At 50.2% G+C, this 141,079-nt stretch overlaps 4 protein-coding genes across 8 annotated transcripts; 1 reads left to right on the top strand and 3 right to left on the bottom strand.

The window, feature by feature from the left end:
• Positions 1 to 8,167: 8,167 nt before the first annotated feature.
• AMH (anti-Mullerian hormone) lies at positions 8,168 to 12,750 on the bottom strand. Its single transcript, XM_054290962.1, has 5 exons — positions 11,357 to 12,750; positions 10,229 to 10,401; positions 9,564 to 9,684; positions 9,216 to 9,420; positions 8,168 to 9,071 (listed from the first exon to the last, which is right to left on the bottom strand). The coding sequence occupies exons 1-5, from the start codon at positions 11,895 to 11,897 to the stop codon at positions 8,168 to 8,170; spliced, it is 1,944 nt and encodes a 647-aa protein (XP_054146937.1). The 5' UTR covers positions 11,898 to 12,750.
• A 1,421-nt stretch (positions 12,751 to 14,171) lies between these two features.
• SF3A2 (splicing factor 3a subunit 2) lies at positions 14,172 to 25,652 on the bottom strand. 2 transcript variants are annotated; one of them, XM_054290955.1, is made up of 9 exons: positions 25,586 to 25,652; positions 23,807 to 23,974; positions 21,964 to 22,035; positions 20,641 to 20,687; positions 19,802 to 19,911; positions 18,568 to 18,617; positions 16,723 to 16,863; positions 15,676 to 15,744; positions 14,172 to 14,646 (listed from the first exon to the last, which is right to left on the bottom strand). In XM_054290955.1, the coding sequence occupies exons 2-9, from the start codon at positions 23,930 to 23,932 to the stop codon at positions 14,314 to 14,316; spliced, it is 948 nt and encodes a 315-aa protein (XP_054146930.1). In that variant the 5' UTR covers positions 23,933 to 23,974; positions 25,586 to 25,652; the 3' UTR covers positions 14,172 to 14,313. The 2 variants fall into 2 exon arrangements, with proteins under 2 accessions (XP_054146930.1, XP_054146931.1); XM_054290956.1 differs by lacking the exon at positions 25,586 to 25,652 and adding an exon at positions 25,504 to 25,552.
• Positions 25,653 to 25,710: 58 nt separating this feature from the next.
• PLEKHJ1 (pleckstrin homology domain containing J1) lies at positions 25,711 to 32,491 on the top strand. Its single transcript, XM_054290960.1, has 6 exons — positions 25,711 to 25,834; positions 27,443 to 27,510; positions 28,859 to 28,925; positions 30,483 to 30,573; positions 30,738 to 30,801; positions 31,435 to 32,491. Exons 1-6 carry the CDS (start codon positions 25,720 to 25,722, stop codon positions 31,501 to 31,503), a joined length of 474 nt encoding a protein of 157 aa, XP_054146935.1. The 5' UTR covers positions 25,711 to 25,719; the 3' UTR covers positions 31,504 to 32,491.
• An 8,898-nt stretch (positions 32,492 to 41,389) lies between these two features.
• DOT1L (DOT1 like histone lysine methyltransferase) lies at positions 41,390 to 127,241 on the bottom strand. 4 transcript variants are annotated; one of them, XM_054290949.1, is made up of 28 exons: positions 127,143 to 127,241; positions 110,030 to 110,073; positions 107,583 to 107,657; positions 105,004 to 105,067; positions 101,820 to 102,048; positions 99,231 to 99,325; positions 96,537 to 96,599; positions 86,284 to 86,339; positions 82,984 to 83,063; positions 81,379 to 81,447; positions 76,366 to 76,472; positions 75,301 to 75,342; positions 73,318 to 73,401; positions 71,189 to 71,423; positions 70,318 to 70,431; positions 66,221 to 66,312; positions 62,927 to 63,028; positions 61,830 to 61,967; positions 60,856 to 60,981; positions 59,288 to 59,769; positions 57,817 to 57,940; positions 56,441 to 56,587; positions 55,135 to 55,261; positions 53,219 to 53,808; positions 50,102 to 50,307; positions 48,782 to 48,846; positions 46,955 to 47,908; positions 41,390 to 42,212 (listed from the first exon to the last, which is right to left on the bottom strand). In XM_054290949.1, the coding sequence occupies exons 1-28, from the start codon at positions 127,221 to 127,223 to the stop codon at positions 42,205 to 42,207; spliced, it is 4,599 nt and encodes a 1,532-aa protein (XP_054146924.1). In that variant the 5' UTR covers positions 127,224 to 127,241; the 3' UTR covers positions 41,390 to 42,204. The 4 variants fall into 4 exon arrangements, with proteins under 4 accessions (XP_054146924.1, XP_054146921.1, XP_054146922.1 ...); XM_054290946.1 differs by lacking the exon at positions 41,390 to 42,212 and adding an exon at positions 44,727 to 45,815; XM_054290947.1 differs by lacking the exon at positions 41,390 to 42,212 and adding an exon at positions 44,727 to 45,815 and having other exon boundaries at positions 50,102 to 50,223.
• Between the last annotated feature and the right edge of the window lie 13,838 nt (positions 127,242 to 141,079).

Below are 141,079 nucleotides of genomic sequence, written 5' to 3'. Positions count from 1 at the left end.
TGGATGGATGGATGGATGGATGGATGGATGGATGGGAGCACTCCTGGGCAGGGAGCAAGGAGCTGGGGGCTGCGGGTGACCAGCCCTGATATGGGCAAAGTGTCCCTGGCATTGGTGGCCACCCCTGGCATTGACAGCCACCCCTGGCACTGTGGCCACCCTTGGAGTTAATGGCCTCACATGGCACTGACAGCCACCCCTGGCATTCATGGCCACCCCTGGCATTGGTAGCCATCCCTGGCATTGGTGGCCTCATGTGGCACTGTGGTCACCCCTGGCACTGTGGCCATCCCTGCCCTGCTTGCCTGGCAGTGGCTGTCCCTGGATCACCAGCCCAGGGTGGCTGTTCCTGCATGTGACACGGCCCATCCTGCCTGGGGACAAGGATCCTGTGTGGGCTGTGGAGCCCCAGAGTGCATCCAGCCCCTGCCAGGGCACAGAGCCCCATCTCCTGCCAGGGGGGACAGAGCTGGACATGGATCTGTTCAGCTCTGGGGCTGAGTTAATGCCCTTGGGGCGCATAGCAGGGAAGGACACCTGCCTGCCCTGGGTCTGGAGGCTGTTTGGGCTCCTCCATCAGGGTGAAACCCAACGGGTGGAGGCATGGAAAGAGCCTGGCACTCTGTGACAGGGCCCTGGGCTCTCTGAGGAGTGGGGTGTGCTGTGGGCGCAGTGTTTGACCCCTCTCAATTTAGTGATGGTCCCTGTGTGGCGTTGGAGAAAGACTTGGGATGCCCTGAGGCCACCTAAGGGCTGTCCAGGTGGGCAGGGAGAGCTCAGAGGTGCCAGGGAAGGACAGGAGAGGTTCCTTGGCCACTGGTGAGGTGTGTGAGACTCTGCAGGACACAGCTCAGCCTGGCAGAGATGGTTCTGCAGGGTGGTGTCACTTCACAGGGTGACCTCGGGCACTGAGGGACACCTGTGTGATACCTGTGTGACACCAGCCCCATGGGAGCATGGATCATGGCCAGGGAGAAAGGAACAGAGGCTCAGGCCCTCCTCCACCTTCCTGGTGCTCATCTGTGCCCCAAACCAGGGTGAATGATTGAGAAGCTCAAAAACAGGGCAAGCACATGGTGGGAAAACACTTTGGGGAAAAGTTCTCCACCTTTGTGCTTTCCCTGGGTCTGGAACCCCTCAGGTACCACCAGAGTCCTGGGGTAGCTCTGTCCCTTCCCAGCAGAGAAAGGACCAGACCTACACCACTTAAACAAACCAAAGATTCATTTTATTTCCTCCTGAAAGCAAAGATCCTTCAGATCCTGGCCAAAAGGTTTCCTCATATTTATCTGTTCTGCCTCCAGCACTGAGTGTAGGTTTCATCCTGGGTACTGGTCTCTTTTTCTCAGTGTTCCACAGGGGGGAAATCGACTAAATCTGCCTCAAAGGGGGCAAAAATCCTTCTTCCTTTTGGGGAGGATGTGGCACCTGAGGCACTGGTCTGGGAGATGCCAAGAGAGCTGGGGCCAGTGATGCTGGGACCTTGTAGTGCCTTCCCACCCCTGCAGCCCTCCCAGGGCAGAGAAACCCCAGGACCCCCTCCCCAGCCCTTCCTGGTGTTCCTGGGGACCCTCAGTCTGCTCTGCCACTTCCCAGCTGGGAAAACCCTTGAGAGCCCTCCCTGAGCTCCTTAAGCTCCTTTTGGAGCTCTGGTTGCTCCATGGTTGCTGGGCCTTCTCCTGCTGCCAGGCTGTGCCCTGCAGTGTCCAGCTTTGTGGTTTTGGGGTGTCTGAGCACACCCTTGGCTGCTGGTCCCCCCTGTTGGCAGGGAGGTCACGGTCCCTTTGGCTGCCACTCCCCTGGGATTTCCAGGCTGGTGACCTTTTGGGGCTCAGAGTCCCAGAGCTCCCCTTGCACCCCTCAGTTCCTGGGAGGGTTTTTTTGCCTGGCTTGGAACCCCTCTGTCCATCCATGGGTGACACCAATGGGGGAATCACGGCCAGATGTCCCCTCTGTGCAGGCTGGGGGTGTCCCCGAGGGGCCCACACCCCCTCCCAGCCCCTGGTGATTCCCATGTCCCCAGGTTTGTCCCTGAGGAGCTGAGCTGTGTCTGTGACAGATGGCAGCGCCCCGGTGAGCAGCGACAGCCACGGGACAGCGCAGAGCCCATGTGAGTGCCCGGGGCAGGGACGGGCTGGGGGATCCCTGTGCCAGGGGAGGGTGGGGGTGTCTGGGATGGATGGGATGGATCCCTGTGCCAGGGAGGGCAGGGGGGCCTGGGGTATCCCTGTGACTGGGGAGAGGGTGCCTGAAGAGATCCCTGTGCCAGGGCAGGGCAGGGCAGGGGGTGCCAGGAATGGATCCCTCTGCCAGGGGAGGGGTTGCCTGGGGGGATCCCTGTGCTAGGGCTCGGGGGTGCCAGGGATGGATCCCTGTGCCAGGGCAGCAGGGGCCTGGGGGCATCCCTGAGCCTGGGAAGGGCAGAGAGTGCCTGGGGGGATCCCTGTGCCAGGGATGGATCCCTGTGCCAGGGCAGCAGGGGCCTGGGGGCATCCCTGAGCCTGGGAAGGGCAGAGGGTGCCAGGGATGGATCCTTGTGCCAGGGCAGGGTGGGGGGACCTGGAGGGATCCCTGTGCCTGGGGAGGGAGGGTCTGGGCAGATCCCTATTCAGAGCAGGGGGTGCTTGTGATGGATTCCCTGTGCCAGGGATGGATCCCTGTGTCAGAGCAGGGGGTGTCTGGGCAGATCCCTGTCCCAGGGGAGGGGGTGCCTGAGGGGATGGATCCCTGTGCCAGGGCAGGGCAGGGGGTACTGGGAATGGATCCCTGTGCCAGAGCAGGGGGTGCCAGGGATGGATCCCTGTGCCTGGGATGGATTCGTGTGCCGGGTCAGGGGCCAGGCTGGGGCTGTCCCGCGGTGCCATTCCACCCGGCAGGGTTGCAGCACGTCCCTGCAGGTCCCCCAGCTGTCGCTGTCACTGATCCGTGCCGGTGGGCAGCTCTCCCTGGTGGCACCGACCAACGCCCAGCCCAGAGCGTGCTCAGCACCGAGCCCGGGCACAGCGCGGCTGCCCCGGCTCCCGCACACCGAGCCTGCCCCGGGGGCTGCTGCAGCCCAACCCAGCCCTGGGGGATCCCAAACACAGCCTGGGGGCCCCGCCAGCCCACCCATGTGTTAGCCAGGGCTGTCTCGTGGCTAAATCCAGCTGAAATAGCATAAAATCCACCCCAGCTTTAAGGCTGTGGAGGTGAACACGCCCCAGGTGCTGCAGGAGCCGGGTTGGTGCCTCTTGCTGGGGCAGCACCGGGACCCCCAGAGCAGCGTGTCCCTGTCCCCTGCCCCTATCCCCCTGTCCCCATCCCTGCCCTTGTCCCTGTCCCACCCCTGTCCATGTCCCTGTCCTATTCCTGCCCCTATCCCTGTTCCGTGCCCCTGCCCCTATCCCTGTCCCTGTCCCCCTGTCCCTGTCCCATCCCTGTCCCTGTCCCTGTGTCCCTGTCCCTGTCCCCCTTTCCCCCTGTCCCTATCCCTGTCCCTGCCCCTGTCCCCGTCCCTATCCCTGTCCCATCCCTGTCCCTGTCCCTGTCCCCTGTCCCTTTTCCTGTCCCATCTGTATCCCTATCCCTGTCCTGTCCATGTCCCTGTCCCTGTGCTGTCCCTGTCTCTATCCTTGTCCCTGTCCCTGCCCCTATCCATGTCCCTGTCCTTTCCCCTATCCATTTCCCTGTCCCTGTCCCTGTCCATGTCCCTGTGCTGTCCCTGTCCTCCAGCCACGCTCCATGCCCTCCCCGCAGGGAATAGAGCAGCAGAGCGACTCCGAGCAGCACCGGGGCCATCCCTTGGCAGAGGCAGAGCCGGACATGCCCGAGCCAGTCCCGCTCGGCGGGGACAGGAGAGCGGCAGAGAAGAAGCAGCGGGTGGAGAAGGTGGGAGCCAAGGGCAGCGCTGCCGGGCCGCCAGGTGGGTGTGTGGGAGTGTCTCGGTTTGGAAAGACAGGAGTCTGCTAAGGAAGGCAGGAGCCTCCCCTGAAATGGAGAATGTAAACCCTCCCCACCCCTCCGAATTGCTATAAATTTTAAATTAAGGGGCTCTCAGGCAAAAATATGGGAGCAGGAAATAACAGTTCTTTAATAGGGAAGAAAATAAAAGGATAAAATAATGCAGTAAACTGAAACAACACTGACAGAGTCAGAACACAACCTGACACCCTGTGGGTCAGGGTGTTGGCAGCAGTCCCATTGGAAATGAGGCTCAGCCCTCCTGCAGTGTCAGGGGTGGTTCTGTTGGAGCAAGGGGGATCTGTAGAGAAGGATTTATTCTTCCTCTGAAGATCCAGTGGAAGGAGAGGCAGCTACTGTTCCTCTGGGGAATCCAGTGGAGGAGCCGTGCTGGTGTCTCAAAACCTCTGGATTATATCTGAGTAGGAATGCTTGGCTCCTCCCTCTGGGCTCACATCTCCCAATGGGATGCTGTAGTTCTTATCAGCCATGCAGGGACATTCAATAGCTGTTATCAGCAGATGTCCCCTCCCGGGGGAGGTGTGATTGTGGTCACTCAGAGAGAGATAAAGCAAACTGTCCACTTGACAAAGATAATCTGCCATACAGATGGCGATTGAAAACATCTTGCATTGCAATCTTCAACAGTGGGAAAGGCCTCCCCTGCCCCAGAATGGCCACCCTGCCCCAGGTGGCCACAGAGGCACAGTCCTGTGTCCCTGGCCAGCCCTGGAGGCGCCGTCTGGCCATGGAAAGGGGAAATCAGTGACTCGGGGATGGAGATGGGGCTCCTCAGCCGCCTGACAAATCCTCCTCCATCTCCTCCTCCTCTCCATCTTGCCCAGATTTGGTGCTGGAGGAGGAGCAAGGGCAGAGCTTTTCCCAGGATACCCTAATGCCAATATGGCCCAAACCCCTCAGTCTCAGCCCCCAGGACACCCTTGTCACCACTCCTGCAGTGCAAACACAGGAGAAGCAGTTCCTGTCCCTGTCCCTGCCCCTGTCCTTGCCCCTGTCCCTGCCCCTGTCCCTACCCCTGCCCGTGCCCCTGTTCCTATCTCTATCCCTGTCCCTGTCCCTCTCCCTGTCCCCATCCCCGTCCCCATCCCCATCCCTGTCCCTGCCCCTGTCCTTGTCCCTGCCCCTATCCCTGTCCCTATTCCTGTCCCTGCTCCTGTCCCTGCTCCTGTCCCTGTCCCCGTCCCTGTCCCCTATCCCTGTCCCTGTCCCTGTCCCTGCCCTGAGCGGGCTGTGCATGAGGACATTAAGAGCTCTTCCCACCTCCCATCTCAGAGCCCTTTGCCTCCTCCCAGTTCCCCCAGTAACATTTTCCGTGTCCCAGTCCCCAGGAGCCTCCCCGTGCCCAGCAAGGCGGAGCCGCCCAGCCTGGACCCCGCGGAGGAGCCGCTGCTCTGGGAAGGGCTCACCCTCAACAAGTGCATCCTGGTGGCCTCGGTGGTGGCCCTGCTGAGCGTCACCTTCCAGGTGCTGCAAGGTGAGCGGGGAGCCGGGAGGAGCGGGAAGGGGTGGCCAGGCCGTGCTGTCACCTCCTGTCCCCTGCTGTCCCCTCCTGTCTTGCAGCTCCATGCTCCAAGGAAGGACTCGCCCGTGGCCACCAGGAGCCTCCGCCCCCTCCCGTTCCCGGTGGGTCCGACCTTCCATCCCTCCCCGATGCCCCGGGTCCTGCCTGGGACAGGGACAGGGCCCTGCCAGCCCCGGGCTGGGATGTCCCCCCCGAGCAGCGCCAGCTGACCGTGGCCTGTCCCTGTCCCCTCCCAGAGATTGTGAGCCCCAAGGTGGAGATCCCAGAGGCGGTGACTGCCCAGCCTGCGCCGCCACCCGAGAGCAGCGCGGTGGAGGAGGATGATGATGATGAAGACGGTGACGAAGACGATGACAGCGAAGCTGACAGCAACCTGGTATGGGTCAGGGTGGCACCTCCCTGCTTGTCCCCAGGGGGAGGGATGGAGAGGGGTCCCTGTCCCTGGGCTGCATCAGCAGTTCTGGTCCCCTCTGTCCCCACAGGGAGAACCCTGGATCTTCAAGAAATGGTTTGGCCGTGCAACACCAGAGGATGAGGACAAGGACGGGGACAAGGATGAAGACAAGGATGAAGACAAGGATGAGGATGAGGACAAGGATGAAGAACCTGCAGATGTCCCCGAGGTGCCAACGGCTCTGACGGAGGGGAAGAAGAGCCAGGAGAAGAAGGAGAAGAAGGTGGAGGTGGAGGAGGAAGACGAAGAAAAGGAGGAGAAGGAGGAAGAAAAAGAGGAGAATGAGGAGGAGGAGGAGAATGAGGAGGAAGAGGAGAAGGAGGAGAAGAGGAAGGAGGAGAAGAAGGAGAAATCCCGGGAAGGCCGTGCTGTCCATGCAGAGCGGAGCAGCCGGAGGGAGCCACGAGCCAAGGACAGGGACAGACCCGGCCGAGCCCCCCGGGCCCCCAGGGAGCCCGAGCAGCAGCCGCAGAGGAAACGGGACCGGGAGAGGAGGGAGAGGAAGGAGAAGCGGCGGGAGCGGGATGAGCCCAGGAGGGAGGGGTGGAGGGGCCGGCCCGGCAGGGCTGAGGGCGGCCGGGAGAGCCCCAGGCGGGACTGGAAGCAGCAGAAGGGCAGGAGGCCCTGGGAGCCGGGCAGGGACGGCAGGGCCAGGGAGGGCAAAAGGCGCGACTGAGGCCGGGCTGGGCGCGGGGCTGGATGGAGCTGGGTCCAGGGGGATCCAATCCCACCCTGCCTGCCCTGCAGAGACACCCCGGGCACGGGCAGCACCAGGACCCCGAGCAACAGCAGAGCAGCCCAGGAGCCTGGCATGAGCCTCCCCGGGGGCTTTGGGACCCCCTGGATCAAAGGTGACCTGAAAGGACTCATGGAAGGAGCTTCTTTGGGCCTCCTGCCTTCTCCATCCCCACCCAAACCCCTCTGCAGTTCCCCTCCACTCGTGGTTCTGGGGATCCCCGTGAACAGAGTCGTGTCCAGACTGTGCAGCTCTTGGGTTAATGGTTTTATTGAAAGCAAATCAAGAGAGAAGAATAATCTGGGTTATGGAACCAGGCTGCAGCTGTCCTCAGAGGGACATCAGGGACAGACCCCGACCTCAGCCAGCCCAGTGCCATCACTGGGGTGGCCCAGGAGGTGCTGGTGACAGAGCAGGGCTGGAGCCCTTCACCCAGGGGATCCCTGCAGGCCTCGCCTTCTCCGAGTCGCTTTAGGAAGGAAACACAAGAGCAATATCACACAGCCAGAGATGTTCACAGCCCCCAGCCATGACAGGTTTCAGTATTTGCTAAATCAACAGTGGTTAAAATAAACGATTTTCATTTTTAATAAGGTATTCAAGTGGAAGTTTTTAAAATATAGGGTAAAAAAACAAAGGAAAATGAGAAAAGCCCTTGTCCCTGGTTATGTGTTTTGTCCCTGGTTTTGTGTTTTGTCCCTGGTTATGTGTGTGTGTGTTTTCAGGGTTCATCCTGCAGGGCTGTGAGGTGGGACTGGTGGGTACCAACCTCCAGCCCTGCAAACCCCGAGGAGGTGCAACCAGGACAAGCCCAGGAGCTGCTCCCAAGGGTTTGGCTCGGCTGGAAGATGATCTGGGGCGGGCGGCCCGTGCTGACGCCGGCGGGGACACGGAGCAGGTGCTCTGGCACCATGAACGGTGTGAGCAGCCCGGGAGCCGTAACGGGATCGCTCCCTCCCTCCTCCCCTCGGCCCGGCGGCGGGGTCAGCGCGGGGTGAGCAGATGTGACCTGGCCGGGAGCCCCAGGACACGGCCAGGCTCGCACAGAGCCGTGTCCCCAGGGCAGGGCTGGGCTCCGCCAGGGGATTTGGGCTCTTGCTCTGCTGTCACAGGCAGAGCCGTGTGGCCAGGGGGGTCCTGTGGGCTGGAGAATGGCCAGAGGATGCTGCAAGGCTTGGAGACACCAGCAGCTGCCCTTCCCTGCACTACAGAGCAGAGAGTGAGGGATAAACAGGAATGGTCCTGCCTGGATCTGCCAAGCCTTGTCCTCCCCCATGCACCCAGCAGAGTCACCACGGACACCCCCAGCAGCAGGAGGGGACATCCCCAGTGGGACACGGAGCAGGGACAGGCGTGGATGAACCCAGAACCAGAGCGACGCTAACGAGCCAAACCATGGGGCAAGGACACACGGGAGAAGCACCAGACCCGAGCCGGGAGGGCGAACCGGGAGAGGGGCCGGGGTGGGGCGGGCGGGGAGAGGCCGGCGGGAGCCTCACCGGCAGCCGCACTCCTCTGCCACCATGTTGGGGAACTTGCGGATCTCCAGCCCGTCCGAGGACAGGCTGATGATGAGCTGGTCCGAGTAGCGCACGGGCACGCAGCACGGAGCCCTGCGCAGCGGCGAGCCCTGGTCCTGCATGCCCAGCAGCAGCACCGTGTGCGAGAAGTAGCTGGGGATGCGTGTGGACAGCGGCAGCCGGCAGGGCCCCTCGCAGTTGTTGGCCGCGTACATGGTGGGCATGATGACGAAGTGGCTGTCGCGCAGGTCGATGGTGAGCTCCTGCAGGCGGCAGTGCCCCTGCTGCCGGGCGCTGCGGTTCTGCCGCTGCACCTTCCTGCGCTCCTGCCAGCGCGCCCGCACCGACTGCAGCGCCTTCAGCAGCAGCAGCGTGCGCAGCTTGCGAGAGCCCGGGCCCCGCTCGGCGGCCTCGGCCTGCCCGGGCTCCGCGGGGTAATAGCAGAAGGAAAGGAGGTGCTGGAAAAGCGCCGCGTTGGCTTGGAAAGCCGGGATGTCCCCGAGCTCCTGGATGACCAGCTGCAGTTTGCCCATGAGCAGCTGCAGCACGGTGCCCTCCGGCTGCCAGTCCCCCAGGTGCTGCTCCAGCACGGCCCCGCTGTCCTGGGGCAGCAGCAGCACCGAGGGCTCCTCCGACTGCACCAGCCGCTCCAGCGCCGCCTCCTCCGACAGGTTGAGCAGCTGGTGAGGGAGGGTCTCCATCATCTCGAAGTCCAGCCAGTGGTGGGCGCTGGGCTGGGGGGGCGGCTCGCTGGAGGAGCTCAGGAGCTGCCGGATGAAGCGGCTCAGGGTTGCCAGGAACTGGGCGCTGCCCCCGGGTGCTGGGTTGGAGGTGTTGGCCTGGCCCGGGGCCGTGGGGGTCGGCAGCTCCTGGGGTGGGCTGCAAGGAGAGCACAGGGAGAGTCAAGGGGGTCCCACCAGGCTGTGCCCTACAGCCATCCCTGTCCCACAGCTGGGGCTGCCTCTGCCCCACTTCATCCCCCAGCCCCTGCGTTCTCCCGCGCCTGCAGCAACAGCCACAGACCTGAGCTCTGGGTACGGAGCCGTGTCCAGCACCCCCTCAGCAGAGAGGTAGGAGGATGGGGCCAAAGCCTCCTCTTCCTCTTCTTCCTCCTCCTGCTGCCGTGACTTGGCCAGCAGCAGCAGCACCGGGGTCATGCGGGTGAAGCATTTGTCATCGGAGCCGAACAGGAGCTGCTGCACCTCCGTGCGGGGCAGGGGGGCACCTGCTGCGGCCGCGAGAGGGGAGAACGTCGGTCTGGGGCCTCCTGCGTGTCCCCACCACCTCTCGCGGGCCTGAGAGGACCCCAAACGCCCAAGCGAGGACACGAGGGCGGGGATGCTGCTGTCCCCAGGGTCCCCCCGTCCGTACCTCCGGCGCCGCCGTGGATGCTCAGGGAAGCCGAGAAGCGGAGCCGCTCCGCGCTGCGGGTCACCGAGGCTGCGGCGGCCGCCAGGGCCAGGTACTGCGTGTCCCTGGAGAGGCAGAGCCTCTGCTCCGAGGCAGAAAGCACAGAAACCCCGACGGAGCGAGTGAGTGCGACATCACGGGGGACACGCTCACCTGAGCCCCCGCGCGGTCCCTGAGGGGCCCGGGTCACCCGGCCCAGGGAGCGGCCACAGGGAGGGTGGGGAGCGCTGAGAGCTTCACCCCCAGCCCCAGAGCTGCTCCGGGGTGCAGGCAACCCAGGGAACCCCCAGGGGCAGCGTTCAGCACCCCAGACCGGGCTGGGGACCGGGGCAGCCCCGCTGGGCAGGGCGAGAGCTCCATCTTCAGGCACGGCGGGAGCGGGAGATGGGGCGGAGCTGCTGGGAGGGGACCGCAAAGGGACCGGGAGGGTTGGCCAAGGGCTGGAGGGGCGACAAAGGGGCTGGGAGGGGATTGTGAATGGATTGGGAGGGGATGGTGAATGGACTGGGAGGAAGGATGAATGAATGGGGAGGGAGCTGGAGGGGCTGCGGAAGGGACTGGGAGGGATGACAGCGGCACTGGGACACCCCCGTCCCTCGCCTACTCCCAGCAGGGCCCGGACCCACCTGGTCCCTCGGCAGCCCCGGGCCCGTGGCCAGCAGCTCCCGCGGGTGCCCGGAGCCCTCCCGGCGGCCCAGGTAGAAAAGCATCACGGCCGCCTGCAGCTCTCCCACCGCCCGTCCCACCTCCGCCTGGAAAACCAGCTGGAACCGCAGCTTCACCTGCGCCTCCCACTGCACTGCAAGGGGGGAGACACGGCCGTGAATCCCCTCCCGAGCGTGGGGAAGGGGCTTCGGGCCCAGCGCTGTCCCCGTGAAGAGACTGGAGCCGAGGGGGAGAAGGGACGCAGCAAATCCCGTCCCCGGCTCCAGGGAGATGGAGAGCGGGACACACACCCCGCACCCGGCGGGCAGGGAGCTGCCTCCCCCAGAGCCCATGGAAATCGGCTTTCAGTGCCTCGGGAACGCTGTGGGCACTGCCCGGGGCAGAGGCACCTCCCCGCTGCCCGGCACTGCTGAGTGCAGCTGAAAATCCAAAGCCAGAGGCAGAAAATTTCAGGACCTCTTGTTATAGATTAAATTGGAGGCTGTAACTCCCTGTCCAGGACGGGGATCACCCCCGGGATGGGACAGGGGAATGTATGTTGAGGATTTCCCATAAGGCTGAAGCTGCAGGAGCTCCACAGCCCCAAGAGTGGAGATCAGCAGGTGCTGGGTTCCCAGCACAGCAGGAGCAGCTGGGTCTGAGCCCCTCCTTTCTCCCCAGAGCTGGGAGGGGACCCAAACACAGAAAGTGAGAAACACTCATGAGAGCAGAGCAGAAGCCACCAAGAATCATAGAATGTCCTGAGCTGGAAGGGAATCACCAAGAATCACCAGTCCCACCCCTGTCCCTGCACAGACACCCCAACAATCCCACCCTGTGCACCCCTGAGAGTGTGTCCCAAACGCTGCTGGAATGTGGCACTGGGTGTTGGACAGATGGCAGAGCCACGCTGCCATCCTCACCTCCTTCAAAACATGCCCAGAAACGTTTCACTCCATCACTTCGCTTTTTAAAGGGAACCCAACCCCCAGATTTAATTCTGTGTTTAAATCCCTGACTCTGGGCCAGCAAACAGCACCACCACCACCCCGAGCCTGCATCCCTACCCTCCCTGCTCCACCCCAGAGCCTGCAGGGCTCTCCACCAACCTTCCTCCAGGTGCAGGACCAGGAATCTCTCCAGGCCGGGCTCCAGGACGTGCTGGTGGATCCTCTGCAGGGGATGGGGAGCAGCCCCGGCCTCCCCGGGCCGGCACAGCCCGAAGGTGCCCGGGAAGTTCCCGTCCCAGCTCCGGCGCCGCCGCAGCAGTTTGATGAAGCTGCTCTCGTAGTGGCTGAGCACTCCCACCACCTCCAGCTGCCTCGGGTGGGCCCCGTCCTGCTCCATCCTCACCCTGCACACGGGCCCCTCCAGCCCCCCGAGGGGCCAGGGCTGCGGGCGAGAGCGGGGCCAGCCCGGGCCCTCCTCTTCCTCAGCCACTCCCTGCGGGCATTTGGCTCCCTTTGGCTCAGCCTTGGAGAATGGGCGAGTGGCAGCAGCTCTCCTGGACCTCGGTGACTCCTGAGAGCTTCCATTGCTCACCTTTCTCCCTTCTGCTTCCAGCAGGGAATCCCTTCCCTGGTTCCTGGGCAGAGCTGCAGAGGGGAGCAGCAGCAGCAGGCACAGCAGGAGCCCCCCGAGAGCGCTCATGGTGCCACCTCAGCTCTTCCCTGGAGCAGCTCAGGATCCCAAACAACCTCGGCAGAAGAGGGAGGACAGCTCTGCCTTTTAACCACGGGTGGCCTTGAGTGGCCGAGGCACAGCCACCTCCCCTGAGCCGCCCCGGGGCTGTCGCGCTGCGGAGCAGCGAGGGAGGTGGCAAAGAAACTTTGTTTTGTTCTATTTTTGGGTCTACAGCTCGTTTTGGAAACGTGCAAAGATCGAAGCCGTTGCACTGGCTCGTAGGGATGCACGGCCTTGACTTTGGATGTTTTCTAAAGGAGGATGAGTGTCTGGAATGGGATCCTCATGGGGACTGGCACGTACGACCCCATCAGCGCGGAGAGCCAGAGCAGGAGGAGGGGGACAGGGGTAGATAATGGGCTGAAATCAAAAGTAAATGTATGGAAAGTATTCCTTCTTCTGGCTGGAAAACCTTCACCCTCAGCTCAACAGGCTGCCCTGGAATAGGGATTCATCCTGGGAATGGGAATCATGAGGGGCAGCAGCAGCTTGAGGACTTTGAGCACTCAGTGCCTCCCATAGAAAGTCTCACACACACCATTCAGATTTCTTAATATAATTGTAAAGACCTTTCCCTCCATGAGATGCCCAGACCCACTGGAACAGCTGGAATTGCCAATGCCAGGTGGTCTAAACCATCCCAAAAGAGTTCCTGATTTTGGGGAAATGTCCCAACAAAAAAGTTCCAGATCCTTCCCTGAGTTTCCAAGTATTTGCAGTCTGGAGCTCTGGATCATCAGAGAAGGATGGAGCACCCAAACTGGAGCAGGACATGGACACAGAGAGGCCTGGAGGAGCCTGAGGTCACTTCTACAGGGGGTGACAAAGGCTGGGAGCTGCTCCATGGCTGGAGCCAGGCTGGGAGAGCTGGGGTGCTCACCTGGACAGGAGAAGGCTCCAGGGACACCTCAGAGCCCCTTTTGGGGCCTGAAGGGGCTCCAGGAGAGCTGCAGAGGGACTGGGGACAAGGCCTGCAGGGACAGGACACAGGGAATGGCTCCCACTGCCACAGGGCAGGGCTGGGTGGGAGATTGGGAATCAGGAATTGTGGAATCCATCCCTGGAATGGATTTCCCAGAGCAGCTGGGGCTGCCCCTGGATCCCTGGCAGTGCCCAAGGCCAGGCTGGGCAGGGCTGGGAGCAGCCTGGGACAGTGGGAGGTGTCCCTGCCATGGCAGGGGTGGCACTGGATGGGATTTAATGTCCCTCCTGTCAAACCAGTCTGGGATTTTTAACTGACTGGGACCATCTCAGCCCAGCAGAGGAAGGCTTTGATTTCCCCATCAAGGGGGTGCAGCTGCAGAGCTCCCATGGCCCCTCAAACAACCAGAACTGGTCAGGAACCCCAACCCTCACCATGCCCTCACCCAGGATCCCCCACTGACCCCCCAGTTCAGAAAGTGGGAAAGGGCAGAGAAATGGCAGAACTGCTGCTGCTGCTGCTTTTTTATGGGAACCATAAAAATGGCTGGAAGGAAACATTCAGGATAAATAAACCCACAGAGAAGTAAAAACTTGCCTGAAAAGAGCTGGCAGTGGGAGAAGGGCACACAATAAAATCATGTGACAGCAGGTGCTACACCATGGTACTGCCACTTAATGAATTATAGCAATAAACTAAGATTTAATATCAGTGACAGGAAACTTTCTGTGTGAATGAACAGAGAATGAAGTGAATGAACAGAGATGAACAGCTTTGGTTGAATCAAAACTGATCAATGGGGGGTAATTAATGGGGCAGCCTGAGGGGGATTCCTCAGGCCAAGAGAGCTGATGGAAGGATGTCTTGAAATTCCCAATTCTTTGCCTCCTCTTTGGAGAATTTCCAAAATAGCCTGGTTATATTTTATCTCCATATATATATTTTTATATATATATTTGTATTTGTATTAATATATTTTATATTTATATATTTTGTATCTTTTTATTTATATATTTATATACTTGTACTTATATATTTTATATATTTATATATAATTTATATATTTGTATTTATATTTTTATATTTTTATATTTTTATATATTTATATATTTTCATATATTTATATATTGTATACATTTGTATTTATATATTTTATATATTTGTATTTATATGTTTATATATTTGTATTTATATATTTTGCCTATTTGTATTTATATGTTTTTATATTTTATATATATATATATATATATATATATATTATCTCCTGTATCTAAGGAGTGAGGAAGCTGACCCCCAAAAGCAGCACAGGAAAGCAGAGGGAAAGGAGAATCAAAAACCTTTTAATGAACCTACAGAGTTCAGCCATCTTTGCAGAGGTACAAAAAGGATCTGTTCCCTGGATGGGGGGTGAGCTGCAGTTAAAAAGACACAAATCCCCCGGGCTGGAGCCCAGGAGGGGCCTCAGTTGGAGGGAGGAGGAGGAGGGATGGTGCCCGGCCCCTCGGTGGGCAGCGGCGGCCGCAGCATGGGGGGCAGCGGGGCAGGGGGGGGCACCCCGGGCGCTGGGGGCAGCTGGGGGGGCACTGGGGGGGGTGGCACCGGCCCCGAGGGGGGCATGGGGGGCAGGGCCATGCCCCCGGGGGGAGGGGGGGGCATGGAGTCGGGCAGGGGCGGCCGCGGGGGCAGCCCGTTCATCAGGGGAGGGGGCGGCGGCCGCTTGACGGTCGGGGGCCCCGGGGGGAGGTTTGGGGGCGCCGGGGGCTTCTCCATCTTGAAGTGGAACTGAAGGAAGAACTGGGAATGGGAGAGAAAAGGGAACAATTAATGAATCAGGGATTGACAGAATGCTGGAGTGCCCTGAGCTGGGAGGGACCCTCAGGGAGCACTGATCCCAGCCCCTGTCCCTGCACAGACACCCCAAACCCACCCTGAGCACCCCTGGGAGCTCCTGCAGCTCTGGCAGCCTTGGCACCATTGCCTGGAGAGCCTGGGCAGTGCCCAGCACCCTGGGGACAGCTCTGTCAGCACCCAGGAGCTGCTCTCTGCCCCAGAGCACAGCTCAGACCCCTCCTGTCACCCCCCTCAGATGTCTCAACCCTGGCAGCATCTGTGACTGGCACCAGTCTTGTCCCAGATTTTAACTCCTCTGGACTCTGAGGTTCCTGTGAGGGGTGGGAGCCCCCCCAGGCACTGTTCCCCAGGCTCCCTCAGGCAGGTGTGTGCAGGGAACACAGGGCACAAAGTCAGGGAGAGGACACAGTGCTGCACATTTATCATGGCTGGGAAAAGCCAAACCTAACCCTAACCCTAAGATCAACCAGTCCAGCCATCAGCCCAGTTCACCACTAAACCATTTGTGGCCACAAATGTCACATCCACGTGTTCTTGAACACTTTCAGAGGAGGTGACTTCACCCCTGCCCTGGGCAGTCTGTCCCAATGCCTGACAATGCTTTCAGTGAAGGAATTTTCCCAATTTCCAACTTAAACCTCCCCTGGCACAGCTTGAGGCCGTTCCCTCTGGTCTCGTTTGTTCCTTGGGAGAAGAGCCTGACCCCCTCTGGCTGCACCCTCCTGTCAGGGAGCTGTAAGAGCAAAGTTCCCCCTGAGCCTCCTTTCCTCTTTTTCTCTGGGTATTTATGCCCCATCCTGCTGCTGCCAGAAACTGAATCCTCTCTGAGATCCCCCACAGGAGGATTTCTGTCAGCTTTTAGTGCTCAGGTGCATTTAGAGAATGGAGATTTCAACAGCAGGACAGAACTGATGTCACTCTCTCAAGTTGCTCTGCTCCCCTTAAGGATAAACATCACAAAACCTCAGTTACCTGTTTGGTTTCTCTGTTCCAGTGAGTCCAAAACTTTCCCTCTGCTTTATCAATTTCTCTGCTTGGCACCTGCACCAAAAGAGAACACAGAGCTATTCTTAGCAGCACCAGATTAGCTCAAAGGCCCTTTTTAGCCCCAGAGCCTGAGAGATAAGCAGAGTTATTCCAGGCCTTGCAGGGTTGTTATTAGACAGAGGTGGGGGCAGGAAAGAATTAAGTTACTTCCCTATCGGTCAAGGACAAGCAGCAAAAATCCCTCCCTGAACATCTGCACAGAGGCTGAGGAGTGAAGCCCAGGAGGCTCCTGCCTGTGCCAGACTCTGGGAATTCACAGCTCCCCAGGGCTCAGCACAGTCTGGTTTTCATGCCAGAGTCCTCCACCAAACCTCAGTGGGGTTTAAAGACTTCCAGCCACGTCTTCCTGACCCCCCCTTCCACTCCATGAGGGTTAGCACAGATATCAGAGAGTTCATTAGGAATTAATTACAGAATGTCCTGAGCTGGAAGGGACCCTCAGGGATGATCAGTGCAGCCCCATCCCTGCACAGCCACCCTGAGCAGCCCTGGGAGCTCCTGCAGCTCTGGCAGCCTTGGCACCATTGCCTGGGCAGCCTGGGCAGTGCCCAGCAGCCTCGGGGGGCAGAACCTTGCCCTGAGCTCCATGCCAAGGCCTGGCACAGCTGCAGCCCTTGCTGGGCTCCTGTCCCTGTGCCAGAGCAGAGCTCAGCCCCTGCCCCTGTGCCTGCCCTGGGGAGGAGCTGCAGCCCCCGAGGAGCCTCCCCTCAGTCTCCTGGGCTGCAGCTGAACCAGCCAAGTGCCCTCAGCTGCTCCTCAGCCCTTGCCCAGCTCCGTGTCCCTCCTCTGGGCACTCTCCAACAGCTTTGGGTCCTTCTGATCTCGTGGTGCCCAAAGTGCCCCCAGCACTGGAGCTGAGGCTGCCCCAGGGCAGAGCAGAGTGGGACAATCCCTCCCTGGGCCTGGTGCCCCCAGCACAGGGTGGCCCTGGTCACACCCAGGCAGTGTCCCAGGTTTCCCTGGCAGCCTCACCTTGAAGGCAATGGTCTCATAGGGCTCAGCTGCCATCAGCAGGTACTGCCAGCGCCGGTCCGGGGGCTCGATGCGCTGCTCGTAGGCCGACATGAAGCGGTGCCGGGGCATGATGCTCTCTGCTATCTCTGGGTAATCGATCTGGGGGGGCAGGAAAGCATCAACAACCCCCCCTCTGTACCCCCAGCCCTGCTCAGAGTCACAGAATTGCAGAATGATGAAGTTGGGAGAGACTTCTGTCACAGATGCATTTTATGAAAAATCTTTTTGCTAGGATTTTTTCTCCTGAGAAGCTGAGAGGCCTCCGAAATTAAATGTAAACAATAACTTAAAAAAAACCCAAAACAATGCAACAGATGCATCTTTGATTGGTCCATGTTGGTTGTTTCTAATTAATGGCCAATCACAGTTAGTTGGCTCAGACTCTCTGAGAATCACGAGCTTTTGTTATTCTATTCCTTTCCTTTCCTTTCCCTTTTTCCTTCCCTTCCCTGCCTTCTGATGAAATCCTTTCTTCTATTCTTTTAGTATAGTTTTAATATATACTTTTCTTTTAATGTAATGTATATCATCAAATAATAAATCAGCCTTCTGAAATACGGAGTCAAGATTCTCATCTCTTCCCTCATCCTGGGAGTCCTGTGAACACCACCACAACCTCTCCTCTGCACCCCCAGCTCTGCTCAGAATCCCAGAATCACAGAGAATCAGAATCCCAGAATAATGAGGTTGGAAGAGACCTCTAAGATCATCAAGCCCAACCTATGCCCTAACATCTCAACTAGAATATAGCACCAAGTGCCATGTCCAATCTTTATTTTTAAACAAATCCAGAGACGGTGATTCCACCACCTCCTTGGGAAGAGCATTCCAGTACTTTATTATTCTTTTGGTGAAAAATTTCCTCCTAATATCCAACCTGCACCTTCCCTGATGTAGCTGGAGGCTGTGTCCTCTGGTTCTGTCAGTGCTGCCTGGTGGAAGAGACCAACCCCACCTGTCTGCAGCCTCCCTTCAGGGAGGTGTAGAGAGCAATAAGGGCACCTCTAAACCTCCTCCAGGCTAAACAGCCCCAGCTCCTTCCCACATTCCTCACAGGGTTTGTGATCCCAGCCCTTCTCCAGCCTCGCTGCCTCCTCTGGATGTGCTCAAGCATCTCAAGGTCCTTCCCAAACTGAGGGCCCAGAACTGGACACAATAATCAAGGTGTGCCCTCACCATTGCCAAGCACAGGGGCAGAATGACCTCCCTGATCCTCCTGGCCACACCATTCCTGATCCAGGCCAGGAGCCATTGGTCACCAAACACATCCCCAGTGTGGAGCACACCCAGAGCAATCCCCAGTGCAAAGGAAATAAACAGCAAAGGAAAGGCTGAGAATCTCACAATGGTTTGGGAGTAAAGACCCCAAACTGAATTAGGGGAAATTTAGGAGAGATCTTGGGAAGGAATTGTTCCCTGTGAAGGGTGGGAGGGCCTGGCACAGGGTGCCCAGAGAAGCTCCATGCCTGGAAGTATCCAAGGCCAGGTTAGAGCAGCCTGGTCTCATGGAAGGTGTCCCTGCCCATCACAGGAGGATGGAAACAGATAATTTTTAATTTATTTTTTTTCTTCTGCCCAAACTCTGCTGTGATTCTCATCTCATTCCATCTCAAAAATATCCTCCTCCCACTACACAGCCTGACAGCTGAGCTCAGAGATTTGCTCAACACAATCAGCTGCAGCAGCAAGGAAGATAAGGCCTCCTTATAATTATTGATTTATTAGATCCTGCAAAGAACTGCTCATTTAGCAGCAGTGTGACCTGGAAAACCCTGACAAGGAGAGTTTGAACCCCGCCCTTACCTGGAAGAGAAGGCTCTGCTGGCCTGTTTCTGGGTCTCTCTGTTTGGTCACTGTAAAAAAAATAAGAAAGCTGAGAACATGCTCCAGCAGAGTGAGAGCAGCATTAATCTGCATTAAATTTTCCAACAATTAAGTATTACAAGATTTTTCTCCTGTTTATCAAACAAAATGTCACAAAGCTACTTCTGTAAGGTGGGCAGGCCCTGGCACAGGGTGCCCAGAGCAGCTGGGGCTGCCCCTGGATCCCTGGCAGTGCCCAAGGCCAGGCTGGACAGGGCTGGGAGCAGCCTGGGACAGTGGGAGGTGTCCCTGCCATGGCAGGGGTGGCACTGGATGGGATTTAATGTCCCTCCCAACCCAAACCAGTCTGGGATTGTGTCACTGCCATGGGCAGGTTTGGGTCCCTCACCCCAAGGACACTGTGGGGTTGGGGGTGTCCAGGGGAGGGAACAGAGTTGGGGAAGGGTCTGGAGCACCAGGAGAGGCTGAGGGAGCTGGGAAGGGGCTCAGCCTGGAGAAAAGGAGGCTCAGGGGGGCCCTTGTGGCTCTGCACAGCTCCTGACAGGAGGGGACAGCTGGGGGGGTCAGGCTCTGCTCCAGGGAACAGAGACAGGATGAGAGGGACAAGCCACAAGCTGTGTCAGATTTAAGTTGGAAATTGGGAAAATTCCTTCCCTGAAAGGGCTGTAAAGCACTGGAAGGAGCTGCCCAGGAATCCCCATCCCTGGGAGTGTAAAAACACCTGGGGACATGGTTCAGTTGTGGCCTGGGCAGTGCTAAGTTTACTGTTGGACTCAATGACCTTAAAGGTATTTCCCAACCTAATTTAATGATTCTCCTCTACTGAAGTTCAGCTGCTATGGGACAAAGCACTGGTGAGATTAAAAAGCCAAATTTTGTACTGAAGGCCAAAAAACCATGAAAAACATAAAAAAACCCATGAGTTCTGCAAGGAGTGAATGATTTACAGCATTAATGAAAGGTGCTGCAGCACAAGAGAAGGAGAAGATGAGATGCCATCATCTCCTTGGCAGCCTGAGACACACCCATGTATTACTGAAGTGCTTCTCCCTGCCTGTCAGCCATAAAAAGAAGTTCCATGAGCAATTTAAACAATAAAAAGGTTCCAGGAAAGAGCCCAGATCTTATTCATGGGCAGAGCTGCTCAAAAGATCAATGAATAATTCACATCCCACCAGGCAGGGACTGCCCATCAGGGAGCTCCTGGGCTCACCTTTGTAGCCTGGGCGCCCAATTTTCACAAATTTCTTCACTTCCACTTTCACCTTCTCTGGGGCAGGCTGGGCTGGGGCTTCCTTGGCTTCCTTGGCAGCTCGTCGTGCCCTGGGGATGAATTCAGAATTAGGAATTATTATTTCTAAAGGAAACCCAGGAGCAGTTTGAATCCCTCAGCACAGCATTCCACAGGAATCATGCCAGAAAATCCTGTTTTATCCCCAGCTGTATCCATCCTCCCCCTCAGCTAAAGGTTGTCACTCAACCATCTGATCCACCCTCACCATGACCTTGGGGCCAGGCTCCACAGATGGATTGGAGAAAACTTGAAGTCTTGAAATCAACATGAAACCAAACCCACAGATCAAGCAAAGCAAACTGGATTCCTTAAAACAAAACCTAAAAACTTCTCTAAATCCATATTGACAAATTCAGGTCACAGAATTTTGGAATCTCCTGAGTTGGAAGGACCCACAGGGATCAAATCCCACCCTTGGCCCTGCACAGACACCCAACAATCTCGCCCTGAGCATCCCTGAGAGTGTTGTCCATACACTGAGAGGTCCTCCTAACTAGACTCAGACAATTTGCTTTTAAAACTCCATCTCCCTCTTCCTTTAGAAATTTCACAACTGGATATGAATTTTAGCTTAAAATGGAGATTTTCAGCACCATTTTTCAAGCAGATCCAGGCTGTGCCTCCTGGCTGCATGAGGAACCACAGAAAAATAACAATCAAGCAGAGTGCAGTGGAGATAAAGGACTACAGTCACCCAAAATCATATTATTAAAGTGCTTCAGTAACGGAGAATAAAGTTATTTTAGAGGATAACTTACAAATTGGTCTGATGCTTCTTCCCCTGGGTGTGTGCTAAGTAACTCCCCTGAAATAAAAACCAAGGTAGAAGTTAAATGAAGCCATGACTGAAACATTCCTGTCACAGGGTGGTTGCAGCACTCCCTGACAAGGGTGTTTTAATCCTCAGCACAGAGGAATCTCACTCCAAAAGTGCAGATTGCTCTCAGCTTCTGAGCTTGGGTTATAAGATATGTGTGTATTTTATTTCTTATATATTAGAAGTGGGGCAGTCATTTTTTTGTTAATTGGGCATTTACTTTATCTCTTCTACAGCTAATCTTCCCTCTGGGGAGATATCTTTTGTTAATGGGCTATTGAATCTCACTTCATAACTGATAAAATGACATCATCTCCTTGTGAGATGTCCTGCAAAGGGGGAGGAGCTGAGCATTCTTACTTGGATATAATCTGAGATTTAGAACACTAGAAGAAGTCTTTCTCTACTAGGTTCTATGAAGAACAGCTTTATTTTTTACTGAATTCTCAGAAGACCAAGCTCATCTACACTACTGAGCTTTCAGAAGAAAACTACACTCCTCAACAAGATCACAGCTCCCACTGTCAGGTTTAACCACCTGTCCTAGATGGCAATGTGTGTTCTGTCCCCACCTGTCAGAGCTGGGGCAGTTCTCTGCTGTTCTTGGGGCAGTTTTTTCTTTATCTCTCCCACAGCCAACCCTCCCTCCAGGAGATCTCCGCTGTCCATGGCCAGAGTGTCCCTGCAGGGCTGATCCCATCCCAGCATCCCATGGGGAGATGCTCTGCCCAGGGGAGGAGCCAAGCATTCCTACCTGGATCCAATCTGAGGTTTGGGACACCAGAAACAGTCTTTCCACTGCATTCCCAGAGGAGCAGCTGCCTTTCCCACTGGATCTTCAGAGGAAAACTCCCCCCTTGTGCAGGATCCCTGCTGCAGCAGAGCCACAGCTGGCACTGCAGGAGGGCTGAGCCCCCATGGGATGGGGCTGGGTCACCACCCTGGCACACAGGGGCCAGCTCCTATCCTGACTCTGTGTTGTTTTGTATTGCTGCATTGTTAATTTTATTTTAATTTTCTTCCCTAATAAACAACTGTTATTCCTGCTCCCATATCTTTGCCTGAGAGTCCCTTAATTTCAAATTTATAACAATTCACAGGGAGGGGGTTTAAATTTTCCATTTCAGGGGAGGCTCCTGCCTTCTTTAGCAGACACCTGTCTGTTCAAACCCAGACACCATCCCTCACATCTCAGCAGTCACTGAAGCTCCTGTTATTCCCAAGTTGCTGCTGCTGGGATCAGGACAGGCAGGTGTTCCCTCACCTCATTGTTGTGCAGGGTCAGGCAAAGCTTGCACTCGTAGGAACCCAGATGATTTTTCATAAAATAGGGGTCCTGGGGAAAGAATGATGGACAAGTTATAAACAAAATCCATTGGTAAAGCAGGAGAATAACCAAAATACTGCAGAGTTCTGCACTGGAGGAAGTGGTTCCTCCTCCTGAGGGTGCTGGCACTGCCCAGGCTCCCCAGGGAATGGTCCTAGTCCAAGGACAGAGCTCCAGGAATGTTTGGATTCCACTCTCAGGGGTGCTCAGGGTGGGATTTTTGGGGTGGCTCTGCAGGGCCAGGTGCTGCACTGATGTTCCCTGAGGGTCCCTCCCAGCTCAGGAAATCCCAGGATCCTGTAGCTGAGTTCAGATTTTAAATTAACAGCACAAGAGAGCTTCAGGAGAAGAAAACAGAGAGAGAACCAACAGCAGCTGTGTGCATTGGTGACAGAATCCCCAACGGCAGCAGGAAACACCAGAACCCAAACCAGCCCTGGGGAGACTGGAAATAGATGGGCACACAAGAGCTGGCACCTCCTTGTCACTCTGTCCCAAATATTCCTTATTCAACCCCCACATGCCCAGAAACAAAAGTATTTAAACCCAACCCACAGCTCAGCCTGGACACAACAAGGCTCTGGGGTGACCACGGAGCCTAAAGGGGCTCCAAGAGAGCTGGAGGGGAACTTTGGAACAGGACAAGGAAGAATGGCTTCAAATAGACCAAGAATAGATTTAGTTGGGATATTGGGAAGAAATTATTGGCTGTGAGGGTGGGCAGGCCCTGGCATGGATTTTCCAGGGCAGCTGTGGCTGCCCCTGCATCCCTGGAAGTGTCCAAATCCAGGCTGGTTGGGACTTGGAACACCTGAGACAGCTGCAATGTCCCTGGATGAGCTTTAATGCTCAAACCCTGCCATGATCCCATGGATGTGACCCTGCACGGTGTCCCCAGGGCTGTGGGGTCCCTGTACCATGGATGTGACCCTGCACGGTGTCCCCATGGCCATGGAGGTCCCTGTACCATGGACATGTGACCCTGCACAGTGTCCCCAGGCCAGGGGGTCCCTGCACCATGGATGTGACCCTGTCCCCACGGCCTGGGGATCCCTGTACCATGGATGTGACGCTGTCCCCATGGCCCTGGGGGTCCCTGTACCATGGATGTGACCCTGTCCCCAGGCCAGGGGGTCCCTGTACCATGGATGTGACCCTGCACAGTGTCCCCATGGCCCTGGGGATCCCTGCACCATGGATGTGACCCTGTCCCCAGGCCAGGGGGTCCCTGTCCCATGGATGTGACCCTGTCCCCATGGCCATGAGGGTCCCTGTACCACGGATGTGACCCTGTCCCCATGGCCATGAGGGTCCCTGTACCATGGATGTGACCCTGTCCCCATGGCCACGAGGGTCCCTGTACCATGGATGTGACCCTGTCCCCATGGCCATGGGGACCCCTGTACCATGGATGTGACCCTGCACAGTGTCCCCATGGCCATGAGGGTCCCTGTCCATGGATGTGACCCTGTCCCCATGGCCATGAGGGTCCCTGCACCATGGATGTGACCCTGCACAGTGTCCCCATGGCCCTGGGGGTCCCTGTACCATGGATGTGACCCTGCACGGTGTCCCCATGGCCATGAGGGTCCCTGTCCATGGATGTGACCCTGTCCCCATGGCCATGAGGGTCCCTGCACCATGGATGTGACCCTGCACAGTGTCCCCATGGCCCTGGGGGTCCCTGTACCATGGATGTGACCCTGCACGGTGTCCCCATGGCCATGAGGGTCCCTGTCCATGGATGTGACCCTGTCCCCAGGCCAGGGGGTCCCTGTACCTTGTTGATGTCGATGGTCTCCAGGGCCAGCTGGCGGAGCCGCTCCCGCCGGTCGCGGTTGCTCTCGGAGGCCGAGGCCACGCCCCCGCTGCCCGTTTTGCCCCCGGGCCGGTGCTGGAAATCCATGGCGGGGATTCCTGGCCTTCAGCACCCCAAGAAATGGACAGTCTGGGAAAGAAAGGGATAATTGAACCACAGGATTGTTCAGCCCAGCAGCGAGGATGGGGAGGACACGCGAGACGTGCCCTGGGCATGCAGCACAGGATGCAATCCAACATGGAGCACACCAGGAAAGTGGAGTAAAAGTATACAGAAAATCCCCCCGGAGCCCTTCCCATCTCCTCAGCCACTCCCAAGCCAAACAGCCCCACCAGAGGCCCCCAAGGACCCCAAACAGGAGCTTTCCCCCCTCACCTGAGGCACCAACAGCCTCGAAGCTCTCCCCCCTGTCCAAACCAGATCTGCTGCTCCCCCACCACCCCAACACCCCCCAAAGCCCCAGGGCCACCCTCCCACCATGGGAGGCTCAGAGTCCCCCGACAACAAGGCTCTGAGTGTCCCCAAGCCCCAGGTGAGGTCCTGGAGTCCCCCCCAAACCGCCCCACACAGTGCCCAAACACTGGAAAGACCTTTGAGGAACCTCAAATCCTTCCCCACAGAGCACCCAGTGTCTCTCCCCCAGTCCCTCTCCAGGCACATCCCCCAGCAGCTCCAGTCCTGATTCTCCACTCAAGGCCCCCTGACTCCCACTGATGCTCCCCATATTTCCAATCCTCCCCTGGCCCTATCCCAGTTTCCCACTTGTGATTCTCCAGTTCTCCCAATCCCTCCTCACTCAGTACTCCCAGTTCTATCCTGCTCCTACCCCTGGTTTCCCAGAGCACCCAGCTCTCCCAGTGCCTCTCCCCCAGTCCCTCTCCTCTAACTCCAGTCCTGCTTCTCCTGATCCCCCCAGTTCTCACAGTTCTATCCCCATTTTCCCTGTCCTGATTCTCTCCAGTACCCCCAGTCCTCCCGCCCAGTTCTCCCAGTCCCCCTCCAGCAACTCCAGTCACTCCAGTCCTGATTCTGCACCCAGGTACCCCCAGTCCTGCCCTCCCAATGCTCCCAGTACCCCCAGTGCTGCTCTGCTTCTACCCCAGTTTCTCACTCGTCATTCTCCAGTTCCCCCAGCCCCACAACTCCAGTTCTCCCAGTTCCCTCCTTTTCCAGCATCCTCAGTTTCTCCAGCACCCCCAGTGCTCCCACCCAGGGCACCCAGTTCCCCCAATACTTTTCCAGTAACTCCATCCCAGTTCTGCACTCAGGGTCTCCCAGGTGCTCCCAGTCCTGCCCCACTGACCCTCCCAGCAGCCCAAACCCTGCCTGGGCCCTTCCCCCAGTTTCCCACTTGTGATTCTCCAGCTCCCCCAGCCCCATCACCCAGGCCGCCCAGTTCTCCCAGTCCCTCCATACCCAGCTCTCTCAGTCTGCCCTTTCCCAACACTCCCAGTCTCTCCTCACCCAGTTCTCCCAGTTCCTCCACACCCACCATTCCCTGTCCCTCCTCACCCAGCACTCCCGGTCTCTCTTTACTCAGCTCTCCCAGTCCCTCCATACCCAGCTCTCCCAATCCCTCCTTCCCAGTTCTCCCAGTTCCTCCATACTCAACTCTCCCGGTCCCTCATTCCCAGCTCCCCCGGTCTCTCCTCACGCACCTCGCCCGGTTATCCCAGCTCCAGTTCTCCCGGTCCTGCCCGGTTCCCCTCTCCCCTCACGGCCCCCTCCCCCTCTCGGTACCTGCGCGCGGCCGCGCTCTCTCCCCGGCGCACGCGCGCTCCCGTCCCTGCGCATGCGCGCTCCCGCCTCCCCGCGAACCCTTCCGGCGGCTCTGAGGGCGCTTCCGGCGGCGGCGGCGCCGCCCGGGCGGGGCCATGGGCCGGGGCGGGCCCGCCATGCGCTACAACGAGCGGGAGCTGCTGTCCCTGGCCCGCCAGCCCGCCGAGAAAGCGGCCGAGATCCGCATGAGCGTCCCCAAGAAGGGCAACGGTGAGGGGGAGTCCGGGCTGGGCTTATTGGGGTGGGAGCAAGGCAGGACCGGGGGTACTGGGAGGATCGGGCGGGACCGGACTGGGAGTAGCTGAGGGCTCTGAGTGGGGAATCAGGGCTGGGGATACTGGGGAGGGAGCAGGACAGGACTGGGGGCACCTGAGGGGCCCAAGTTGGGAATCAGGGCTGGGTTTATTGGGGTAGGAGCAGGGCAGGACAGTGGGAGGATCAGGGGGGCGCAGGACTGGGGGTACCTGAGGGCTCCGAGTGGGGAATCCAGGCTGAGGTTATTGGGGTGGGAGCTGGGCAGGACTGGGGGTACTGGGAGGATCGGGGGAGACAAGACCGGGGGTACCTGAGGGCCCCAAATGGGGAATCAGAGTTGGAGTTATTGGGGTGGGACCAAGACAGGACCGGGGGTACCTGAGGGCTCCGAGTGGGGAATCAGGGCTGGGGTTACAGGAGAGGGACTGGGAGAGCTGAGGGTGCTGGAGGATCCGGGCTGGGAAAGTGGGAGCAGTGGGCGAGGAGGGACTGGGAGAACTGGGATGGTGGGACTGAGGGAACTGGAGAATCACCAGTGGGAAACTGGGTTAGCACCGAGTCAGGACTGGGAGAGCTGGGAGTACAGGGGAGGCAGGGGGTGTGGGGAGGAAGGTGAAGGTGGCTCAGGAGTGGGGATTCCTGGCGGGCCCCGACTGCAGAATCAGGACTGGGGATACTGGGGAGGGACTGCGAGAGTGCCATGGATGGTGGGGATGTGGGGACTGGAGAATCACAGGTGAGAAACTGGGAATAGGACTGGAGGTACTTGAGGGGCTTCGACTGCAGAATCACAACTGGAGTTACTGGGGAGCAAGGCTGGAGAGGGACTGGGGAGCTGGGAGGGAGGATTGAGGGTGTTGGAGGATCCAGGCTGGGAAACCAGGGCAGCACTGGGAGCACTGGGCAGGGCACTGGGGGCACTGGACACAGGGGATGGGTGGGACTGGCTGTACTGGGTGGGCAGCACTGGGAGCACTGGGCAGAGGTGGATGGGTGGGCATGACTGAGGGCACTGGGCACGGCACTGGGCACAGGGGCAGGGTTGGACTGGCTGGGAGTGCTGGGAGGCAGGACTGGGACAGGCAGACTGGGAGGGCTGGACTGTGGGAATGGGGAGCCCCAGTGGTGGGATCCAGTCTGGGCGTGGAGGGAGGTTCTGAGGCTGGGCTGGGCTCAGGGAGATCTCCCGTTTCCAGGGGATCTGGGGAAGAAACTCTTCCCTGAAATCTCCCAGCAAATTCCCTTGCAAACCAACCCTGGTTTCCTGCTCACTCCCTTGTGCTGAGCCTTTCCTGCTGGACTTTGTCCCTGGGGGTGACGCCCAGCTGGCAGCTCCAGGTGGGGCTGCTGGGATCTGGAGCTTTTCCTGGAGTGCCTGAGGCCCCGTGGTGCTCCTGGGAGCCCTCCTGAGCTGCTGCAGGAGCTGCTCTGGGGCTCTGTCACCCCGAGGCCACTTTGTCACCCCCAGGCAGTGTTTGGGGGGTGCTTTGGTGGGCTCAGGGCTGGCAGAGGTGCCCCCTGTGCCCCCTGACTCAGCCCTGCCCGCTCCCCCTGTCCCTGCAGTGCTCAAGAAGCGCCTGGTGAAGCTCGTGGTGAATTTTCTCTTCTATTTCCGCACTGATGAGGCCGAGGTAGGGACTGAGCTCCTGGCTGGGGTTTGTTCCCCTCCTCCTGTGTTCTTTTTGTGTGCCTGGGTTGTGTGGGCTGGGAAAATGGTGCAGGAAAATGGAGCAGGGTCCACCTTTCCTCTTCCACCAGCTCAGCAGGGCTGCAGGAGAGCTGGAGAGGGACAAGGGATGGAGGGACAGGACACAGGGAATGGCTTCTCTCTGAAAAAGTGACATTTAGATGGGAAAAAATCCCATTTAGATGGGTAAAAATTTCATTTGGATGGGGTATTGGGCAGGAATTGTTTTCTGGCACAGCTGGGCCTGCTCACCTGGACAGGAGAAGGCTCCAGGGACACCTCAGAGCCCCTTTTGGGGCCTGAAGGGGCTCCAAGAGAGCTGCAGAGGGACTGGGGACAAGGCCTGCAGGGAGACAGGACACAGGGAATGGCTCCCACTGCCACAGGGCAGGGCTGGGTGGGAGATTGGGAATCAGGAATTGTGGAATCCATCCCTGGAATGGATTTCCCAGAGCAGCTGGGGCTGCCCCTGGATCCCTGGCAGTGCCCAAGGCCAGGCTGGACAGGGCTGGGAGCAGCCTGAAGGTGTCCCTGCCATGGCAGGGGTGGCACTGGATGGGCTTTGAGGTCCTTTCCAACCCAAAAAGATCTATAAAAGACAAGATAAATCAGGTTTTCAATCCCTTCCCTGCTGTCTGATTTGCTTCTGACACTTTGGTTCACTTGGACAAGGATTTCCTGTGGTTGCTCTCGTTCATGGCCATTGTCACCTGTTGTCCCCAGGTCCCTGAGTTTTACCAGGTGGATTTTTGTCCATCCTGAGCTGCCCCAGCTCCTCTCCCACTGTTTAACCCCTTACAAGGCTCCAGCACAGCCCTTGCACAGCTCAGTGTTGGTTCTTCTGGGTGTCACAATCAATGTTTCATCTTTGATTTTAAAAGCAAAAGTTCTCTGGTATCACAAAGACCAGGCTGAAGGTAATTAACACCTAATTAACAAATGCAAAGTGCTACAGGTGACACTGGCATGAAAAGGTTGATTAAAGAAACATGAAATATGGTGCAATCAGAATGAATTATTTAAAAGCAGCACCAGCTTGTGAAAGATGCCTAAAAGGCTCCAGGGAAGCCCTGTGGGTTCAGCCCTCGTGGTGTTTGGGCTCTGTGGGTTCAGCCCTCGTGGTGTGGGGGCTCTGTGGGTTCAGTCCTCGTGGTGTTGGGGGCTCTGTGGGTTCAGCCCTCGTGGTGTGGGGGCTCTGTGGGTTCAGCCCTCGTGGTGTTGGGGCTCTGTGGGTTCAGCCCTTGTGGTGTGGGGGCTCTGTGGGTTAAACCCTCTCTCTCTCTGTTTTCCAGCCCATTGGAGCTCTGCTGCTGGAGCACTGCAAGATCACCAAAGAGGAGGAGAACGTTTTCTCCATCAGTGAGTGCTGCCTGTGCTCCCTTTGCCTTCCCCTGGTGGCACAGGGGGAAGGAAATGTTGGCACTGCTCAGTTCCTGCTCTCCCTGTTTCCCTGGGGGCAGCTCAGCCCTTCCCCTCCTTTTGGGGTCACTGCCCCCAGACCTTCTCCTCTCCCTCTGTGGGGTCAGGGTCCTTCAGGTGGGGTTCAGACTCTGCTCCCAGGGAACAGGACAGGAGGAAATGAGCTCCAGTTGTGCCCAGGGCAGGTTTAGGTTGGATATTGGGGAAAAATTACTCCCCCAAAAGGTTTGGAAGCACTGGCACAGGCTGCCAGGGCAGTGTGGAGCCACCGTCCTGGGAGGGTTCAGAAGATCTGTGGCTGTGACACCTGGGGACAGGGGTGAACCTGGTGGTGCTGGGCTGATGGTTGGAGTTTTCCAACTTCACCAGTTCCTCAGCTGTTCCTCCCTGTGCCCATGGCCCATCCCAGGGGATCTCAGGGATGTTCCATGGCACAGCCTGTGGGGTTTGCACAGCAGCACTAAGAGCAGCCAGGCCCCTGTGGAATCCCTGGCAGGGGGAGCTTGCTTATTGACAGATCTGCTCTGTGCCGCTGCATTTGATCCAAAAAAACACCCTGGAGAGGCTCAGATAAAGCTGCTCCAGCCCCATCCTCCCCTCTGTGTGTCCTTGTGCAGCTGCACTCCCCTGGGAGCAGCCTTTCATCCCCTGTGCCAGAGGTATGTGGCCACAATAACAGGATGTCTCTCCAAGGCCATCCCTGTATCTTTTGGCCTGGCTGCCAGGCACAGCTGTGGCTCTGCTCTGTGCTTCCCTCACACAGCCTGAGCACACTGAGCACCAGGGGCTGCATTCTGGGGTTTGGGGAGCTCTGGGGGGGCAGGATTCCTGAGCAGGGTTAAACCCAGCAGTACCCACAGCACCACGGGCTGGATTTTGGGGTTTGGGAGTGTTGGGAGCTCTGGGGGGGGCAGGATTCCTGAGCAGGGCTAAAATCAGCAGCTGGGTTTATCCTGACCCAGGGGTTTGGCAGCAGCAGCCCTGAGGGTGAGCTCAGCAGAGCTCTGGGACAGGAACTGGGGGCATGTCCTGGAGTGGCACCAGGACCTGCTCCCCAAGGTGGCAATGCCATGTGAGTGTCACATCCCCAAACTCCTCCAGCAAAAGCAGCTCAGGGCCTGCTCCCAGTGCAGTTTAACTCCTTGGTTAGCCCTGCAGGTATCCCAGTTCCTCCCTCAGGGCTGTTTCTCACTTGGATTTAAATCCTGCTGTCTTTGCAAGGGGCCTCAGGGAGTCAATCCTGGAATTTGCCAGTTCAGGTCACCCTCAGTTTGGGAAGTTGCTCTTCCCAAGGTCTCAGGCTGCTGTGAGCTGGGAAATGCTCTGGGCAGCTGCCCCAGGCACCCAGGGAATGGGAGAGGGGGTGAAAGTGGGGGTTACAGACTCACTCCCAGCTCATCTTCGTTAACAGAGCTGCTAATTGTGGCCTGGCAGAGCCAGGGGAGCAGCAGCAGCTCTGCCAGGACCTGCCTGGAGCCTTTTCCCTGTCCCTGGCAGGTTTCATCGAGGAGCCAGAGAGGAAATACTGCTTTGAGTGTGCCACGGAGGAGCAGTGCCAGGAGTGGGTGGAGGCACTCAGGAGAGCCAGGTGGGCTGAGCCCTCAGGGCCAGGGCAGGGCTGGGGGCTCTGGGCTGCTCTGGGAGCAGGAACTGGGAGGGCAGTGCTGTCTCCTCCCAGACACGCTTCCCTCAGCTCTAAATAGCATCTGGAACTTGCCCACATCCTTCCCCTGCTCTGTTCCTGTCTTGCAGCTACGAGTTCCTGAGGAGGAGCCTGATTTTCTACAGGAATGAGATCCAGAAGATGACAGGGAAGGTGAGTGAGTCCCTGCAGGGGGACTCAGGTGTGACAATGGCTCTGGGTGCCAGCAGGGGCTGTCTGGAATGGAACAGAATGGGATCCAGTCTGGTTGTGGAGGGAGGTTGTGGGGCTGGGCTGGGCTCAGGGAGATCTCCCATTTCCAGGGGATCTGGGGAAGAAACTTCCCTGAAATCTCCCAGCAAATTCCCTGGCAGCAGCAGGGGCTGTTGCTGCCAGTCCTGCCCAGGCTGTGTGTGGGAAGGAGATCCCAGATCCCATAGGGAGCTGTGATCTGCACAGCCAGACCTGAGCACCTTGTCCTGGGTGCACAAATTCTGGTGCTCGAGCCCTGGGTGCTCACTCCTACCCTGATGAACACATTCCAGTGCTGGAATGGCCCAGGGTTTGGAGCTGGACAGGCCCAGAGCTGGCCTGGTGTCCCAGGGGCTCTCTGGAGCAGCTCACACCACCCTGGCACATCCATGGGTGGAGATGCTGCTCAGCCACGCCCTGCCAGGTGCCAGGAGCATCCCAGCTCTGGGGAGGGAGGTGGCTGTGACCCCCCTGGACCTTGGCTGTGTCCTGTGTGTCCCAAGGGCTGCTGGGCTTTGTCTGCATCTCACTGGTGCCTCCCTGTGCTCCCCACAGGACCCCCTGGAGCAATATGGGATCTCAGAGGAAGCTCGATTCCAGCTGGGAGCACACAGGGAGCTGTAACCCTCCCCTGCTGCAGCTCCCCACACCGACCACCTGACTTTTTTATTTATTACCCAATCATTTTGTATTTTTTTAAAGGAATTCCTTGCACATTCCCAGTGCCCCAGCTGGGGGGGCTGAGCTGTTCTGGGGGTGCTGCAGTGGGAGTAGAGCCCCCAGGCCTGGGGCTGGCAGAGCCCCCAGCTCCTCCAGGCCATGCTGGGCCCAGCTCCCCCCTCCTGCTCAGCTCCCCTGGCTCAGGATCCTCCTGCAGTCCCCCAGGCCCATCCCTGGGGTAAGAGGATGTGACTGATGCATTTCTGGGCTCCACATTAACCCCCTCCTGCCCTCCAGGGACGAGTGGGAATTCCACAGCTCCAGCTGATGGAGAGAAGCATTGCAGCCCTGTGCAGCCTTTTGGGGTCTTCCTTTCCCTCCCCTGCAGTTCCTGGGGGCTGGATGAGCCCATCCAAAAGGACAAAGCTGCAGAGCAGGAGGGAACAAAGGCAGGGAGGGATCCCTGTGTGATCCTGCCTGCCTGCAGAGCTCTGCAGTGATCCAGATGGAGGAGCTGGCAAAGGCAGGAGCTGCTCCCTTGGCTGGAGGATGGAGCTGCTGGACATGCACCAGCACAGCCAGGCATTAACCCTTCATTCCCTGAGCCACTGCTGCAGCTTTTCACCCCTCTGTGTGTCCCATTTGTCCAAAGGGACAGACCAAAAACTGTGCCAAGGTGCCATGAGCTGCCAGGGAAGCAGGGCTGCAGGGAGGAGATCAGGGTAGGAACATCCCCATAGGATCAGCCCTGGCTCTGCACCAAGGAAAACTGCCCAGACATGAGGGATGAGGACACTCCCCACACCCAGGGCTGCTGCAGACCCGGATTCCCGACTGCCTGAGCAGCTTCCCTGGACCCAGCCTGGGAAAACTCCCAGGAAAACTCCCAGGAGAGGCCTCTGGGAAGGTGCCAGGGGTCCCTGTCTGAGGCTGCTGGCAGCAGGAGGGGCTGGGGCAGGGTGGGGCCTTTGGGAGCTGCAGCTCTGGGCGTTGTTCCCCTCCAGCTGCCCAGCCCAGGGAGGGGGTGGAGCAGCCTCTGAGCTGGGCTTGAAAGGAATTTTGGGATCTTTTTTGGGAATTAATGCCCAAAGCAGAGCCCACACTGCAGCCTTTGCTGCTGTGTGGCTCACCACACAGCAGGCGATGAGAGTTAGGCAGTCAGTGGTGCTGCTCTCTGCTGCTTGCCTGAAAAGCACTGGGCTCGAGTGGCTGAGCAGCCTGAAGGAAAACGCGCCCGAATTCTTGGCAAGTCTGTTCTTCATATGGTGGAGGAGGCTGCCAGAAGTGGGAGAAGACAGAGAGCTGACTCTGAGGAGCTCAGCATATGGGTTTGCAGCATTGGAGGCACCAGGATCCATTTCTCCATCAAGCTGAAAGCAGCAGTCACTGGTTCTTGCTGTTGGACCAGTGCTGCTCCTGTGCTTTTTGCAGCCAGCTGACAGAGACCTATTTTCCAAAGGTTCTACTTTCCAAGCAGGAGCCAGTGTGAGGTAAAGAGGGCGTTCCCTCTTTACCTCATGCAGCTGAGCACCAGGGGTGACTCCTGTCACTGAGGCTTTAGTTTTGATCTCAAAGCTGAGATTTTTCCCTTTTCCCTCCCCAGATCTCCCTTTCCCTTGAATCATTCCAGGTGCTTGCTCCAGAAATTACCAAAATCAGGCAAGGGCAGCTGCCCTGAGGATCAGCTGAGGGCAGCAGGGAGGGAGCAGAGTCCAGGGGGGGCTGCAGACAGATGGCAGCTCCAGGGGGCATCCAGTGAGGGATTAAGAGCAGGACACACAGGAGCTGTGCTTTAGGGAATCAGTATCCTTGCATGACTCCAAAGGGCATTTCAGTCCTGCATTTTTCCAAAGGAGAGCTGAGTTCTCAGCTGGGCCTGCCACCACTGTAGCAGATGTGTCACCTGTGCCTTGCAGGCCACCTCTCCCCAGGTGCAGCTGCCACCCTCCAGTGTCACTGTGCAGAAAATGGGTTTTATTTGCTGTTCCAGGGAACAGTTGGGTGAGCAAGAGCAAAGCCCAACATTTGAATGTTCATCACCAATGACATTTCTTACCTGAATGTACAACAAAAGCTGTGAAGAGTTCCAGGGCCAGGGACTCAATCCATTGTGGGGCAGGGCTGGGACACGGGGTGGGATTTAAGGATTTAGGGAGGGAGGTTGGTACTTTGTAGACACTTTGAAATCTGCATCAACTGCTGGTGATTTACAGACAATTGTTCATTTTTTCACATTTTGATGACTCTGCTTGTTGTGTTTCAGCTGAGAGCCATTTCTGTGTTGTACAGTGAACATTCCCAATAAATCCTGTTTTAATCTTTGTGCTGGTCAGAGCTGTTCTACAACACCAAACCCTCCCTGGGAGGGGTGGCTGGAGCCAGTGGGGCACCAGGGGTGGTTCCTGCTCAGGACCCAGCTGGGGATGGCTCCACCAGGGGCTTTGGGGAGGCTTTTTTAAACAATTAGAATATTCTGGGTTGGAAGGGACATTTAAAGCTCTTCTAATCCAGCTGGTTCTGGAGCCAGGCCAGGGGCAGGTGCCAAAGCTGTGTAGGAAGAGGAGCTGGGTCAGGAGGGTTGGAGGCTCAGGGTGAAGCTGGGGCTGCATCTCATTTGAAATCCTACAAGGAATTGGCTCAGGAAATGTTTGTGGCCTCTAGCTCAAACACATCCCTGGCTGCCTGTGGGGTTGGTGCACTGGTGCCACTGCTGGATAAAAGGGAACAGAGCTTGGATGGGTTTGGAATCATGGAAGTTTAGGTTGGAAAAGACCTCTAAAAATCTGAGTCCAAGCACTGCCATGGCCACCACTGCCCTGTGTCCCCAAGTGCCACATCCACACTTTGTTCCAACGCTCCTGGGGCTGGTGAATCCACTCCTACCCTGGTTTTGCTTCCCAAACCTTTCAGTGAGGAAATTTTCCCAGTTTCCAACCTAAACCTCCCCTGGCCCAGCCTGAGGCCGTTCCCTCTCCTCCTGTCCCTGTTCCCTGGGCTGTCCCCTCCTGTCAGGAGCCACAAGGTCCCCCCTGAGCCTCCTTTTCTCCAGGCTGAGCCCCTTCCCAGCTCCCTCAGCCCCTCCTGGGGCTCCAGACCCTTCCCCAGCCCCATTCCTGTCTCTGAACATGCTCCAGCCCCTCAATGTCCCTTGATGGCCCCAGAGCTGTCCCCAGGCCCTGCTGTCCCTCCCCAGTGCCAGCACAGGATCCCCAAACCCTCAATGGGATCCCCAAACCCCAGAGCTGAAGGTGCTGCCTGGTTCAGGGATCCCTCTGTGCCCCCACAAACCCCAAATCCCTCTGTGCCCCCCAAATCCCTCTGTGCCCCTCAAAAACCCCAAATCCCTCTGTGCCCCCCAAATCCCTCTGTGCCCCCACAAACCCCAAATCCCTCTGTGCCCCCCAAATCCCTCTGTGCCCCTCAAAAACCCCAAATCCCTCTGTGCCCCCCAAATCCCTCTGTGCCCCTCAAAAACCCCAAATCCCTCTGTGCCCCCCAAATCCCTCTGTGCCCCCACAAACCCCAAATCCCTCTGTGCCCCCCAAATCCCTCTGTGCCCCTCAAAAACCCCAAATCCCTCTGTGCCCCCCAAATCCCTCTGTGCCCCTCAAAAACCCCAAATCCCTCTGTGCCCCCCAAATCCCTCTGTGCCCCCTCTAAAACCCCAAATCCCTCTGTGCCCCCCAAATCCCTCTGTGCTCCCCAAATCCCTCTATGCCCCCACAAACCCCAAATCCCTCTGTGCTCCCCAAAAACCCAAATCCCTCTGTGCCCCCCAAATCCCTCTGTGCCCCCACAAACCCCAAATCCCATTTCCCTCCTGACTCTCTGAGGCAGTGAAAGTCCACACGAGCTCGGTGTATTAAAATACAGACACTTTAATATAAAGACAAAACTTCAAAGCATCATTTCAATTACAAATCAAGGGAGACACAAGAAATTAAGTGGAGGGAGGGGAGCAAAAACTAACTCTTACATTGTGGAGAATTAGAAAGGCTGGGTGGAAATATATATATATTATACATACATATATACACACCAGAATTCACACTACTGCTAGGCAGGAATGAAAGGAATGACAGAACAACTTACCAGTATAAAAAAAAAAAATAAATTCAAAAACAAACCAACCAAAAAAAAAACCAAAAAAAAGAAGATAAATTAGGGGAAGTTTGAATTTTAAATAATTCAGTTTAATAGGCTAAACTATATAAACTAATTCCTATTCACTAGGAAACATCCCATATCACTGTCCTAAGAAAATGGGTTTTTCTAAAAATCCATTGAAAAATGGATTTTTATTAGTAGTTAAAAGTTTACTAATCAATTCCTGAGCAACAGCAACCTCATCATCTACTGCTTTCCCCATCCAAGTCCCACTCAGCGAGGGCAGGCTCTCACTCCTAAGTAGAACAGAGACCTAAAAAGTTGGGTTTTAATTGGAAATCGATCAATTCAAAGATTAATAGGTTAAAAAGCCAAGCAGGATGGATCAACCCATTCCACCTTTTCCTCAATAACTCCAGAGACAAAACCTTTTAAAAAATATTATTTGACTGCACCAGAAAAGCAACCAGATGTACCTCGAGAAAACCAAAGGATCACAAACCTGAGAACTTCAGGGTTAGCATCGTCCAACTTGGAATTTTCAGATGAGATTTTGTTTTTACACCACAAAGAACTCAAGAAGCCTCTTCAGGAAGAGGATCCCAAACAGTAAACCCAAACAGTAAAAACACTGGAGAATTATTTCTTAATTTTTTTTGTCTTGGGTTTAAACCCTGAAGTTCCCAATAACAGCATCTTTCAATGCAATATTCAGTCTAAATATATATTTATATATTTATAATGTAGAAGGATAAATAAAATATGGCACAACAACATTTTTGAAACAGCTTTTAGTGAAAACCTGACCCGCAAATGGAGCGGAAAATGGAAATGGAGCAAAAAAAAAAAAAAAAAAGAAAAGAAACCTTTAAAACCAGTAAGACTTCAAATATTCACACATTGACTGCACATCTGTACTCCCAAAACTCCAATTCCTGTGATTTTTCCTCAGTGCTGCAAAGATAGTTCACAAAAACACTGTCAAGTTTCTGCTCCCCAAAAGCTTTTTGGGTTCACAGCCCTGTCCAAGGCCCTCCCCTGCTCCCAGCCCTGAATCCCCTCTGTGCTTTGGGCTCAGGCAAAACAAGAAAATCAGAATTTTCCACGGGAGTTGGGATCGTTCCATGGTGGAGTTACCCAGGACAAAACCCACAGAGACCCCTCAGGTTTCCATGCCCTGGGGCAGAGGGAGAATTCCAGCACCAAAATCAAAGGGGTCACACAGGATGTGACCGAGCAGCCACCTCAGCACCAGTGACAGAACCCCAGACCTGGGGATGGCAGCTCCAGGGGACAGCGACCCTGGGCAGGCCCTGCAGGGGACCCCAGGGCTCAGGGGGGCAGGAAGGGCCCAGGGAGGGCTGAGCAGGGAAGGGATCCCCATCAACAACAGCCTGAGAGCAGCTCCCAGCACTGGAGTCCCAATCAGCAGGAGCTGGAGCAGGGCAGGGGAGCCAGAGCACCCCTGGGCACAGGGGGCACAGGGGGCACAGGGGGCACAGATCCCCAGTGCCAAGGTGGGCCCTGAAGGGACCCAGAGGAGCTGGAAGCACTGACTGTCCCCTCCTGTCCCCTCCCTGAGCCAGGGCTGGGTGTCCCCAGCAGCTCTGCACTGCTGGCACTGTCCCTGTCACCACCCCCCTGTCACCACCCTGGCACCTGGACTCTCTACCAAGTGGAAAAAATCCACTGGTGGCAGATGCTGAACACACAACCCCAGTGAGAACCAAAGCCCAGCAAGAACCAAACCAGGGCTTGGAAAGGCCCTGGAAGGGGCAGCCCAGCAGAGCAGGAGGATCCCGGTCCTGGGCTGAGATGGAAGCAGTGAGCACAGGCAGTGAATTCACTGTGCTGGGGAGCCCCTGAGCTGTGGCACCCACAGAGATGGGTGAGGGTGCAGGAGCTGCAGGTGAGGCTCTCACCCATCTCCTCCCAGATGTGTCTGAACAGAATCAGTTTGGGAAGATTGGAAAGCACCAATAAAGTCATTTAAGAAGCCAAAGAAGGCTGGAGTGACCCCAGCAGATGTCTCAGAAGGAAATCTGTGCCCAGGGTGAGGGCAGGGACACAGCCCCACACAGCCCTGCAGCAATGCTTGGAAGGTTCCCTGGTGGGATGGAAGAGCTGAGCAGACTGGAAACCTCTCCCCTCCCAGGCTGCAAGTGCTCAAATGAACTCCTCAAGGATTAAATTTGACTAAAGAAAGTGACCCAGCTGAACTGAGTGTGACCCAGAGCTGGGCGAGTTTCACTCCAAGGAGTGTCAAATCCTGGGGATTTGGAATCTCTGGATTCAAGAAGAGATGAGTAAATCCATTCATGAGCAAGGGATGTCACCCTCCTGCCTGGACCTCAGGGACTGATCCCAGACAGACCCTCCAAGCTCAGTTTGATCCCAGCAATGAGGGGAATTCCATTTCTTGTGCCAGGCTGAGCCCAGAGCCCAGCCAGGAGCAGAGGGAGCACTGGAAGATAAAGTGCTGCCAACAGGAAGGAAGGTAAAGAGATGGAAGCACAAGAATTTCTGATCTGAGTGGTCGAGGAGACACAGATTCCTGGTGATCAGAAGGAGCTGGAGATGCCAGGGCAGTGAGGATGAGCTGCTTTCCCTCCTCTCTCCCACTGCATCCACAGCTGCAGGGAGGTGGAGATGCTCCAGACTGATCCTGCAGGGAACAGCCCCGTTTGTGCCAAGCCTGGAGGGGCTGGAGGGACCCCTCCAATCCCCTTTGTCCCCTGCACCAGCTCAGATCCAGCTCCCTATCCTCAGCAATGCTTCCCCTCAGCAATTCCAGCTGCTGAGTGTCCCCACAGCCCTGGCTGATGGAAGAAGGATTGCTGCTGAATTCCTCATCTGCAGCAAATGCCAAATTTAGGTGCAGTGCCTCTGGAGCCCTCCCAGCACTGGGGCTCCCAGGGGACAGGGGTGGCAAAAGCCCAAGGAAGGAAGAGCCCATGGAATTCTTGTTCCTCAAGGCTGACATTCAGCAGCAGGGACAGGTTTTCCTCAGCACAGCACTCAGGAAGTTCCATTTTTTGGCAGCAGATTTGCTCCAAGATGTGTTTTTGCTTCCTGGCGAGTCCTTTGCTGGCAGCAGGGGCCTGGAGGAGGGGGAATTGTGACAGCCCCACAAGGACTGGGCCCAGCCCCAGCAGGAGAAATTCTCTTTGTTGGAACTGTTTGGCTTTGATTGCTCCAAAAATCTTCAATTTTTGCAAGCAGGTTTCAGCTCCTGGCTCAGGATTGCAGCAGTGGGGTCACAGCTGTGGCCACATGGATCCAAGGCAGGTGAGAGCTCTTCCCAAAGTGCAGACAGAGCAGTGAGAGACTGGCCAGGAGCTGGACTTGATCAGCCTCCAGGTCTCTTCCAACTCAGGATGTTCTGTGAGTCCAAGATTTTAAGCTGAGCTTGCCCCAGATCATGGCAAAGCAATGAAAGGTCACGGAGAGGGAAGACAAAACCAGGAATCAGGGAAAGGGAAGACAAAACCAGGAATCTCTTGGCAAGAACATCTCCCAGCTCAGCCAGAGCTGAGGCACCAACCCCAAAATGCCCCCTGGGCTCCCTCAGTGCTGAGCAGGGCCCAGCTGGAAGCACAGCCTGGGAATCACAGCCAGGAACAGGCACAGGGCAGGGCCTGGGGACACCAGCAAGGCTGGGCAGCTCCAGAACCCCCAGAGCGGGCACAGAGGGCACTGGGGTGGCAGCAGGCACTGGAGGAGGATGCCAGCACAGGCAGGGCAGGATGAGGCTCAGGCAGACTGGATCCTTTGCAGGAACCCCAAAGATTCACTCCTGGCTCTGCTGCCCTTCCTGGGTGACATCTGGAGAGTCACAGAGCCAAAGCTCCGGGGGTGGCAGAGGCTCAGTGCCAGCTGTGCTGAGCTCCAGGGGCTGTGCTGCCATTCCTGAGGCTGCTCCTGAGCCTGCCCTGCCCTGGGTGACAGAGGTAACACTGAGGCACAGCCAGGCTTTGCTTTCCCACAGCACCCAGGGACAAACTCCTCACCCAGGGCTCCAAAGGCTCCTGGAATCACAGACTGGTTCAGGTTGGAAAAGATCTGTCAGATCAGTGAGTCCAGCTGGGAGGTGACAGTGGCCAGGCCACCCTGAGCCCTGACAGCTCTGATGATGCAGAGCACATCATTCCGAAAGGATCTGTCCCTCCTCAGCAAGCAGGGAGGGTGACACAGATGACACAGGTGACACAGGTGACACCGGCCTGTTTTCCATGGGATCTCTGGGCTGGTTCCTCCTCCAGCACAATCCTGGCAGTGCCCTGGGCACCACCCAGACCAAGACAGGGATGGCAGCTGAGTTTTCTCTGTGGTTGGAGGTGAAGGGAGGCACAAGATCTCCAACGGGCACCAAATCCTGGTCCCTCTGCAGGAAAGGATCTGAAAAGCTTCTACTTGAATTTCCTCCTCTCTCTCTTTCACCAGAGATATAAACCATGGGGGAGAGGTAATTAGGAAATTAATTAAGGCTGCTGCCCCTCCAGCAATCACTCATTTGCAGTCTCCAGGGGCCCCAGCACTCTGCTGGGTGCTGGGGCAGAAGCTGGAGCTGCCCAAGTCCCAGCTGCACAACACCTGGGTTACTGAGCTCCTGGATTCCAGGACATTCACTGTGTTTGGCTCCTACGAGAAGCTACTGATGTTCCTCTCACCCCCTGAGCATTCCTGCCCTTCCCCAGGCTCCCCTTGAGCTGCCAGACCCTCAGCAGGACACAAAGCAGAAACCCCAAAACGTCCCCAACTCCCAGGGCAGAGGATAAGGAGGCAAAGCCAGACCCAGAGGCTGCCATGGAAGACACAGCCAGAAATCCACAGGACAGCTGCACCTGGTCCTAAAGCTCCCCAAGAGTGCCCAGGGTGAGGCCCAGAGCTGAACCTGCAGAGGGAGGAGCTGCTGCAGCCCCTGAGCCCCTCCAGCACCCCCAACCTGCTGGGCCCCGGCACCAGGAGAGCCCAGGAGGGCACAGGGACCCCACTGCCCCCAAATCCAGAGCCCAGGAGGGCACAGGGACCCCACTGACCCCAAATCCAGAGCCCAGGAGGGCACAGGGACCCCACTGACCCCAAAGCCAGAGCAGCTCTGTGACCCTGGGGGGCTCCAAGGGGCTCCTGCAGTGCCTGATGCTGCAGTGGGAGATCACCAGGGAGCACTAGAAGGGATTTAAAGTCAGTGCTGCCCCTCTGAGCACCAGGGAAGTGTTTTCCAAAGTCTGAATGTGATTTTTTTTCCAGTAATTTTGCTGTTGCAATCCCCTTTCTACTGTGATATCTTTAATTGGTGCTTGGCCTGGCCTGAACTCAGACCAGGCTGATTTCTACTTCAATGGATCCTCCTTCTCCTCCTCACTTTGTGCACTTGAATAAATAAGTTTTTTACAGGTTCATTGTGCATTGTACAAACTAAAACCAAAGGAAACAAAGCATAAAAACGCAGAAGTTTTCAGCACAGCTCTATAAAATCAGCCCTTCCTGCACACACAGCACCGAGTCACGACGCAGGGGGACAGGGACAGCACAGGCTCAGCTCGGGGTGTTTTTGTGAACTACCATTCCAAAACCTACTGAAAAGCAAAGGAACACAAAAGCAAAATGCACCTTGTCAAGTATCACATCCCTACCAAGGAAACCTGTTGTGCTTGGAAGGAAAGAACAACGAGCTGAGCAAACTCTGCAGCCTGCAGCAGGACACAAACACAATGTTCAACCTTCCCAGAGCTGGCAAAGCACCAGCACCTGCTCAAACACCAAGGCCAGCCCCAAAAAGCGTTACCAGACCAGCTACCAAAATTCACAGTGACCCCAGCACCACCAGGGAAGGAGTTGGGATGGGGCAGGACTTGGATTTCTCCTGTTCCAGCTGTGCCTGCCCAGGCTGCTCCACAGAGCCCTCGTTAGTCACAAACTCAATTAAAACCCATCCAGGTAAAAAGGGCCTGGCTCAAATTCCTTCCTCTGTCAGCCCTGGCTGCCAACCAAGAGGAGTTTGGGATATGAACACAGGCAGGGGAATAAATAATCTGCAGACCTTTAAAAACTGGGTTTGGCATTGGTCAACCCCCCGAAATCAGCACCAAGGATTCAAACCAGAGGCACAGTTCTGACGGACAAAATAGCACCGAGGAGGCTCTTGTACATCTCTGCTGGTGTGCCAGTCCTTTAGTATTCAGAGAATTTAATAATAATAACTTGTATTTATGAATCTAGGTGGAATAAAATAAGTCAAAATTGTTTTCACTTTAAAAAAAAGATAAATACTTTATCTAAACTATCAACAATACAAACTGGAGCTTTAAGCATTTCTTTTGCCTTTTTTTTTTGCCTTTTTTTCCTTTTTTTTTTTTTTGTTTTTTTTTTTTTTAGTCAGATTCACAGTAAATGTTTGCTCTGTTGTTTAGGTCTTTTTTTTTTTATGGTTTTTATTTTGTCCAGTAGTAAGAGTAGAAACCCCTGCACAGGCCAGGTGAGCACCTTTCAGTGGAAGCCGAGTGAAGTTGGTCCACGTTGTCCTTGCATAGGTCACATTGGGTTGAGGTAGAAATCCTAGTTACCTGCACAACAGGAGGAGAGGAAGAGACTCATCTAAATAAAAGGCAAAAATCTGCTGTGTTGTTCGATGTGTCAATCATTCCTACATTGCTCCAAGACCTCCTCAGATGAAGCAAATCTTGGCCCAATCCCCATTAGAGGAAGGGATGGATGTTCCAAGGGATGTGAGGCCCCACCAAATGCTGAAGTTTTTCAAGCTGTGTTGAACTCTGTCCTATGGGACTGAAATCAAGTGAGGGGAAAAGAGTAAAAAAGGTATTTTCCCCCTCAGTATGTCACCATTTTAGAGTAAAAGTTAATCTGCTTTGAGTTTTGTTATTATTGTGAGGGAGGGACATTATGAATCATAGAATGCTTTGGGTTGGGAGGGACTTAAAATCCCATCCAGTGCCACCCCTGCCATGGCAGGGACACCTCCCACTGTCCCAGGCTGCTCCCAGCCCTGTCCAGCCTGGCCTTGGGCACTGCCAGGGATCCAGGGGCAGCCCCAGCTGCTCTGGGAAATCCATTCCAGGGATGGATTCCACAATTCCTGATTCCCAATCTCCCACCCAGCCCTGCCCTGTGGCAGTGGGAGCCATTCCCTGTGTCCTGTCCCTGCAGGCCTTGTCCCCAGTCCCTCTGCAGCTCTCCTGGAGCCCCTTCAGGCCCCAAAAGGGGCTCTGAGGTGTCCCTGGAGCCTTCTCTTGTCCAGGTGAGCACGCCCAGCTCTCCCAGCACAGAAGCAAAGCAGATTATTTCAGTCCCCAATTCCTGGTTCCACATCTGAACCCATTTCTGTTCCCACAGAAATCAAGGGCACTGCTCAAATCCCTTGGCTTCAAGTCACAGGGCTTGGGATCACAACCACCTCAGGCACCATCAGTTCTGCTCCTGTGCTCCATAACCCACCTTTGACACCCAGATATTTTTCTACCAGTCCTTTTTGTGCTTTGCCTCTTATTTTCAGTATTTTTCAGTGACAGGGACCGTCACACCTGATGGATCCTAGTCCAGCAGGTCTAGGTCCAATTACCTGGTCTCAGTTCCAGATAATTCCAACAGAGACCCTCCTCATCATCCCCATCTTCCTTCATCCCCATCCTCTCTCCTTTTGGGGGTTTTCCATGCCCACCTCTCTGCTTGCACACAAATCCTTTCCTCAGCCTCCCTTTCCTCAGGGAAGGACCTGGCAATACTTACGTGCCTCCCAAAAGCCTAACCAGGGGTTTTGTGGTGTCTGAGGAGGAATTTGATGAGGAAAACACTACACACAATGCACAGAGGCTCTCTCAGGTGTGTTGTAATCGAGTTTTATAAAGCAGCAAAGTGTGTTCAACCACGTTTGTAGCTTTGGTACCAGTGGACAGCAACAACATCACAGAGACCTACAAGGAAAGCAGGGAGCCAGCTCTGGGGCTGGGCACACTTGGATGCACTTGGCAAGCACGAGTTTGGTACAGCAGGATTGCCACAGAGAGTTTGCATTGACCACAGGACCCAGCTCTGTGGCAGTACAGTTTATTCTGGAGACAGTTCAACCAATACCTGCTGCAGGAGAAATGCACACAGCCTCCAGAAGCTCCTCCAGCCTTTGTGGAGAGTGGAGCCCACTGCCCCCTGCACATTCCCTGTGCTCCCAGGGCTTGTGAGCAAATATAAAACATCTGCTGGGGCTGCTCCTGCTGGCCCTGGCAGCAAGAGCAGCACAGGGAAGTGACAGGGGAGTCACAGCCCCTCTCTGCTACCTGTGCTTGTGTTTCCAGTGATGCAGGGACACTGACTGCTCTGCAGGCCCAGGGAATTTGCTCTCCAAGCAAAGCTGAAGCTTATAACCCAGAGATTGTTGACTTTATGACCATTTAGAGCAGCTGTTGTTGACTGGCAGTTTTTACTGACCACCACATTGTCACACAGAGTCACAAAGAGGCAACTTTGGGCACCTCAGTGCTACAGACAAGGACTGGTTTGGGATAAACAGGCTGTGCAAGAGGGGGGATCAGATGGGCAACACTCACTTCCAAAAACTGTATAAAATCACATGAAAAATAGACATTTTCTCCTGTGGCTACCTCCAGAAAGAACATTTTCTCTTCCTATGAAGAGACCTCAGCCTGAACATAACCCTGAGCCAGAGCAGAGTTACCCATGTGAGCACTTTTTGTCGAGAAATCCTGACTCCCAGAACAGAGCACCAACACTTCCCAGCCTCTGTCAACATCCTCTGATCTGCTCCCCACATTTTAGAGATTTCAATCCCCATTTTAGAGATTTCAATCCTCACATTTTAGAGATTTCAATCCCCTCATGTTAGAGATTTCAGTCCCCTACATTTTAGAGATTTCGGTCCCCATTTTAGAGATATCAATCCCCACAATTTAGGGATTTCAATCCCCACATTTTAGAGATTTCAATCCTCACATTTTCGAGATTTCAATCTCCACATTTTCGAGATTTCAATCCACACATTTTAGAGATTTCAATCCCCATTTTTGAGATTTCAAACCTCCACATTTTCGAGTTTTCAATGCAGGCATTTTAGAGATTTCAATCTGGACATTTAAGAGATCTCAAATTCCCATTTCAGACGTTTCAATCCCCATTTTAGAGATTTCAATCCTCACATTTTAGAGATTCCAATCCCCACATTTTAGAGATTTCAATCCCCATTTCAGAGGTTTCTCTCCCCCATTTTAGGGCTCATTTTCCCCATCCTCTGCCACCAGCTGATTCGCTCCCCACATTTCAGAGATTTCAATCCACCCATTTTGGAGATTTCAATCCCCACATTTTAGAGATTTCAATCCGGACATGTTAGAGATTTCAATCCCCACATGTTAGAGATTCCTCTCCCCATTTCAGAGGTTTCTCTCCCCCATTTTAGGGCTCATTTTCCCCGTTTCAGAGGTTCCTGTTTCACGGAGCCCCGACCTCTCTCTCTCTCTCTGCAAAGGAAGAAGCGTCAAGTGAGCATCTCGCCCGCAAACTCCTCTGGTTTTGTGTCTGGCCTTACCTTACAAAACAAGAACTGTTAGCTAAGCAAGCTCTTTATCGTGGCTTAACCCCCGAAAGGTGCGAAGCATAAGGAGGCTGCATGCCAAGGGTCACCCACATAGCGGCCGTGCCAGCGGCGTTGGGCTGCGGGAGCACGCGGGGCAGGGGCGGGTGGTGCACGGTAAAGGAGGGGCGGGAGGGTTTGTGCTGGAGAGAAGCCAGTTTGAGAGACAAAGAAGAGTTAGACTGGACAGAGGAAGAGGAGGAGGAGGAGGAGGAGGAGGCGGGCAGGAACGTCTCGCCAGGAGGGATGGAGGGCAGGTTCTGCAGGAGAGCAGGCTCGGAGTTAGAAGCGAGTAAAGGAGGAGGGGGAGGCAAGGACACGTTAGGAGGAGGTGGAGGGGGGTGGAAGACAGATTGCACTGGAGCTCTGTTGAGGTGCTGAGCAGGTCTAGTGTCACTAGATGTTACTAAATTAGAGGAAGAGGGTGGGAAGGATGAGGATGAGGTGCTGGCAACAGCCTGCAGAGGGTTTAAGCTTAGCACGGTGCTGCTAGAGACAGCACTGCTGCTGAAACTGGCTCCAAACTGATGAGGAGAGGAGGCAGAAGGCACCGCATGGTTAAAAATACCTGCAAACAGGAGAGAAAAACTCAGCTTCAACAGATGGCCTTTGTACAGTCTCAAGTGACAAGAGAAACAAAACAAAACAAAAAAAAAAGGAAAATAAACAAACAAACAAAAGCAAAATTATAATAAGTCACAGCCCCATACAAAAATGTGCAGCGTGAGAAGGCAGCAAGCAATGAGGAGATAATGGTGCAGGCCAGGAGGTACAAAAGGTTCCACTTACCTTTCCTACTGCCAACCTCTAAAGGCCACGAGGAAAAATGGTCAGACCCAAGAACTGTCACTTCTATACCACACAGGCAGAGTTTTGATGAGATTAGAAGTGATCTTTAGAGTTGCTTATCTGAAGACTCAAAGTGCTGCTCTTCCCTCCCCACCCTCCTGCTCCCCCACTTACAGGGCAGCAGAGGGGAGGTGTAATTCCAGCAAATCTACGTGCTGAGAGATGTGAGAGTTAGGATTTCCCGACATGGTGCCTGAATGATTATGGACAGGTCAGAAAAACTGCCCTAGACACTTAAGAGATGGCAGGTCCAGCCTATCTTCTGGTCCTGCCAGCTTGTCCCCGGTGTGGGCCACAGAAGCCAAGCCTGTGCAGAATCCCAGAAGTGCAAGGTGCATATGGCATTGCCCTTCCTGGCCAAGAAATGCTCTTCATGTCCATTCAAGGGCCAGAATGCTACAGAACTCCCAACACCAGCTCCTCTGATGTTCTGCTCCTCCTGGATCATGCTAAATCCATTCAAGGCCTAAACTCAACCTTTACTCAAGTTGACAAGTTAGAGATCCTTAACATGGTACCAGGACAAGTCAAATCTGTTACCTGCAGGCAGACCTAAGTTGGTTCCAACACAGCAACATCTGAACAAGCAAACATTATCAATCACAAAGTCTGGGTGTATTGTTTCATTAAGGTGGTACAACAAGCTCATCTAGCAGACAAAGCTCATGAGATTTCACTGTAGGGAACTGAAATCATCCTAGCAATTCCAAGAGAGAGAAAGAGAGAGAGAGAGGAGACTGGTTATGTGGGACAGATCTGCTTGGCATCCTGTAGAAATGAAAGGGTTTCACCCCTGGAGAGGCAGTGTCAGATTTTCCTTTAGGCCCTGTCTTATACCAGAGAAAGAGTTCTGCCTACCTCCAACTGTTCCACCTGTAACCCCAGGAGAGAAGTTCCCCATAGTGTGAGAATTAGTCAGTCTGGTTGCAGCTGATGACACGTGGACCAGACTGGCAGCAGCTGGCATTGAATTAAATAAGGACTGCAATACTGAGGAATTTGTCACCGAGTTGAGGTTTGCTTGCAAGGCCATGGGGCCGAGGGGGAACTGTGATCCAGTGGTCAGAGTGTTGAGGAAGGGATGGTGCGTCGGGACAGACGGCGCTGGGTTCCCTGCTGAGGAAACAGCAGTAGAAAGGCTTTTACCATTCAGAAGGCCACCAGACGAAACAGCAGCAGAAATGAAAAGGTTGTGGCCGTTTTTAAACTCCACGTCTCGGTCCCTTCCCTTGCCGACCTTCCCGTTGTGCTGCACTGAGTTTTTCTCCACAGCCCCCCCGGCTCGGGCGCTCAGCTCGCCCAGCTCCTTGCCCTTCACCCCCGGCCGGCTCAGCTCTTCTCCCTTGGTGCCCAGAGCTTCCAGCTGCCTCTTGTTCAGGAACAGGTTGGTGTCTGACACCCCCAGGTCCTTGCCTCGCTGCGAGGGGAAGCCCAGGGAGCAGTTGGAACCATCCCCAGCTTTGTGAGGGAGAGCGGCGCCGTCCATGAAGCCGTGCAGGCCCAGCTCGGAGGACAGGCCCCCGTTGTAGCTGAAGCCATTGGGGGGGTTTGTGCCAGGGCTCAGCCCATCCGAGGGCACTGCCAGGCTCTTCCTGGGGTGTCCTGGCACCTTGGTGTCCATGGGCAGCCCGTCCTCGGAGGAAGGCCTGAAGGCAAACAGGGAGTTCTGGCTCAGAGCTGACACGGCCTGCAAGGGGCTGTCGGTGGTTTTGGTCAGGTTGATGTCAGATATCGGTGAAAAAGTCGATTTCCATTTGCTGCTGTTCATGTTCTCGTTGCTTTGTGCTTGTTTCCTCCCCGATATGCTGCCACCTAAATGGGGAGGGAAGGTTTAGAAATGTCAATAAACAGCATTCACTCAATCTGCCCCTTGAGAATGGGGTTTATAGAATCACGGAGTCCTTTAAGATCATCAAGTCCAATCATCAACCAGCACCACCACCATGATTATCACTAAACCATGTCCCCAAGTGCCCCATCCATTGGTATTCTGAACACTTCCAGGGATGGTGACTCTACCAGTCCAGGTGGCCCCTTCCAATGCCTGACCACCCTTTTAGTGAAGAAATTCTCACAATATCCAATCTAAACCTCTCCTGGCACATCTTGAGACCAGTTTTCCCTGTACTGTCCCTTGTTTCCTGGGAGCAGAGCCTCATTCCCCCTGGCTGTCCCCTCCTCTCAGGAAGTTGTAGAAAGTGAGGACCTCCCAAGCTTCTTTTTCTCCAGGCTGAGTTCCCCCAGCTCCCTCAGATGCTCCTGGTGATTCAGACACTTCTCTGAACAATATCCACATTTTTTTATCCTTCAAAACCCACCTTTTATCAGTCTGCAATTCTATTTCTGAACCAAAGGCAGAAATATTTGTGAAGTCATCTGAAAGTCCTTAAAATTCATTTCAACACTCTGAAAGAGTCTGAGGACACTGATCTGCTTTCCCCCCCCCATATTTGTACTACAGATCCCTCCTCAAACCCTGAGTCAGTGAAAAAACTGGTCACATCTTTGCTGACCTGTGACTACAGAAAGAAGTGACCCAAAATCTGTAATTAGCAGCCACCTGGCTTAATGATGATTAAGAATGACACTTGGTCCAGCAGCAGAGAGAAACATCCCACAGACTGTCAGCTTCACCCATCCCAGGCCCAGCCATTGCCACAAACAATTCCCATTCCTCACACGTACCATTTTCAACAGTCTTCTGTGGAGATTTGCTTTCCAATGATATTGTTGCAATTTTCCTCTCAATTCTAGTGGGAAAATAGAAAGGTTATTGCACCTATAGCAAACCTTCTCTTGCACATTTCCCCTCTCAATCTATACTCCTCATGATCAGGTCTTATCAGATGAGAGAGTAGAAAAAAACAACTCAGTCCCACAGTTTTGTGTCACTAAAGGAATTTATAAGCATCCAAAAACCCACCACAAACTTTAGGCAGGAGTCATTACAGAATTACTGCTTTTTGACAGGATTAGTTCACATTCAGAGAACTTTGTTGGTTTTTTTGAAAACAAGAAGTAGAACCACATTCCTGTAGTGGTTGTTTGCCACAGAACCATAGGATGGTTTAGGTTGGGGGGGACTTTAAAGCTCATCTCATCCCTCTGCTGCCATGGCAGGGACACCTTCCACCTACCCAGGCTGCTCCAAGCCCTGTCCAGCCTGGCCTTGGGCACTGCCAGGGATCCAGGGGCAGCCCCAGCTGCTCTGGGCACCCTGTGCCAGGGCCCTCCTGGGCTCTGCCATCCCTGGGCTGAGCCCCCTCCTGATGAATTGAGGGGAGGAGAGGGGCAAACCAGGCAGGTTTGGGGGTTGCCAGCAGCACCTTCCTGGATTAGCAGAGCAAACAGAAATCCCACAGCTGCCAGAATGGGAAAATGAGCTGGGAAATCCTGGTCCCACTGGTTGAGGGAATAAATCCCAGAATATCTTGAGTTCGAAGGGACCCTCAGGGATCATCAGCCCAGCCCTGTCCCTGCACAGCCACCCCAACACCCCCACCCTGAGCAGCCCTGGGAGCTCCTGCAGCTCTGGCAGCCTTGGCACCATTGCCTGGGCAGCCTGGGCAGTGCCCAGCAGCCTCGGGGGGCAGAACCTTGCCCTGAGCTCCATGCCAAGGCCTGGCACAGCTGCAGCCCTTGCTGGGCTCCTGTCCCTGTGCCAGAGCAGAGCTCAGCCCCTGCCCCTGTGCCTGCCCTGGGGAGGAGCTGCAGCCCCCGAGGAGCCTCCCCTCAGCCTCCTCCATCTCTCAGTCATTTCTCCAGCAGTTATCTCCAAGGCCAGACTCTGCCAGCTTTGCAAACACGGCAGCAGCCACAGTAGCTTCCCACATTCTGCCTGAATATCTCCCCTGTTCACAGCTTCAGCCACATAACAGGCTTGGCATAATGGGATGGGCCTTTAAGCAAGGAGAACAAAGAGGCTTTAAACACACCCCTGCTGCTGAGAGCAGACTTATCAGCCCTGAGAGAAACCCTATCCTGAAACTGTGCCTGTGCATTCACCTGCTGCTATTGTGCTCATCCTCAGAGCCCTGCTCGTCATCCGATGTCAGGGGGGAGTAATGGACACCGTTGCTCTGAACGAGGGGCTTCTCTTTTTTCAGCACTGGGGGCTGGTCATTGTCCTGGTAAGGAACAGGAGAGTTCTTCAGGGAGTTTTCAGGAGAGGAAATGGCTGTTATTTCTAAGGGCTGGTTAATGTTATTGACCTGGGTGAAAAGGAAAGAAAGCAGTTATACATGAGAGCATCCTTGGAAAGACATCTTAAAAAAGATCTTAAAGATTATAATGCAGGTTTAACTTGCTCTGGGACATCCAACAGATGCTGGTTTAGCACTGCTGCTGCTGTCTTCCACCTCCTCCTTTTTTTAAGGTGAAGGCTTAAATGTAATTTGGAAAAATAGCAAATTTTCATTCTTTGATTTCATGTTTGACATCAGAAATGACGACCTGGGATAAACCTTTCCTTCTCAAACTCCACTGCAGGATCACATGCACACAACTCTCTAGCTGGCTTCATTAGCAAGAATGCCATATGCTTCTGGCACTCCTCTGCTGTTTAGTCAATCTTAGCTTAAACTATTTTCAAAATATTGAATCTACAGCCTCAAAAATCAACTTCACTGCAAAAACAAGCTCTTTGTCATGAGGGAAGAGATTATTTTTAATTTTTAATGCTCTGACAGCAAAGAGCTCTTTGAAGACGTTCTGCTTATACACAAACTGTTCACCAACTTAGTGAAAACAAGAGGCAGGAATTGCTGCAAAGAGCCTTCATGGCAATTCCAGCTCCAGCCTGGAGCTTATCCCTTGTGGAATCCTCTGATTCCTTCCCCCTCAAGGAAAACCCCAGAGCCTTGCCTTGGAGAGATTTACCATAGTCTTACCATACTCTTACCATAGAGTTTACCCCACCTGGGTGGACAGAAAACGCTTCCTATGGAATCTTGCCCAACACTGATCCATCCCAGCTCCTTCCCCCACATGTCCCAAGTTCCCCTGGTTTCTCCTTTCCCTGTTTCCTCCCTGGTTGTGGTACCCCTTCTGGCCAGCCCCATCTTCTCTGAAAGCCAAAGCCCTTTGCTCTGCCCTTTGTGCCACCCCTGTGCCTTCCCTACTAAACGTTGTGCACAGAACATAGTTTGTCTTTTGTCTCTGGTTCCCCTTCAACGCTCTGAAATAAACCTTGCTGGAACTGACCATATGTTATAGATACATATTATAATATTGGCTTTTCACAAATATTAAAATGGCTTTTATATGTGTGGTGTTAAAGTAAAATGAATTTTATATGTGTGATGTTATCTTTGTTATAAAGATATAGTTTTTGTTTCTGTTATTAATTAAGCTTAGACATAATAGTGGAATAGCTGATATCAGTGTGCTTGTGTTAAAATGCCTGCTTGGATGGGATAACATCCAATGAACACAGCATGAGGACACCTGTACAGATCTGCCAGCCATCAGCATCTGCTGTCTGAAAAAGTGTGGACCAAGGCCCAAAATTGAAAGTGATATAAGAAAAGGAACCAAAACCACAGCCAAGAAACATGCATGCTCTAAAAAGGCAGAGCCAAGGAGGGGCCATGTAAAATAGTTCCTGGGATATCTTGGATATCTTGGGTAAACTAGTTATGGATATGTTAAAGGATCTATGAATATGCAACAGGCTGTGTAAGAAAAAAGGTATTTAAGGGCATCCCCAAAGGCTGAGTGCCAAGATGGACCTGGCTGTAATAACCTTTGCTCCATGGTCCTTGTCTCCCATTGTCCTTTATTAAACTTAAACTTTCACAGCAGAGTGAAGGTGTTTTTCACAGCTGAAAACCCTGCCTTTATTAAACTTCTTAAATTTTCACAGGAGAATGAGGATGTTTTCACACCACACAAAAGGCCCTTCTGCCTCCCTTTGCTGAGCTTGGGTGTGTGTGGACTTGCCTGCCTTGCCTAAATGTTCACCCACACAGCTTTTCCACAGGAGATGCTCACTGGGGAACCATAGGAATGTGTCCTCTGTTGACAGAGAGACCAAACTCTCATTTGTCCCCTTAAAAAGGAAAAAAGCCCAGAAATTTCTCTCCTCTATTAGGTAAAAACACATCTCATAGGACTTGGGAGATTTCACCTCAAACTTAAAGATAGTTAAATGGACAGAAGCCAAAAAGGCCCACCTGAGCAATTTACTAGAAAAAGAAGAGAACAAAGAAACTAATGGCTTTTGTGAGGTGTTTTATCAGAGCAAGAACCTCTTGCACCTGGCTGGTTTTTTTTCTGTAAAGAGTTTTGTTATTTTGCCTTTTATTAAACCTTTTTGTTTCCAACACTACCACAAATCCTGTTGATTTTATGCCTTCTAAGGTAGCTGAGCTATGTTGAATTTTAAACAGATCTCCAAGAGCTGATGAGACTCGAGGAGATCCCTGTTTTAGGGAACAGCCACCACCCTCTAAACACTTTTTGTTTCCAACACTACCATAGAAGCCTGTTCATTTTATGCCTTCTAAGGTAGCTGAGCTATCTTGGATGTGAAATAGATCTCCAAGAGCTTATGAGACCTGGCTCAAGGAGATATTTCAGGGACATCCCATATTAGAGGGAACAGGTAACAGCAACAACCCTCTAAACCAGCGCTACCACAGAAGCCATCCTGTTGATATTAGGCCTTCTAAGGTAACTGAGCCATCTTGGGCGTGAAATAAATCTCCAAGAGTGAGATGAGACCTGGCTTGAGGAGACCAATATTTCAGGGAACAGGTAACAACCACCACCCTCTAAACCAACAGTTTTTGTTTCCAACCCTACCACAAAAGCCATCCTGTTGATTTTATGCCTTCTAAGGTAGCTGAGATACCTTGATCTCCAACAGCTAATGAGACTTGAGGAGGTCCATTATTTAAGGGAACAGGTAACAACCACCACCCTCTAAACACTTTTTGTTTCCAACCCTACCACAAAAGCCATCCTGTTGATTTTATGTCTTCTAAGGTAGCTGAGCTACCTTGATCTCCAAGAGCTGATGAGACTCAAGGAGACTCCTATTTCAGAGAACAGGTAACAGCCACCCCCCACGCTGAACTCCCCACTCCCAGAGCTGTCCCAGAGCCCATCTGGTGCCCTTACCATGGAGTTGATGTTGAGGGGTGACCCCGAGGGCTGTGTGAAGAGCCCGGCCAGCGAGGGCAGCGCTTTGCGTTTCGGGGAGACGGCGCCGTTGCCGCTGGCACTGCCCGGGTTCGATCTCTTCCGCCGGCCCCGCTTCTTCCCGTCCTGCCCGTGGGCCTGGCAGCTGCCTGCCACGGGGCTGTGCTTGCTGCAAGGGGATTGTTTTACATGTCCTGTATTAGGAGAGATTGTAAAGATGATTCTCCTCTTGGCCTCGTTCTCGGCATCTGAAAAGGCTGCATCACACTGCGGGTCCCCCTTTGTTGCTTCGGCAAAGATCTTCTGAGCCTCTGCACTCTGCAGTCCCCCTGCCAGGCTCTGGGCCGGGCCACCTAAGCGGGGGCTCAAGTGCTGCTGAGCAGGGGAGTTCTGCCCAGAGTTCCTCATCATTAGCAAAGGATGTTGTGGAGTGGAACTCCGAGACCCTACAGAGTTAAAGAGACTCCCAGAGTCGTCCAGAGCTGCCTGATCAACACTATGGTTAAGATGGGCTGGGCTGTTTGTAAGATTTCCATTGACTGCCACGGAGCCAGAAGAGTAAGAAAAACCTGTTGAGAGGGAAAGTATAGATCATTGCTGGGGCTGAGCAAGAGAGGTCACTGAGAACAGGGCTGGGAGGGCCAGGAGGGATTCCAGCTCTGCCTGGAGGACAGCCAGTGGCCCTGGATTCCATGGGAAACACAGGGCTGCTTTTCCCTGTGGCTCTCTGGGTGCTGAGGTGCCAGTTGGGGGTTAGGAACTTCCACCGCTCTCTTGCCAGTTCAGGAAAATTCACCTGCTATATGGAGGTACCCACAGAACATGTGCTCCTCCCAGTTTTGCATGGAATACAAGTTACAGCTTTGTTTGAAGTATTACCCCTCTTTAATCAGGGCTCCTCTACTCTCAACTCCTTCCTTTCATCAAGGAAATGGATGGCCAGACTCAGTCCTTCCCTCCCCCAAAAAGAGAAGGACTTTGCCATGCACACAGCCCACCTCCTCCAAATTCAGCAAAAGCCTGGGACTTAGGGAGTGACAGGGGACCTTCAAGGACATAGTGGCAGAAAAATCCCACAAGGGAGGAATCTTGTGACGGGAATTCAGAATTTATCACAGGGTATCATAAATGGGTTTAGGGTTCTAGGATGGCCTGGGCTCTCTAAATGAAAAGGGCAGAAGGGAACAACATGATAATGGTTTACAACAAGGTTTTTTAAATACTTCATTTGCTTTATAGATAAAAGCAGCCAAGCCCGTTGCAAAACAAATATTGAAACAACCCAAGCCCTCAGGGTGGTAAACACTGAGAACAAAAGCACTCTCTGGTGAGGGATCAGCTGTAGAACTTTTCCTGGCCCACAACATTCCCAGAGTAGCTAAAGACCATGATTTCCATGGAACAGAGTCAGAAGCAATGTCTGCACCTAAAGGGATCCCCATCCTCTCCCATTTGAGCTTCTCCCACCCAGATTGTTGTGCCTTTACAGCTGCTCACAAGGCACCTCCATAACCTGCTCCCAAAAATTTATTCTGCTATTTAAAGACCCTGTAAAATAAAACTTTTAGAGCCAGATCAGCTCAGGACACAGCTGTGCCACCAGCTGCAGACACTCTGCAGGTTTGCCATACTATAAATCATGGGATCCAGTGGGAATCTCTGGATCCCCACAGAACCCACAGAAAGAATTGTTTATTTACAGGTAAAGGCACATCAATCCAACCCTTTATGCCAGATGCACATCAGAGCATCATCCATGAGTTTCTGCTCCCACCCAGAGCTATCCAGCACTCCAGGGCCTGCAGCACCTGGCAAGAAGTGCTTGGAAAACTCAGCTGGGTGTGTTTGGGTGCTGCCCCAAGGCAGGAGCAGCTGAGCACGGGTGAGGCTGTTACCTGAGGTAGCCAAAGCCAGAGGCTTGTTTCCAGCAGCATTGCTTATGCCATTATGAGAACTAGCACCAATCTGCTTTTCAAGTGTTGATGAGTCTCTGCTCTGGTGAACTGGGCTGGGTGTGCTTCTCTGGGGAGAGAAAAGGGCATTTCAGGGAACAGCAGCAGAAATCTCCAAATTCAACCAAATTCATGCATTAGCACATCTGCCTGGGAAGGGGCCCTGCTTCCTGTGTGCCCCAGATTCAGCTTGTTTTGAGAAAAGCATGGATCAGCAGGTTATAGCCCCAAATGAGTGATTAATTAAGCTGCAGTAGTATCTTACACATAGCAGGCACCATGCAGAGAGGGAGGCTCCTCATCACAGGATATTCACACCCAGGAGAGCTCTGCAGGAGCAGGAATGGCTCAGCAGCAGCACAGAGGGCACTGTGGTTGTATCATGTCCCCAGGCCTGTGCTCACAAAGCTCCCAAAACAACCCCAAAGGGAACATGAAGTGCATCAGGCCATGTTCTCTGGGACATTCTCTGAGGAAACACCTGTGAAAAGGCAGCCTGAACAACCAGGGAGGTGCCACCCAGGGCTGGCACTGCCCTAAGGACACCCAGAGCTGAGCAGGCTCTGGTTCTGCTAAAGCCAGAAGTCTTCAGCTGGAAAAATGCAAAGGGTTCAATACTGTGAACCAGCTCCAGCTTTCCCAAAATGGGAGAGAAAGACAAGTCATGGATGGATTCTAACTCAGAGCTCTCAGCAAAAGCAGCAAATGCTTCTCAGCTCTCTGCTGCAGCACTTCTGTCACAAATGGTGTGAGAAACTGGACCAGGCCTTTTTGAACTCCTCCTCCACTCAGAGAGGGCAGGGACTTATCACATCTCCAAAAGAGATGACCCCAGAGGCTTTCTGCTACAGAGCAGTGAGGTATCCCAGCCTCAAGGGGCTGTTCAAGCTCACCCTGCACATGTGTGAGGAGAATAGGCAGCTTTGAGGTGACTGAGACAGAATTCTCCCTCAGATTCCTGCAGAAAGCAGGGCTAAGAACTAATTGACACATGCAATTCTCTGCCACAAACTCTCAGGCTTTTCACCCAGACACACATTCCAGACCAGGCTGTCCTGAGGTATTTAATTTACTCTCCTTTCTGGCTGAACCTCCCTCCACCCCACAGAGAAAAGAGAGGAAAAATCCACAGGATCCAAGAGGATCATCCCCCAGCAGCCACCCCAAGGAGGATCCTGGGGCACAGCACCCCATTCCTACCCCTGGGATTTTATTTAGGGATGGAAAGTGTTGACAATCCCTTACTCACCACCTTCTCAACACGGCTAGGTAGGACTACGCTGGCCAGAGGGATACTAACAGGGAGTTTATTGGGCTGCACTGTGCTCAGAGGAATACTGATAGGGAGGCTGGTGATAGTTTCTCCATTACTCACAGAGCTTCTCTCTCTCAAAACCTGTAAAAATCAAAAGAGAAAGCAAAGTTCTTACACAGAATATTGAAAATGTTTTTTAAGGTAATGATAATCTGCTTGTTTCTTTGTGTGTGCCATTCCTCCATTTCTTTTTTTTTAAGGAATTACTACATCAGACAGGGAGCAGCACCAGGCTCCTGGGACAGCACCATCCCACAGCACAGAAATTTACCCATTTTAATGGGTAAATTAAGGCCACTGCTGGCCCCCAGCATCAGGAAAAGGAAGCCTCAGGCAAGCTCATTTTCCTTGTGTTTTGGTTGGAGCTCTGTGAAAAGCACTCAGATGTCAGATTTTGTATCTTGAGGCCCTCTGTAGCAGCCAGATGCATTTCCATGGCAACCTGCTACTGCAGGGCACCTGCTGCTCTGTGAGCCCCAATGTGCTCCATGGCTGCACCAATTACATGGACCATATTTCTTACTCTTTATTTTTATAACTGTGCAAGAGCCTCCTTTCCCAGTTCAAGCAGACACGTGCCAGATCAAACAGCATTCCCACCACCAGCAATACTGGTGCTCAGGAAAGAGCACATTTTTCTCTCCCTCTGACCAGCTCTGATTTATTGCATTATACCCACTGGATTTTATCATTTCCCATTCCAAGCTGGCCACAGAAGGCAGCATTTCTTCATTTTCCAGTCTGGCCATTCCTGCATTTCCCAGGCCATTCCTGCATTTTCCAGCTTGGCCAACCCTGCATTTTCCAGGCCCTTCCTGCATTTTCCAGTCTGGCAACTCTGCATTTCCCAGGCCATTCCTGCACTTTCCAGCCTGGCCAACCTTGCATTTTTCAGCCTGGCCAACCCTGCATTTTCCAGCCTGGCCAACCTTGCATTTTTCAGCCTGGCCAACCCTGCATTTTCCAGCCTGGCCATTCCTGCATTTTCCAGTGTGGCCAACCCTGCATTTTCCATGCCATTCCTGCATTTTTCAGTGTGGCCAACCCTGCATTTTCCAGGCCATTCCTGCATTTTCCAGCCTGGCCAGCCCTCCATTTTCCAGCCTGGCCATTCCTGCATTTTCCGATCTGGCAACTCTGCATTTCCAGGCCATTTCTGCATTCCCCAGCCTGGCCATTCCTGCATTTTCCAGCCTGGCCAACCCTGCATTTTCCAGGCCATTCCTGCATCTTCCAGTGTGGCCAACCCTGCATTTTCCAGGCCATTCCTGCATTTCCCAGCCTGCCCTGAGCAGCTGCACACCCTTTACCTTCTCTCCTGCACTGGGTAAGGCCGCGGGGGAGGAGGGCCGAGTTTCCTGAGGACTCAGCTTGATGCCATTTGCAATTCCAGGGCTTGGGTATGTAAGGCCATTCTCTTTGACATGCTCAGCTCTGGAAGAGAAATGTACAATTGTCAGGATGCAAAAGCCAGTGACAAGAAATACCACACTCAATTCCTGTCCCACTTTATTTACCCCATTAGCTCTCATCGCTTGTTTTCATGAAATAAAACTTTTTAAAACAGATTAACTTCCAATTTGAAAAACATCTTTTCCCAATATTAGTATCAGTGCTACTAACACTACCTGTTGCAGTAAGGTTGGAAAATTATAAAGAAAGGCCTGCTTTCCTGGAATCAGTGGCAAAGCTGGCACTTTGCAAGTTCCCATGTGAAAGCAATCTTGGTGTGAGCAGTTTGTTAGCAAAACAATCTATTCCTGAGTGAGAAACAACCGGCACCAGTATAAACTGTTTTTAGATAGAAAAATGAAAACCATCTCTCACAAACAACTTTCCCTGCACGTACACACCACGGTTTGAATGAGCAATTAATACAGGGTAACAACTTGTTACTAATAATAATTGGCAAAAAAACTACTGACCAATTGGAGTCACACATGAGGTCTGTATAAAAATGTATAAAACTGTATAAAAATTAATTATGTGAATAAATAAGTGTAAGAGCCTAAATGAGGGATGTGGGACTCCAGGTGGCTCTCTAAAATGCAGTTTATTGTATCTAAGATGTTACAGCAGTCCAGGGTGGTGGGTGACAAAGCTGTGCCTACAGCTGCCAGCTCCAGCTGCAGGAAGGCCTGGAGACCCTTTGGTTTTGGTTACATTGCATTATATACTTTTCTTTTGGTTACATTGCATTATATATTTTTCTTCTGGTTACAATGCATTACATGCTTTTCTTTACTGAGCATCTTCATACAGTAGAACCAATCTATACCTTAACTATTACCTAAGGCCTATTTTAACTACTATAATTACCATATTCGTGTTACTGTTCTCCAATCACTAAAAGTCAGTACATTACAGTTTAAGCTAGAAGTTGTTATTCAGTTTTCTTGCCATGGAAAATTCTGAGACCTTTTTTCTACTTGCAACTTTGCTGACTTGTTTGCCTGTGCTATCTTTCTGCTTGGTAAAAACTTCTTGTCTGAGGTGGGTTTATCCTTTGCTCTAAGCCATAAAAACCCCTTCTAACTAACACACCCTTTGCCTCCTTGGTTATCCAGTAAAAAACTGGCTCAGCAATTCTTTTCTTCAACATCGAACCTTGCTTCCAACTCTATTCCTTCATCAGACTCTACATTTAAAAATCTTTCCGCTAAGCACACATATCTGTGAGACCTTCTTGTCAAACTTTCATCCTTCCCAACAAATAAGGGGCTTTTTCCAGCATGAAGAAAATGGAATCCAGGTGATTTATTCTGCTCTCACCCCTCTCACCTCTGGATCTCATTAGCTGTGGCTTTTCCATTGACTCCGTGGTCCTGATTCAAGTGTCTGCGCAGGGCGATTTTAGCAGGGGAGAACCTGGTGTAATCAGGGAGGGCCAGGCTGGTCACCTTGTCTGCCTTCTGCCTGCTGCTGTGGTTGGGGGTGCAGGGCACAATGTCGTGGTCCAGGTGGGAGTTGGGGTACTGGGGGGTGTTCTGCTTGGACGAGGGCCGGCTGAAGGCGTGCTGCAGCTCGTAGGGGGTGGCGTGGCCGTTCATGGACAGCTCGGGGCTCATGCCATTCATGTGGGGCATGGGGAACTTGGAGTACTCCAGTTCCAGCTGGAACCTGCCCTGCTCAGCCTCAGGGTCACGGCTCAGGTGGCTTTTGCTGTGCAGCTGTACTGGCAGGGGCTCCTCTGAGGGGGTGTAGGACTTGAGCTGCAGCAGCTCCTGCTGCCGCTGACTCTTCTCGAGTTCCACGATGCTGATCTTTAAATGAAGAGGAAAACAAAAATTAAAGACTCCACTTAATAATTCTATTGTTAAGTGTATTAATTATATTATTCTATTATTAAGTGTATAAATTAATCGTTATATTATTAATAATAACTAATAATAATACTTCTGTTATATACTTTTCTTTGCTTAGCATCTTAATACAATAGAACCAATCTATACCAATCTGTATTAAGTGTATGAATTCCATCATTCTATCAAAACTCCACATTATGGAGTTTTGCTTCTAAATTCTTTTAAGTAAAAGTGTCTCTGCTTCTGGGAATAATGCAGAACAAGGGACCTCAATATTTGAGAGAAAATTTCTGCTCTGAGCTTAAGACCAAAAGGCCCAGGTGAGGGGAGTGGTTCAGAAACCCTGAGAAAGAATATTTGAGATCTTAAAAACAAAAGGAAAATATCTCCAACTTACAGTGAGACTGTGGAGTACATCAGTACTGCACAGTCACTCCATGCCAAGGCATCCAGCAAAAGGCTGGAAAAGCTCTGGAGCCAATCTCACAGGGAAAGAAAAGCTCTTCACACAAAGGAGTTCAATTCCTTGTCACTATGAGAAATGTCACCCAGGGGGAAATGATTCCCACCCTATCCCTGGAAGTATTAAGGCCAGGTTGGATGGGGCTTGGAGGAACCTGGAATGGTGGAAGCTGTCCCTGCCCATGGCAGGGGTGGAATGAGATAAGCTTTAAGGTCTCTTCCAACCCAAACCAGTCTGGGATTCTATGATTCCTGAATTGAGACATCAGAGCACACATGAAAATCATCAGCTTGTGATTTTTAATTCTATGTAATGATAAACCATGATTCCTCCTTCCACAGCATCACCAAGGAATCAGGTCATGGTATTTATTTATCATGGCATTACTGCTTTTACAAGTTATCCACATCCTTATTTACTAAAATAGAAAGTTCAATCTCTGGGGGAATAAAAAAAGAATAAACAAAAAAGCAACACCTGGCTCATCCTTTCCCATCATATTTAGTGTAATATCCATAACTGCCACATTGCCCAAGAGCTACCCCAAACTGGTCACTCTGCATTTGTTTCTTGCTCTCTACCTGCAGTTCCAAACAGTGCTTTTGCTTCTCAGAAATCTGATTCTTCAAGGCCTGCTTCTCTTTCAGCAAGTTCTCCAGTGACAGCGTTGACCAATCCAGCTTCAGTTCCTCACAGCGAGCCTTCAGCTGCAGGGACACACAGGGACAGGGACAAAGAGGTCACAACAGGGACAGGGACAAAGAGCTCAGAACAGAGCTCTCACCCTGCACACCTGGCTCCCAGCTGAAAGCAGGAACTTTGCACTGAATGTACAAAAACCCCTTGACCACTGAGTCCTCCCAGTTTCATGCTAGGGAGTGTGGCACTTTCTAAAAGTGTTATCACCCACCCTCACTGCTTCCAAATCCAGATATTCCCCTCATCTACCTCCTGAGGAGGCTCAGCCTGGAGCAAAGGAGGCTCAGGGGGGACCTTGTGGCTCTGCACAGCTCCTGACAGGAGGGGAGAGCCCAGGGGTCGGGCTCTGCTCCAGGGAACAGGGACAGGAGCAGAGGGAATGGCCTCAGGCTGGGCCAGGGGAGCTTTAGATGGGTGAAATTTCCTCACTGAAGGGTGGTCAAACATTGGCACAGATGAGTCCCCACCCCTGGCAGCGTTCAAACAAGTGGCAGTGACACTTGAGGATGCTTGAGTGGTGTCTTGGTGATCATGGTGGTGCTGCTGCTTGATGGTTGGACTCCAAGACCTTACAGGTCTTTTCCCACATTACCAGCTCCATGATTCTCTCAGTTTGAGTTACCAAGATGAGCACCACAGAGCAAGCCCTCCACAGCCAGACCCAGACCCAGTGACATCCAGAGCTGTTTGGGGACACAGCTGAGCCAACTGCCAGTTCAGGATCTGCTATGGGGTCAATCAAAGGTAAAAAAGGACTCCTGCAGGTTTCCCCCCATCATCCCTGAGCAGCAGGGTGATGTTTCACCCCCAGCTGGTGCCCTGTCCTCAAACCAAGCGCAGCATCCCCTGGACCTACCAGCTGCAAGCTCTGGTTCCTGAGTTCACTGTTGTCCTTCTCCAGCTGTTTTGTCTGTTCTTTCAGCTGCTGGTTGTGAGCAGAGATTTCCTTCTGAGCCTGGATCAGGTCGTTGTACGTCAGAGCTTTAACTCCCAGCTAAAAGGTGAAGGGTGAGATCAGTCAAAGGGGTCCTGACACTCTCAGACACCCTCATTCCTGGGGATCTGGCACCCTCATTCCTGGGGTCCTGGCACCCTCATTCCTGGAGTCCTGACACCCTCATTCCTGGGGTCCTGACACCCTCATTCCTGGGGTCCTGACACCCTCATTCCTGGGGTCCTGGCACCCTCATTCCAGGTGTTTGTCCCATTCCCAAGTGACACTGAGGAGATCTGCAGAACTCTAAGCTCTCAGGACCTCCCCCAGCATTCCCAAGGCACTTTGTGGCTGCTGGGGGATAACAAGGAGGAACACAAGGACCTTGGAGCTGCTGTTCCACCCCTTCAACTGCAAAACTGGCATTTAGGTTTTGCCAGCCAACAGAACTGTCTGTGGACAGTTCCCACATTTCCCTTCTGTGCTCCTGAGCTAGGTTGGCAGCACAGAGTTTGTTTGAGCAGCAGAGGGTAAATCCTTCACCAAACACCACCTGGCTGTGAGTTGTTCCCTTCCTTGGGCACCAAGCACACAATTCCAACAACAAATACAAAACATCACCAGAGAGTGACACACATTGCACCTTTCTGAGCCTGATCTGCTGCAAAACAGGGGCTGAAGAGCTGACAGTGCTCTGGCCTCACTTAGCTGGACCAGAAATGTTTGCAAGCAGCTGATTCAGAAACATCCCCCCAGCACAGAGTTTGTTTGAGCAGCAGAGGGTGAATCCTCCACCTAACACCACCTGGCTGTGGGTTGTCCCCTTCCTTGGGCACCAAGCACACAACAATTCCAACAACAAACACAAAACATCACCAACACATCACACATTGCACCTTTCTGAGCCTGATCTGCTGCAAAGCGGATCTGAAGAGTTGAGACTGCTCTGCTCTCACTTAGCTTGACCAGAAATGTTTGCATGCAGCTAATTTAGAAACATCCCCCCAGCACAGAGGTACCTCATCGAGCTTCTGCTGGAACAGGCGTTTGATTTCCTCCTTCTGGGCCTGGCAGTGGGTGAACAACTGCTGGGCTGTCCCCAGCAGCTGAGCATTCTTCTCCTGGAACAGGGCAAAAACACACTTTTATGTGGCTGCAGCATGGGCCATCTCAAGGAGATTTGTGGAGCACTTCAGGAGAGAACCTGGATTCAGGAGAGCTCACCCAGCCCTGCCCCAGGCTCCTGAGAACTTGGATTTGTTGGGTGTGATACTGGTGGAGTTAAATCAGCTGTAAAGCGCTTTTAAGTAGTAAATTTCTGAATAAATTGAAGTAGGTTTTAAGTAGTAAAGAGTTTTTAAGCAGTGAATTTCTGACTAAATTTAAGCAGGTTTTTCCTCCTCTATGGTAAAATACAATCAAGACAGTCTTAGAAACTCATTTTTATCCTCCTAGTGCATCGTGAAGCAGCAGCAATAATCACATCCCACAGAGCAGAAATAGAACTGGAAAAGATTATCTGCATGAAATCTGCTCCCAAACAGGGAACTGGTTCTAAATCCCCAGAGCCCCAGCTCAGAGTTTCCCTGTGCAATACTCATGGAAGAGATGCAGTAAATAAAAATACACTGGGGGGAGGCAGGAGCAAAGTCCTAAATAAGCCAAACCAGTTTTCCTACTTGTGCCACCATTATTATATATTATATACTTACATATTATATATTATATATACATTTATATATAAAATATTTTATTTATATATATACATACACACACACATTTATTTATTATATATTATATATTATATATCATATATTATATAGTATATAATATATAGTATATAGTATATATTAAATAGCATATAGTATATATATATTACATTACATTGTATTACATTAATTATATTATATTGTATTACATTGTATTACATTATATTATATTATATTATATTATATTATATTATATTATTTACATTTGATATATAATATTATATATTATGTTATATAGTATATATTGTATATTATATAATATATATAATATATTATATATTATTATAGACTTTTATATTATATAGTCATGCCACCATTATTTCAGCAGGTCACCTGAACCACTCAAAGCAATTCCCAGCCCTGAACATTCCCTAACCAGGTCCCTGCTCCAATCCATGGCCATGCACAGCAAAGGGCAGGACAGGACTGGCTGAAAAGCCTCATTTACCCAGCCCCAAATGCAGGATTAGTGCAGAAAGCCCAGGGAGCTTTGGGATTATCCTGTTCTCCACCTTGTGCTGCAGAGGCCAAGCAGGGATTGCACAGACTCAGCCACTGCTCCAGGAAAAGTGGGGAACAAGGGCAAAAAGCACCTTTGATCCTTTCCAACCTTAATAATTCCATGGCTGATCTTCCAAGCGGTGCTGGAAATTTGCAACATGCAGGAACACACAGATCTGGCTGGGGAAGTGTCCCTGCAATGCTAAAGGGGCTGCTCTGGGGGATGCTGGAAAATCAGTTTTGTTTTCAACACCAGGCATTTCATTCAGCCTTCCCAGGCACTGCAGGGGCACAGCTCCATCTAAGGGCACTCTGGGAAGCAGCAGCTGATTTCAAAATCATCATTACAGAGATTTTTATTGTACTTGAAAACCTTCCTGTAAGAAGGAGTTACTGAACAGACCATACCCAGTCCCTCACCCAGCCAAGTTCTCCCTCTGGCAGGTTTAATTTGCCATGTAACACTCCATAAAAAAATATTTTCATACTGAATTCCTCGTTTGAACATTTAGAAGTGTGGAGCAGCTGTTGGACACCAGCACAGAGTGATGATTTTGCCACACCCCTGATTCATTCTCTGTGCAGGGCACAACCCTTGCTCACCATCATTTCATTTGTGCAGGAGACAAGTTCACTTCATGCTGACTTTCCTGACAAGTGCAGAACAAGCAGAAAAATCTGCTGCATAAGGAAAAAGATGAAAGTTCTGAGTGCTGATTGACTGTGAAAGCAAATGGAAATAACCACAGAAAAAGAGGTTTCCATGAACACCAGAGCAGCACCAACCACTTCTCAGTAAGGAATGGGGTGGCAAAAGTTAATTTCTTTCCTCTGGAGAGTTCCCAGTGTGGAAAACACGATATAAAAGCCCTGTGGCTTTTTTCTGACACTCTCACAAAGACTACAGAGTAAGGAAAGCTTCCACAGAGAATGCCAAAAGCTGGACCTGGACAGAATTCCAGACTGGTTTGGGTTGGGAGGGACCTCAGAGCCCATCCAGTGCCACCCCTGCCATGGCAGGGACACCTCCCACTGTCCCAGGCTGCTCCCAGCCCTGTCCAGCCTGGCCTTGGGCACTGCCAGGGATCCAGGGGCAGCCCCAGCTGCTCTGGGAAATCCATTCCAGGGATGGATTCCACAATTCCCGATTCCCAATCTCCCACCCAGCCCTGCCCTGTGGCAGTGGGAGCCATTCCCTGTGTCCTGTCCCTGCAGGCCTTGTCCCCAGTCCCTCTGCAGCTCTCCTGGAGCCCCTTCGGGCCCTGCAAGGTTTTTCAAGTTTAATTCTGAGCATTATGGGGAAAGTTCCTCCACAGAAGCAGCAGAACAGACCCATCAGGGCTAATTGATAAGCAATGAAATCATTCATCACTGAGACAAAACAACACAAGGAGGAGCTCAGGCAGGAGATCTCCTCCCTCTGCTGGTGGCTCCACGGCAGACAAACACCCCTGTGCACAGCTCCAGGACCCTCCTGGCCTTTCCACATTTACCAGTCCATGATTTGGGACATTTACCCTTTGCCCATCAGTGCAATCCAACCCGTTGTGGTATCAATGCCAAGGATGCAGTGCTAAATCCCCACAACCAGTGATGAAACTTTGGGTTTCTTAATCCAAGTTCAATGGTTTCCTAATCCATAATTCTATGAACTGTGGTTCATAAAATCCTGGAATTGGTTTGGGTTGGGAGAGACCATCCCTGGCAGTGCCCAAGGCCAGGCTGGGCAGGGCTTGGAGCAGCCTGGGACAGTGGAAGGTGCCATGGCAGGGGTGGCACTGGATGGGCTCTGAGGTTTCTCCCAACCCAAACCATTCCAGGATTCTCTGATTCTAAGTCAGCATTGACAGGGAAAAGGGGAGGTGCAGCTCTCTCATTAAACAGACAAAAAATGAGTTTAGCAACAAAATCCCCTGGGAGTTGTTCATCCTAAGCCAGACTGGTGTAAATACACACAATTCCCATCCCCAGCACTCTAACCCACATCCAAGGAACTTCAGAGTCTGGTAATTTGGTTTAGAAATGTGAAAAAGTCAGACCCACCTTTTCCTGCTCCAGTAACTGTTGCAGACTTGCTTTGTACTGAGGAGTTTTCATGTATGCCATGAACTGCATGTACTGGATCTTAAATGAGTCTGCAAAATAAATCAGATGAGGCATTTCAGACGGATATTTTGATTTTGATTTGAACTCAAAGTCAGAGTAAGCCACTGAGGGTGGAAATAAAAAAATTAATAAAAATAAATAGATAAAATAAAAATAAATCAGATGAGGAATTTCAGCAGGTAAATACCATGTCCCTGTTTACCCCCACTTCCTCCCTGGTCACCTCTCCTCACTTCTCTGTCCCTTGCTTTTGATTTGGACTCAAACCAAGCCATTAAAAATGGAAATAAAATAATAAATAAAAAAGACTTAGATATAATAATTATATAATTATATATATATATATAAATAGATAAAATAAAAATAAATCAGATGAGGAATTTCAGCAGGGTAAATGCCATGCCCCTGATTGTTCCTATTTCCCCTCTGGCCACCTCTCCTCAGTTGTCCCTCACTTGCTTTTGCTTTGGACTCTAAGTAAGACTAACCCATTAAAAATAGAAATAGAATAATAAATAAAAATACGTATATAAAATAAAAATAAATCAGATGAGGAATTTCAGCAGGGGTAAATGCCATGCACCTGTGTTCCCCCATTTCCCCCCTGGCCACCTCTCCTTGCTTTTCTGTCTCTTGATTCCAATTTGGACTCAAAGTCAGATTAAGCCATTAAAAATGGAAATAAATAATAACAAAAATAAGTAGATAAAATAAAAATAAATCAGATGAGGAATTCCAGCAAGGTAAATACCCTGTCTCTGTTTGCCCCCATTTCCCCTCTGGCCACCTCTCCTTATGTGTCTCTCCCTTGTATTTGAAATGGACTCAAAGTCACACTAAGCCATTAAAAATGGAAATAAATCAATAAATAAATAAATAAAAATAGATTAAAAAAAATAAATCAGATGAGGAATTTCAGCAGGGGTAAATGTCATGTCCCTGTTTGTCCCTATTCCCCCCCTGGCCATCTCTCCTCACTTTTCTGTCCCTTGCTTTCAATTTGGACTCAAAGTAAGACTAAGCCATTAAAAATGGAAATAAATCAATAAATAAATGAAAATAGATAAAATAAAAATAAATCAGATAAGAAATTTAAGCAGGGTTAATGCCATGCCCCTGTCTGACCAATTTCCTCCCTGGTCATCTCTCCTCACTCGTCTTTCCTTTGCTTCAGATTTGGACTCAAGATCAGACCAAACCATTAAAAATGGAAATAAAGTATAAATAAAAATAAATAGAAAAAAAATTAAATAAAACAGATGAAGAATTTCAGCAGGGTAAATGCCATGCCCCTGTTCACCCCTATTTCCCCCCCCTGGCCACCTCTCCTCACTTGTCTGTCTCTTGCTTTTGATTTGGGCTCTAAGTCAGACTAAGCCACTGAAGATGGATTTAGGAACAGGCTGGAAATTCCTCTCCTGGCACAAAAGGAGCTCTTGGATCCATCAGGTCCCATGGAAACCATGACCCCATCCACCCTGCCTCAAAACATTCCACAAAATCACTCTTTTGCCACAAAACATCCCTCAAAATAATTTTTGACACAAAATATCCCTGAAAAATCTCTTTGGCCACAAAATATCCCTCAAAATCACTTTTGTCACAAAATACTCCTTCAAAAAAAAAAAAAAAAAAAAAAACAACAAACCAGTCCTTTGCCACAAATTATCCCACAAAACATCCCTCAAAAATTACTATTTGCCACAAAATAACCCTTCAAAAATCACTCTTTGGCCAAAAAACATCCCTCAAAACAAACCACTCTTTTGCTACAAAATATCCCAAAAAATATCCCTCAAAAAAAGAAATCACTCTTTTTGCCACAAAATATCCCTCAAAAATCACTCTTTGGCCATGAAATATCCCTCAAAATCACTCTTTTGCCTCAAAAAAATCACACTTTCGTCACAAAATATCCATAAAATATCCCTCCAAAAATGACTTTTGCCACAAAATAACTTTAAAAAATCACTTTTCCCACAAAATATCCCTCAAAATCACTCTTTTGCCACAAAACATCCCTTTAAATCATTCTTTTTCTCTCTCTTGCACCAGGAATCAGCCATGACTGGCACAAACTCAGGAGAGCCCAAGGTAAGGACACCTCTGGTACCCTCGGTCCCCCTGTGCCACATCCCAGAGCATCCTGGGCTGGCTCCTGGTAATGCCAAAATCCAGAAACAGCTGGGAGGGGTCAGGCAGAGAAGATAAAACCAAAAAAACCTCCAGGTTTTTCTTTAATCACCTCCTGCATTTTCCAACCACACCTTTGTGAGCTCAGCCTCTCAGGCAGGGCCTCATTTATGGGCCCTGAGCTCAGCAGAGGAATGGGAGTGGTGTCACCAGGATATTTTATGAAAAATCCCTTTGCAAGGATTTTTCAGCTGAGAAGCTTCAGCTTCTCCAGGTTTTGTTCCTCTAGAATATAAATGGAAACTGTTTATCCAAAAATATGAATTGTTTTTAATTAATGGCTAATCACAGCTAGCTGTGTCAGACTCTCTGTCACAGGTTTTTATTATTCTTCTTGTCTAGTTTTCTGATATTTCCTTTCTCTTTCTTTAGTATAGTTTTAATATAAGATTTTCATAATATATTATGTCATATCATATGCGATATTATATGATATAGTATAATATAGTATACTATAATATAGTATAATATATTATTATATTGTATTATATTAATATACTAATATATTAACTATTATACTATACATTATAATATACTATACTATAACATACTATACTGTAATATACTATACTGCAATATACTAAAATATAATATAATATAACATAATATAATATAATATAATATAATATTATATTATATTATATTATATTATATTATATTATACTATAATTACTATATATAATATATATTATACTTTATATTATATTATATTATATTACATTACATTATATAGTATAATATTGTATAGTATAATAAAATGTAATGTGTTGTGATGTGATATAATGTGATATAATATAATTCATATTATATATAATTGATAAAATATATATACCATATCATATAATATCATATAAGATCAAAAAATAACAAAATCGACTTTCTGAAAGCTTAAAATTAATTCTCATTTTTCACCTCATCTTGAAAACCCTCACAAATCCACAACAGAGTGCTGTTCCCCAGGATTAAGAGAATGGTTTCATTTCAAATAAAGCTGTTTCTGACTAAATCCAGGCTCACTGCCTGTCGTGCCAAAGGAGAGCTGAAGCAACATCAGAGAATAAATGTAGAGTGAAACACCAACTTCAGCAGGAGTGGGGGACTTGTGGTGCTGCCCAAGGATGTTGAACTCAGAACTCAGGTTCTGAATTGTTGCTGCAAAGGCTCTTGAGGTATCAAAAGTCTTTTTTCTTAGCTTCAAACTCAAAGAAGAAGTTTGGATTCTTCAGCTCTGTTTTTCAAGGCTGTTTATTTTTTTTTTAACTAATAACTTCTTTCTCTCACCTGCTGAGATCTGTCCAGCAGGTCGGGTTGTGGCACACTGACCACCCTTGGGGTGGTGTTGGCTTTTTATACCACAAACTAAGTGTACTTTATTAACAATAATTTTCCAATACCTATCACCTATGTTAGACAGTCTCTCTCCACTCTAAACCAACCCAGAAGTGCCACCATCACAGCAGAGGATGGAGGACAAGAAGAAGAAGGAGAAAGAAGGACATGTCCAGATTCTTCTATCTTGCTTCTTGAACCCCTATTCTAAAACCCCAAAATTCTACCTTTCCACCCTGTGGTAAATTCACTATCATTCTATTTAAACCCTTGTGGCTTGTAACTCTTCACACAAAGTTGGGAATTGTTTCCATGGGCTAAAATCAAAGGCACAGGTGTCTCTGACTCCGTGCCAAGGTCTCTGAGCCCCCTGCCAAAGTCTGTAGTGTTCCAGGGCAGCCAGAGGAATGTCCTGGGTTCTGACAGATGTGGGGCAGGCAGGGGAAGGTGGGGAAGAGAGAATCCCCCTCCTACCCCATAAAAAACCCCAAAGAGGGGTGGGCAGGCCTTACCTAGCAGCTTCTGTAGTGCAGGGGGGGTGGGTGTCACCAGGAGCTGGTTGGACGAATGCCGTTGCACTTTAGGAGGTAGTTGGAAAAATGGGCTATGAGGTGACTTGTAGGCATCTGGAGAGACACAAACACAACCTCAGGTCAGCACCCAGTGTTTAGGACAAGGACAGGAGCTTTGCCACTGAAAACATGGCACAGAATCCTGAAAACATGGCACAGAATCCTGGCATTGGTTTGGGCTGGGAAGGACCATCCCTGGCAGTGTCCAAGGCTGGCTTGGACAGGGCTGGAGCAGCCTGGGGTGGTGGAAGGTGTCCCTGCCTGGCAGGGGTGGCACTGGATGGGCTTTGAGGTCTCTTTAAAGCCAAACCAACCCAGGATTCTGTGATTCTAAGTCAGCATTGCCAGGTGTGGCACAAAGGGGGATTTGTAATGAGATCCAGGAGCTTAGTTCACCAACACAAGAGCTCCAAACACATCAACACACTGCTCTAAAGTGCTGGGAAGGGTCTCTGTGATCCATCACCAGCTCAGGGAAGGCAACAGCCCCAGCTCCTGGCTGAGTACACACAGACACATCCCACCCCCAGCCCCATCGATGCATTAATCACCATCCATCACCATTAATCCCACCCCCAAACCATCAGTACACGAATTTCATCACCATTAACACATTAATCACCATCAATTCATTAATCCCACCCACATGCATCACCATCAATCCCACCACCACCTCCTAAAGGACAGCTCTGATCTGGTGACAACATGGAATTCATGCCACAAAATCCAACTCAAACTGGCCACAAAGGAAAAACCAGAACATCCAGAGCTTCAGAGACTCATCCAGGCTCTTGCACACCCCTGCACTCACCCTGAGGAGAGGATGAAGATGTCTGGGAGACAGTCTGAGCATGCAGAATTTCTAGTGCAGTTTGGTTCTTCTTGGTCTTGCGCTCAGTGCTCGCCGTGTTCATTTTCTTGGGGCGCCCTCGTTTCCTCCCTGCCATTTTCCTGCCCTTCTTGCTCAGCTTCTTCTTCCTGGCCTTGGAGGGAGATGGCTTTTTAACAGAATTTGCTGCAGCTTTTTCTTCTTCAGCACCAGAATCCTGAGGGGTTTTGAAAAATTTTGGTCATTTCTACCTCAAAATGCAACATTCCTTATCAGCAAACATTCATAATGGTGTTTTATTTTTATCAATGAAACACATTTCTGATATAATATAGATATGATATATCATATCAGAAAAATGGTGTTTCATTATTATTAATGAAATCTATTTCTGATATGATATATAAATATATATATATGATATATCATATCAGAAATAATGGCGTTCCATTATTATTGAAATATATTTCTGATATTATATATATAAACATTATATTTATATATAAATGTTTATATATAATGGTGTTTCTTGATTATATATATATATATAATGAAGAAACACCATTATTTCTGTGTTTTATATATATAAGAGAAATAATGGTGTTTCTTCATTATTATTGAGATCTATTTCTGATACGATATATAAATGATATATCTTACCAGAAATAATGGTGTTTCATTATTATTATTGAAATATATTTCTGATATTATATATATATATATGATATATCAGAAATAATGTTTCTGAAAGGAAACTGATGCACTCTAGTTCATTAATTTGCCAGGGAAGTGGACTTGCTTAGGATAAGAGTTGTTCCCAAGGGATTGTGCTCATTCTCTTCTGGACTCATTCATTGAGGGAAATGGATTTGTAGAAAATTTTTAAATTTTCACAGTTTGTTACAGTTTGTGACAGTTAAATTATGACAATTCTTAAAGTTTGACAGAAGGCTTACACAGTGTGTATCTCTATGTAAATTTTGACATAAGAAATACTGACTTAGAAATGCCATGGAACAGGACAGACATTTTTGAGAGAGAAATGGAACTAGAAACAAGTTTTAAAAGGTAACTTTACAAAAAAAGACTAAATACTAAAGAGAAATTAAACTATGAAAGATGCATTGTAGTGGGACCCACAAGGGGTTATTTTAGATGATTGGCTTTAAGGCATTTACAGCATAAGCAGCCAAAACTGATAAGCTAAGAGATGCTTAAAATGCATTGTAATTAGGAAATAGTTGGCTTCTGATTGTGATGGTGTGAATTATAACATCTGTATTGTCTCACCTTTCTCATGAGACTAAAAATAGAATAAAAGTTTTTAAAGCACCTCTCAGTTACCCCATCTCTAAGTCAGAAAAAAGTCTAACCCAACAATTCATTAAAGAAAAGGAAATGCTGAGGGAGGAGAACTTCAGGCAGGGCTGGATGGGATCTTGGGAATCAGGAATTGTTCCCTGGCAGGGTGGGCAGGCCCTGGCACAGGGTGCCCAGAGCAGCTGGGGCAGCCCTGGATCCCTGGCAGTGCCCAAGGCCAGGCTGGGCAGGGCTGGAGCAGCCTGGGACAGTGGGAGGTGTCCCTGCCATGGCAGGGGTGGCACTGGATGGGCTTTGAGGTCCCTTCCAGCCAAACCCTTCTGTGATTCTGTTAAATCTGTACCTGCTGTCTAACAAAATCTGATTATTCATCCTTCCCTGACTACATTCCTCAACTGAATTTCACTCAAAACTCAGAGCACAATCAATACTTTATATTTTTGGCCATGAACAGGCAGTGCCTTTCTCACAGTATTACCCAAGAAAGGAAATGAGTGTTTGCAGAAGACTCAGCACTCTTTGAGCTCCATTCAGTGGGCTGTGACTCAGGGACAGCTCTGCAAACTCCTGCTGGATGCAAGCGAGGGTGGACAACCAACTATTCATCTTGCAACACCTTTTTTTTTTTATCCTTCCAGAATTAGTGGTACAACTCCCAAGAGCAGCTTTTATTAACTCACTCCATCATATTTTTGGGCACAGCAACAGCTCCAGAGTAAAACCTTCCCCCAGAGGCTCCTCCTGACTCAGCCACAGGAACCCCTCAGCACCCACAAATGCAGGATGCTCACCTTGTTTTCTTGGACCTTCGTTGGAGTCGTTGTGTTGCTTTTGTTTTCTCTTTGTTGACGACGTCTAGCTGCCTCTTGTTCCTCCTGGGGACAAGGGAGGGGACATTTCACCATTTGTTTATGTGTTTATCACTTTTTAATGCAAATCTTCTTCTTTCCCAGCTTCATTTTCCACAAGAAAAGGGAACAAACTTCCCCTTTGCCTCAGGCCACACTCAGGTGTGAACAAATCCTTTTCCACCTACAGTGGGGATTAAATCTCAACTCTTCCAATATTCTCCCCTCCCAGCCCCATAGTGCTGTATCAGGTTTCATATTTATTATTATTATTACTATTATTATTATCATTGTTGTTAACAAATAACATATTAACATTATATTATTGCTATATTATTATTCTATTAAAAGTGTTAATATTATTATTATGAGTGTTGTTATTGTTATTTTTGTTGTTATTATTTCATATATATAATATAAATAATATGGTAAAAAATATATTACAATATAGTATATACACATGATTTTCATTAAACAACAATATCAATTATAATAGCAATAATAGTAATAATAGTAATAATTGTAATAACACATATAATAACAATAAAAATAGGATTAAAATACTATTATATCAATAATATATTAATATTAATAGTGTTAGTATTATTAATGTTAGTGTTGATGTTGTTATTACTATTATTTAATATATATCATCTGTAAATAATATGGTAAAATATATATAGAAATATAGTATATATACATGATTATTATTAAATAACAATAATAATAATAATATTAATGATACTAATACTAATAACACTAACAATAATAACAAAAACTATAATAATAAGTAATACATAGATATAATTAATAATGATAATGATAATAGTAATAATAATAAATAATATTGTGCACTTTAATAGCTTCCCACATCCCCAACATTTCATGGTGACACATTAAAAATCTTGCACAACTGGAAATGGCAAAGCCATTAATCATCATCTCATTCAACTTCAGCCAAGTTTATTGAGGTGACTAATATGAAACAAAACCAGCAACTTTTCAGGCTGATTTTCTCCCAGGCTGACAGGAAATTTCCTTGTTCAGAGAAAAATCTCTTTTTCTCTCAGAAAAAAAAAAAAAACTTCTTTTAGACAGGAAATTTCCAAGGGCTCAGTCAAAGCCTTTCCTGCACCTTCCAGAGGTTTAATCTGCTTAAGATTTCCGGTATTTCCAACACTCCTTTGATTTAGGCACATTATCAACCAAAACAGTGGCAGATTTAAGTGTGAAAAGGAGGGAAGGTGAGAAGTACCCTGATTTTTATTTTATTTTCTCTAAGAAGTCTTTTTTGCCCCAAATTTGAGTGGAGCAATCTGAAACAATTCCCTTTCAGAGCCCCCATGAGTCTGTTCTTAACAGAGCCAGTCAGCCTGAGGATGAACATTCACCTGAAATTTTAAATTAAGTGGCCTCACTTAATTCTCTTCTTGGGAATCCATTGATTATTTCAGGTTAACCCAGCCCTGCACAGCCCCAAAAACTCTCTGGCATTTTAATTCCACGTGAAACAGCCCAGACTGCAGCAAATGACAACTCACTCTGTGCCTCCAATGGCACATCCCAAAAGGAACATTTCAGAGCATTGCTCAGCTTCATTTCAGGAGCTGAGCTCTGGGACAGATTCAAACCATCATTCCCTCCTTTAATTCCAGTTCTTTAATGAAGAAATAGCTCATTACAGACCTCCAGTGCAAGGTAAAAGCACCTTGGGGCTGCCCCATTAATTCTCTATTAGAAATCCCTTGGACATGATTGAATTAGAGCTTGATGGCATCTGAGACTTCCCTTCAATTAGCTCCATGTTCTTTGCCTAGCAAGAAAATCTGATTTCCAATCAATTCTGTCCACCTGTGATTAAATTCCTCACAGTGGCTGCTCCTTTAACTCTGAGTTTTCTACAGAAAATGATTGAAACTTACTTACCCTGAGTTTTGGATTTTTGAGACTAGAAAAATAGTTTTCAAGCTGAAAATAGAAAGAGAAGAGAGTCATCCTCAAAACCATGACAGATGAACACAGAAGAATAAAATATTAGCTTAAAACAAGTGCAGAACTGCAGAAATTGTGACTGCTTTGCTTTGATAAGCTCCATCAAGAAGCCATTTACATTCATTCTTTTCAGGCACCCAGCCTGTTGTGTAACAGGGCATAATCCAACCTCTACAAGGTTTTATCATCCCCACCACTCCTGGCCTTGTTTTGGAGCTTTGTGTCACATATCTCCCCTCAGCACAGGCTGATTTTCAATGAAATTATTTGCACTGAAGCTGCTGCACCCTCATACTCCACCATTTATCTGCGCTCTGGCACATTCCTGAACAAAAGCTTTATTAGACTACAGCAGAGAGAGGAAAACAGCATTATTATCCCACTGCAAAAACCTTGGGGTGGGATAAATTATTTGGATAAAAATTTCCTCCACAAAATTTTCGATTTTCAAAGGGTTTGTTGGGTTTTATGAGGGGCTTGGGGGCTCTTTGGTGGGGGGGTTGGTGGTTTTTTGGTGGGGGCTGTTGCATGGGTTATTTATTGTTGTTATTTATTTATTCTATTGTTGTTATTTGGTTTGTTGGGGTTTTTTGTTTACTTTAATTAAAAAAAAACAGTGAATGCATCATTGTTATGGAGCTTGGGCTGCTTCTACAGCAGCTGAGAATTTTACTAAAATTGAGATTTAGTGGTTGAATATGACCGGATTAAATGATCTGTGCACTACAGAGGAATCAAAGCCCCACTGAGTCCTCTGTGAGGAAAGGACAGCAGCAGAGCCCAATTCTGAGCAGCTGCAGAAGGAATTTTATCAATGAATCTCTGCAGCTTCAGTAAACCAGCAGTGCCCTCAACCCCAGGGTGGGGATGCAACCCTTGAGCAGGCAGTTTGCACACTCAGGTGTGTAACCCACAAAGGGACAGGAACACAAGCCCAGGCAAAGGATGTGGAGCTGAAAGTGCTGCCAGGAGCAGGGCACAGGCAGCCCTGGTACTCACTATGGTTCTGTCAATGGTGTGCAGGTAGTAGGAGACTGGCTTCCCTGTCCAGGACACAGAGCCCTTCAGTGGTGACAGCTCCACAACCCTCATGATAGTGCCAATATCTGTGGGAGGAGACAGCAGCTGGTTAGGGGACACAGTGACAATTTTGGGTACTCAGAGCAGCTCAGCACCCCAATTTTTCCCTCAAAATTTCACTCAAAACTCAGAGCACAATCAATACCTTCTATTTTTGGCCGTGAACAGGCAGTGCATTTCTCACAGCATTACCCAAGATGATGTGGGTGCTGCCCAGTATCCCCACAGGGGGATGAACCTCCTTTGCCAAAGCTCCCAGGGCAGCTCAGCACCCCAATTTTGCCCTGCACAGATGATGTGGCTGCTGCACAGTATCCCCACAGTGGGATGAACCTGCTTTGCCACAGCCCCCAGAGCAGCTCAGCACCCCAATTTTGCCCTCAAAATTTCACTTAAAACTCAGAGCACAATCAGTACTTTATATTTTTGGCCATGAACAGGCAGTGCATTTCTCACAGCATTACCCAAGATGATGTGGGTGCTGCCCAGTATCCCCACACAGGGATGAACCTCCTTTGCCCCAGCTCCCAGAGCAGCTCAGCACCCCAATTCCTCCCTGCACAGATGCTGTGGGTGTTGCACAGTATCCCCACAGTGGGAACAAACCTCCTTTGCCACTGCTCCCAGAGCAGCTCAGCACCCCAATTTTCCCTGCACAGATGATGTGGATGCTGCAGGATATCCCCACAGTGGGATGAACCTGCTCTGCCCCAGCTCCCAGAGCAGCTCAGCACCCCAATTCCTCCCTGCACAGATGCTGTGGGTGCTGCACAGCATCCCCCCAGTGGGATGAATGGGCCCCAAGCATCTCCATGGCTCCAGCTCCAGGTGCTGGCTCCGTGCCCAAAGCGGTGCCAAACCCAACCTTGGCCCCGCCACAGCCTCAGCCTCTGAGCAGAGGGGATGCTGCTGCAGGCTCCTGGCTGCTCCCAAAACAGTCCCAGAGGAAAAACACGTGAGGAGCACACGTGTGAGGAAGAGGAGGATTTGGGGGGGTGGATGGCACCCCGTTTGCCCTGGCCCCGGGCACTGGGGCGTCCGTCAGCGCACGGAGCCTGGGAATGGCGGTGCCTGAGTTGACTTTGGCATTTCCCAGCCCAGCCCCCAGGCCTGCAGGGGATCCAAGAGCCCCTTTCCCCCCTGGCACACCAGGCATCAGGGGCGACACCAGCCAGGCACCCACTGCACTATTAACATGCCCTCTGAACTGAGAGACACACAATTCTCTCTCCCAGGCTTTTTCCTGGAGAAGCACAGAGGGAAAACAATTCTCATCTCATTTACTGCTCCTGTTGTTTTTTGAACATGTAAATGTTTCAGAAGATCATTTACCTACAAAAATTTAATGATTAGATTCTAGTGGTAGTGTTTTATTTATTAATTAATTAGATCCACATATGTGTGTCAGGACTGTCAGCTGATAGTCACAAGCTTTCAATAGGAATTAAAACTTAGAAGTAAGTATTATATAGGAAATAAAATAAACTTAATAAAATATAATAAAATACAAGATATGATATTATATGATATTATATAAGAATTATAATTAATATATTATACTATGATATTATAAGATAAAATATAGCATAATAAAATGTAATCTAATATAATGTAATGCATTATGCTATAATATAAAATTATAATAATATAATGTAAAATAATATAATAAATATAATAGAATATTATAGAATATATTATAATAAATATGCTAGAATAGAATATAATAGAATGTTATAGAATAGAATATTATATGATATTATATTGGATATAATATGATATTAATTATATAATGTGATGTGATATGATATTAATCTCTTCATTATAGTATAATATAGTTTTAATAAAGCAAGTATTCAGCATTCCAAAGCCATGGACTCAGATGCCAATCATTTTCCTTTGTCAGGAGTGCCCTGATTTTACAATACCCAACACAGAGAAATCTGGTTTGCAGATCCTCCAGGAAAACACTGCTGGGAGTTTCAAGGGAATTCCTTCCTCTCTCCTACGTGCACCCCACAGGAAAGCAACATGTGGGACGTGTACCTTTGAGCCAGCCAGCCCAGAGTGAGTGAGTTCTGGCCAGCAGAACTGTGTCCCAGACTCTTCTCCAAGGAACACCACATGTGTGTGACAGGGATGAATTAAAGAGCCCCAGAACGTCACCAGCCCAGCCCCTGTCAGCTGCAGCTGCCCTATATTTGGACTGGGCACAAACATGTTTTGGGTTTGCTTTCTTGTCTATATTTGTTTTGTTCTTCTGAATTAATAGTTTGGGGATGTGCCTTAAACATTCCCACAAACACAGAGCCAGTGGCAGGGCTGCAGGAGAAATTATGGCACGTTTCTAATTAAACAAAAATGACCCAAAAGAGGCCAAAAGCAAAGTTTGGGATTCAGCAACCTCAACCACTATTTTAACCACATTTTAATAGTTGTTTTCATTGGTCCCAACTCTTTCCACATTTCCACTTCTTCCCACAGATGGAACTACTAAGGACAAAAGTGGAATTGAGAGAACTGGTTCCTCCTTCTTAAAGCTTGATCTTTCCCAGGGTTTTGTATAAATTATTTAAATGTTCATACTCCAGATCGGAGTATTTGACAGACAGGTGAGACGTGACTCAAGGCATGCTCAGGCACCAAAAAAAGCCTTAATGAATAAAAGTGTGATGGAAATCCCTGTGGGACATTCCCTGCTCCATGAGCAGGACCCTGGCCATGCTGGGGATGGCATTTCCCTGGAAGTGTCACTTGGAACAGGCCCCAGCACATCCCACACAAGCTCATTTGATGTTAGGATTTACCAACATACCATGGTCTTAGAAAGGGATTAAGCCCTAAAATTTACTCACACAATTCCCCCTCAAGATAATTTTTTTTTTCAGGCCTTTTATCTGAATCCCTGGAAGTTTCCTACCGGTGGAAGTTGTTGGCTCTCCTTTTGCTAGAGCCTCTCACCCATCCAAACTCCAATTAATCATCTCGATATAATTTTAACATCAGCATTTCCATTCAGCATGAAATAACAGCTGAGATCTGAGAGTTCAGCATTCTAGAAAACACTCCCAATGAATGCAGGCTGGGCTGGGAGCTGGGATGGGATAAAGGTCTGGCTCAATGGGCCCTGGCAGCGAGGGCAGCTCTGAGGTGAAACAGCAGCACAAGCTGCCGTCAGTCTCCCAAATGCAGCAGAGAGAGATGGGAATGGGAAAAATTCAGGGAAGAAAAAGTTTGAGAGGCCAAAGCCCTGTATTTTTGTGGGCAGGTCTAATTGAAACATCTCCAAGTGCAGTTTTGGGTTTCCTCAAGCTCTGGTGGGCTCTGCAAGGGGGTCCAAGCTTCACACAGGCTCTTTTTGCCTCATCAGCAAACTGACAGCCTGGTCCCAGCTCTCCCAGTTGTTCCAGGAGCATCATTCCACCCTTTTTCCCTTTTATTTTCAACTCCATGCCTCCAAAGAATTGGCAGTCCAGCACCCAAAGTTCAACAAGGTTCCAAACCACCAGAGGCCTCAGAAGAGAATTACAAACAGGGAATTAAAGTGCAGGTTTGGGTACCTGATGTGTGGTACATCCACAAGAATTCAAGCTTAAAAATAACTCCCAAGGGCTCAATTTACTTCATGACAGTCCAAAAATTACTGTTCTTCAAAAGCAGCTTAGGCCAAAATTAGACAGCACAGCTTGAGATTTGGAACTCAGTGAGTTGCACCCCACGTTTGCACAGGGAGGGAAAGAGGGGTTTTGATTTAAGGAAAATTTAGCACTGGACTAAATTTTATACAGTAAATACATGTAAAGCCCAGCTTGGACTGCTCTTCTGCTTGAGAAATTTAATTTAAAAACCTGAACTGGAAGGGACCCACAAAGAACATCAGTCCAATTTCTGCACAGACACCACAGGTTCAACAGTCAAAGTCTGAAAAGGTCAAACCCAACCACATGGAATGTCCCAAAACCTCCTTAAACTGCAGCTCATGTCCTTGCAGAGGACAAGGCTGCCAAACATTGAGTCTGGCCTGATCACAGGAGAAGGAAACCACGACCCTGTGCTGGCAATGAGCCAGACCCAGGGCCTGGGTGTGTCTGGGAGAGGTTTGTTTGCTCAAAGCACAGCACAGGAGAAGTTCAAAGCTGAACATTTCACACAATCCTGGAATGGTTTGGGTTGGGAGGGACCTCAAAGCCCATTCAGTGCCATGGCAGGGACACTTCAACCATCCCAGGCTGCTCCAACCCCATCCAGCCTGGCCTTGGGCACTGCCAGGGATCCAGGGGCAGCCCCAGCTGCTCTGGGAAATCCATTCCAGGGATGGATTCCACAATTCCTGATTCCCAATCTCCCACCCAGCCCTGCCCTGTGGCAGTGGGAGCCATTCCCTGTGTCCTGTCCCTGCAGGCCTTGTCCCCAGTCCCTCTGCAGCTCTCCTGGAGCCCCTTCAGGCCCCAGAAGGGGCTCTGAGGTGTCCCTGGAGCCTTCTCCTGTCCAGGTGAGCACCCCCAGCTCTGCCAGCCTGACTCCATGACCTCCAAGCCTTAGGAATCCTGCCTGGTGGGATTTACCTGCCTGGATTTAGGGTGTAGGGAACTCCCCTGTGAGTCAGGGCTGCTCTTTGTGGCTCAAGGAATGATTCACACCCTTGAACTCCTGATTTCTCTGCAGCTCAGGGACACATTGATGGAACCAACACCAAAACACAGCAGCACAAACCCCATCAAAAGTGTCTGCTCCTCTCTTTAAATTGATTTTAAATTGATTTTAAATTGTCCTCTCCTCTTTTTAAATTGATTTTAAGTACCTGTCACTTCATGTGCCCTACCAATCTAACAGTATTTTCTACTTAAACAACTCTAAAATGCAGTAACACCCCCCAGACATTTTCAGATAATGAACATCCACAACTGTAATGAACAATAAAAAGGGCAATCATACCACTCAAGTTTCGACTGTTAATTCTAAAATTTAGAGGTGCAAAAGGTTTTGAGGACACAATTCTCCCACCTGGAAAAAGAAGAAAAAACAAAAAGACAAAGAGCACAGTCAGCTCCATTATTTGTTCTAGAAGTAACTACTTATTAAATATAACCCAGTACAGAGCCCTAAAGAGCAATCCTATAAAACTGCCCCTGGTATAGCATTAAGAAATAAATAAATCCCTTAATTCTCATTCTGAGAGCTTAAAGAAAGCAAATCCATGAATCCTGCCAGGTGACACCTCAAGGATCATTTAAAATGACAGATTTGAAATACTTGGAAAAAAAAGAGCACGTTAATTCTCAGTGGCAATCTAAAGAAATTTCAATTATCTCCATCCTACTTGGGATCTTTCATACACAAACCCCAAAAGCCTTTTAATTTAGAGGCCACTAATCTTCATTTCATGGGTATTTGGGGTCATTCAGCAGAGCCTGAAGCACACTCTGGGAAGAGAAATCAGGTTTCATCATTGTAAAGGGTTCTTGAAACATCTCCACCTTCCCACTGCTCTCAAGCCACCATTAAACAAGTTTGAAAACAAAAAAACAATCCAGTTAAATTAAAGAAAACAGCTTAAGTTTGGGGGTTTTATGGTTTGCAGCAGAGCCCAAAAGTCCCATTATTTATTTCAGCACAAATCTGTGCCATGGGAAGCCACAGCTGCTTTGTTCACACCACATATTTTTCTTTTCAGAAATTGTTATTTCTGTCATTTCTGCCACAACCAAGTAAAATTGTTGCTTTTCCCAGTGGTTAGGAGCAAAGAAAAGACACCCAGGGCAATGGAGAGGCCAGGATGGGGTTAGGGGGTGTCCCCAGGCTCCAGTGAAGCTTCTCAGGAGCACCCAGTGGCACTGTGCAGGTTTTTATGGAATTGTGGAACCATTAGGGTTGGAAAAGACCATAAAAATCATCAAGTCCAACCATCAAAGTCCATCCCACTAAACCCTGTCCCCAGGTGCCACCTCCCCACAGGTTTGGAGCATTTTCAGGGTTGGGGACTCCAGCAGTTCCAAAATCAGGAGTTAACAGGCAGCTCTAAATGAGCCAGCTCTGAACAGGAGAAGTGAATTCTGTATGGAATTACAGACTGGCCTTCCAAAGCTGTGCCTCTGCAGCCAAGAATCATGGAATGGGTTGGGTTGGAAGGAGTTTAAAGCTCACCCAGTGCCACCCCTGCCATGGCAGGGACACCTTGCACTGTCCCAGGCTGCTCCAAGCCCTGCCCAGCCTGGCCTTGGGCACTGCCAGGGATCCAGGAAGTTTGGCCTTGGCTGTTGGGTGTTTTGTGGGCTCCCAAAAGAGGGAAGGATGGACCAGCAGCTCCTCCAACCCCAACCCTCCTGCAGTTTTCCCAGCAGAGGAGATGCTCCAAGGAGCCAGGCAGGAGTGGCAGACAAAAAGTGGGAAATAGAAATCCCACTGTGCTGCAGCCACGTAGCCCCAAGGCACAGAAGAAACCCCAAGGCCTGGCTTTGCCAGGTGTAACTGAGCCCCTCTCCCACCTCAACTCCCACAGGAATCAGAAAACAAGGAGGAAACATTTCCAGTTGGATTTACCTTCCTTCATGTTGGCAAAGCGCTCCTTCAGCTGGTGATCCACCTCGGGCCCGAAGGCAAAGTTATTCACAAAAATAACGCTGCAAAACAAGGATCCAGTTAAAAATCAGAGCCAGGAACACCCCACAAGGATCCCCAGCCACACCACAGCCACCTGGAGCCTTCCCAGCCACTCCTGCTGTGGACAAACCTGCTCGTCCCAAACTCTACAGCTCCTGTAACCCAAAACATGGAGAGCAACACTCAGCTCTTCATCCTGCTGCTTGTGGTGGGGATTAAAATCTTACAGCAAAATAGCAAAATGTACTTTAGAATCATGAAATTGTTTGGGTTGGAAGGGACCTTAAAGCCCATCCAGTGCCACCCCTGCCATGGCAAGGACACTTTCCACTGTGCTCCAAGCCCTGTCCAACCTGGCTTTGGACATTTCTAGGGATTTGGGGCTTCCACAGCTGCTCTGGACAATCTGTTTCTCTTCCAGCTCCAAATTCCCCATAATGCCAGAAAACAGTGACCTCTGAGCACATTTTCCCTGTCCTAAATCCAGCACTTCAGCCCTACCCCAACAGAGAAGTTACATCTTTGCTTCTGGGTTAAGAAATTCAATGAGGGGAGGGGTTGTTCCTGGAAAAAAGCAATCATATGGAAACAAAGAAATCTGCACAGAGGCAGAGTCCCACAAATTATAAAAGGGCTTGGGAAAGAACCAGAACATGCCACAGATTAAAAAATAGACACTCCTTTGGTTTAAAGGTCTAATCAGCCTGGCTTAATTGTCCCTGGTGCCCATTTGGTGCCCAGGCTGCAACAAGAGTCCTCAACACCTCTTGGAAGTGTTTGAGCTCCATGCTGAATGAACATGTATGGGCTTGGCATGGAGCTCAGGGCAAGTTCTTCCCCAGAGGGTGCTGGGCACTGCCCAGGCTGCCCAGGGAATGGTGCCAAGGCTGCCAGAGCTGCAGGAGCACTTGGACACAGAATTCACAGAATTCACACAATCACACAATTCCACAATCACTGGGCTGGAAGAGACCTCCAAGATCATCGAGTCCAACCCAGCCCCAACACCTCAACTGAACCCTGGCACCCAGTGCCACATCCAGGCTTTGTTAAACACACCCAGGGATGGTGACCCCACCACCTCCCTGGGCAGCCACTGCAGAACTTTATCACCCTTTCCATGAAAAACTGAAAGAATGATAAATTTTTACTAATATCCAACCTAATATCCTAATTAGGTTTTTCCTAATATCCTACCTATAGGATAGGATCTCACCAACTTCCTAATATCCAACCTATATTTTTTTCCTAATATCCAACCTGTATTTCCCCTGGTGCAGCTGAAGGCTGCGTGCCCTGGTTCTGTCAGCGCTGTTGCAGAAAGAGCCCAGCCCAGCTGAGCACAGGCACCTTTCAGGAGCTGCAGAGAGCGATGGGGGCACCCCTGAGTCTCCTTTTCTCCAGGCTGAGCACCCCCAGCTCCCTCAGCTGCTCCTCACAGGGTTTGTGTTCCCAGCCCCTCACTGACAGAGCCCTCAGGGGTGTCAGGGTGGGGTTGTTGGGGTGTCTGTGCAGGGACAGGGCTGGATTTGATCCCTGAGGGTTCCTCCCAGCTCAGGATACTCCAGAATTCTGTGAAAATTCTGTGAAGTGTAAAAGCCATCCTGGCCTATTGTTCCCACATGAAGAACTGATTTCTTTGCAGGAAAATTCCCTTCCCAGTGCCTCCACACATGAAATGTGTTCAACAAGAACACAGGGAGTTTAGAGCAGCACTCAAAGCTACTAAAAACCACGAATGAAAAAAATGTTTATGCACCAAGGGGAAAAAAGAAAGTTCTTCTTGCTACGCCTTGCTCTTGGAAATTTAGGAAACCCTGCCTGGCAAGTAAAGCTAGCAGGGATTTCTTCCTCCTCCTTCCCATGTGCCAAAAGAAAAAAAAGGCCTTGCAAAGGAGCCAAACATATTAATGGGACTAGAAAACATCCAGGAGAGGAAGGGGAAAGCCAGAGGCTGCAGATGTGTTTTTATAGTGCTCACTTTGGCACAGGATGCTGTGAGTGCGTGCGGGGCACAGGAACCCCCAATCCCCCTGGGCTCAGCCCTCATTCCAGGAGGCTTTGCCAAGCCCCAGCACAGGGATGCCCTGGAACACACAGGGAACCATGGCCTGCTAGCAGCCCCATCCCTGGAAGTGTCCAAGGCCAGACTGAGCAGGGCCTGAGGTGCAGGAAGCTGTCAGAGGTGGCACTGGATGGAATTTAAGCTCCCTTCCAACTCAAACCATTCCAGAATTCCCAGATCCTGCCCCAGAGCGAGGTGGAGCAGCACTGACACACACAGTGAGTGCCATGCCACACAAACCAAACATCTCCCAGCACTTCTGGGTGCAGCCAGAGCTCCTGCAGCCAAAAATTTCTCAAAAAAATTTCAATTAATTCCGAGGAAAGTTGCCCGGGCAGCAGAGGATTGTGCACTCGGAATAACAAGCAACAAAGCCAAACCCAAGTGTGCTGCAAGGCTGGGACAAGTCTGTCCACAAATTAAAAGGCACCTCCAGAAGAAAATGAGGGGCAGAATCCTGCAGGAGTCACCAGCCTGGCAGACGCCTGCTCCAGGCTCTCACAACCAGAGCTTTGGGAGAAATCCAGAAATTGCCACAACTCCCAAAGCTTTCAGAGCCCTCTTTGGCAACTGCCTTCCATTCCCCCACATAACAGGGTGGCCCAGAAGGTCATATAAAAAATAAAGAGGTTTTTTCTAGCCATAAGGCTGAAAGAATGCAAAGCTTTAAAAATACAGGCGACTTTTATTGCTTTTAACAAATTTACTCCCTTTCTTCTCTCAACCCTCTGCATTTAGTTCTCCACATAAATAAATCTTCAAGACAATTAGTTGAAATGAACTTACAATTTAAGTTGAAACAAACTCACTTGGGTCTTTTCCTTTTTATTAGAGGGAAAGTGAGCCTGTGTGCCCCAATAGCCAAGAGCAGGAGTTTTGCCAGAATCCCTGACATGAACTATAGGGATATGCAAAACAAATGGAGGTTTGTGCTCCTCTTATAAGCAGAATTTATCTTGGATACACCCTTGTATGGAATATCATGGGACATGCACTCCAAGCCATTCTTCTAGTCAGAACACAGGATCTAAAGAGGCCACTGTAAGAGTTGGCAGATAGACTTTGGGTATTTGCTATGGAAATTCTATATAAAAAGCTGGCCAGCCTCCCAATTTCCATTATACAAACTCCCAAATATCCAGCTCAGAAAGCAGCATTCAAGTGCTGTACTGTACCTTGTGTTTGCAATCCTCTCCCTCCATTCTTCTGAGAGGAAGTCACCTCTTTCCAGCTGAAACCAGACAAAGAACAGAAACACAGAGGGGTTAACAGGGCTCCCTCCAGAGAGGGACAAACAGGCTGCACCAGCTGACCCCACAACAACCAGGGACAAGTGGAACCTTTTGGAAAGGCAGAGGTGGAGCAGGAAAAGTTGTCCCTGAGGTTTCTCCCTCCCTGCTCCCACCCTCAGCCCCTCTCCTGCATGGGAAGAAGAAGTTCTGCTCTGTGAAGAAGCCAAAAGTTCTGGCACTCATTGCAAAACTGCCCAGAAAATGCCTCCTGAAGGCGCCCAGGGCTGGGGACCCCCCCTCAGCACAGGGAGCTGAGCCTGGATTGGGAACAGCTCCTGCTGGGAGCTCTGGCTCCCAATTCAGGCTCTTGCTGCACTGCATAAACAACAATCTGATTTTTGTGCTGCTAAATATAAACCCTGAGCACTTCTAACACTTTCAAGTTGGAAATGAAGTAACATAAAGGCCTTGTTTGAAAATAAGTGTACAGTTCTGACTTCAGTGGTTGTGAAGCACCTTTCTGGTGACACCACATCAAGCCCAGGTGAGCACAGAGCTGAAATTTCCTCAGTTGTGTTCTGGAAATGAGAGGAGCCCATGGGCCAAACCTCTGCTGTGTGAGGAGGGCTGGGGGAGGAAGATAAGAGGAGGAGAGAAAAAATAAGGTGCAAGTCTCTAATTAATGCTGCTGACACCCTTTGAAGATGAGGTTTGTGCCAGAACCTCAGGAACATCAAAGCAGCTGCTGAGGATCCTTTACCTGCACTGATTCCTCTGTCTGGGAAGGAGGGAGGATTTCACATTTAATTCTCATCAGTGACAACTCCAAAGTTGCAGACTCTGGAACAACTTCCATCCCTCAGGGCTGGGAGCATCCAAAGGGAGCTCCTGGTGCCAGGCAGGGACACAGGGGGTGACAAACCTGCCAATGCCACTGTGAGGGACAAAGCCACAGGTGCCAACAGGAATGGGGCTGCTTCCAGGAGAAATGAAGGGGAACAGCACCAAAATGTCCTGCAGCTACACAAGAGGACTGAGAAAAGTGGACATCTCAGGCAAGAGATCAAGAACTTTGTCAAGAGCCTTAAGTGCCAGAAACTGAAGAGAGCAGGTAAGAGCAGCTGAAGTTATTCAGAAATACCTGTTCCACCAGCTGGGCTGGAATCAGAGTTAAAGCAGAATTAATTCCTGTGATCTCCCACCTGTGGGAGGGGAAACACCTTTGACATTTCTGCTGTAATAAAACCAAAGGATAAGATGGAAGCTGAACTCAAATATCCAACCCAAGGACATCTTGTTGGGCACTGTCAAAATCTAAACCAGAGATTTCACAATAAAAAAGTTCTAAGAAGACTTTTTTCTCATATAAGGAAAGATATTTCTGGATGCCTATATGTGGACACCACCTCTAGATTGATTTTAGGAGATAATTTTGTCTCAGCCTGATCTATTCTTGTAGTGAACAGCTCCATGGTTGGGGAACCAAGACAAAGTCAAAGAAAACCCACATGAGAGGCAACTGTGTTTATTTTCTAACAATTTTTGCAAGTCAGCTCCTCTATGGCATCCTCCACACCACCAGTTTCTAAAGTCTCCACAGGGTTTTCCTACACTAACAGGGAAAGGAAAACATTGGGAAAAGCAGGAGCCACAAACATCACAGTCTGCAAGAGAAGAGAGAAGCAGAGTAACATGAAACTATTTTGAAATGCTAAACTTCATCATAAAGGTCTTGAAATCCAACCTATGTAGCTGTAAGGCCTCACTTGGGTCCAGTTTCACTGTGTGTTTGCCCTGTCTGTGTGGTTAGAAAAGCATTTATAACCAAAATCTCCAGGTTCTAACCTGATATCACCCATGGAGGATGAACACTTTGCAAGCCAGAGCCATTTAACAATTCAAATGAAGCACAGCCCAGCTTAAACACATCTATTTTTGTGTGGCACTGCTTCCCCAGCTCATGCTTAGCCAAGAGCCAAGGGAAAAACTTCTCCAGGAAAAACACTGGAGTACAGAAATAATCAAATGAGCAACTGTGGCTGAGAGAAAATGGGTTATTTCATCCCTCTGGAAGCAAGGCAGTGATTCCTGGGGCAGGGACTGAGCTGCCTGACCCTGGAACCAGGGGGTTATTTTATATTTAGCTCCTTACCCACTGTGCTGGGGCACTGATCAATAAATGATGACTAAAAAAAGGAAGGGAGCTCTTTACCCATCAACTGGCACAGAGAATCCAAAAAAATCCCACTCAGCTTGGTGGTTTGCAATATTATTGAGAGTGAAACAAGAACTGGGAAGGAAAATCAGATGATTAAGGCAAGTCCAGTTTGCTGGAGCAGGAGAGCTGGTCCATGCTGGGAGAAGGGGACACATCCACACAGTGACAGCCCAGGGCCACACTCAATCTCTTCCTCCACTGTCAATAAATGATCACTAAAAGAAGTAAAGGAGCTTTTTACCCATCAGCTGACACAGAGAATCCCAAAAAATTCCCCCCAAAATCCCACTCAGCTCAGTGGTTTGCAATAATATTGAGAGTGAAAAGAGAACTGGGAAGAAAAATCAGCTGATGAGGGAAAATCCAGTGTGCTGGAGCAGCAGAACTGGTCCATGCTGGGAGAAGGGGACACATCCACACAGTGACAGCCACAGGGCCACACTCAATCTCTTCCTCCACTGTCAATAAATGATCACTAAAAGACGTAAAGGAGCTTTTTACCCATCAGCTGACACAGAGAATCCCAAAAAATTCCCCCCAAAATCCCACTGAGTTCAGTGGTTTGCAATAATATTGAGAGTGAAAAGAGAACTGGGAAGAAAAATCAGCTGATGAGGGAAAATCCAGTGTGCTGGAGCAGCAGAACTGGTCCATGCTGGGAGAAGGGGACACATCCACAGGGCCACACTCAATCTCTTCCTCCACTGTCAATAAATGATCACTAAAAGAAGGAAAGAAGCTTTTTACCCATAGAATGCCCAAAAATTCCCCCCCAAATCCCACTCAGCTCAGTGGTTTGCAATAATATTGAGTGTGAAAAGAGAAATGGGAAGGAAAATCAGCTGATTAAAGAAAATCCAGTGTGCTGGAGCAGCAGAACTGGTCCATGCTGGGAGAAGGGGTCACATCCACAGGGCCACACTCAATCTCTTCCTCCATTGTCCCCTCCCTCACCCTGTTCCTCCTCTCTCTGAAACTTAATCTCCTTAGTGAATAATGAATGGAAGGGACCATCTGTAACACAGATATTTTCATCTGATTAGACAATGCAGGAGATGCTTTATCTAACAGGATAATGAGCTCACAGAAATCGCCTCCAGAGCTGCTGCCTGCATTGCTGCTAAATTTAGAAGCCAGACCAGGTTTTTATTCAGGTTTTTCAAGCAGCCACTGCAGGAATACACTCAGCAGCATCTGATTCCTGTAACTCTTCCTGCAACTGGAGGGAAAGCAGCAGGGCCCAGCCTAGGGGAGGCAGCCAGAGGTACACAGGGGGTTTGAGTTCAAGTGACTACAGAACAAATCAGGCTGCAATTTTGTGTGGAAATATGGCTAAAAAGGGGTTTTTTAATATATAATTGTGGACAAAATAGAGTGGAAACATAGCTGGACAATTGGGGTTTATTTTAAATGAACGGGGCCTTGCTCTCCAACATTCATGTCCAAGCTCAGAACTTCCAGCATTAACAAGAACAATCCAATGGGGAAGGACAGAAGCTGAATTTCAAGGCTGCAGAACAATTTGGTGAGGGGACAGTGACTGCCCTTCTCTCCAAGGCATCTCAAACACAACTTTATTGTTTGAGGAGTTTTGGGGGTCCTGGGGTTTTGGTTATATTCCCAGCAGTTTTCTTTCAATGGCAAGCTGAAAAAATCCTCTTGGGAGGATTTGGGGTAAGTTGCAAAAACATCATGAGGTTCTGAGTCCCTTGGACTGCTCCAACAGGCAAAAAGGACAGAAAATATTTTTCAAGCAAGATTCTACCGGCTGGGAAGGCTGGAGATGGTGCAAAGCTACAGAGATCATGATTTCCCAAGTAACAAGGAACTGGAGACATGCACAATCCCAAACAAGTGTGGAACACTCTGCAAAAGTCAACTTTTCAGCAGATCACTTCTCAGGGAGAACCCTAAATCCATTTGAATTGGAAATCTCTAACTGTACTGGGATTGTGGCTAAAAAACCCTGCAGGGCATCTCCAGGATTTACTGGTGCCTTAGGCACCACAGTTTTTAATTTACAGCAAGAGAGAAACAGCATCCACAAAATTCAACCAGAGCTGCAGGTGGGATCTGAAATTCTTCCCACAGAACTCCCACCAAGCCCTCCCCTCCTTCAGCATTTGATTCTTCTCAAAACACAAAACCATCATGAGGTTCTGAGTGCCTTGGACTGCTCCAACAGGCAAAAAGGATAGAAAATATTTCTCAGCAAGATTCTACCAGCTGGGAAGGCTGGAGATGCTGAAAAGCTACAGAAATAATAATTTCCCAAGTCAGAAGGAGCAGAACAGGAGTTTGGGAAGGTCAGGCCCCTGTGCTGGGGAGGAGGGCTGGGTTCTCAGCCCAGTGCTGGCCAGGGAGGCTCTGTGCTGCTGGAACCATAAATTCACAAATCCAGGATGTCTCAGTGCAAACACTTGGCTCCCAAACCCCCAGAATTTCTGCCTGGAAAAGTACACATGGTTATTTTTAGGTCCTTGTTCTTTTCAAAAATAACCAGAGGCACGAATCCAAACCTCCAAAATGTGGCATCATTTCAAAGCCACAGGGGGCGTTTGGAGGGATTTTCAAATGCCAAACCAGCAGATTTCCTGCTGAAATGGAGAGGTCAAACATACCAGGAGCAAACAGCTGGCTCATCCTGCCCTGAGAGCAGCTCCTAGAGCAGGAGGTTTTCACATGCAGGTGATGTCAGTCACCATCACAAAGCAGCTCCTGGGCACTGGAACTCCCACACAGCTCCCTGCTTGTGCTCAGAACAGGAGAAATATTAAATAAAGCAGGCAGAAAAGCAGCCCAAACTTAGCACTGATGTTTAAAACTCACCCCTGATCCTCAGGGCTGAACCACCTGCAGGAGAAACAGAAACTCCTGGGGTTTGCTGGGAGCAGACAGAGGCTCCATCCAGCCCAAATCCCACCTCTAGGAATGCTGAGTTTGATTGTCACTGCCACCTCCTAAAGAAGCTTTTCTGGAGCAGGGCAGGAATTCTGTTATAAGAACCCTGAGTAAATAAACACAAAACTAAGCCTGGATCTCAGCAGAGTCCAACACGGGACTGCAGCAACTCCCAGCTGCTCTGAGCTCAGCCTGGCATCCTTCAATTTGTTCTTATTTTGTCTCCAACATTCAGAATTTTGGGACCTCACAAAGCATTTTGTAGGGATAAAGTCTTAAGGAAGACAAAGATGCTGGGACTTCTATTTCATATCTTCCTTGTGTCCTCCAGGTACAGCATGAACAAGTCTGGTCTGTGTTTTCTTCTTTCAGGAAAAGGGAACAACAGGTCACAGGCACTGAGAACTCAACAAAAACCTCTGGAATTTTGGGGCCTCACAAAGCATTTTGCAGGGACTAAGTTTTCAGAAAGACAAAGACACCAGACTTTCCATCCCACATCTTCCTGTGTCCTTCAGGTACATCATGGACAAGTCTGCTCTGTGTTTTCTTCTCTCACAAAAAGGGAACAACAGGTCACAGACACAGAGAATTCAACAAAAACCTTTGGAATTTTGGGATCTCACAAAGCATTTTGCAGAGACAAAGTTTTCAGGAAGACAAAGATGCCAAGCTTTCCATTCCACATCTCACTGTGTCCTCCAGGTACATTATGGAGGTCTTACATTATGGACAAGTCTGCTCTGTGTTTTCTTCTCTCAGGAAAAGGGAAGCACAGGCACTGAGAACTCAACAAAAACCTTTGGAATTTCAGAGCCTCACAAAACATTTTGCAGGGACAAAGTTTCCAGAAAGACAAAGATGCTGGGACTTCTATTTCACATCTTCCTGTGTCCTCCAGGTCCACTATGGAGGTCTTACATTATGGACAAGTTTGCTCTGTGTTTTCTTCTTTCAGGAAAAGGGAAGCACAGACACTGAGAACTCAACAAAAACCTTTAGAATTTTGCAACTTCACCCAGCATTTTGCAGGGACAAAGTTTTCAGAAAGACAAAGACACCAGACTTTCCATCCCACATCTTCCTGTGTCCTTCAGGTACATCATGAACATGGACAAGTCTGCTCTGTGTTTTCTTCTCTCACAAAAAGGAAACAACAGGTCACAGGCACTGAGAATTAAACAAAAACCAGAAAATATCCAAAACTTTCTCCAAGGGGAGCCCAGGAAGAGAAGAACTTTGTGCTACTCAACAATCTCAGCCTCCTGCCCCAGATACCTGGGATGGCTCTGATTCTGAGGCCACAGGAGGATATTTACAGTTAGAAACCATGAAAACCCATCTGCCTCTTAATTGCCATGCAGGGTTTTAATTGGATGGCTGCACACATGCAGGAATTCCCCAAGAAAGACTCACTAATTAACCAGGCCTAATGACCTTCCCAAAGTCTCCTGTTCCTTCAGAGAAGTTTACTTGAAAAGACTGGGGTAAAGTTAATCTTGGAAACTTCTGAGCTCCATGGGAAGAGAAAGGAGAAGATAAAAGAGTTGGAACAAAAGGACTTGTGGTGGAAGTGGACATTCTAGTCCAAAAAGGTGAAGTAGATGATGATGAAAAGCTCTAGAGGAGGAGGATTCTCCCCTTGGAATGCAGGAGAGAAGAGCAGAAGAATCTGATTTTCCCTAAATGAGCAGGAATTGCACATTCCCAAAGAGCAGGGCACGGAAATATTCATTTAAGAGGATTATGAGACTCAGTGACCAACAACAGCTGGAGATCAGGAGCCTCCCAAGGCAATGCATGAGGAGCAGATCCCTCCCTCTCCTCTCATGTCCCACATGGATCTTTCCCCCCTTCCAGCTGTGGCTCTGCAGCCTTGGGCATCCAAAACCCCCAGGACACTTTGCCACCTGCAGCTGGAGAAGTTTAATGTGCTTTTCTCACCAAGTGACTACAGAACAAATCAGGCTGCAATTTTGTGTAGAAATATGGCTAAAAAGGGGGGTTTTTTTAATATATAATTGTGGACAAAATAGAGTGGAAACATAGTTGGACAATTGGGGTTTATTTTAAATGAACGGGGCCTTGCTCTCCAACATTCATGTCCAAGCTCAGAACTTCCTGCACTAAGAACAATCCAATGGGGAAGGACAGAAGCTGAATTTCAAGGCTGCAGAACAATTTGGTGAGGGGACAGTGACTGCCCTTCTCTCCAAGGCATCTCAAACACAACTTTATTGTTTGAGGAGTTTTGGGGGTCCTGGGGTTTTGGTTATTTACATTCCCAGCAACTTTCTTTTAATGGCAAGCTGAAAAAAATCCTCTTGGGAGGATTTGGGGTAAGTTGCAAAAACATCATGAGGTTCTGAGTCCCTTGGACTGCTCCAACAGGCAAAAAGGACAGAAAATATTCTTCAGCAAGATTCTACCAGCTGGGAAGGCTGGAGATGGTGAAAAGCTACAGAGATCATGATTTCCCAAGTAACAAGGAACTGGAGACATGCACAATCCCAAACAAGTGTGGAACACTCTGCAAAAGTCAACTTTTCAGCAGATCACTTCTCAGGGAGAACCCTAAATCCATTTGAATTGGAAATCTCTAACTGTGCTGGGATTGTGGCTATTAAAACACCCTAAAAACCCAGCACGACCCTGCAGGGCATCTCCAGGATTTATTGCTGCCTCAGGCACCACAGTTTTTAATTTACAGCAAGAGAGAAACAGCATCCACAAAGTTCAGCCAGAGCTGCAGGTGGGATCTGAAATTCTTCCCACTGAACTCCCACCAAGCCCTCCCCTCCTCCAGCACCTGATTCTTCTCCAAACCCTGATTTTTCATATGCCTGCCTCTAACACTGGAGTGGAACTCACGAGTTGAGTTCTGCTGATGACAGATTATTTCAATTTGTGCTTATTTTGTCTCCAACATTTGGAATTTTGGGACCTCACAAAGCATTTTGCAGGAACAAAGCTGTTTTCCAGAAAGACAAAGATGCCAGGTTTTCAATTCCACACCTTCCTGTGTCCTTCAGCTGCGTCATGAGTAAGTTTGCTCTGTGTTTAACAGTCACCTATAGCAGATGCTGCTAAGGAGTTTCTAAAGGAAATAAACTGTCTGGCAAAAGTCTGTTTAATGAATAAAACCTAAATAAAACCTGCCCTGTGTGCCTCCTGTAAAAGCCCAAAATCTGTGTTCAAGCATTACTTCAAGGTGACAGGAAACCAACCTTCCTTCAGATGAGAAGTGCTGCAAGTGTTTAACTCTTCCCCAAAAAACCTCAGATTGCATATTCAGGGAAATTTTACTCTAAACACTGCAGAAAACAGAGTTATAAAAGCCAAAGAACCTGGCAAAAATAAATAGCTTTGTTTCAATATAGCAGCAGACTCTGTCACTTGGAATGCTCAATATGGAAATGCTGCCTAAGGCAAGCAATATGCTTCCAATATTTTAGTCCAAGTTCCTCTCCTATTCCTTAAATTACCCAGCCCAGAAGCAGAGCATCCTCAGGAACAATTCCTTTCAAGTCATGCCAGCTGGGTGACACAATGGAAAAATGCCATATGGCCACTTCAGGAAAAGGAAAGCACTCCCAGTGCTCCCACAGCAGGAAGGAATTATCAATCCTGCTGCAGAGCAGGCCCAGCATCCCTGCAAGGGAATCCCTCTGTCCAGAGCAGGAATTGCAGCAGGGAGGTGCCAGGGGCAGGTGGGAGCATCTCCTTCCCTGCCTGCTTCCCAAAAGAGAGTTGGAGCTGCAAGATGAGGGCACCAAGGGTCTCAGGGGACAGAAAATTAGGAAATAAAAAACAGGACAGCTCCAATTGATCCCACAGTGCTGGGATCCACATGGATCACACCAGGCCAGGGACAGGGCAGGGGAGAGAGAAGGGAGAGAGAAGGGAGAGAGAAGAGAGAGAGAAGGGAAGGAGAAGGGAAGGAGAAGGGAAGGAAGAAGGGAGGAAGAAAGGGAAGAAGGAGAAGGGAGGAAGGAGAAGGGAGGAAGGAGAAGGGAGGAAGGAAAAGGAGGAAGGAAAAGGGAGGAAGGAAAAGGGAGGAAGGAAAAGGGAGGAAGGAAAAGGGAGGAAGGAAAAGGCAGTTCCCCAATCCTTGCTCACACCTGGATGCAGCACACATGGCCAGCTGCAGCCTCTGAGCAGTGACCTGGCTTCCCTGGGATATTTGGGAATATCCCTGATCCACCCAGGCTCTTCCCTGCCCACAGGAAAGTGGCAGAAACAGAAACAGATGTGTTTTCAAAACTCCTAATGGGTTCCTATTGCACATCCATCTCCTGACTGGGAGATGATTAAGCAGAAAGCAATTTTCTTAATGACAATTACAAAGGAAAAAAATAGGGAAAAGGAGAGGAATGGACAGGACAGTGCATGGATTTGCACGGGGCAAAACATCTTCAGACATAAAGAAACATCAAATTCCAACACAACCCTTACCGCAGGTAGGAACATCCCCCATAATGACTCAATTACTCCTCCTGCTCCAGCTCCATCTTCAGAGCACCCAATTCCAAACTCTTCCAAACCAGAACCACCCACCACCTTCCCCTGAGAACCATCCAGCCTGGTACCTGTTCCTGGAGCTTCCTGCTCCAATCTCCACCCCCCCATTCCCTCCAGAACCGGGCCCAGGTGGCCACAGCTTCCCCTGCCTGCAGAACCAAAGCTTCAGCTTTAATTTCCAGCAGGAGAGTTCAGAACCCCAAAAAGGAGCTGCCACACCTGGCAAAAACCCCAATCCATGGAGAGAGGGAGGGGAAAGGGGATTTAACACTAACAGAAGGCTCATGGCAGCCCCAGTCAGAACAACATTTAAGAAGAATAAATCTTCCAAAAGTTTCTGGAAAGACCTGGAAATGCTCCCAATAACAGCATACCCCACATCAGGCAACACAAATAGAGGGTCTGAGTGGATAAATTGGAAACACCATCCCCAGGATCAATACAAGAACCAGGAGCAGCTGTGCCTCAGCTGCTGCTGCCTGAGGAGAGGCTGGAGGGGACTTCACAAACTCTGCACAGGGGTGTGGATCCCAATCTGCAGCTGAGTGTCACTCACTGTGTATTCTGCATGTTTCTTCCCATACCACTTCATCCATTTTCTGAACTCTCTGTCCATCGTCTGCAAGAGGGAAGAAAAGCAAAACCAGCCATGAGGACATCTCACATTTCCAGTTCCATCACAGCAATGGAGACACAGCTCTGAAGTACTCATGGATCCCCAGGAATTCTGTCTGCTTGAAGGTTTTTTTGCCATGAATATTCCAAGGACAGGCAGACACAGAGCCCCTGCTTTTCAGTTTCCTTTAAAAACCAAACCCTCACTTTTTTAGGGCCAAAGCAAAGCCGGCATTTTCACCCCATCCCTTTTCCATGAAATTCCATGTTCTAAGAAAAGCCCAGCACTAAAAATAGCCCAGCATTAAATTGTGGTGCATAATCCCACCAGGAGGAGGGGGGTGAGCCCAGCCTAAGCCCAGGGAGCAAAGGCACAGCCAGGACAAGGCCATGTCTGCTGGGGTCACTCAGGAGGCAGAAAGCAGCAGGAAAAGCATCCCAGCAGCAAACAGGGAGAATCCTGCAGCAAATCTGCTTCCCACAGCAACTGAGAGTGCTTCAAACGGCACCCAAACACTCCAGGGCTGAGAGCAGGGAGGGCTCTGCTGGTTTTTATTGTCCAAAGAAGGGAGAAGGGAACAAATTCCCATATCCAGGCAGCTCAGTGCCTCACACATCCCCACAGCACCCTGCCAGCAGCCTGGCCCAGCTGATCTTTAGGATTTAGCCAATATTTGGAGGTGAGTTTCCCTCCCTGGAGATATCCCAAAGCCACCTGGACACATTCCTGTGTCTCCTGCTCCAGGTGACCCTGTAAGAGGTCCCTTCCAACACAAACTGCTCTGTGATTCTGTGTGAGAAGCCCAGCAGAAATTCTGATCCCTCTGAGAACTCAAGCTGATGGTTGATCAGCTCAAGAAAACTCTGTGTGTGCACAGGCATGTTTCATTTATTTCCTAAGCAGGAAAGCTCAAAAATCCTCAGTATTTCCATGTAGGAACTTCCATTTTAATTTATTAAGGCAACTTCACTGAAATAAATCTGTAACATTCTTCCTCTCTAAGTGAAGCTTTTCAAATTTTATTGTCCATCTATCATCATGGAACCCACAGATGTGGTGCCACAGCCAGTTTAACTGGAAACTGAACCCAACTTCTTCTAAAAATATTTGGAGGAAAAATGGGCTCTAACAGAGGCACAAGGCAGCTCCACACGCTCTGATACTGCAGCAGCTCCTTGGTTGTTAAATCTGACAGGATTGAAATAATGCAGAACATTTTGTTCACCCAGTAATCTCATGGAAGACTGAAGTTACCCCAGCAGTAATTACCCCTAATTTTTCATTTGTGGGTCATTCTTTTGTTTGCTGTTTGCACCAAAGCCTTGTGTTTGCACAGTGACAGGAAGGGGCATTAGTAAAAGTGAGAATTTCACTTTTCCTTATAAAGTTCATCTCTAAGTTTCATGGTAAACACAGAGGGGATTCCTGGTCTTGTAAATGCCTCAAAGCAAAACCAGGATGTTCACACAGAGGGACTGCAGAGCTCTCCAGGTAAAATCTTCCACTCAGTCCTGGCAGGGGAAATAAAGTGGATTTGTAGGTCCTTGACTGATCACCCTCACCACTGTGTTTATCCATTTTTGCCCACATCACTGAAGAGAGGGATCAAGGAGTTTTATTTATTCCCTCCTCCTTTCATGAGGGATAATTTTGCAGCTCTTCAGGCTGAATCTGTGTTTTGACAATTCAGAAGGATCAGTTTCTGTTCAGGCTACTGAAGAAAGCAAACTTCTTGTGGTAAGCCATGCCTGACCTTCCCCTTTGCTTGTGGCCTCCCAGGTGTGCCTTGAACTCATCATGTGTGTGTGTCCCATTGGCACAGGATTAGAAATGTAAAGAAACCTCACTAAAGAACCTTTAACATAAACATTAAAATATACTAAAGAGGCCTGACTAATCATTATCAAACAATCATGGAATGGTTTGGGTTGCAAGGGACCTTGAATATGATTTAATTCCACCTGCCATGGGACACCTCCCACTGTCCCAGGGTGATCCAAGCCCTGTCCAGCCTGGCCTTGGACACTTCCAGGGATCCAGGGGCAGCCCCAGCTGCTCTGGGCACCCTGTGCCACCCTCACAGCCAAGAATTCCTTCCTAATCTCTAATCTAAATCTCCCCTCCTGCAGCTTCAGGCCATTTTGTGGTTTTCCTCACTAAGGTGCCTCCTAAGCAGACACCAGCACAGGCTCAGGAGGAATTCTGGTGGGTTAATCATTGAGAAAGGGGCATCACCACCACAAGCAGAGACATGGCCTTCAAAATACTGAACACTAATTGTATGGTGAATTTATTGCTGGATTTGCTGCGTGCTGTGGCCTCTGGGAGCTGCATTAGAGCCATTCCAGACATGGAATGACTGCAGGTATTTGGGAGAAGCTTATATTGCACTCCCCTTTGAACAGACTCTGGCATTATTGTTAAAAGAGCTTTCAGGGCCTGAAATCACTCCAGAAAGATGCTTCTGAACACTCCAGACTGGACACACTTCTTTCCTCAAGCCCATCCTTGCATGGCTGATATTTCACAGCTCCAGGACAGGCTGAGCAGAGCAGCAAACCAGCAGGGCTGGAATTCTGCTTTTCCTGCAGCAGAGAGCCCCTGCCCCAGCAGCAGCACCCCCAGCTCACTCACCTCAGCATACTTGGCTGGAATATCAGCTTTCTCCACTCCATAGTGATGTTTGCAGTTTGTGGCTGCAGCCACCTGAAGCACCACCTGCCCCACACCTGCAGGGAAGGAACAAAAACCCCAGACCTGAGAAAAAACCACTGCCAGGGGAGAGAGGCTTAGAGAGCACAAAAAACCAGCAGGGGAACTGGGGACAGGGCATTTTTAAAGTCATTCCTACTGCCCTGGTGCTGCTCAGCCCCAAAACCAGAGTGAGGAACACCTGATTTATTTCTGGGGACAGCAGATTAAAGTCTCTGCCATAGGCCTGGGACTCAGCCTGCAGCACTCTCAGATATGATCTGCTTAAACCTTCCTGGACAAACAATTGTGAGAATCTGTGGAGGTTTTGTTTCCCTCCAGATGGAAAAGACTTTCTTAGCTCTGATGTCTTTCTAAAGGTCTCATCTGAGCATCAGGCCCTGACAGGAAATTTCAGTCAGTCCCACTGAGAGGGGAAGCAGAGGTAAGAAAATCACTGAGGAGCCTGTATGTGTATTTATTTGTTTGTTTATTTATTTGAATACTTATATTCATATATTTTATATATCTATATATTTAAATATTTATATATCTATATTCTTAATTGTTTATTTATATTTACTATATATTGTATGCTTATTATACAATATTATACTACATTATACTATATTATATTATATATCAATACATAATAAATATCATTCGTTTCTTTTAATGTATAATATATAATATATAATATATAATATATAATACTACATTCTATATATTATCTATTATGTATGGTATATAATATTCTATACATAATACATATTATTTATTTTATTTATATAAAGATGTCTATTTTTCTACATTATCAATATATTATATATATCTTATATCTAATATTATATACTATATTATTACAATATATTGCATGTAATATGTATATTTATTATATATGAGTATATTTTAAATTTTATCATATGTATACTATATTCTTATACTTTTTATCAGTATACTATTTAATATTTAATTATTCTACAATCTATTGTTTTACTATGTATTACATAACTAATGAATATTTATATATAAAATTGTTTAATATTTAAATATGCTTTCAAATTCAAAATACAATTTTTTTAATCTATTTTTCCCCAGAAGTCCTGTATCATACTTAACACATTTAAACACAAACATACTTGTTTGTGTTTAAATGTGTTAAAACTTCAGAACACATCAAGGAAGAAGGGAAATTCTTATTACTCCTTTCCTGTTCTGAACCAGATTTACCAAGAAAAAGAACATTTTCTTACTCAGTGTCTCTGTTGCACATGTGCTTGAGTCATACCTGGTTTCCTCACCAACCAGACACATCAATTTCCTTTTAAAACTCGACTCTTGCAGATATGGGTTAGATTTTGTGGGTTTCACAACTGTTCAAGTAAACTATAAAAGCTTTTTTGACACACTGACAAGTCAGAGGTCAAAAAACCCTTCATTTTCAGATTCCACACCAAGTGTTTGACATAGGAAGGATCAAGAAATCCAGTTTTCAGATATGAAAGGCACAAAGCAAATCCAGTGAAAACAGATGAACCCTTAGGAATGCAATTGGATGGGTCAAACATCATTTTTAACATTTCTTCTTCTTCACAAGTGTATCCAACAATAGCAACACAAACACTGGGGTTTGTAACAAGGGTTTATTGCATTGCAGGCTGAAATTTCCCTGCCACAGAAAAGAGGTCTGGGGGAGTTTGTCTGGTCCATTTAATCCTGGCATAAAAAGCAAGAGCATCTTTGGGGATTATCTGGAAAAGATGCTTGTGAAAAATGTGTATTTTATTATTGGCTTTTCACAAATATTAAAATTAATATTATATGTGTTGTGTTAGAAAGTGATGCTTTATTGGTTTTCTTGAGTACTGTGTTAAATATAGTTTTAGGTTATAACATAGGGCTGGAGTGCAGACTATGCCATGTGGGATACTTTTTTTCTAAAGAAAGGACTCACACCAGATAGCAGCCACAGGACACCTGAATCTTTAAGAGAAAGAGAATTTATTGTTCCATTATCAGGAGAAATGAACTTCTTCCCATCTCACTCAGCCATGAAGATGCCAGTTAGGGTTAAGAAAAAGTTCACGATGACCAGACAGAGTTCTGTATTTGAATGGAATTTATGCATCATGTATGAGGTGTATGAATATGCAACAGGTTATTGTTTTTAAGGGTTAATCCTCTGTTAACTGTGTCCTTTTTCCAGCTTATGTTGCCCAGAAAAAGGTACCTGGACTGTCCATAACTCTTTGTTTCTATTGTCTCATATTGTCCTAATCCAAATTGTTCCAAATTATTATTACTGTAATTATATTACTATTCTTATAACCATTTTATTACTATTTAACATTTAAAATTTTAAAAACAAGTGATTGGCTTTTTTCACAATGCTTATCCTGTAACATAACCCTCAGCCCTGGGGGCTGTGTTACAGGATTAGCCCATATTTGGCTTCCCAAATGTGAGGTTTTTAAAGTATAAAGAAAAAGAGAAAACAAAGCAAAGGAGAAAAAGGAATTATTGCTCACTTACCACTGCCCAAGTCAACAAACAAATCATCCTCTGTCATTTTAATCTCATCGATCATTTGGGCCACCAAGTCGAAGGAGGTTTCTCCGTAGACCTCGGGCGAGAAGGGCTCGTAGTTGTTGAGTTTCTCGGGGTCGGTGACCGAGTGGTTGTAGACCTGCTGCAGGATGTGCCTCAGGAGCCCGTTGGAGGGACGGGTGTTCAGCTTCATGGGCTGCGTGGTGCCCTTCCACTGCAGGGACAGATGGGTCAGGAGGTGGTCGGACCTACGCTGCCTCATACAGAGTCTATCACAGCCAAACACTTCAGCACAGGTTGGCAGAGATGGTAGGACCACTTGAGATGGTTGGACCTACACCGCCTCATACAGAGTCTATCACAGCCACAACCACTTCACCGGGGGTTGTCAGAACCCAGAACATCCCTCTGGCTGTCCTGAGCTGTTGTGGTGTGCTGTAATGTCCCATTTTAGACTTCCAGGTCACCTCCCAGGTGTGCCTATACCTCTTCCCCCTCGCCCCCTTGCTGAGTGAGTCCCGTCATTCAGGCTTAACATTCCAGCAAGGCGTCGTGTGGTTGGTCAAGTTGTGACCATCAGACAGCCTGGGATGTCTAGGACAGGTAAAAAAGAAGGTGTGCACATGTGTCCCTAGCATGTGGCAGCTGGGAATGGAAAAGCTTGCGGGTGGTATGGGGATGAGGCATGGCAACACCTGACCTCCAATCCAGTTACAAAGCAGTCTCCATTGATAAATGGCAAAGAGCTGACTGACGGACTTTGGGAGGGTTGATGCAACCCCCAAGGGTATAAAAGACTGAGCATCAATCTTGAAGATGAACCAGCCATGTGGTATGCAGCAGGGGCAGTTCCCAGTGCTGTGAATTTTCCCTTAGAGAGTCCTTTTGTTGTATTTTTGTTAAGGTTGAATTAATTTTTTAAATTTTCCAAGTCAACAGTTGTTTCTCAGAAGGGGGATGAGGGTGAACCCACAGTGGGGACAAGGAAGCGGCACCAAACCCACCGAGGAATGAGGGACAGGTCCCTCCTAGCCCCTCACCCTCAGCTTGGGCTGCAGCTGCTGCTTAAAGATAAAAACAGGGAATGGAACTGGAGCCAGGCTGGCAGAGCTGGGGGTGCTCACCTGGACAAGAAAAGGCTCCAGGGAGAACTCAGAACCCCTGGCAGATCCCAAGCCCTGTGACTTCAAGCCAAAGTATTTGAGCAGTGCCCTTGATTTCAGTGAGAACAGAAATGGGTTCAGATGAGTTCAGTCCTTGGGGAAGCAGGACTGGAATCAGGAACTGGGGACTGAAATAATCTGCTTTGCTCCTGTGCTGGGAGAGCTCACCTGGACAAGAGAAGGCTCCAGGGACACCTCAGAGCCCCTTTTGGGGCCTGAAGGGGCTCCAGGAGAGCTGCAGAGGGACTGGGGACAAGGCCTGCAGGGACAGGACACAGGGAATGGCTCCCACTGCCACAGGGCAGGGCTGGGTGGGAGACTGGGAATCAGGAATTGTGGAATCCATCCCTGGAATGGATTTCCCAGAGCAGCTGGGGCTGCCCCTGGATCCCTGGCAGTGCCCAAGGCCGGGCTGGGCAGGGTTGGAGCAGCCTGGGACAGTGGGAGGTGTCCCTGCCATGGCAGGGGTGGCACTGGGTGGGCTTTGAGGTCCCTCCCAACCCAAATCTTTCTGTGATTCTGCAGAAATTGCACAGCAGCAGTTGCTCTGCACTTTGTCACACCTCAATTACCAGGTAATTTCACAGGTGATAAAGGGGAATTTAAAGAAATGGAAAAAACAATTGTCAGTGTAAAGCTGACACTTTGGGATGGGTGTAAAGGTTTGTTCTCTCCTTTTTCCTATCCCCACTGAGCTGATGTTGACTGTCAACACAAGAACAGGTTAATTCTGCTCCAGGAGCTGTCACATGGGAGGGATCAGATGCACTCAAACAGGGAGTGGCAGGAAAGAGATGGAAATCAAGCTTCCTTTCTTCTTCAGAAAAAAACCCATGCTAAGCAGAAAAGTTGTTAAGTTTTAAAAATGTCTACCTCTCCTCTTGACAAAAACAAACCAAAAAAGGGCAATTCCAGTACCCCTCCTAAACTTTCCTGTGAAATTCAAATGGGAAGGAAAAAATTAAACCCATCAAGTTTGCCAGTTCAGATAGCAACTCCAAATGCTGAATAGCTGCTAATATTCAGCTATTAACCAACACAGACATGAAGGTGCCTGAATCAAAATAAGCACAAGTTTTTAAGGCCCAAAATATTTAAGAAAATCCCAGCAAAAAAGGCTTGCTGCAATAATATTGCATATTTCAAATAATTCCCACAAGCACAGAAGAAAAAAAAAATCCACCTATGCTTTCAAGTTAAGCAGAATAGTAACATTATTCATTGTTCAGGTTTTGCTTCCTCCAGTTCAACCTTTTTGGGGGGTAAGAGAACCAAAAAAGCTCATTAAATTGGCCTGAAAAGAGATTACATTCTACTTCAGCCAGTGATCCCACAGGCCAGAGCAGCTGAACTGTGGCAAGGAAATTCCTAAGCCATGGATCACTTCCACAACACACAGGAGAGTTCATATGGATTATTTAAGTACCCATAAGTCACAGATTACCCTGTGCAAAAGTCAATCTATATGAGAAATCCCTGTGTTAAATGTAGATGAACCTTTCCTTCCTCCTAAAGATATGTCAGCTGTTTCCAAGTGCCAAAATAACAGTGCCAGAAGTGCACAAGGAAGAGGAGAATTTGGGAACAAAAAGTGGTGTTTAATTCCCTTTTTCTCTGTAGGAATATCCCTCCAATATTAACTCATTGACTGCCCAGGTGTGATCAAGAAAATAAGTTTAATATCAAGCTCAAGCGCCCCAAAAACTGGAAGTTCCAGGCTGTTCCTGAAACATCTCATTTGTCACATCTTAATTAACAGATAATTTCACAGGTGATAAAGGGGAATTTAAAGAGATGCAAAAAACAATTGGCAATGTAAAGCACAACACTGAATCGAGTTGGGGTGGGTGTAAAGGTTTCTTCACTCCTTTTTTCTCTGCTATCCCCACTGAACTGAGTAATGATGCAGAACTGAGGCAGTCAAAGCTTTCTGCTGCTGTTCACTACCTGAATTCAAAGGTGGCACACAAAAACCGTGGCAGCTTTTTGCCAAATTCAATACTCACCAACTGGTGGATGCTGTCAATGGCTCGGTTGTACTTGTCACACAGTCTCTGCATGCTCTCAAAGCTGGAGGGAGAACACAGGGGCAGCTCAAAACAGGCAGGTTTGAAGGTAAAATTTTGTGCTTTTCCATTCTCTTGGCTTGTAGCTATTTAGGGTTTGCTTTTTTCAGGATATATCATTACATACATAGATTTAAGTCTTTGTTTCCTTTAAATAAAATCCCCAGTAGACCCGGAGTACATGACAAATAATATTAGTTCCTTTATTTGAAGTCATACTTTGAGTACAACCCTTTTCCTGGTAAACTTCTGTATTCTCAGAACCTCTTCTCCATATTTTCAGCTGCACAGAAATTTAAGAGCTGTGTACATTTTCCTCCTTTTTGCTGTCATCTCTCCACAATAATCAGTCCTGAGACAAGCAGATGCTTTTCCAGAAATTCACCCTGGGACTGAAAATGCATTCAGAGCCAGCACAGAGCCTAAAGCATCACCCATCAGGAAAGGAAAGCCTGGGGATTGCTCCATGGGCTGCCTGGGATTATGGTCAGCCCAGCAGATGCCCTAATGACACAAACTGAGAGGATTAAATCAATTCATCTCAGGCCAGGAAAGAAAATATAATCCTGGGAACATCAATGGTTGTGTAACCAGACCCACAGAGCAGAGCAAAAACAACACAAGGAGTTACAGAAAGGAGTGACATCATTAACCATGGGCATTCCCAAAGCTGGCAAGGGGACATCAAAAGGGACACTTGAGATGGTGTCTTGATCCTCAGGGTCACTACAGTGGCCAGGACACCTCTCCCAGGAGCTCTCCCAGCTGTCTGTGCTTGTTTCCATGCTGGAAAAAGGAAGAGGCTGCAATGGGGTTTGTCTGCATTTCCATAACCTGCTGCTGCTTCTGTTTCACATCCCTGCCTCAGCCCATCTGCTGCCAGGGATTTTTCCAACAAATTTTCTTCAAAGGAAGAAAAAAGACTGAAATCTTTACCAGAATTCCAGTTCATGACTTTCTTGAAAAGCTGCAGGAAGATAGTGGGGGTGACTTTGGGGAACAGAGAGGTTTCCCTTTTATTCAGCATTGCTGCCAACCACACTGATAATCCCCAGTGAAACACACCCAGTGAGGATGCCAGAACCACAAAAATACAGCAATGCAGCTGCTGAGAGTAATCCACAAATCCAAGTTAATGGATTTTAATGGGATGCTTGACCTTGATTACTCCTTTTGCATTTTCCAGGAGGAAGGCAGAGACTAACAAGTCTTTCAATGCAACAATGAAAATTGAGAAAAGAGGAAGAAACACCTTAAGTAGATCATGACAGAAGTATCTGCTGATGGGGAGGTTTAGGTTGGGAAAGGTTCTTTCCCTCGAGGCTGCTGGGCACTGCCCAGGCTGCCCAGGGAATGGTGCCAAGGCTGCCAGAGCTCCAGGAGCTCTCAGGGTGGGATTTCTGGGGTGTCTGTGCAGGGACAGGGCTGCACTGATGATCCCTGTGGGATCCAGCTCAGGATATTCTGGGATTCTGCTCACACCAATACAGTTTCATCAGTAAACTTTCTTCTAACAGTTTAATCATTCTATGCACTTAGATAAATTCAGTCTTTCCCATGAAGGCAACCAGGGAGGTTTTTATAAACTGCAGCTTGAGCATCCTCCCTTTTCCCAGTGTCAGTGGAGCCAAATCCATGCACAGAACCTCAGAAGTCTCCACAGACACAGCACAGGTCAGGATCTGCCTCTTCCAAAAGGGGAATATCCCATAATTAATTCTGAACTCGATGGAGCTGAGGCACCTCAGAACCCCTCCAGCTGCCCACAACACTCCTGGGAATTTCACCTTTGAATTCAGCCCCCAACCAGCAGGCAAAGGAGAAGGGGAAGATGCAGCTCCCACTGACACACAGCTCTGCCATGGCCTGCTGAGAATGGGAATTCCTGGTTACTACAGGAGTGGGAACCATTGAAATTCCCATCCTGGCCATACTCTCTAGGAATTTCACTTTTTAAATCAGCCCTCAGCCAGCAGGAAAGGGAGAAGGGGAAGGTGCAGCTCCCACTGCCACCCAGCTCTGCCTTGGCCTGCTGAGAACAGGAATTCCTGGTTACTACAGGAGTGGGAACCATTGAAATTCCCACTCTGGCCATGCTCCCTGGGAATTTCAATTTTTAATTCATGCAGGAAAGGGAGAAGGGGAAGGTGCAGCTCCCTCTGCCACCCAGCTCTGCCATGGCCTGCTGAGAACAGGAATTCCTGGTTACTACAGGAGCAGGAACCACTGAGATTCCCAGCCTGGCCCTGCTCCAAGGGTGCAGATACCAATCATTGTTTCACAGTGAGTAATTCAATGTACAGCAGAGCTGCACTGGAGCTCGTGGAGTTTCCAATTATGTCCTTAATCCAACTGCCTTTGCCAATGTTGCTGTTACACATTTCCTACCAAAATAACTCCAGCAGAGCCTGAAGCCAGTTCTGAGAGAAAACTTCAGTTGGTAGTGTCTAAGAATAACCAGTTACACACTGGTTCACTACACCCTCAACTCCTGCTGGGAACAAAAACATTCCTCTCACCTTTTTGTATCATAGTCAATTAAAACATAGTTTTCCATGGCAAGCTTGAGATCTGGGATTTCTTCACAGACCCACCTAGAAGGAGAGAAGAAGTAATGAATAGAGGTATTGCCAATTAGGTGTAATAAGGTTATTTGTCTCAATTTGGGAGTGTTTTGTATGAAGACAGGACACTGCAGCAGCCCTGGGAGCTCACAGGAATTCAGGAATAAGGCAGACATCATGGGAAACTGCAACAGTTCACATTTGTACTGAATAAACAGCAAGATGCCTGTAGACACTGGCAGGAGCATAAAGCTTCAAAATGAGGTGATAAATGTATTCCACGTGTCTAAAAATACTCAAAGTCATGGCTGATGTTAATCTAACAGAAAATGCAGAAGTGCAGCATTTCCAAAGAATTCTGATGCTGCAGGAAGCTTTGACAGAGCTGAATGTGGAGAAGACATTTCCCACAGCAGCCCAAAAACCCTTTCACCAACCACTCAGTGCCAGGAAATTCTCCTCTGGGGAGTGCCTAAACTGCTCTCACACCTTACACACCCAACCAAACCAGATTTTTAGAAGTTATTTTGCTAAAAGACCCCTTTGATACTCTGAGTTAACACAGCCCTGTGTGTTGTGGCCAGCAGAAAGGGGCAGCACATGCCCACTTGCAGTGCATCCAACAATGGCAGCTCACAGGAGAGAGCTTCACTTGTGCAATGGAGGAAGATTAATTCCCTTCAAAAGCAATTTAAAAGCCACAGAAGCTTTGCACACAAATTTCATCCACAAATATCAAATTGGAAAGCGCTGTCAGCATCAGAAAAACCCACATCACAGGATGAACTCCAATAGGAATCACAGAATTTCTTCCTCATGAACTTTGCTCCATTCTTCACTATTAAAATGGTGAATAAAAAAATACTGAAGATACAACAGTTCTGTTCCTTCTGGCTGATTCACACATGGTTAATAATTACACAAGCCAGTGAAAACCAGAACTTGGACATGCATGGTTGGCCCTTTTCTGGTATCTCACATCTCCCCCAAAAAGCACCAGGGCTCAGAAGGGTGGCTGGAGTGGTTGGTGCTTCTTAAATCCCAGGAACAGGCAGTCAGCAGCTGGATCCTTGTGTCCAGGGATATTCCATAATTCCACTGCCTGATGAGATAAAGGGATATTGCGATATTCCCTGCATTCTCTCACCAACACTTTCACAACACTGTGGGCACTTTGCACAAGGCAAGGGCAGCACTTCTGACACCAAATTCACTCCAGAAAACAGTTGTGAAACATCACCTGACCCAACTGCTTCCTAAGGCAGCTTCCCTTTGCCTCCATCCAGCACAGAAAGCACCAACCACTGCAGCCACCCCCTCTGAGCCCCTTGGAAAGGGGCCCAAAAATGATGCCACAAAACCCCAAAAAATGCAGAATCTTATCCCCACCAGTCCAAGCAAACTGGCAGCACCATGGCAGCGCTTTGTAGATAGAAAAAGAAATTCCTTTAGGAGAAAATGTTCAGCTCCAGCCTCATTCCACATCCTCTGCCCCCAGCCCACAGGAAATGCTGATTTCAGGCAGGTGAGTGATGGTACCAAGCACTTGGCTCTCTCACACTCACACTGGCAGCACACAGGGCTCACTGCTACCTTTGCCTTTGCCATGTGTGACCAGATTTTGAGCTCAGGTGGTTCTGCAGGTAAAACAGCTCCTCCCTCAGCTGTATGTGCACCACCCAAGCACTAAACCCTGCTGCAGACACAGCCCTGAGCTGAGCCAAGGGCAGCCTGTGAGGATCCACAACAGTTAACAAGAGCAGCTTTGTAATGGGGATAACTCATCCTCATCCCTCAGGTGGTTGGGGAATTCGTGTAGCATTTATTAAAAGTTGTTCTTTGGCAAGTCCCCTCCTAATCCTGCTGAAATAACAGCAAGTCACGTCCTGAGAGCCTGTGTTGGGAAATCCTCTGATTTCCTGCTCCTCTCAGTTGTCTTTCACCTTTATCATCCCATTTTCCCCACGCTGTTCCAACTCTATCAGCAGGATTAGGAGCAATGCTACAGGGAGATCATTGCCAAACAACCCAAATGCTGCAGGATCACAGCAACAGGGGAAACAGAGAGGGTGGGCAGAGGCAAGATCAGCACATAACACATCAAGCCAAGGATGTTCCCTTAACCTTGCCTGTCCACAGCTCAAATACCAACTGCCACAAGTATTAAACTGAGCACCACCACTCATTTTGAACTCTGTTCACAACAGAATGGAATATGGCAAAATAAAACAAAAGTCTTTTTGGTAGGGAGCTCTGTATTGCAGCAAATTTAGCTTAGAAAAACAACTCAGAGGCGCTAAATGGAAACTGCTGCCCTCCTGTGTGTCCTGAGCCCAGCCATCCCCTCCCAGAGCTGCAGTGAGCACAGGAAGGGTCCCAGGCAGGCTGCAGCCAGCACTTACCGAATTGTCTCAATGATTTCATGAGCAGCATCATGGTGTTTGTCCTGAAATTAAACAGAAAAAAAGACACATCAGGTGCTGTTTGTCAGGAGTTTACAGAAATTAAAAACACACTGTTTTTTAGGATACAGGTGCCAAGCATACAGGGATAGGAATGTTTGAATTCCACCCATTAAAACCATCAAAATGAGCCCTCTAAGGAAAAATAAAGCTTAAGGAAATAAATTTCTCAAGTGTCTCTGAACTGTCATTCTATTCATTTCTCTGTCATTACCTGCAGTCAGGGATGTGTGGCTGGGGATTGCGGGACTGAAGCCTTTGGGATTGTTGGGATGCAGCAGGTACTTCCCTGCAAGCTCCCAAAGAGCAGCTGATTCCCCTGGCCCAGCATCTGGCACAGGCTCCCAGCTCCAGATGGGCAGTGAGATTCTTGCACAGGGAATGGCTTTCCAAAATAAAGCAGCCAATAAACAGTGGGAGCAGATGTCAGTGCAGGAAAAACAGCCTCAGAGCACACAGAAAAGGGTCTGGATATGCAGCCCTGCTCATGAGCTGAAAGCCAAAACACACCAAACCCTGAGCAGCACACATCCACAGCAGGGTGAGACACTGAGGTTTGCTGATTTCATTTGGGAGTTTATTCAGGAGCAACAGAAGCACAAATTATTACAAATTCATGCTAAGAAAGAGCTCTTGGAGCTGCATTTATATGCAGCATTGTACAAAAAAAGTTCTATTTTAGGGAAGCCACAGGAGTTCCTCATACACATTGATGGATCCAGCCCTGGTTACCAGAGTCCATCTGCACCAAGCTGGGGTTATATTTAGACATTTGTTTCTGCAAGTGGCTTTGACCTTTTAATTAAGAGTCTTGTATCTACAGCCCTTGCAGAAATACAAGTGCAAAGGCTCCTTCAAATCATTTCCCTTGCTTTGTGCTGCAGAAATGTCATTTCTGTAGTTACCAGGGGAAATTCTGTAGCAAAGGGCAGAGACAGGTAACAAAGCAGAGGACTGGGGGCAGGGAAAGGAAAGAAGAAAACCACTGATGGTTGATAACAGCAAATGGTTGGATTATTTCATTTGCAAGACCTGGAAGGACATGATCTGAGTCAAATGGAAGCATTTTCCATCATTATCTCAGCTTTCCTATTTTCAGGAGGAAACACATTTTCCCTTGTATAACCTCTCCATGCACTTGGGATCAGCCAGACCTGCAGAAGCTCTCATTCCAATAAATTTGTACACAACCCTTTTTAATGCCTAGTTAAAAATCTCAGGACAAACAGGCAAGAATTTCTGAGCTCTGCCATCCTTCCAGTGCCTTAAAGGGGCTCAGAAACAGAGGGGAGAGAAAATTTTAATATGGAGAGTTAGGGACAGGACACAGGGAATGGCTCCCACTGCCAGAGGGAGGGATGGATGGGATTTTGGGCAGGAATTGTTCCCTGGCAGGGTGGGCAGGCCCTGGATCAGGTGTGTCACCCTGTGACTGCCCCTGGATCCCTGGCAGTGCCCTAGGCCAGATTGGATGGGTCTTGGAGCAGCCTGAGATGGTGAAAACTAGAATTAAATTATATTTAAGGTGCCTTCCAACTCAAACCAGTTTGAGATTCTCTGCTAAAGCTATGAGAGAATATTATTCCACCAGAAAAAAACCTCATCTTTTCAGATGACAAGTTAACCCCAAATCTAGAAGTCACAAGGAAGGCTAAGCCAAGAAAACCAAATTATTCCAGTTACAACATGGAGAAGGAAAATCAGCCAACAACAGTAGCCAGGACATTTGGGATGGATCACACAGGGCCTGAGCATTGCCCTGGGCACATTTAACAACCAAACAGCACAGAACAGATTTGGGGCTGGGACAGTCCAAACCCTACAGAAAACAGCAGCATCCATAAGCCAGTCTCCCAGGAATGTCAGGTAATTCTTCTGATAAATGTTGGCCTAGAAACCAGGGAAACAATCAAGCTAAAACCTGCTCCTGCCTCTCAGTGCAGTGCACAAATAAAAGAGAATGTGTTCTCTCCTCTTTTCTCTGTGCACTGAAAGGAGGGGACAAGGACGGAGGAGAACTTCTCTTTCTTCTCATTTCTTATCTGCCAAGTGTAAGAATAACCCAGGACAGCAGCTCATCCATAAACATCTCCCAGAAATGTTCATGTTTCACTCCATGCAGAATTATCCCAGCAGAGCCCCCCTGGCTGATCCAGCTCTCCCAGTCAACACCCAGTGTTCCTGCAGGGTCATAATTTGCTTTATCAACACAAGCACATTGACCAGAAAAGTGAATTCAGGCTTATTCTGGCAGAACCATTTCCTGGGAGGAAGTTCTGGGGTTGGACACTTGCAGTGAGAGCAGAGCACATGAGAGACCCCTGCTCCTACAGGTCTTCATGAAAATATCCCTATAAGTGGCTAAAATTGTCTAATTAAGATTCTTCTGTCTTGGGTTAAAAAAATCAGTCTAAAAATAATAATAATAAATCACAATTCACATCCACAACTACAGATCAGCCAATTTAAGGGACTTTGCACAACCTCACGTGGAAACTCCAGGCAGAAGGTGTCTCTGAGTTTAGTTTGTGACATTATCTGGGAATAAAGAAATCCAAACCAGTTCCACACCTACTGCAGCTGAACTCCTCATGCTGAAACACTTTCCAAGTTTACTTCACTCTCTAACAGACTTTGGCTGAGCAGAGAAGCTCCCAAGGTCTCAAGCAAATCTCGCCAAAATAATTAAATAATTTTTTTTAAAAAATCCATTGGGATCTCCTACATTTCTTCAAAGCAGAGCTGGTTGTAGAAAATTAAGGGAAGGGGAAAACATAACTGAAGGGAATACAGAGCAGCTTCTCTTTTCTTAGAGAAACTTCCAGCCCCATTTCATCATTATGGTTGTTTGATTTAATCAGAAAGGACATTGAACAGCAACAGGCATCACATCTGTGTGCAGGCAACTGGATATGGCACTGGCAGGGAGTCTGAGGCAACCAAAAGGCAAATGGAATAGAAACTGTTGGAGTATGCTCTTTTCTGACCCACAGATGAGATAACTGAGAGGTGTTTTAAAAACTTTTGTTCTGTTTTTAGTCTCATGTCAAAGGTGAGACAATACAGATGTTCTAATTCACGCCATCACAATCAGAAGCCAATTATTCCCTAATTACAATACATTATAAACATTTCTTGACTTACCAGTTTTTGTCACACCATGCTGTAAATGCCTCAAAGCCAATCATCTAAAATCACCCCTTGTGGGTCCTACCACAGTGCATCTTTCATAGTTTTATTTCTCTAAAGTATCCAGCCTTCTTTGTAAGGCCATCCTTTGAAACTTATTTCTAGCTCCATTTCTCTCTCAGCAATGTCTCTCCTATTCCATGGCATTTCTAAGTTTAAATACAAATACATCTCAAAGTTTAAATACAAATACCTCCTATACAAACCTTCTATCAAACTTTAAAAGTTCTCTACAAATCCATTTCCCACAGAAACCTCCCCCAGATCCTGCCCCTGATCCATCAGCAGCCCAAGCAGGTAGGAGGGAAAGGAAGGGAAAGGAAGGGAAAGGAAGGGAAAGGAAGGGAAAGGAAGGGAAAGGAAGGGAAAGGAAGGGAAAGGAAGGGAAAGGAAGGGAAAGGAAGGGAAAGGAAGGGAAAGGAAGGGAAAGGAAGGGAAAGGAAGGGAAAGGAAGGGAAAGGAAGGATGGTGACTCCTGCTCTGCTGATCAACCTCACCCCGCTCAGCCAACAGCCACCCCTGCACCCCCAAGGTGCCCTGAAGCTTCTCCCCCTCAGCCAGGGCTCTGATTTTGGGATTTTTATTATTTTTCCCAGCTGCAGTGCCCATGAGTCAGGTTGCAGGCAGGTTGTGCTCGTGTGTCACGCTGGGCTCTGACACCCACAGGGCTTTGGCAGTGGAAGCTGCTGGGGAAGAGCCTCCCACACACTCCATCAGTGCTGGAATCCCGTGTGCAGGAGCCTTCTGGCCCAGGCTCAAGCAGCCTCTGTGCTCTGTTCCCAGTCACGAGATGAGATGATGCCAGCACGGTGCTCCCTGTCACAAAGAGCAGCTCCATTCACCCTCCTCCTGCTCCAGGCTCCCCTCCCTCCCTCCTGCCTGCACACTACGTGCTGCTCCTGCCCTCTGTGTACTTTCCAATGTTCCTGTACTTATGTTGTCTGAGAGGCCCTTGGAATCTTCTGAGCCACATAAATGGAAGCTTTTCACAACCAACCTTATCTCTTTAATGTGGAAAGTATTTAAAGTAAAGAGTTGCAGTCTGAAGTAATTATTGAGACTGCCCAAAGCTCTTCACAACAAGATTTAAACAAACCAAACTTAAACACACATTGAGTTATTGCAGCCAACTCTCTCCAGCTGAACTTTTCACAGAGTTCTGGTCTTCAACCTAAACATTGAATTTTAAATTGAAACGTGAGTTCCCAGAGAAAGTTCAATAGTTTTTGCCAAGATATTTCATTGGAAAAAATAACAGAAAGCAAGCAGACACTTTGTCAAAAGTCATGTCAAAGAGCATCCAACATATTCTATGGAAAAGTGGAGCAGTTACAGCCAGCGGGACTGAACAGCTTCACCCTTCTGATTCTTACAACAGGTTTCTCCAACCACACATTGCTACAACTCTGAGTACAGAGTTTGGAGCCAGGAACAGCCCCAGAGCTGGAACTGAGCACAGCAGAGACCCCAGCACACAGAGCCCCTGTCCCACACACACACACAGGGCTGGGTTCTCCTGTCCCACACACACACACAGCTGGGTTCTCCTGTCCCACACACACACACAGGGCTGGGTTCTCCTGTCCCACACACACACAGGGCTGGGTTCTCCTGTCCCACACACACACACAGCTGGGTTCTCCTGTCCCACACACACACACAGCTGGGTTCTCCTGTCCCACACACACACACAGCTGGGTTCTCCTGTCCCACACACACACAGGGCTGGGTTCTCCTGTCCCACACACACACAGGGCTGGGTTCTCCTGTCCCACACACACACAAAGCAAAGTTCTCCTGTCCCACACACACACAAAGCAAAGTTCTCCTGTCCCACACACACACAGCTGAGTCCTCCTACAGACACCAACTCCTGTCACCCTTCAGGCCATGGAGTTTGGACCACAGAACAATTTTTAAGAGTTCAACCTTTCCCTTCACCTCCTCATAAAAAAGACCTTCTGTATCTTGCAGATATGAGAAGCCCTAACGTGTCATTTGAAAGCCAAATAAGACCATGCCCAAAAGCTCTTTCCAGCTATGTAATATTGAAGCAATCATCATCCTTTTCTACAATCACATTCTTTGTTTGTTAAATCAAATTTTAAAATCACCGATATGACCAGAACTCAGTGTGCTGGGCACTGCCCAGGCTCCCCAGGGAATGGTGCCAAGGCTGCCAGAGCTGCAGGAGTGTTTGGGGTGCTCAGGGTGGGGTTGTTGGGGTGTCTGCATGGCCAGGGGCTGCATTGATCATCCCTGAGGGTCCCTTCCAGCACTCACAGCTCTTCCTCTGCCACCAAGATGAGAAAACAAAAGTTGCCCCAATTGCACCCCAATAACAGCCCCAAGAGATCACAGCGTGCATGACACGATCAGCACCAGCCTCAGCTCACTAATCTGTGCACAACTTTCTTCCACAAAGCACCAAATTCCTACTTAAAGCAGCCAAATCAGACATTTCCACACAACACTCTTCAAGGGCCAGGTAAGGTACAAATTAGAGTTGGCAACATGTTTGCCACAAGTTGGCTGTTGGAACAGTTTGTAACTGCCCCCCTGTAATTCCCCCTACACTCCCCCTCCAGGTGTGGCTGCTTTGGTTACATCAAATCTTCAAACTAACATCCCTTAAGATACTTAAATAGCGAGATTTTGATTTAATTCTGTGCTCCAGTACCATATCCCAGACTCCTGGGTGTGTTTGTACAGAACAGTTAACCCCCAGTGCAATAATCCATAGTCTAAAGTGAATCCATAACCTAAAGCAACAGTTTTAAATGTTCTGGTTTCCATCCTCAAACACAAAGAATTTGTTCAGTTAAATTCAGCAGCCAGCACTGCCTGGAGGCACAAACCACCCCCCCCAGTGCCCTTCTAGATTTACATCTTTTTTTATTTGAGTTTTTCTTATGAAACTGTGCTTAGCCTTGAGGTAAGCCTAAATTGGGGCTTGAGGGTGCACACCATGTTTGTCTGAATTTTATCTCCCCACATGCCAAGCTACATCTCATCCAGGCTGGACAGGGCTTGGAGCACCCTGGGACAGTGGAAGGTGTCCCTGCCCATGGCATGGGTGGCACTGGATGAGTTTAAGGTCCCTCCCAACCCAAGCCTGGGATTCCATGATTCTCTGAAAGAGAGATCTTTGTGAGATCTGATCATCAGCACAGGAAGTGAAAATGTACCCCAAAAAGCCTGCAGACCTGAGCAGCAAAGAAATGGTTTGAAAACATAAGTTCTTGTAAAAAAAAAAAAAAAAAAAAAGCAGTTCAGATCCCTTCTATCTTTCACTCTCCCAGCACCACACAGAAACTTTTATGACCCCTTATCTCCTCTTCATAGGCAGGAACATTTCTGGGCACAGCTTTGGCTGCCCAGACTAAACTGTCCCACAGCAAAGCAACCCTTGCCCTTTCAGAGCCAGTTCTGGCTCACCAGACCATGCTTCCTCCTCTAACAGGCCAGGTGACCAAAGCAGCTCTTCAGAAATGTGAAAAGCAGCTGTGGTCAAGCAGGGGCAGAGCAGCAGGACAGATCTCCCACAGCTTTCCCCTGCCCACCAGATGTGTGAAAACCAAAGCTGAAACAAGGCAGTTACAAATAATTCAATGTGTACCTTTAATGGCCTGCCTGGATACACTTCCAGCCCTCCAATGTAACAGCAGCTCCTCCCAAATCCTGGCCACTGACCCCACTCATGGATTAACAGAAGTCAGAGGGATTTGCCAAATTCTGATCTCCACATGACCCATTTAACTTGCAAAACAAAAGAGGTCAGTCCCACCAGCCCCTGGGTTTAAAGAACAGCTTGGTTCCTGCAGTGGCAGCTCTCTGTCCCCAGGCAGCAGTCCATAAATCCAAAGGAGAGGATGTTACAGCTGCAGACAAGATGGTGAGCAGAGATCAAAAAGATGGATTAGGAAAAGCCAATCAATCTTGCAGAAGGCTGGTGGGACAAGTGCCTCTTTCAAGCCCCTTACTTCCCTCCATCTGGGGAGGATGATAAGGGTTTCTCTGGACACCAGCAAAGGCAACAAGAGCCACTGCAGCTTTTCTGGGAGCCAGGAAAGATCCAGCACTCTGCACAGCACACGGATGCCCTCACAAACCTGGGATTTCAGCCTGTCACCAGTTTGTGTTCCTCCTCCCACAGGGTTAAATTTCTCCCAAACCCCCCTAGAGAGATCCCCCAGCACATCCCCCTGCCCAGGGCAGCTCCATGGCCCACACACCTGAACACAAGAGGGTCACAGGAGGGTCTGAAAAGCCAAAGCAGCTCCAGCCCTGCAGCAGCCAGGAGCTGCTCAAGGAGGGAGAATCTCAGGCTCCATGTCCTGTCAGCTCTGCCTTCCAGCACTTTGCATTTTCAGGTGTTTGCTTTGTGTGCAAATGCCAGGGGGAGGGGAAAGGGGAAAGGGGAAAGGGGAAAGGGGAAGGCCTGCTCCATGCAGTATTCCATATTGGATAGCAGGACTTGGTTAAATGTTACCAGATTTTACCCCAAATCAAGATTGTGCCATTTTAGCTCCCATAGCAACAACCATAGCACAGTTTTTCTTACCAAGAGTGACAAGGATCAGTCTCCTCTGAACCACCCAATCACTTTCATTCCCTTAATCAAGAAAGCACAGGGACATTCACACGAATACATTTTTATTAGAATGTATAAAAAGAGATCTCCTGCAGAGAACACCTTGTAACCATCTTTTCCTCCCAGTTCCAGGGAAGGAAGAGCTCCCAAGACTGCATTTGGAAGCCCATCTCCCACACAGCAGGAGGCAGACAAGCCTGAGGTAGTTTCTAGGTTACTGTCACACAAAACCAACTGGAAAACATCGTGGTCACCATGGCCTCCTTAATGGCTACATAAGGACATTTAAATAAAAAGAAAAGGTTGGTCCAAGGTCCAAAATAAACTAACAAAGGAAACAGGCATTGAGAAAGAAGATCCAAACTGCTCTGGATAATCATTTAGCATGGTTGCACCAGGGATTGCACTTTCACTGCTGCTGCTCCAAGCACAGAAGCAGTTCTGCCTCTGCACACAGCAATCCCAACTGTTGCTACGGACACTGCACAGATGCAGGAGGGAATGGTTCCCCTGGTACTGCAGGAGGGGCTGCCTCAATCCATTAACATGCAATCAGCCTGCAGGAGTGGTGGAGGCACACAGGACAGCCACAGCAGGATGAGCCAGACAAAAGAAGCAATTCCACTATGCACAAAGGCAGTTTAAAATAATGTTTATGTTAGAATATATAACATAAACAGAATACATGGGGGAATGCAGTGATTCTGGTAAATCAGCATTCACTGCTGTGTCCCACTGCCCCCCCAGGTGGGTTTCAGGCAGTGGCAGACCCTGCCCACACCAGGGCAGCTGCAGGCAGGGGGCAGAGGCTGTGGTGAGCCCATGTGAACCCAGCACTGCTTGTTCTGGGACTGCTGGGCTTTCACTCCCTGGGGCAGAGGAGGCAGCCCTGCCACCCTCTCACAGCCATTTAACCCCACCCAGCCACCTGCCCGGCCACCACTTCCCCAAAAGTCACCTGTGTCCCTGTGCTCTCACACAGCAAAGGCAGGGGAGGCCTGAACTAAAACCAAACCTTGGTGGGGTTTTGGCTCAGTTCTCTTTCTACCACTGCTCCAAGGGTGAGAGCAGCTCAGCACAAGGGAACAGAGATGACAAGAGTCACTTTTACCTGCAGGTGTCCCAGCCACAAAGCTGCACCAGCAGGGAAATACCCCACCCCTGCAGCACAGAGAGCTCAAGGCACCTCTGATCATCCCCACTGCCACAAACAACCCTGCACACTGAACCCAGGGGAAAAAATCAACACACAGCCCCAAAATTGCTGGTGCTGAAAGCAGCCACCATCTCCTTCTCAAGCCCAGGGTATTCCCACACCTTTGGTGGGAGCTGGGAGGAAGCTCCTGGCACAGCCTGAGCCCCATCTCCTGCAGGGAAAACTGGTGAGACAACAGCTTAAATAACCACTTTATATTCTGTAAAGATAACTCAGGCTTGGACAGCTCAGAAATTCTGTTCCTACTTAACACACATAAATATTCCACAGAACAAAAATTAGCAGGAAAATTTTGTGCTCTTTCTGAAGCTCACTGGGCATGGAGCTTTGGTACCAAAAAAATATATATATCTATACACACCCATATATATTATGGGTTTTCCTTTTTAAGCTTCAACTTGTGGAGCAGAGCAGCGATCCAGTGGAGGTTCTGAACAGCAGACATCAACTTCCAGCCACCAACCATTTCCACAAGTTTTTGCTTTAGACTTATAAATGACCCTGCAATATTACAATGCATTCTTCACAGATTGCAGAATTTCACATGAGTGTTTGCTGTAATGAGCAGGGGTGGAAGCCAAGATCCACAAAGACTCCAAACCCAGCTCCAGGGGTCAGAGGCCACCCTGAGCCAGCACCTGATCTCCCAGGTCTTGTGGGATGTGGGAACCAGCCCAGTGAGAATCCCACTGAGGAATGAATGAGAAGCCTCAAAAGCTCACAGTTGTTAGAATTTTACAATTGTCAAATATTAATATTGCTGAGCTCCAAAAAGTAAATGGCACATTAATGACAAAATCTCAGGAAACTGGCCTTCAGAGGACACAGAAAATAACAAGCACTATTAAAACTCATTCATTTTTACTAAGAAATTCATATCAGAACTTTCTGTAGGATTGGTTCAGAAGTTTTCCAATGTTTCATTTATCTGTCTGCAGTAGTTCCTTAGACTTTTCATCCAACACTACCAAGTCCATTCAGTGTAAATGTTTAGAAAACTCTCATTCACTTGTGAAATGAACCAAACCAAAATACTCTGAACATGATCTTTTTCGTTATTCACCGATCTGCTCCTATCTATGAAACCATCATTTCCTGCTGTAAAATATACTCACCCTTTTCCTATGCTCTAAAAATAGTCCCTGCTTGATTCAATAGCTCTAGCAGCATGTGGTCAACTTTCCTATTCAGTTTTATTTCTTGTTCCTCTTCAGAGTTAGTTTTGTCTTTAATAATTACCATGAAAGTAAATATGTTCACAATTCTCAACATGAACTTTTCCTCCCTCTGTGGATCCTTCTGTTAGGAAGGAGAAAGTAATTGAAGCAAAAATACGTTGAGACAATTTATGATTATCAACCTGTGATAAAAGACACACAAAATTCATCCCACCCCTGGTCCTTGTGTTGATCATTACAGTGCAAAACTTTAATCAGACAGTTAAAGGTTAACTCAAAGCGGGAAGGAAAAAAAGCAAATCAATGAGAAAGGGGGAAAAGAAAGAAGGAAGAGTACAAAAGTAGACATATGGATGTCTGGGGAGAAGGGTGATTAAATCCCCCATAAATCTCACATACCAAGAGGTAAGATATTTTGCCTAAATTCCCAGAGGCAACACAACTCAGTCCCGTATCTGAGCCTTGAAAGGATAATCATCTCCATATATAATAAGGCTGCCACAAAGGACAAGAGCTGGAGCTGCATGTGGGGGCATGGATTTCCCTTGGCACACTGAAAGCTTTCACTGCTGTGTCCAACTGGAGCTGATGGGTGAATTTTTAGGTAGATAAATCTGAATTGCCTGGGCTGGAACTTTGGCCTGGACAGGAACATTAATCCTCACTCATCTGCTGATGAATGAAAGGGGGAAAACAAGCAATCCTGGATAGCTACTCTGTCTTTCAACAGTTGCCTTTCAGATACACCAGTTATATAAAAAAATAAATACTAGTGTGGTCTTTAAGATGCAAGACAAGAGACCAACTTTCACTTTTCAAACTGGGCAAAAAAAAATGTCTGTTAACTGAACTCATGATTTATCTTGTATCCAACGGGTCAGGGCTTGGGACAAAGGAGTTGGAGAACTGAACAAGGACCGATTGTCACTCAGGGCAAGTTCTACTTCAAAGGGTGAAGCCCAGAAGGAAACTGCTCTTCTGTGCTGCCCACGTGCTGCACAATTAACGCTGCAGGGCTCTTGTGAACCCCAGGAGCACATCACTGAGTCCCTCTGGCACTGGGGAAAAGGGCAGGGAAATGATGTAACAGTGCCAGCTGTGTGATGTGCTGGGCAGCACAGGAACCCGAGTGCTTCTGAAATGACTGAGTCAATATTTCAATATTTCCCAGCTTCACGCCGCGTGCTCTCCCCACTCCAGGTGTTTTTACAACTGGGGAGGGCAGACAGAGAGAGAGAGGTGCTGAGAAATCGGAACTGCGCTCAATGTTCAAACCTTTCCTTCCCCAGACAAGCTTGCTCTAAGTGATTACTCATCCCCACAAGCATTTCCCAACAAGCTGAAGCAACAGGGAAACCCCCCCGGACTGTGCCGAATTTCTGGGCCATTACTCAGGGGGTGAGGAGGTTTTTGCCTGGCAAAGGCAGAGCAACAGTTTCCTCCTGTGCCTCCTCTGTAGGGCCGGCTGCCCCGGGCAGAACCTGACTCACATTTCACAGAGCAGGGCGGGGGGGCCGCCTCTGAATACGCTGCTACATTTTTTTCCAGCGATCCTGTTCCCAGAGCTGCCCCACAGGCACCAACACTCCCAACCCACAGGGAGGATCAGTGGGGCTTCACCTTCCCCCTCCAGCACAGGCTGGTCCCAGGGAAAACCAGGAGCACGAGTAAAATGTGTTTTCCACCAGCTCATCCCACTGCAGGGCAGTGGGGTGTCAAGCTGAGCCAAGGGAGATACAGGCTAGAATTAAGGAGGAAGTATTTTACAGAAAGAGTGGTCAAATACTGGAATCATCTACCCAGGGAGGCGGTGGAGTCATCATCCCTCGAAGAGTTTAAAAAAAGACTGGATGTGGCACTTGGTGCCATGATCTAGTTGAAGTGTTAGAACATGGGTTGGACTCGATGACCTTACAGGTGTCTTCCAGCCTAGAATTTCTGTGATTCTGTGTGAATAAGGAGCCCATGGGATGGGTTTGTGGCAGAGGGAAGGATGCACAGACCACCCTCAGCAGCAGGGCAGCTCCAACCCCAAGGGAACAATTTAGCTCCTTCCCAAAATCACCTACAGCACCATCCTATGGCACTCCCACACCTGCCTCCAATCCTGGGAAGTCAAAGGCAGGCAGCACAGAAACTCTTCCCAGGAAAGCTGAGTGACACGCACCAAAAAAAGAGGATTAAATTCTCAGACAAGGTTTGTTATTCATCTCCACCGTTGATCTTTAATTTCAAAGGTGACAATCCCCTCTGGGCTGTGATTTTCATTAACACTCCCTGCCCTTGAGGTCTCCCTGCACAGCACAGCACATTCCTTTGGTGACAGAATGGTATCAGCTGGATAAGGGAAAAAAATAACCAAAACCCACACCCTGCACCCTCCCACCTGTACAAAATCTAGTAGTAAGAAGCTTGTATCCCATTACTCCCAGTAGCAGCCACGCAAACACCTCCAGGTGCAGGGTGATGCTCTGACAACACTCAATTAGAAAATGAGAATTTTCTTGCCATCACAGCTGAGTGGAAAGTCAGCAGTAACAATGAGGAACACAAACAAATAAATTAATTATTCAAGCCAGACTTCTTATCACAGGTGCTGATTTGGAGGTTTAAGCTCCAGCAGCTCAGGGTACCTCAGCCTGGTAATATTGGTAAGATGTGCACAGTGGCACAACCAGGACTGTCCCCTCCTGGGACAGAGTCAAAGGCTGGAAGAAGGGAATAAAATTGGTAAATGAAAAAAAAATGGTATTACCATATGGTAACTAGGGCAGAAGATAAATTCTTGGCTATGAGGGTGGTGAGGCCCTGGCAGAGGGTGCCCAGAGCAGCTGTGGCTTCCCCATCCCTGGAAGTGTCCAAGGCCAGCGTGGAACAACCTGGGACAGTGGAAGGGGTGGAACAGGATGGGCTTTAAGGTCTCATCCCAGCCAAACCATTCCATGACCCTGTGATCCCATACCCAGAGCACAACCCTGCTGGCATCCCCAGGGGCTGCAGGAGGAGTTCCCAGGTGCTGCCACAGCTCAGCCCCCCAAGTCCCACAGGGAGAGGGGAACACAACCCACAACAACCTGGTGCACATGGACACTTGTAGGGCTTTCCAAGGGAATGGCACCCAGCAGGGATCACAGCTCAACAGGCACATGGCTCATTCTGGACCTGGAAGGGACTGGCAGCCTATTGAACACAGCAGGGACAGTACAGGGTGCCACAAGAGCCCTGCACAGCCCTCAGCACCTGCCTGTGCCTCCTGTGCCCAGGGACACTGAGCACTGCCAACCTGCAGTGCAGGCCCTAAGGAGAGCAAAATGAATGAAGCACAGTGTCCTTCCTCTCTCTGACACACTGCAAACAGGCTTTTCCACATTCATTCTCTGCTGCAATAGGGTGCAGCCCAGCAAACGTCAATTTTGGGGACAATTATCAGCTTCAGCAGCTCTGAACCTCCTGTTGCTCAGCTCTCTGTGCAAGCAATCCCTCCCTGGTGCCACAGATTTATCAGCAGAACCCTGCCAGACCAGGCTGCAGAGCTGATCCACCCCACAACACCCCCACCCCTTTCTCCTCCTGCACACACAACAGCCTGCCACTCTACACAGGAACTTGTCAGGAGTTCAAAGTACAGCCTGAGACACCTCATAGAGCAGGCAGGCCTTACTGTGGTATAAAATGAAAAATCTCCACTTTATACTGTGGTATAAAACGAAAAAATCTCCAATCTAAACCTAATTCATATTCAAATTTAACTATAGTAGAAGTCAGAGACAAGAATGAACCATTTCAGGAAAAATTCTCAGGGGAAACAACTAAATATCTGCAAGTCTTAAAACTACACAAGGGGACTTCACCCCTTATGCCCTTCAGATCTAAATGTGAGTACCAAGTTATGCTTAGCAACACTTGAAGTGTGACTGAAAATGCCATCCTCCAACAGCAGTAGCCTAATTAAGACCAGTTAGATCCATTAACTCTGGTCTATCACCCAAACACTTCCTTTATCCAGGCCTGTATCTTTCGTAGTGCCAAAATTAAAATTTAAACACCATATCCCTGGGTCTCTTGACAACCTGGCACCAGCAAAAAGTGGGGCAGATATGTGGGAGCCGAGGAGTTAACCAGCCTACAAAAGAGTACACTCACTTCAGCTCTGATTAAGCGGGGCAGTCACAAAAACAGAGGTCAACATCAGAAAATATTTTGTGAGTCATGAGGAGAGATTACTCACCATGCACTATTCAACTTACTCATCACAGTGTGGCACGGCCAGCACGGCTCACCACGGCTTCATTAGGGCACCGTGGCCTTTCCTTTGAGGCGGCGGAAGGCGGGGGAAGGAGCCGCACTTTCAGTTTTGTGTGGGAGCCAGTGGGAGGCTGGAGCTGCACCGCCGCCGCCGCTCTCTCTCCTCCCACGGCCCTAATTAGACTCGCAGGGAAATACATGTTTCACATCAGCCTCCCCGGCTCTTTTAGCATCCCAACAAGCGCCGGGTTGTCAGCCGGGCTATTATCCGGGCTCAGCAGTCTGGAGAGACCCCACTTTTCCTATTATACAGCAGCCCAGCAATAAAGAGACGCGGTATTAACGCAGGCGTCCATTAATGGGAGAGACCAGCCTTCAACGCAGCAACACTGACGCCGCTAATTTAAGATGTAGTAAGGGCATAAAAATAGCCAAGTTACTCAAGGCAGGGTTACATCACACCGCGGAGCCCGGGCACGCAGCAGGTTCACACTACGGAGCCTCGGATGTTGGGAAAGATGACTCCGCGCCACTGCTGCTGCTCTCACCAAAAATAACCTGAGTTTCCCGTTCCCTTTCCCTCGGAAAACACATCGCACAGAGTACAACAGGAAGCGACCAGAACGCTGCTAAATAAAACTCCTTGAATCAGCATGGTGTGGGGTTTTTTTTTATTTTCCCTCCTCTCGGCTATCCCACCTTGCTTCCTCGGCAGCACGGGCGGTGAAACTAAGAAATGTTCTGCTTACGTCAAAGCGAGCCGAGCTGTGCCGGCAGCTCGGGGCCGCGCCAGCGCGGGGAAAGCGCGGCTGCAGTTCAGCAGAGCACGATGTCAGCAGGCCAAGCGCAGCCACGGGCACGGGGATTTGTTTGCAGAGCCCCAGGGCTCAGCCGGAGCAGGGGAGTGCGTGTGTGCGAGCACGCCTTGGCCGCAGCGCTCCGCTCGCTGCCCGGCTCCCGGGGGAACATCCACTCGGGAATGGCTCTGGAAAGGCTGGCGGTGCCCAGCGGACGGGTTAAGGGCAGGATGTTTGGGGTTTGTGGTATTTCGCAGTACGTGGGGGGATAACAGCCCCCTCCCCCCCCGCCCACCACCACCACCACCACCATCCGCATTTCTGATTAACTGCGAAAAAATTCTATTTATTCTGCCATCCTCAAAACCAGCTGCTCAAGTTTCCCCAAATCGACTAAATCCTTATTTCCCATGCTGCAAAACACACGTTTCACCCTTAAAATAAAGGGCGGGGGGGGGTCCGGTTTTTCAGTTTTCAAGCCCGTAGCAATCTCTGTGAACAGACATAAAACCATCCCTCCCTCCCAGAACAATCCGTATCCCGCGTAATCTTTAACCTCCGCTTCACACAACCCGCTCGGAGAGGGGAGGGGGGGACACGAGTTAATATTTGGCGAGGAAAACCGAAGCCGGTCATCGCTTGTACTTTCAGTTTCTGACAATTTGAGTGGAGCGCGCGCCCGCCAACACTGACAGAGCTGCCCAAACAGGAAAGGCTGCGCTTAACCACTGTGTGTGCTGGGAGACAAGCCGGGAACAGCACTGCATGGAGGATGTTTTGGAAAAGCAGCCCCCGAAAGGCAGGCGGCAGATAGGAGCAGGCGGCCGTCTCCCCCTGCCACGAGCGATATATTCCTAATCGCTCACACACAAGCAGCGATTGCCAAAAGCGAGCAACAACATCAGCAGTATCAGCTGCCCCAGCCTGTGCGTCCCAGCGTGTTCTCGCCGGGAAACGGCTCACGTACAACAGCACAGCCTGGAACGCAGGGATAATCAACAGTGCCTGCGCCAAGTAAACATATAGAGAGACGTTCTGCCTTTGCAAACTGTGCTCCGAGGGACTACGCGCAGTTAGGGAGAGAAATTGCTCAAGGGTTGATAGGAAGCCTACACACATCCAAAAATACCCTCCCCGGAGCCTTTCGCCTCTCGTGGGATTGTCACTAATTTGAACATGGACATTGTTATCAAGGTCACACATCGCTCGTCCGGGCTCGGGAGAAAGTCAGGCAAGTTAGGGAAAAACGCCGCGCGGTAGCTAAGCAAGGACAAGTGACATTTTATTTGGAAGCACGAGGACTGCGGCTGGCTCGAATTCTACTCGGGATAAATAAAAGGGGAGCTCCAAGGGCACGGCTGGAGGGGAACTGGCGGCAGCTCCAGACCCACAAGCGCCGCTGGCCGCTGTTTATTCCCCCTCTGCGGCTGGTCCTGGGGTCCCCACGACCACCCGAGGCCATCCATAATTTAAGCGCTATTCCCCCATCCAGAATCCCTGGATTCCACCCCGCTCGCAGCAGCACCGGTTATTAACCAGCTACAAGAGCCCAGCGCGAGGAAAACACGAAAACTTTTCATTAACCAGTCCTCCTCCTCCCCGCCCTTCGGTTTAGTCAACCAATTATAAAATGAAATTGGGGATTTGACTTCCAGGCGAGCAGCGGCGGCACCCGGGGCCGGGGCTGCGGGAGGGTTCCCTCACGGGGGGCGATCATCCCGACGGATCCCAGGAAGGGCCGGCGCTGAGGGATCGCCCGGCGGCTGCCAGGGCCGGGGCAGGGCCGGGGGCGCTGACAGGGCGCGGGGCAGGTGCGGGGCCGGGCCATACTCACGTAGACGGGCAGCGGCCAGGGGTACACGGCGGGCTCGGCTCCCACGGGCGACTTCAGCCGCAGCTCCAGCCTCTCGCCCATGTCGGCAGCCGGAGGACGAGGCGGCGGCGGCCCCGCACCATGCTAGAGGGGCCGGCCGGGGCGGGGTGCGGCGGCCGGGCCGGGCCGGGGGCGTGGGCGCGGTGCGGCGGGCGGGGGGCGGCGGGAGCGGCGGGGAGGGGCGGCCGGTGCCGGGGGGGCGGTGGGTCCCGTCCCTCCCTCTATTGTCGTTGGCGGCTCGCGGGGCTCTCGGGCGCCGCCGCCATCTTGGGCCGGCGTGAGGCGAAGCACAATGAGGCGCCGGGGCCGGGCCGGGCCGGGCCCGAGCGACGCGACAGACGCGGGGAGGGGGCGGGCGGGGAGAGGGGCGGGCGCGGCCCCGCGGTCCCTCCCCCCTTCCCTTCCCTCCCCTCCCTCCCCCCTGTCCTCAGCTGCCCCCGCGCCGCGCGCGCTCCCGCGGCCTCTCGTGCGCGCGCACCCGCAGCCATCCCCCCCCCTCCTGCGGGCCGGGGTCGCGCACGGAGTGGGGGGGGGCGGCTGCGGGGACGGGACCCCCGGACAGGGCAGGGTGACACCGGGGTGGCACTGGGATGGCACAGGGTGTCACAGGGGTGACTCCTGGCAAGGAGAGCAGCACCAGCTGCGGCGCCAGACACGTGTGACAGGGCCAGGGTGGCACATGGGACACGAGAGAAGGATGGGCTGCAGTGTGACACCCGTGTGACAAGGATGAGGGTGGCACCTGGCACACTGGAGCAGGACAGACCATGGTGTCACACGCATGTGGCAGGGCCAGGGCAGCACTTGGCACAGGGGAGCAGGATGGGCTGCAGTGTCACATGTGTGTGATGGCACAAAAGTGGCACATGGGCACGGGAAGGGACAGACCACGTTTTCACACATATGTGACAAGGTGAGGGTGGCACATGGGAGCAGGATGGGCTGTGGTGTGACACATGTGACACGGCAAGAGTGGCACATGCGAGCAGAACGGGTTGTGGCATGACATGTGGCAAGGCCAAAGTTGGCACATGGGCACAGGAGTGGGACAGGCCATGTTGTCACATGTGTGATGGGGAGAGGGTGGCACATGGGAGCAGGATGGGCTGTGGTGTGACACAGGTGACAGTGTGAGGGTGACACATGGCACACGGGAGCAGGATGGGCCACATTGTCATATTTCAGACAGGGTGAGGGTGGCCATGGCACTCAGGGTCTGTGTGAGGGGGGAACACCCATGTGACAGCACAAGGCTGAGACCCTCCATGTGACAGCACCAGGCTGGCATGGGACATTCACGTGGCCTTGCAGGGCTGGGTCACTCATGGGGTGGTGCAAGGCTGGCACACATACAATGGCACAGGGCTGTCACACCCGTGTGAGGGCACAGGGTTGTCACACACATGACGGCATACAGCTGGCACACTCGTGATGGCACAGGGCTGTCACACCCGTGTGAGGGCACAGGGCTGTCACACTCATGTGAGGCCAGGCTGTGCTCATGGCTCACTGGACCAAGCCCCCAAGGCTCCTGGTGCCAAGTCTGCACACGAGTGACCTGTGAGCTTTGCCAGGTGCCACACGGTGACAGTCACGATCATGGGGACGTGTCACACATGGGGGCACAGAGGGGGCATCCCCATGGCTTCGGGTGTGTGTGCCAGGCTGTGCAGGGGGCTCCACACAGCTCCGAGGAGGAGCTTTATGGGCACGGGGGAGCAGAGCTGAGCCCTGTGCTCAGCAGTGTCCGGTGGGGACAAGGGGACAACGGGACAGGGGGACGGGGTCCATCAGCCACAGCCACCACGCACTGGGTGCCCGGAGCAGCATCGGGAGCTCTGTGGCGGCAGCTACAGCCTTACAACACGGTGTAACCTGGGAGTAGGGCTGAGGGCACCCCAGCCGGGCAGGGACAGGACCGGGAGGTGTCCTGGGCGGGGACAGGGAGTGGGGACACCTGGGTGGGGATGGCAGCTGCATCTCTATAGCGGCCGGTGATGGGCTCAGTGACAGCCATTTCCATGTCTATAGGTGCCCGCAGGGCAGGGCGACACCGTTTGCATGTCTATAGGTGCCCGACTGGGCGATAAACCAGGCCGGAGCTCCCTCCTTCACAGCCTTTCGGGTGATAATTTCCCTCTTCCGGGGACAAGAGCATGGCCTGGGGTGCAGGGACCTTTGGGGACCGTGCCACCCTGTCCTGCACTGCGAGGGAAGGGCACCCAGCAGCGCCACAGCACCCACACCCTCTGCTCACCTCCCAGGGGACAATGACCCCGTGCCATCCATCTGAGGGTGGGAAGAGCAGCGGGGAGCCGGTGTCTGCTGGGGATGAGCATCCCTGCGGGACCGGAGCATCCTGAGGAGGTGCCCTGAGCCCAGCTGGGCATGGCTGAGCCCAGGCTCTGACCTGCAGCCGAGTCCAGCAGAGCCAGTTGGCACCTGGAGGGAAAACCAGTCCTTGCCAATAAACTGGTGGTGGAAGTTCTGCTGGGATCTGCTGTCCTGCCATGCCAGTGTGGGCTGGGACCTTTCCCCTCTGTGGTTCCTCACTTTCTCAGCCAAAGACAAGTAAACACAGCTCAGGGCAGGATGGTTTTGCCATCTGACTCTCCTGGCCTTTGTGCCCAGTTTATTAAGCCCATCACTGTTTTATGGTGCTGCAGAGGATGTGGCTCAGCCATGCTGGGGAGCTTGGGGGCCACGGAGCTCAGCTTTGGTGCCATCACATCCACTCTGCTCCTGCTCTGGGATGTGCCTCCAGGGCCAGGCAAAGCCTCCTGCATCCATTGAACCTCTGCAAATCCTTTGGGATGGAGACATGGAGACATCCAGTGTCTGCTGTCCTGCTTGGGGTCACTGTGCTCCTCAGGAAGGCAGGGAATGCACCGTGCCTGAAATGCATCCAGAGCAGGATATTCCCTGCACAGGGATTTTGTGCATTATTTAATACCTTTATTTCCTGACAGGTCTCTGCCTTCAGCACAGACAGGAGCTGTTTATTGAGGGCAGCTGCACAGCTCTGTGATGGGGGCTGGGATGTGCCCCTGCTCCTCCCCATGGCTGCTCCCTAATCCAGAAACTGCTCCAAACTCATCCACTCCCCTCTTTTTATCCTTTTCTTGCCCTTAAACGTCTGTACGTGCAGAAAGCTCCATAGCTAGCAATGCTTTTCTAAAGAAAACACTAAAATCATCAAGTCAGCAGTGCTTAAACTGCTCTGACTGCCTCTTAAATAATCAATTCATTTTTAATTAGCTTACCACAAAAATTCCATTAAATTTAAATAAATAGACATGGCAGGAGTTCTCCAAGGCACAGCAGGCTCCATTTAAAGAATTCTCTTTGAGTTCGTTAGGTTGGTCTTTAATCAGTTTGTCGTCCAAGTCCTTGTGTGGCCCAAGCAGGCTCCTGGGCTGCTAATAAAGAGTAATGGAAGCTTCCAGCATTTCCCAGATGAATCCCAACCATCTGGCCACCGTGCAGGGTTGCAGTGCTGGAGCTGATGTCTCCTGGCAGGTAGTGGGCAGTGGGTCATTTTTGAAGCACCTGCCTTAATCAGGACATCTTTTCACTGATTTCTCTGAGTTTTACATCTGGAAGAAGAGAGGGAAGCAAGGAAGGGCAATGCCTTCCAATGTTCCAACCTTCCAATGTTTTCTGCTGGTTCAGTGAGCTGAACTGACCCCTGAGATATGTGAGAGAGCTGGGAGCCGCTCTGTCCCCTTGCACAGCTCTGGATTTTTGCTTTTTTGAGTGTCTTAGGGGTCTATAAGAAATCTTGTGTGGAGCTTCTGACCAGAGCATGTAGTGACAGGTCAGGGGAAAGGCTTCCAAGTGCCAGAGGGCAGGGTTAGAGGGGGTTTTGGGAAAGAATTCCTCCCTGTGAGGGTGGGCAGGCCCTGGCACAGGGTGCCCAGAGCAGCTGTGGCTGCCCCTGGATCCCTGGCAGTGCCCAAGGCCAGGCTGGGCAGGGCTGGGAGCAGCCTGGGATGGTGGGAGGTGTCCCTGCCATGGCAGGGGTGGCGCTGGATGGGCTTTAAGGTTCCTCCCAACTCAAACAATTCCCTGATTCTCTGCCCACTCACCCTGTGCTCTCCTGCAGCTCCTCTCTGCTCTGCACCAGGACACACTGGGTGCTGCCAGGGTTCCAGAGATGATTTTCCAGGGACAGCAGGCAGTGATCTGCAGCACTGGCCCTTCCAGAGAATCAATAATCCAATTCCAAGTCAGCAGCAGTTGGATTTTTCTGGTGTGGAGGTTTGTGGAGGGACAGGTTCCCATCTCCTCCCCAGGTGTGCTGGTCCTGCTGCATCCCCCAGCTGCAGCTCCTGGCTCCAGGCTGGCACAATTCAGAGCTGAATTATTTTTTTTTTGCCACCACCAGATGAACCAGTTTGGATAGGGAGGAATGGGGAAGCTCTGCACAGCTCCATGCACACAGCTCTGCTCCTGTAGCACTGGAAAAGATTTATCCCTGTTAGGAGTGTACAGTGGGCAGCTGGTGCCCACAGGCAGCTGGCACAGCCCCTCCTGCCCTGCTGCCCCCACATCCCCCCTCTGCTCCCACACAGCCCCAGCCAGGGATCCCCCAAATGGGGGTCCCATGTGCAGTGTATGGGGACACAGGGAGGGCATTAATGCATCAAGGACACTTTGCACAGGCACTGCTCTGACACTCTGTGCACAAACCACGTGCAAAGGCTCCTCTGGAGCCCATCCCACACTGGGGTTACTCCCCATGGACTCTGGGGTCAGCTTCTATCCTGTTCACGTGTGTCCATTGACCCTCAGGCAGGGCCAGGGCCTGGCACAGGGGCTTGAGGAGCACACAGCTCCTGTGATGTGAACCTGCCTTCCAGCAACAGCTCATCCTCACTACTGACCCAATTTAGCTGACAACAACAAGCTGGATCACGAGGCAGGTTCCTGCAGGCAAGTTTGTTCCCATCAGATGAAACACGCCAAGGGGAGCCCTGGTAGTGGCAGGGCAGGATGCTGGTGGTCCATAGCCCCAGGGATGGAGCCAGCTCCGTGCACAACTTCCCTTTCCCTCGTGCAAAATGCCCCACGTGCAATTTTCCAAGCCCCACTTTAATTTCTTGGGGTCAATCCTGCGTGGCACCAGGGAGTTCCTTTCCACACGATGGAGCAACATCTGTCCTTCCCATCTGTCCTGCCAAGTCTCTGGGCAAAAGCTCTCCAGGGATGCTCTGGCTGCAGTTGCCACAACAACAGTGATGCAACAGTTTCCTCTGCACTGGCCCCCTGTTGATACCGAGTGCCTGGGCTGGGTGAGGCATCAAAGCCCTGCTGGTGCCAGTGGAGGTCCAGGCAGGATAAAGCCACTTGTGGTTGTCAGTGTCTCCCTTTTGGTCCTGGAGCTGGTCTCAAGCTGGGTTTGAGCCCAGTTTGGGTTTTTTCTCCCTAGGGAGACGTGTCTGCCACTCCCTCACACAGTGATAGGAGCACTGTGCATGAGGAGCCAGAGCTCCAGATTCAGCAAGGAATGAGAGGGACAAAACCAGGGGCACAGCTGATGGCAGAAGTGTCACCTGCTCAGCCCCTGGAGCAGCCCTGAGCCCAGGGGAGGTACCAGGAAGGTTTTCCTTGTGGCTCCCTCCCACCCAGCCCTTGGGGGTTCCCATCAGCTCTGCTTTGCCAGAGGAAAACAAACCAAATTTGGTCCTTTTGGGCTCTGCTGGAGCTTGAGTTGATGCTGCACTGCTGGCTGTGCCTAACCCCACGCTGCCAGAGAGCTTCTGGTGCCATCCAGGGAGCCTCTGCCCTGCCCTGGTCCCTGGCAGATGGGACAGAGAGGCCAAAACAGGTCCTGTGGGTGGCCTGGGGTGTCCCTACTGCTGCCTCCCACCTCTGTCGCCCTTTTTTGCCCCTTGTTTGGGGGCAGCAGGGCTGGGGACACCCTGGCTCCATTTCTCAGGCAGAGGGAGCAGTGCCCAGCTTTCCCTGGCTCCGGGTTCTCCCCAGCCTCCACCTTGCCTGCCCAGCCTGCTCCAATGTGCCATCCATCATTCAGGATTGTGAAAAATGCATGTATTTTATGATTGGCTTTTCGCAAATATTCAAATTAATATTATATGTGCTGTGTTAGAAAGTGATGCTGTATTAATTCTCTTAAGTAGTGTGGTAAATATAGTTTTAGGTTATAAAAATTGTTAAAATAGAAACGATTACATGTAGGATACTTTTTTTAAAGAAAGGACTCACACTGAGATAGCAGCCACAGGACACCTGAATCTTTCAGAGAAAAAGAATTTATTGCCCCATTATCCGAAGAAATGAATTTCTTCCCACCTCGAAGGTGCTGTAAGGATTCGGAGGAAGGAATCGATGATGACCAGACAGAATCCTGTGTTTGAATGGAATTTATGCATCATGTATGAGGTGTATGAATATGCAACAGGCAATTGCTTTTAAGGGTTAATCCTCTGTTAACTGTGTCCTTTTTCAGGTTCGTGCTGCCCAGAAAAAGGTACCGGGACTGTCCATAACTCTTTGTATTTGTTGTCTCATATTGCCCTAATTCAAATTGTCCAAATTATTATTACTCTAATTGCATTGCTATTTTTATAACCATTTCATTACTATTAAACTTTTAAAATTTTAACAACAAGTGATTGGCGTTTTCCACAGGATGGATTCCAAGCATTCTATCAGCTGTGGAATTTGCAAGCACGGGGCGGATGTTTAACCCTCGGGCTCCATCCATCCCCTATTCCAGCAGGGGATGTGGGGGCACAAAGGCTCTGGCTGGGCGGGGGCGAGGGCGCGGTGCCCACTGCCCGTGCAGCGGTGCCAGCCCCGAGCCACCCGCAGTGCCCAAGGCAGCCGCGGCTCACGGAGCCTCTGAATGGGTCCCTTGTCCCCGCAGCCCCGGCTGGCCCCGTGTCCCGGCCCGTGCCTGGCCCGCGGGGACACCGCTGCCCCCGCGCCCCACCCGCAGCCATCGTCACCCACACCCTAATGTGGGGGTGGGAACGTATTTGGGTCACCCTTAATCGAAATGTCAGCACCCATCACCTCCACCGGAATGTGGGGCACCCATCACCCCCAGCCAGACGCCGCAGAGGCGTCACCCAGTGCCACACATGGGGCACCTGTCACCCACACGGGGTCGGGAACCCACCTCCCCATCCAGCCACAGTGCACCCATTGCGAAAAACGCCAATCACTTGTTGTTAAAATTTGAAAAGTTTAATAGTAATAAAATGGTTATAAAAATAGGAATATAATTAGAGTAATAATAATTTGGACAATTTGAATTAGGACAATATGAGACAATAGAAACAAAGAGTTATGGATGTCCGGGTAACTTTTTCTGGGCAGCACGAGCCTGAAAAAGGACACAGTTAGCAGAGGATTAACCCTTAAAAGCAATTGCCTGTTGCATATTCATACACCTCATACATGATGCATAAATTCCATTCAAATACAGGATTCTGTCTGGTCATCATCGATTCCTTCCTCCGAATCCTGATAGCGCCTTCGAGGTGGGAAGAAGTTCGTTTCCTCTGATAATGGGACAATAAATTCTTTTTCTCTGAAAGATTCAGGTGTCCTGTAGCTGCTATCTCGCTGCGAGTCCTTTCTTTAAAAAAAGTATCCTACATGTAATCGTTTCTATTTTAACAATTTTTATAACCTAAAACTATATTTACCACACTACTTAAGAGAATTAATACAGCAGCACTTTCTAACACAGCACATATAATATTCATTTGAACATTTGCGAAAAGCCAGTCATAAAATACATGCATTTTTCACACCCATCACCCAAACACGGGGCATCCATTGCCCCCCACATCCCCCAAATGTGACAGCCCTGCCCCACACAGGTCCCCCACGCGTGTCCCCAGCCCGGGCAGGTCCCGCCGTGTCCCCCCGGCTCTCCCGGGCCGCAGGCGCCACCTCGCGGGGACAAGCGGGGACCGGCGGAGCGGGGTCTGAGCTGGGCAACGTGGACACCCCGACACGGCACCCCAACACAGGGCACCCCGCATGGGGCACCCCAAAACGGGCACCCCGGAATGGGGCATCTGGATATGGGCACCCCAAAACGGGCATCCCGGCACGGGGCACCTGAATATGGGACCCCAATAGGGGCACCCCAAAACGGCCACTCCGGCATGGGGCACCTGGATATGGGCACCCCAATAGAGGCACCCCAAAACGGGCATCCCGGCATGGGGCATCCGGATATGGGACCCCAATAGGGACATCCCAAAATGGGCGCCCCAGCATGGGGCATCTGGATATGGGAACCCCAAAAAGGGCATCTTGGCATGAGGCATCTTGGTATGGGACCCCAACAGGGGCATCTGGATATAAGCACCCCAATAGGGACAACCCAAAACGGGCACCCCGGAATGAGGCATCTGGATATGGACCCCAATAGGGGCACCCCAAAAAATGGTCACCCCAGCATGGGGCACCTGGATATGGGCATCCCAATAGGAGCACCCCAGCATGGGGCAATCTGGATATGGGCACCCCAATAGGGGCACCCCAAAACGGCCACCCAGGCATGGCGCATCTGGATATGTGGACCTCAAAACGAGCATCCCGGCATGGGGCATCTGGATATGGACACCCCGACAGGGGCGCCCAAAACGGCCACCCCAAAATGGGGCACCTGGATATGGGCATCCCAATAGGAGCACCCCAAAAAGGGTACCCCGGCATTGGGCACCTGGATATGGGCACCCTACCCAATAGGAGCACCCCAAAACAGGCACCCCGGCATGGGGCATCTGGATATGGGCACCCCAAAATGGGCATCCCGGCACGGGGCATCTGGATATGTACCCCAATAGGGGCACACCAAAACTGGCATCTGGATATGGGCATCCCATAGGGGCACCCCAAAAACGGCACCCCTGAATGGGGCATCTGGATATGGGCATCCCAATAGGGGCACCCCAAAATGGCAACCCTGGCATGGAGCATGGATATGGGACCCCAATAACGACATCCCAAAACAGGCACTCCGCCATGGAGCATCTGGATATGGGCACTCCACCCAATAGGGGCATCCCAAAAATGGCACCCCGGCATGGGGCATCTGGATATGGGCATCTGAATAGGGGCACCTCACCACGGGCACCCCAGTAAAGGCTTTCCAACACAGGTACCCCAATATGAGCACCCCAATATGGACACTGGGGCTTGGGGCACCCCAGCGTGATGCACCCCAAAGCTGGCACCCCAAAATGGGCATCCTGTCACGGACACCTCTGCATGGGGACTGCAATATGGGCCCAATTTGGGCACTCCACTATTGTCACCAGGGGCAGGACACCCTGGCACAGTCACTCCATGCTGAGCATCAAGGACAACCCTACATGGGACACCCCAAAAAGGGTATTCTGACATGGGCATCCCAGCAAAGACGCTGCAGCACAGGTATCCCAATATGAGCACCCGGGCATGAGGCACCCCAAAAGGAACACTCCAAAAGGGGCATCCCAAAATGAGTATCCTGTCACAGATACCTTGGCATGGGGACTGCAACATGGGGCACCTCAATATGGGCATCCTAAAACAAGTATCCCAGTATTGCCACCTGGGGACAGGGCACCCTGGTTCAATCACCCCAGCCTGAGTGCCCCATAAAGGACACCCCAAAAAGGGCATCCTGTCATGGGGTTCCTGGCAAGAACACCCCAATATGGGCACCTGGGCATGGGGCACCCCAATGTAAGCACCCCAAAATGTGCATCCCAAAATGGGCATCCTGTCACAGACACCTCAGTTTGGGGACTGCAACATGGGGCACCCCAAAACGGGTACCCCAGTATTGTCACCTGGGGACAGGGCACCCTGGCTCAGTCACCCCATAAGGGACACCCCAAAAAGGCATCCTGGCACGGCGTTCCTGCCAAGGACACTCCAACACAGACACCCCAATATGGGCACCCAGGCATGGGACACCCCAAAAGGAGCTCTCCAAAATGGACATCCTGTCATGGAACCCTGGCTGGACCCTTGGAGGCTGAACAGCCCCAATTTCATGGTTTCTTTCCTTCAATTTAATGTGTTTTTCCTTGTGATTCACATAAAAATCACAATTAACATAACCAAGTACATCCTCTTAAACATCATTGGGATGTGAAACCCACAGAGTGCTCTGAGTGCCAGGAATGGGGAGAAAGCTCTTGGAAGCATTGCCATGGGGGAAAACCAAAAAAAAAAAACCCAAAAAAGCAGCACAGATTGGGTTCCACTGGGGATGTGATGGCCAGGATTGTGTTTTGTGGGACTCAGCAGAGCTCTCCAAAGGCAGAGCATTCCTTAGGGATACTCTGTCAGCAGCTGGAGAGGGAAAATTCCTTCCCTGGGAATGCTGCCTGTGTAAGTGCAGCAGGGAAAACAGGAGGTGGCGTAATTTATTTAAAAAAAAAATAATAAAAATATCTGAGCTGCAAAAGCCAGGAAAGACAAAAGCTGGGAAAGACAAAAGCTGAGAATTATAAGATTTAGGTATCACCGATGGCAGCAATTAGGTTTAAAGCAATGCTGTTAATTAAAGGTGATCATAAGGGGATTGCAAACCTTCAGCATTCACAGGAATAAGAGTGAAAAAGTCAATTGTGTCACAAATTTAATTCTTAAGGCTGAATTAAGGCTGCCTCAGGAGGAGAAATCCTTGGAAATTCACTTGGGAGGGATCAAGTGTTGAGTTCAAATCCATCTGTAGATGTTCCCCACACCTCGGGGTGCTGCATCTCCCGGCCTGGGCTTCCCTGCCTGGGGCTGTGAGGGTGTGACAAAGTGACAGTGTGACAATGTGACAATGTGACAGGGTGACAATGTGACAGTGGCTGAGCTCCTAACACAAGGGATTTTCACAAGGTTTTTGGGGATCCCCTCAGAGAGCAGCCCAGACCGAGGCAGGGGACAGTGTGGGGACAGTGTGGGGACAGTGTGGGGACAGTGACAGCACAGTGGGCACAGCCAGCCCTTCCCAGCCACAGCCTCAGCCTGGCAGCTGGATGTTCTCCATACCATGAGGACTCCAGCAAACACAACTCTTCCCTTTGACTTCTTCCCTTCAAAAGGGAAACCTCCTGCACAGGGGCTGGTGTGTGCAACTGTTTCTGAATGAAACCAACACAGCCCCCGAGCTGGGCTCCTCTCTCTGCCCCTGGGCCAACACAAACAGCCTGCAAAGCCCAGGCTGAGGGCAGAGAACAAAGGGAAGAACACTGGGAGCAAGAGAAATCCTTTTCCTTCCCCTGATGAGCAGAATCCCAGGTGGATCTTGGCAAGGTCATGTCTCCTTTTTGTTTGCAAGCTCCTTTCTCTTTAGTTCCCTCCTTTCCCTGATGCTAGAATCCTGCTCTGGAGATGAAGGTGGGGTGGGAAAGCAGATCCTGTACATTTTGTTTACCCTCTCCTGGTCCCTGTCACACCCACCTGCAGTGGGGACATGGCACCCATGGGCAGGGGCTCGTTCAGGGGTGTTGGGCACGGGGGTAAAGGACAAGCTGTGGTCACAGGGACACCAAACCACTGCCCGCTCTGTGCCCACATGTGTGGGGACACCCACAAAGTTCCACACATCACATCATGTCAGCTGTCACAGCTCTCCCACACTGACACTGCTCACCTGGGACAGTGGGTGATGGTGTTTGTGGGTGCTCGGGTGTGGCAGCCTGTGGAGCTGCATCCCCAGTGAAAAATGACACAAAATTTGGTTCTACCACTGCTGACACCCACGGGCAGAGGGGAAAGGTGGAGCTCTGCCAGCCCCAGTCTGTGGGACCCCCACCCCATGGAGGGACCTGCAGCCCCCCTCATCCCTATGAAGGTAGCCCTGACCCCAGGGGGGGACTCTCAGCCCCAGGAAGGACCTGCAGCCCCATGGAGGGATCTCCATCCCTATGGAGGGTTCTGCGGCTCCATAGAGTAACTCCTGACCCCGTGAAGGAACTCTCAGCCTCAGAAATGACCCTCAGGACCACAAAGGGACCCCCATTCCCATGGAGGGACCTGCAGCCCCATGGAGGGATCCCCATCCCTGTGAAGGTACCCCTGACCTCATGGGGGGGACTCTCAGCCCCAGAAAGGACCTGCAGCCCCATGGAGGGATCTCCATCCCCATGGAGGGTTCCGTGGCCCCATGGAGTGACCCTTGGCCTCATGCAGGAACTCTCAGCCTCAGAAAGGACCCTCAGGACCACAAAGGGACCCCCATTCCCATGGAGGGACCTGCAGCCCCATGGAGGGATCCCCATCCCTGTGAAGGTACCCCTGACCCCACGGGGGGACTCTCAGCCCCAGAAAGGACCTGCAGACTCAAGGAGGTGTCTCTATCCTTATGGAGAGCTCCCCAGCCCTATGGAGTGATTCTTGGCCCCATGCAGGAACTGTCAGCCTCAGAAAGGACCTGCAGGCCCACAAAGGCTCCTCATCCCCATGGAAGAACCCCCATCTCCAACGACGAACCCCCATCCCCATGGAGGGATCCCGTCCCCACCGGAGGACCCCCATCCACACGGAGGGAGCCCCATCCCCATGAAGGACCCCCAGCCTCACGGAGGGAGCCCCATCCCCATGGAGAGATCCCCATGCTCAGGGAGGAAGCCCCATCCCCATGGAGGGACCCCCATTCCCACAGAGGGACCCCCATTCCCACAGAGGGACTCCCATTCCCACGTAAGGACTGCGGTCCCCACGCGCGTCCCCGCCGCGCGCGCCCGCGCTGCCACGTGGGACCCGCGGGAGCGCCCAGGGGGCGTGGCCGTCACAGAGGCGTGGCCAAGAGGGGGCGTGGCTAGACATGGGGGCATGGCCAGCTCTGGGGCAGTGGCAGCGGTGGCCGCGGTGGCCGCGGTGGCCGCGGTGGCCGCGGTGGCCGCGGTGGCCGCGGTGGCAGCGGTGACGCGGCTGTCGCGGGCCGTGAGCGGAGATGAACACCAGAATAATTCAAGTTTGTGTGACCACACCGGGCCATCCGCTCCCACCTTCCTGCTCCGCCAGGGCCGTCCCAGAGCACAGGGCACAGGATTGTGTCTAGATGGTTCTGGAATGTCCCCAGTGAGGGGGACACTTTCCCTGGGCAGTCTGTTCACTGCTTGGTCACCTGCACAGCAAAGTTCTGCTCACGTCCAGGTGGATGTTCCTGGGCATCATTCCCTGCCCGTTCCTCTGGTGCCACTGCTGGGCCCCACGGGGCAGAGGCCGGGCCCTGCTCTGAGCCTCCCTCAGGCACACAGGGCTGAGGGCCCCTCTCAGCTGGGTCTGCTCTGGAGGCTGAACAGCCCGAGCCCTCGTACAAGAGATGCTCCAGTCCCTCCATCATGTCCTTCATCAACCCCCACAGGCCCATCCCAGGAGCTCCACGTCTCGCTGATCCCGAGGAGCCCAGAGCTGGACACAGCATCCCAGCTGAGCCCCAGCAGGACTGAGGAAAGAGCAGGAGCAGCTGCCATGTCCTACTACCGATGCTCCTCCTAACACAATCCGGGATCCCACCGGCCTCTTGGCCCCTAATTCAGGTCCAGCAGCCCATTAAATACTCAGTGTTTGCTTCAGGCGCTTCCAGGGTTGGGGTTTTCTTTCGTGAATTTGTTGTTTCCAATGTTGTTTCTATCCCATGGGATGCGAGGGGCAGGATCCCCTTCCCGGGCCTGCAGCCCCCTGAGGGGCGAATGGGCGGGGCTTGGCCGAGTGGGCGGGGCAAATAGTAGTTAGTAGGCGCGGCTTTGCTGAAGGGGCAGGACGGGGCGGGCTCGGGGCGTGATCAGACTCGAGGGGCGTGGTCTGGGCGGGGTAGGCGGGGCTAGAGAGCGGCAATGAGATCGTGAAAAAGGCGTGGCCAGAGAGGGGCGGGGGCGGGGGTCAGAGGGCGTGTCCAGACACTTGGAGGCGTGTCC

The sequence above is a fragment of the Melozone crissalis genome, unplaced genomic scaffold (assembly GCF_028551555.1).
Source record: "Melozone crissalis strain CALT ecotype California unplaced genomic scaffold, PUWL_Pcris_2 ptg000088l_1, whole genome shotgun sequence".
NCBI classification, from domain to species: domain Eukaryota; kingdom Metazoa; phylum Chordata; class Aves; order Passeriformes; family Passerellidae; genus Melozone; species Melozone crissalis.
This window is presented reverse-complemented; position numbering and strand designations above follow the sequence as displayed.

What these genes read in the sequence shown, in the direction of transcription:
- AMH (XM_054290962.1), bottom strand. Translation starts at nt 11,897, where the DNA reads ATGAGCGCTCTCGGGGGGCTCCTGCTGTGCCTGCTGCTGCTGCTCCCC. An exon ending in GGTCCTGCACCTGGAGGAAG is followed by an intron (nt 10,402 to 11,356) that starts GTTGGTGGAGAG and finishes CCCCCCTTGCAG; the next exon opens with TGCAGTGGGAGGCGCAGGTG. An exon ending in CATCCACGGCGGCGCCGGAG is followed by an intron (nt 9,421 to 9,563) that starts GTACGGACGGGG and finishes TCGCGGCCGCAG; the next exon opens with CAGGTGCCCCCCTGCCCCGC.
- PLEKHJ1 (XM_054290960.1), top strand. Translation starts at nt 25,720, where the DNA reads ATGGGCCGGGGCGGGCCCGCCATGCGCTACAACGAGCGGGAGCTGCTG. An exon ending in CGTCCCCAAGAAGGGCAACG is followed by an intron (nt 25,835 to 27,442) that starts GTGAGGGGGAGT and finishes CTGTCCCTGCAG; the next exon opens with TGCTCAAGAAGCGCCTGGTG. An exon ending in GGAGAACGTTTTCTCCATCA is followed by an intron (nt 28,926 to 30,482) that starts GTGAGTGCTGCC and finishes TGTCCCTGGCAG; the next exon opens with GTTTCATCGAGGAGCCAGAG.
- SF3A2 (XM_054290955.1), bottom strand. Translation starts at nt 23,932, where the DNA reads ATGGATTTCCAGCACCGGCCCGGGGGCAAAACGGGCAGCGGGGGCGTG. An exon ending in AGACCATCGACATCAACAAG is followed by an intron (nt 22,036 to 23,806) that starts GTACAGGGACCC and finishes TTCTTTCCCCAG; the next exon opens with GACCCCTATTTTATGAAAAA. An exon ending in AGCAGAGCCTTCTCTTCCAG is followed by an intron (nt 16,864 to 18,567) that starts GTAAGGGCGGGG and finishes CTGCCCCCCCAG; the next exon opens with ATCGATTACCCAGAGATAGC.
- DOT1L (XM_054290946.1), bottom strand. Translation starts at nt 127,223, where the DNA reads ATGGGCGAGAGGCTGGAGCTGCGGCTGAAGTCGCCCGTGGGAGCCGAG. An exon ending in CTAGCCGTGTTGAGAAGGTG is followed by an intron (nt 55,262 to 56,440) that starts GTGAGTAAGGGA and finishes TTCTCTCCCCAG; the next exon opens with AGAAGCACACCCAGCCCAGT. An exon ending in ACAGAAGACTGTTGAAAATG is followed by an intron (nt 47,909 to 48,781) that starts GTACGTGTGAGG and finishes CTCCCCATTTAG; the next exon opens with GTGGCAGCATATCGGGGAGG.